The following is a 143,782-nucleotide window of genomic DNA, read 5'->3' as shown; positions in this document are numbered from 1 at the left end:
CTGACTTAATTCGCAGCCACCCAGACTCCACCCTCCCTGTTCTCCATCTCAGTGAAAGATCCTTCCCCTACCCTGACTCTTACAAACCCCTTCTCTTCCTAAGGTTCAAAGACCCCCCACGCCCCAATACAACACTCCAGTTTCAGATACACCATCATTCTGTATCACGGGTCCTGGTGACTAAGAGCTCACAGTCTATAATGCTGTGACCATAGTTTTAAAATTAACTTTTCAATAATGGCAAACAAATACCCAGGTGCTTGCTTGCCATCTGTATATCGTCTTCAATAATATGTCTTGGGCTGCCGTGGTGGCGCAGTGGTTGGGGGTCTGCCTGCCGATGCAGGGGACGCGGGTTCGTGCCCCGGTCCGGGAGGATCCCACATGCCGCGTAGCGGCTGGGCCTGTGAGCCATGGCCGCTGAGCCTCCGCGTCCGGAGCCTGTGCTCCGCAATGGGAGAGACCACAGCAGTGAGAGGCCCGGGTACCGCAAAAAAAAAAAAAAATAAATAAAAAATAAAAATAATAATATGTCTTTGCTCATTTTCAAAAAAAAATAAATGAAAATTTAAAAATTAAAAAAATAAAATTAACTTTTCAAATCCAACAAGTAATAAAAGTCCTTCAAATCCGCTCTCTCCTGGCTCTTAGCTCTTTCTACTTGAACATATCCCTGCAGAAAAGCCAAACCTCAACAGCTACACCTTTATTTTTTGACCATCTTTGTTTGGTTGAAGAAGTAAAAATCAACGCATCATGTTCTTTTGAGAGAGGCCAGATGGCCCCTGGCACCTGCCCCTCAACTCAGACCTTCCCAAACAGCTCAGCCCTGCAGGCAAGGTTTAATCACTCTTAATCCTATAGTCCTTTCCTGGCCGAGGCATACAATGTTTTGCTATTCAATGTGCTGTTGGCCCCTTTCAAAAGGCATACATTGAGATAATGCTCTAAATGCAAGTTCCTCCCAGGGAAGGATGGGTGGGCAGTGCATAGACATTTAGAAGGAGCGCGCATATCCCAGGGAAACTGGTTATTCAAGAAATGTTTACAATATCGCGGTGCATATAAAGACAACAGCACACCCAGTCATAATTTATCTAAAGAACTCTTCTTATTCTAGGCCCATAGCTGGCATCATTGCTGTTGCCATAAACAAAGCAACATGTCCCATCCTGAAGCCTTGACCTTCTGCAACACAATGCCTTAGATCATCAGTCTCCTGCGGAGCAGGAAACGAGGTGAGCCTGACTTTTGATGCACTAGGCTCCAATTAGCTTTGGATGAAAGGAGGAAACAAAGGACTCCAGGTTCCTGGCTTTTGGTTCCTTCGCTTTCTTTTTCCCCTCCAAGGATCCTAGGGTCTTGACAATCATTGAAGGAGATGCCGATTTGAGAGGGAAGTAGGTGAATTCCACCTGGGACATCTAAGTGAGTGTCTCCACTAAGTGGGAGATGGGCCTGGAACTCGGGATGGAGATCTGGGCTGCAAACAAAAGTTTGCAAAACGCCAGCACAGGTTTGCAAACGCGGCTACAGGTGAAGCCGCGGAGCATGGGCCCAGGAAGAGCGCGCAAAGTGGGAAGAGGCCGTAGAGCAGGATGGTCCACCTGACAAATGGCACGCGGGTGATGCTGGGGGAATGAACCCTCGAGGGATGAGGGTTGGTGGCGTGTGTGAGACAGAAGGTGAAATGCGTCGGCCCAGAGGCTAGGCTGGGTGGGAAGAGAAGCAAAGCCATGAGCAGAGTGAGTGGCTCGGAGAACAGGAAGTCAAAGGACTTACTAGCTGTGGAGCCTCGATCCTCTCACTTGACATCCTTCCAGAAAACGTGCCCATTTCCTGTGCAGCAATGCCAACGCTCTAGCCGCTGCTGTTTCAGATCCGTATATCCACCAAGCTGCGTGGTTCTTTTCTATCATGTCCTGCACAAAACCTAGGAGTTGCAAGATAACACGTTTCTGGCGGCAGAAGCAAACAGTGAGCCCCTTCCCACACTCCCATAAGCTTGACATTCTTCTTCCAGCTGCATGCCAGACCAACACTAAGCAACTGTACGACTCCCTCAGGACAGGCAGGAATGGGAAAATAGAGCAGGACTGAAATCTATTAAGATTCATATCCACAGAAGTTTGATGAAGCCAACAAAGGACATTAGGATAAAACTAACTATAGCACAACCCCCAGTCTTTAAATGGTGTAGAGGTTGAATCAAAGTGCTTGAGTTAATGAGAATTTCCTTTTTGGGCAAGAGAGAATTTCCTTTTTGGGCAAACTTTTTGGTCAACAAAGCTATTAGCTGTTTAGATATTGGGAGAGAAACCCAGTAATATATTACGCTTTGGAGAAAAGTAATAAAACCCACTTGTGATCTGAATCTTGAAAACCTCAACACCTCAATTTATTTAATCAGGGATTCTATTCTTGAAATGTTGGGAACACCGCAAAAGGGGAAAAAAAGTAAAGCCATACTTCTGCTCTTGAAATCTAAACATCTATCCTAATATTTGTCTGTGTTTGTTTCATCCTTGTGCTGCAGATCTCCAAAACTGGGATGAGGGTTTTTCCTGTTTGTGTTTCTTTAAGTTTGAAACACTCGTAAATCAACTACACTTCAAAAAAAATGTAAAAAAGTAAAAAAAAAAACACTTAAGAAGCCTTTTTATTATTTTTAAAGATTTTTTTTTTGATGTGGACCATTTTTAAAGTCTTGATTGAATTTGTTACAATATTCCTTCTGTTTTTTATGTTTTGGGATTTTTGGCCATGAGGCATGGGGGATCCTAGCTCCCTGACCAGGGATTGAACCCACAACCCCTGCATTGGAAGGAGAAGTCCTAACCACTGGACTGCCAGGGAAGCCCCCAAAGAAAGCCTTTTTAAAGAGAACAATAATCATAGAATGTTACCGAATTGTAGAAGATAAGACACATTAACTTCAAGAGGTACCCAGCCGACAGTTGGTCAGTTGTCAACTATTGTGTAGTTAATAACACCAATGCCCAAAACTGAGTGATGCAGACTCTCTGGAATTTACACCACCTCTCTGTCTTGTTGTAACAAGAAATCTCTCTGGTTCTAAGACCTTCCGGGATATGTGAGCACTGGTAGAGGGAGTGCTATGGTCTGTTTGTGCCCCCCTCTCCAATTAATTTGTTGAAATCTTAATGTCTGATGTGATGGTTTTAGTAGGTGGGGCCTTTGGGAAGTGCTTCAATCACGAGGATGGAGCCCTCATGGATGGGCTTAGTGCACTTATACAAGAGGCTCCAGAGAGCTCACTGGCCCCTCTCCCATGTGAGGACCACCAGACGCCTGCAGCCCAGAGGGCGCCTCACCTGGCCCAGCTGCACTGACTTCCAGCCTCCAGGACGGTGAGGAATAATGGTCTGTTTTTTATAAGCCACCCGGTTTATGGTATTTTGTTACAGCAGCAAATGGACGAAGATAGGGAGGGAGCCTTACTTGGTCCAAACAGAGAGAAGAGTTGAAAGCCTGGAGAGGAAGGCTTACATTGTGTGGGGATGTTGGGAGGAGGGGGCAGGGGAAGGTGCATGTATTGCCATCTGCCCACTATTGGCACACACTCGGCAAATGTTTCCATGAACGGAATGAACTAATTCTGGTTCCCATTTTGCTGTTAACCTGTTGTGTGACTTCAGGCAAGTGATTGTGCTTGACCCTCAGTTTCTTCATCTGTCAAGTTGGGCCGACCTCTGAGGTGACCCCCATGATCGCATCTATGAACTCTGAAGCTCTGAACGTGAAAAGTTGAAGAGTAAGAGTTGTCTCTGTTCTGGGACTTCCCTGGTGGTCCAGTGGTTAAGACTCCACGCTTCCACTGCAGGGGGAGCGGGTTCCATCCCTGGTCGGGAACTAAGTTCCCACATGGCTTGCGGTGTGGCCAAAAAAAAAAAAAAAAAAAGATTTGTCTCTGTTTTGCTTCTTCTCAAATACTGGCAGATATCAAATTTGCAGGTCAGAAAACACTGCCAGTATTCTCAGTGGCTTTCTTCTAATCAACAAGCTTTTTAGCTTTTTAAAACTATGTGTTCTTCCCCCAAAGGCTGATTTCATTATAAGATTTTTAAACGTTGGTCCGAAATGTCTTTGTGTTTGGGAATTGAACCTTCTTTTAAGAAGAAAATCTTATTCACTTTCTTTTAAAATAAGATGGGATTTCTAGGCTGTACCACAAAATCTCATTTTAATGCCTAAAGTGAGTAGTAACCTATATTCCTGCTATTAATTCTAAGTTCTGACAACAACTGCAGATACATCTACTATTGCTAGTTTATTACTGTAATTAATTGAATACTTACTATGTCTCAAGTACTATGCTTTGCATTTTATATATATTCCCTTTAAGCTTTATAACAACTCAGTAGGGAAGATATTATTCCTTTACCACACATATAAAAAGAGGCTCTGAAAGGTTAAGGGACTTTATCCAGCTAAGAAATAATAGAACCAAGTTTTAACCAGGTCTGGCTTATTTAAAAGTCCTTGGTCTTTCCACTATGACAAGTAACTGTTCAAACAGACTTATGGAACACAAGTCAACAGTAAACTAATATCTGTATTTATGAATATCAGAAACATTGATTCATTTTTTAAAAAAAGAAAAAAAAAACTTGTAATATGTATTTTTTCCAAAAATGTCTTCAAAATATGCCTCAAATTACCACACTTAAGGCTCTTCATTGTTTGGTACAAACTGAATCAAATCAACTATATATACTCTTTTGACATTTTCTAATTCAAATAAGAAAACAGCCTTGATAATACTAAAATGAATGTTAAAAAAGCCCTCTGAAGGAAACAATGCTCCCCATGTTAAAATAACCCTTAAAAGATTTAAAAAATAATGGCCACCATCAGGCATACAAAGGAAGTCCCTGCATTTTTCACGTTTTATGTCATGTATTCTTGCTGATTTCCACTTCAGCAGGGACTAACTTGTTTTGTGGTAGCTGTCGGGTCTTCTGCAGATTCTGCTACAGGTGTCGTCTTGTACTAAAGAATAAGTAACTTCTAGTATTACCGCACTGGCTGCAGGCAAGATGTCAAGAAACATGCAGTAGAAGTTGGCTTGAAGCCCTTTGCACATATAATTACTCTCTGAAGTTCCAATCTACACAATAGCAATTTATAGTAGCAACATCATTCCAGCACATTGAGAGAAAAGTTAAATTTAGCTTATTGGTAAGAATAGTCTACTGCAGCTTAAAAGAGTCATACAGGTTTTAAATAACTCTGAAACATGAGAGGACCGCCCACATTCTTCCCAGTCTGCTTGGAACACAGGCAACTTGACACTCAGCCTACAATTAGAAGGTGTACAGTGTGCAGTCCAAGGAGCTGAAAGACCTTCCCACGATGACCAAAAGAAATATGCAGATTACAGTCAATCATTCAGGAGTTAATTATTCAGATTCATCCGGTATCAGCCAGAGTAGACCTAGCTAATCTACCTTGTATCACTCATTTTCATTTCATTTCATTTCAGTGACTGAAAATGATAACCTGCACTTATCAGCAAGTTGTGCATCTTTCAGGAGGACTTATCAAAATTCAGCTGAGAGAAAAAAGCACACTCTCCTATCAGCTGATATTTTGGGCTCTAAAACCCAGCTCTGCTAAAGAACTGGGGTAACTGAGGGGAGAGGATACACCAGAATCACCCTAGGAACTGTTTCAACCAACTCACTGGTTTTGTTCAATCCGTGAACTTGGATTATATGTTATCATTTTGAGGTGGGCTCTATGATTCATCTGAAGTTCTTATTAAACCTTGCTTAAAGTTAAACCGTCACAACGTTCGCAAATCCTAGATGGGGGGATGGGGAAGACGAGGAAGCACTTCCACTGCAGATGCAAACACTGAGCATTTCATGTAAAACTTCTCTTCCATGTGAAATCATTCAACTCCACATGCTCAGTGAATTCAGCTGATATACAAACATTTATGCAGAAGCCAAAACCCCTAACCCTACAGTCCTGTTTAGGGATGGTCTTGCTTATGAGCGGCTCACAGATGATTGGCAGTTTGGCCGGGTCTAAAAATAAAAGAATGGGAAGAAGGGTTGAGCATACGCAGCGATGGAGAAAATAATGAGAATGATTTGCAAGTGAGGATTATGAAAATCAGTATCCTCACCTTAAGACACACATTGTGAATGATCCAAGTTTTAGTGATGGGCAAGTTAGATTGTGACTCCAAATTATTTCACAAGGTAGAAGTGTCCTTAAAGCTTTAATCGCCTTAGTTTATTTCACTGTCAACAATTGTTTTACAATGCCTCATTTAATATCTGTGAGTGAAAATAACCTAAAAGAAGTATAGTTCCGTAGTTACGAGTTCAAGCTTAGTGAATCACATGTTTAAGCTAAAACAAAACTGAAACCTCACGTTTTGGAAACCAATCACTGAGTTCCTTCAACAGTTCTTTTTTTTATATATATATAATTTTATTTATATTTATTTAGCTTTTAAAATATTATTTATTTATTTCTATTTACTATTTACTATTTCTATTTACTATTATTTGGCTGCGTGGGGTCTCAGTTGTGGCATGTGGTGCGCGGGCTCAGTAACTGTAGCGCGTGGGCTTAGTTGCCCCATGGCATGTTGGATCTTATTTGCCTGACCAGGGATTGAAACTGCGCCTCCTGCATTGGAAGGTGGATTCTTAACCACTGGATCACCAGGGAAGTTCCCTTTCAACACTTCTTAAAAACTTACTATGTGTCAGGAATTAAATCTGTGGGGAAAATAGGGCAACTTTGAACTGGGGATTGATCTGATGATATGTTTTAGAAAGATAAAGGGAGAGAAAAGGGAGAAACCAGAGGCACCGAAACCAATTAGGAAGGGATGAGGGCCTGAGTCCTGTGGTGGGATTAGAAACAAATGAGTGGAAGAGAGAAATATTTTAAACATCTTAAAAATGATCGGGTCTTCCCTGGTGGCGCAGTGGTTGAGAGTCCGCCTGTCGATGCAGGCGACGCGGGTTCGTGCCCTGGTCCGGGCAGATCCCACATGCCGCGGAGCGGCTGGGCCCGTGAGCCATGGCCGCGGAGCCTGCGCGTTCGGAGCCTGTGCTCCGCAACGGGAGAGGCCGCAACAGTGAGGGGCCCGCGTACCGCGGAAAAAAAAAAAAAAAAAAGAATCCGAAGTATGTGTACTTTCTTCCCAATGGTGCCTACCATAATTTATGCAGTGATTAGTTTTGAAAGAAGTAATATGTGAGTTACATTTTTCCACATTACCTTCTGTTAATGAATACTGGTCAGAGAGAACAAGAGCTGTATCTTTGAAATCTTACTTTCTTCTACAAAGAACTTGTCTACATCTTATCAATTTACAGTCAATAGGTTCAAACTTGGCCCATGTGGGCAGCTTGTCAGGAGATTGGGGGCCACACCTGAGTTAATCGTAGCCTGCCGTTCTCTTTAAAACAGCTCACAGAGGCCAGTGTATTCAGCTCAGTGTGGACCTCAGAATTCTAAGAACGGGAGTATCCACGTCTATGCTTTTCTGTAGACAGGCCACAGCTCCAGGACCACCAGGCCTGTACTCAGCCATCAGCCTCTATTTTATTTTATTTTATTTTATTTTTTATGGTCTTTAAAGAAAAAAAAATGTTTTAAGTTAATTAACCCATGGCTTGAAGGATCTTAGTTCTCCGACCAGGGATTGAACCCGGGCCGGCAGTGAAAATGTGCCAAGTCCTAAACACTGGACCACCGGGGAATTCCCCAGTTTCTATTTTAATCTCACTTCCTCTTCAAAATGATTGTCATCCAGCAATGCCAAATATATCTGCCACAGATCACGAAAGTCCTTTATAATTCTTATGATGTTCAGTTCATCTTTATGTTACCCGAGAATCAACAATAAAATTGCATCTTGACTTTTAAGTCCATGGTAAGTAAGTGGGAAACAAGAAGACTAGGGAGTGGTATGTTTGATGTTCTATGTTTAGATAGTTAATAAATTTGAGATTCGAATTTAAAGAACATCTCTGTACCAGTGACATATGTGTCACAAAATCTGGCTGATTTAATTTATATAAAGACTAAATTAAAAAATGTCTTTTTAAAACCCATGCTTAAATACTGTGTCCCCAAAACTATTAGTCCTGTGCTGAGGAGCTCAGCAGCTGCTTGAAGGCTGTGCTGGCACCTCAGGTCCCGCTCTAGCACTTGGTATGTAGGGTGGAAGGGAGGGATTCAGTGCATTGTAATGGTCACCATGAATTGGTTACATCAGTAAGATGTTACTAAAAGTCTGGGAAACTAGATTGATCTGTATCATCTCGGGACACGTTATAGGTATTTTGATTTTGGGGGGAAATCTTTGCTACGAGCTGCCTTTTCTTTTCATGTACCTCTTTCTCTTAAAAAAGCTGACAAGAATCAAAACCAAACAACAAACTAATCACACCATTAAAAATCCAACAAGAGATTGATGTGCTTCAGATGACAAAGCATTTGTACAGTTGACTACTATGCAATTATAAAAAATAAAGAAAAGCACATTATGATTCACAAACGTTTAAAATATAAAACATGATGTATAGTGAAATTCTGTTTTTGAAAAAAACCAGATACATGAACTTTAAAATATGTATCCTCATTTATATAAAGACAAATACCAAAATCTAAAAAGTGGTTATCTCTGAGCAATGGGGTTGCAGGGGAGTTTTGATTTTTGCTTATCTGTATTTTAATTTTTTCCATTTGAACGTATACTAAGAAAACGTTATAGGGAAAAGAATCCCAAATTTTAATTGCTTTCTAGTTAATTAAATATTACTGCATTCTATTAAATTTCTTCAACATCTCTGATTTTCTTGCTACATTTTTGAAAATAACTGCAAGTTTACATAAGAGGATAAACGTGAATCAAAATCACGAATGAGGAGAAAGGTGTCTAAACAGGAGTGGCCAAGGCCAAAATTCTGGAAGAAGACACAGTTTGGCCAGGCCTGGCCCTGTAGGGAGAGGGGAGATCAATGACAACGACCACTAGCATGCATCAAGTCCTATTATACCCAAGTGTCAATGCCATTGCTTTATAGGAAACATCTCCAATTCTCATGTTCTTGAAATGTTGGAATTCTCTCTATGTATCACACGATAACACAGACTCAGAAGGAACTTAGTTAGAGCTCTATGACTGTGTGATAAAGTGGGTGCACTAGAGCTGACAAGATCTTGCTGAGGCCAAAGCACGGGAGCAAATTTGGTCCCAGGAAAGATGGAGAGGTGCTGATAAGCCCTGTGCTGCTGCCCTGTTTCTCCTAATCAACGTTCGGTCCTGTACCACTCAGCCAACGGCTGGTCCTTCCACACGTGGAGCCGCAGTTAACATCACTCACACGGCAGATGGGAGAGTGAGGCCTTCTGTACAGAGAAAAGGTGCAACAGGCTTATCCCGAGGACACGCAGATGTGGGAGGATGTTTGCAGCCAGCTCAAGGAATTGTGCAAAGTCTAAGTTATTCAACCCTTACAGTGAGAGATAGTAGCGTGTCCTCTTGGTAACCGCCATCTGTCAGATAGAGGTGCGGGTAGTCAGTAAAGCCCCGCCGAATTGCCAGCCATTGTGCTCGGAGGCTGGGCAGTCAGTTAGGTTCATTATAAGCAAGTCACTCTTGGTTCACCAGCCTAATATTGTGAACTGGTAAAATAATATTCTTTGTCTTTGGAATTTATCACTATTTAAATATCTATTTCTCTGCATATCACTATCTAAATATGTGTGTGTATCTTGCTTAAAAATCATCTCCCTCTCTATAATACAAACGCCATGAAGCCAGAGAGTTTTGTCTGTGTTATTTGTTGCTGTAGTCCCCATACCTAAAATAATTCCTAATTCAGAGTAGGCTGTCAGTAATATTTACCGAAGGCCTGAATCAACTATGTCACAAACATCAACATGGCTCATACGCAGCGGCTGAGAAGGTTCCCACTGTAGAGACGGCTGTGTTTGAAGGTGGCAGTGGGATGGCTGCATGGAAAGGAACTCGGGCATCTCTGAGGTGTCAGCATGAGGTCCAGCTCCGGGAGTCAGCTATGTCTCGGTTGGTCAGGGAAACTATGAGATCTGCTCAATTCTATAAAAGAAATAATTAGAAATTAGAAAGAAGACTCAAAATGGAGCTTGGATAAAGGATCTCTTTGGTAACAGAGAACTGAAAGATGGGTAAGAATTGACCACAACAAAACAAAACAAAAAATTGTAGGATATGGTATGTGCCACTAGCGGTCAGACTGTCCCAGTGATGATTTCAACCACAGACTTTAATTTAAATAATAATAATATCCATTTGGATAGATGAGCACTTGTTGGACTGATTAGGGTAACTGGAAGCCAGTTAGGATTATGCTGATAGATCCAATCGGAAAAGGAACGAGAATGTGGCTTGAGAGAGCGAGTCCTGGTGACTAAGGGAGAATGTATGGAGACCACTACCCATAGGGAAAGACAAAGAAAAGGCGAGAAGCACATCTTCCGTGAATCCACAGCACAGGGGGTGCAAAATGTTGACAATGTGTCCTGGGGCAAAACCACCAGGACACATTTATATATCTATAAATTTATATATTTATAGATATAAGTATATCCACAGAGTAGCAGCTCCCTGAAGAGGCACTCGGGGTTCTTCTACTCTGGAGTTAATCTGCTTATCCTTTGCCGCCTCTTACAATATACCCCTTCTGGGTGCTGTGCTATGTACAGTAAGGGTGACAAAATAAAACAGCACATGGTTCCTGGGATGAAGGGGCTTGCCATCTTGTGTTTTCAGCGAAGGTGAGGGGTAAAAGACAAACTGCGGTGGGTGCAAAGTGAAAGAGGATGCAAGAAGTAGGCTCAGTTAAGCTAGAGCACCATTTTTTTTTTCTTTCTCTTTTCTCCCCCTCTCTCCCTTTGGAGGTAACCTTGGTCTGCTCTAAGAATTGAGAGAAGAGAACCAGAAGAAAAAAAATTCCTTTTCTGTTAAATTAAAAAAAAAAAAAAGCAGCTAGCACATAATGACGCAAGGGAAAGAACAAAATGAAATAACTCCACGTTAGTCAAATCTTGGTAAAAATGAGAATGAGACAGGTTAGCAATAGTTAGAGGCTTCCGAATACTAGGCAGTGGGTAAAGAATTCCTAACTTGCTGTGTGGCCTTGGACCGATGTCTTAAGCTCCCTGACCTTCCATTTCTTCATCATAAAAATGAGAGCATTATGTTAGAACAGCAGATCTCAAATGTTTGTCCATTTAAGAGTCAGGGACTTGTGAATAAACCAAATTCTCTAGCCTCAACCCCAGGATTTTGACTCAATATTGCCTGCACGAGGCCCAGGAATCTGTATGTAAGTGACATCCCCCACCCAACACACACACTGCCCCCAGACGTGTGATACAACCCTCACTCTGGGGACACTGCCTGAAAGATCCTACGTTCTGTGCGAGGCATCACCCTTACAAGAGGGAAATAGCAGAAACATTAAACACGCAAACTGCCATTTCTTTTCTTCCTGTTTCCATTTATATATTCCCATTGTAATACATCACAAATAGTTTAAGGCGGGAATTATTTCATAAACAGTATAATTTAATCTGTATGCAATTCCTTCTTCAGTGAAATCAAAATTATACTTTTTTTTCCGAAAATGAGGCTTAAACACAACACTGCATTCAAACTAAGAAAAATAATCAACTTGTATTCACAAATCAAAATGAAAAGTTTCCCCAAAATATCGTGATTTAGGAATTATGCTGCGGAGAGTCTGAGAAATCAAATGCAGACTGTTTCCATTCTCCTACTGAAAACATATTTTAAAAGTAGTGATTGTTTAATATGCAGGCCTACTTGTTAGCAAGGCATCCCTGCAGCTCCTGGTGGTGTGGGACTGGATATTAGTACCCTACACAGCAGTGGGAGGAGGACAGGAAGGACAGCACCTGCCCCTCGCTGGCAAGTCAGGCAGCACTGCAACTTGGCGACACCTCAGTGTAGACGCCCGTTCCCATTCATGTGGACAGGAAAAAGTGGTACTTAGGTTTGCGCTGTGCCTTTTGGACAGCTCCTCTGCCACCCGGCACTTTCAGGATATAGTATCTGATTAATGAAAATACCTTAATTTTCCCTAGTGGCAAAGGTACATGACTTGATTGCACAACCATTCGGTACTGACACTCCTCATCCTGTGAGATGATTTGAATCCAACTGAAATTACAGCACTCATTGCTTCAGCCATGAATTTTTTTTGAAATTCAACTACTTCATGATTCACTTTAACAAAGTTTTCCTGCCATCATTCTGCCTTAGCATTTAATCTGTTTCAAATTTAAGTTTACAAGAAGTACAAGAGCTTTGATGGCTCCATATTTATTCAGTGAAGATCAAAGGCCTTCTTTGCTTTTTTTCGTCTTTTACATCTGCAAGGGATAACAGAACATTTCAGATGACAGGTTTTCTTTCCACCAAAGAATTTAGCATGAGAATGCCTTCATTTTCAAGCATTTATTTTTCTCTAAGCCTCAACGTTCTCCAAATTATAAGCATGCTGCCATCACACATGGAATTTCATTCAGTGTTATGTTTCAAGAACACCAGGGATCTAACACACCATTCTTAATTGCCACCAGATACAGCTTTGTCCCTCTTCTTCCCACAAAGCTCTTTTCCTAGTAAGACTGGCTTTAGGGCTTATAAAATGGTATAAGTCAAAGGTTGTTATCTTCCTAAACAGATCTTAGAGAAGATGGCTCTTTGTTGTGTTGTTTCCGTCTGGCAAAGGATCATTGACATACTTAAAAGATGGAACACATATGGAGAAAAATATAAAACAGGCAAAAGATTACTGTCCCAGTATATAAAGAACTAAAAATCAGTAAGAAAAGGACAAAAGAATCCAATAGAAAAGGAGGCCAGATATCCAAACAGGCAATTGCAGAGCAGGGAACTCAAAAGATCAATGAATGTAAAAGGATACTCCAACTCACCAGTAATCAGAAAAATACCAAGTAAAGCAAAAAAATACTATTTCACACAGATCATAATGGCAAAAGTTATAAAGTTTATAACTGAATAATTTTCAGAATGCTTTTTAAGTATTTTTAAAGTTTATAACTTTAAAGTTCATAACTGATGGGAATGTAAGTCACTATGGAGAGTAATATGGAGGTTCCTTAAAAAACTAAAAATGGAGCTACCATATTATCCAGCAATCCCACTCCTGGGCATATGTCTGAAAAAGACAAAAACTCTAATTGGAAAAGATACATGCACCCCAGTGTTCATAGCAGCAGTACTTACAATAGCCAAGGCATGGAAGCAACCTAACTTTCCATCAACAGATGAAATGGATAAAGAAGATGTGGTACATATACACAATGGAATACTACTCAGCCATAAAAAAGAACGAAATAATGCCATTTGCAGCAACATGGATGGACCTAGAGATTATCATACTAGTGAAGTTAAGTCAGATAGAGAAAGACAAACATGATATGATATTACTTACATGTGGAATCTTAAAAAACGATACAAATGAACTTATTTATAAAATAGAAACAGACTCACAGACAGAGAAAACAAACTCATGGTTACTAAAGGGGAAAAGGGGGGAGGGATAAATTAGGAGTTTGGGATTAACAGATACATAGTACTATATATAATATAAAATAAACAACAACAACCTACTGTATAGCACAAGGAACTATATTCAATATCTTGTAATAACCTATAATGGAAAAGAATCTGAAAAAGAATATATAAATGTATACACACACATATATCTGAATCACTTTGCTGTACACCCGAAACTATCACAACATTGTATATCAACTATACTTCAGAAAAAAGAATATTGTTATAAAGTTTAACAATATTGTGTGTAGGCCAGGATGTAGACAAGCAGGAACTGGGATAAACTGCCAATAGTACTATAAGTTGGTATAAACATCTTGGAGAAAAACCGGCAATAAATGTGAAAATATACATAGACTGTGAGTCAGCAACTCTATATCCAGGAATATATCCTAGAGAAACTGCACTTACCCACAAGGAGAAACAGGTAGCACTGGTTATAAGTACTGCTTGTAATAAACACGGAGGACAAGACAAACACCCATCAGGTTGGTAAGGGAGAAATAAATTGTGATACCATTAAACGATGGAATGGATTCAGCAGTTAAGATAGTTAAGATCTATATGCTTCAACATGGATGTGGAAAATGACTGAAAAAGTGAATTAGTGAACATTATGTACTATTTATAATACTATTTATATAGATTTAAAACTCTACAATTAATATTATATATTATTAAATATATGCATATAGTAAAAGCTTAAAAATCATGCAATAAATAAACTCTAAATTCCTGATTCCAGTTGCCTGTGGGGAAGGGAGAGAGGGAGTAGAAGGGACCCACAAGGCCTTCAACTGATTAAGTGCTGTTCAGATGTTCATTAGAAGATGAAGCAAATAAAACCAAATGCTAATGGCACAGGGAGATCAGCTCGGTGCTTTGTGACCACCTGGAGGGGTGGGATACGGAGGGTGAGAGGGAGACGCAAGAGGGAGGAGATATGGAGACATATGTATATGTATAACTGACTTACTTTGTTATACAGCAGAAACTAACACACCATTGTGAAGCAATTATACTCCAATAAAGATGTTAAAAAAACAAACAAACGAGAAAAACCATATGCTAATGTATTTCACTTTCAAGTGGAGAGGACACTGGGTTTTGTTATATCATTCTTTCTACTTCCCTGTATTTAAAAATATTTTAAAACTGATGTATTAACAAGTAACAGTGTGGGATACCTGGAAAAAAATCTCTGGATGCCCACAATGATCCTTTTAAACGGCGAGGGTGCTACAGTGGGGCCAGCCACTCTGTGGCACTAGTTCCTCCAAATGCCGTGATGATACTTATAAAGCATTCTGAAAATTATTCAGTACAAGGGTTCTTGTCAAAGACAGTCATGAGAACTGAGCTTTGTCTCACAGAACACTGACTGAAGTCGGGGATTATAGAAATAAAGATATAAAAATTGGGCTTCCCTGGTAGCACAGTGGTTAAGAATCCGCCTGCCAATGCAGGGGACACGGGTTCGAGCCCTGGTCCGGGAAGATTCCCACATGCTGCGGAGCAACTAAGCCCGCGAGCCACAGCTACTGAGCCTGTGCGCCACAACTACTGAGCCTGCGCGCCACAACTACTGAAGCCCGCGCGCCTGGAGCCCGTGCTCCGCAACGAGAAGCCACTCCAATGAGAAGCTCACGCACCTCAACGAAGAGTAGCCCCGCTCACTGCAAATAGAGAAAGCCCGCGCATTGCAACGAAGACCCAACACAGCCAAAAATAAATAAACAAATAAATTTATTTTAAAAAAAGATATAAAAATTGTCACCTACATTTTGTATCTGACATCAGAAATGAGTCCTACCATCTTAGCTGACTTCCTGATGGATCCTAAGTTCCTGAAAATTCAAAGACAACAACCTCTCCTAAAGCTATTCAACATGTCAAATTACTTTGCTTTAAGCAACTTGTACTATTAAGCAATTACCTTAAACTTGAGTAAAATATGTACAAATAAAATAGTACATTCCTTTAGGGCTGGCACGAACTGCAACACACACGTGGGCAGATAACTTCTATGAGTAAACTGACCATAGGTAAAAGTGAATTAATGAATAAATAAAACCATATGCAATCCATGTAGTCTATCTTTGATTTTACAATCTTGGTAGACGGGAACAGGGGATTTATTTCTCTAAGAAAAAAAGTAGTGCAAGTATTACAGCAAAAGGTGACTGACTGACCCTAGGCTTCAGCATCAGAGCTGGGCAGGGGTGCGGGCTTATGGTCCCTACGGCCCTTATCATGGGGATACAGGTCCTGCCTTAAAGAAAGCGCAGCTGCGCCATTGTGCATGCAGTGTTGTCACAGCACCTAACTTTCCAATGTAAGCTGAAATCCAGATTTTATGGTAAACATAACATAATTTCAAATTGTTGGTTGAATAAGACTGGGGACAGCCCAAAACGTGAGCTATCGTGCACTGAAAGAAATATTATGCACTTGTAGAAAGAATAAGGAAGCTTTTAAAATACTCACAGAGATGGGATTAACATACATACGCTACAACATATAAAACAGATAATCAACAAGGACCTGCCGTGTAGCACAGGGAACTCAATATTCTGTGATAACCTATATGGGAAAGAATCTGAAAAACAGATGTACGTCTATGTCTAACTAAATCACCTTGCTGTACACCTGCAACTAACACAGCGTTGTAAATCAACTATACTCCAATATAAAAAAAATACAGAGCGAGTGCCACAACATATCAAGTGAAAAAGGTGAGGTGCAAAAGAGAATCTGTAGCATAGTATAGTATCTGAAGTGATGGAAAGGGGGGGAAATGTTTTTCCTGCTTATATTTTCAAAAAGGAAAAAATAGAATAAACCATGAGATCATAAAGGGAAAAGAAAATCCCTGAAACAAATGAATACTGCGTAGGGAGGGATGGGGTGAGGCTCGCTGGGGACTGGCCATACCCGCCACTTACACGGTCTGCTGTGCAGTCAGCCTCCCAACCAAGGGAGAGTCCTGCCAATCAACAGCCTCCCTGAGTGAGGAAACCTAGGCCTGCCACCTGGTAGTTATCAGCTTAGTCCTTAGTCATAAATACAGTCCATCAAACATTTACGAAAAACCAACCACATGGAACAGAAAACAAGATGAACGATGTGATAGGATCCAGAAGAAAGTGGAGATAATTCTTTAACAAACAGACCTATGGGAAAGTTATAATTAGGCATCTTGATAGAGAGAATGTCCCAGGCATTAAACAAGCACAAACCGATATGGAGGAAAGAGATCAGGAACAGTGAGCCCACCCAACAGGCGAACACTGTCACCCTTCGTACCTCTGGTTCCGCAGCTGTGGACTGAAACAAATGTGAGCCAAAAATATTCAGAAAAATCCTCCTCACTGCCAGTGGGAATGTAAACGGGTGCAGCCACTGTGGAGAAGTGTGGAGGGAGGGTCCTCGGAAAACTAAAAACAGAGGTGCCCTATGAGCCAGCAATCCCACTTCGGGGTATGTATCCGAAGAAAACAACAACACTGACTTGAAAAGAGACAAGCACCCCAGTTTTCACTGCAGCTCTATTTACAATAGCCAAGACATGGAAGCAACCTAAGTGTCCATCGACAGATGAATGGATAAAGAAGACGTGGCACATATATACAGTGGAATATTACTCAGCCATAAAAAGGAGTGAAATAATGCCATTTGCAGTATCATGGATGGACTTGGAGTGTATTATGTTAAGTGAAATAGACAGAGAAAGACAAATACTGTGTGATATCACTTATTTGTGGAAACTAAAAAATACAGCAAACTAGTGTATAAAACAAAGAAGCAGGCTCACAGAGATACAGAGAACAAACTACTGGTTACCAGTGGGGAGAGGGAAGGGGGGAGGGGCAATAAAGGGGTAGGGGGTAAAAAAGGGTTATTATGGGATTATATGAAATCATGTGTGAGACTTTTGAGAACTGTAAAGTACTATAGAATTTAAAGACTCCTTCATTCAATAAAAGCAGTAAATTAAAAAAAATAAAAATCATTTCTTTGAAAACAAATATTCAGAAAAAAAAAATTCCAGGAAGTCCCAAAAAACAAAGCTGGAATTTGCCTCACACTGGCAACTGTTTACATAGCATTTTTACATTGTATTAGGCATTATAAACAGTCTAGAGATGATTTAAAGTACACAGGATATGCACAGGTTATGTGCAAATACCATGGCATTTTATAAAAGGGACTTGAGCATCCTTGGATTTTGGTACCTGTGGAGGGTCCTGGAACCAAACCCCTGTGGATACCGAGGGACGACTGTATATATAGAACATTTAGATAAGAAACAAAACTGGCTAATGAACATGATAAATTTTAATCTCACAGTAATCAAGGAAATGGAAGTTAAAACTAGGTATTTTTCATCCATCGGATCGGCAAAAAGAGCAACGCTGTTTTAATTAACTGTACTAGTTTGGGCTGCAGTAACAAATTACATAGACTAGGGGGCTTAAACCACAAACATTTATTTCTCACAGCTGTGGAAGCTCTAAGCCCGCGATCAGGCTGGGCTCCCCGCGAAGGCCCTCCCCTCTTCCTGGCTTAAGGATGGCCTCTTCCTGCGTTCTCACAGCTGGAGAGCAGAGAGGAAGCAAGCTCTCTTCTCTCCTCCCAAAGGCACAAATCCCATTCACGAAGGCTCCACCCTCATGACCTAATTATCTCCCAAAGGCCCCACCTCCTAACACCCTCACCCAGATCACACTGCGGGGGGTGGGGGTGGGGGTAGGGGGTGGGGAGAGGGTTAGGATTTCAGCATATGAATTGGAGTGGGAGGAGGGTACACCAACATTCAGTCGCAGTCAGTAATCTCATGCTGTATCCACAAACCACTCACTAGCTCTCCTGGTTTCTGTGCACTAGGAATTCAGTAGTGGTTTGGCTGGGCAGGTTCAACTTGCGTGACTCCTCACGAGGCTGCAGTCATCGAAGGCTTGCTCGGGCTGGAGGGAGGAGAGGCTTCTATTGCCGTCGGTTCCTCTCCAGACCTGCTCGAGGCCTCCTGGCGCGGCCACGGGCCTCCTCCGGAACAAGCGGTCCAGGAAAGCAAGGCTTCTCATGACATACCACACACACGGTCACTTACATTCTACTGGGCACAGACCAGCTCTAATTTAGTGTGGAAGGGACAACACGAAGACGTGGAAGTCAGGAGGTGAGGATCATTGGAGGCTGGCTACCACAACTGCCATGTTCAGTATGGGGGAGAATGGGAGGGAACGGGTGCCCTGACAGACCACTGCGGGGTGTGTAACTGGTGTACCTCATTTAGACGGCAGTTTGACAGTGGGTGGGTGGTAAGATTTAAAATGCAACATATCTTTGCAGGTATTCTATGTGAAGGACGTATGTGCAAGGAAGTTCAGTGCAGTATTTGCAATAACAAGAAAAAGGGGGAGGGGCTTCCCTGGTGGCGCAGTGGTTGAGAGTCTGCCTGCCGATGCAGGGGACAAGGGTTCGTGCCCCGGTCCGGGAAGATCCCACATGCCGCAGAGCGGCTGGGCCCGTGAGCCATGGCCGCTGAGCCTGCGCGTCCGGAGCCTGTGCTCTGCAATGGCAGAGGCCACAACAGTGAGAGGCCCGCGTACCGCAAAAAAAAAGAAAAAGAAAAAGGGGGAAAACCTACATATCTGTAAATTAGGGAATGCATAAATTAAGGAATACTATGGAGCAGTTAAAAAGAATGTGGCAGATCTATGACTGACCATGGAAAGATTTCTAAGGCACATTGTTAAGGATACAAGAAGAAAATACTCTTCCATTTACGTAAAAAGAAAACCAAATGTCAATACATGAATACTGATTTTGTATGTGTGCATAGATATCTCTGAATGTCAAAATCTACAGAAAAGCTCTGGAAAGACACATGTAAAAATTTTGGTGGTTACTTCTGAAAATGGTACCAGAGGAGTGGGGCGTGAAGGCAGCACTTTTAATTCATAATACTGTCTTGTTTGAATTTTTAACAAAAATAAATGATCTAAACATTTAAAACTGGAAAATAACAGACTTTGAGTGACAACCCAAAGTGCCCTCTTACAGTAAAGAATTTGGGCTTTTGTGGCTAGACTTTATTTGAGCTCTTCGGAGACCCTTTATGGCTCACTTACGGATTTCTAGCTGCTGCTACAATTTTGTTGATCTCAGATCAAGTCTTTAGAAAATTAAGGAAATAGAGCAATGTCTCAACTTCTGAGTCTGCTTTCACTTGTCGGGGTGTAATGAATGGGAAACGGCTGTTAGTCCGGTATTAAAGTATCTGACTCAGCCTCTTAGTTTCATCAGCTATAAAATGGGGACAAGATATACTACCTACTGTACAGTGCCACTACGATCCAATGAGACACCAAAGCCACTGGTACCTAGTAGACACTCAAACGGTGGCCACTATCAGTGTAAGTCCATTCTAAATCTCTGATCAGAAATAAAGCACTGGTTTGGTCAATATAAAGGATGTACCTGAATACATCCTAAGGGTAATAAAACCAATAAAACCACAATCATGTGTGGTTTACCCTTATTCTTCCCATGAGTACTTTAGGAAGGAGTACCACCTTGATAGCTGCTTATAAGAGTGTATTTGCTTACTTCACTCTGTATGACAGACCATATATACACTCCCAAATGTAAAATAGATAGCTAGTGGGAAGCAGCCGCATAGCACAGGGAGATCAGCTCGGTGCTTTGTGACCACCTAGAGGGGTGGGACAGGGAGGGTGGGACAGGGAGGGTGGGAGGGAGGGAGACGCAAAAGGGAAGAGATATGGGGATATATGTATATGTATAACTGATTCACTCTGTTATACAGCAGAAACTAAAACACCATTGTAATGCAATTATACTCCAATAAAGATGTTAAAAAAAAGGGTATTTGCTTTACCATATGATACCACTTATATGTAGAATCTAAAATATGACACAAATGAACCTATCTATGAAACAAATACAGACTCACAGACATAGAGAACAGACTGGTGGTTGCCAAGGGGAAGGGGGGGGGTGGGAGAGGGATGGATTGGGAGTTTGGGTTTAGCAGATGCAAACTATTCTATATAGTATGGATAAACAACAAGGTCGTACTGTACAGCACAGGGAACTATATTCAATAACCTGTGACAAACCATAGTGGAAAAGAATATGAAAAAGAAGGTGTGTGTGTGTGCATATATATATATACACACACACACATATATATAAATATATAAAACTGAGTCACTGTTGTTCAGCAGTAATTAACACATCGCAACTCAACTATGCTTCAATAAATTTTAAAAAGTGTATTTGCTTGAACTATAAAATCAAAACACAATTTATTGTGTTGTAGAGAAAAAAATACCAAAGCATATATATCTATAGTTATCTATTATCAAATTATAATACATTTACTCTCCAGGAAAGCTTAACTATAGTTAGAAAAATAACTGGCTCTAACATCAGTTTTAGTATCTCCTCAACTTGAACATTCCTACCAAAGTATCTGTATTCATGAAACATGTAATACAACAGCAGCCCACACACAGGACTAGAATTCTATAGGATTACAACCCTGTGTTACAACCCTGCAACTCAGTAGAAGGGAACACTGAGTGTACAAGTCAATCTTGCCTGTGTTACTAATCCACTGCATTGTTTAGACAGGCCCTTCTCCGGGCTTGAGCTTCCTCAGGGAAAAGTGAGGAGTCTGGATTAAATGATCTCTAACAACCCCCCCCCACCCCCAAATTCATGACACCGTGTTCTCTAGCCCTCCCTTAATCCGAGGCACTTCTTTTCCTTCTAAAGTGATCAAAACATCAGATGTAACTTCTTGTTCATCTTGAGAATGTGATTTCCAGCAAAGGACCTACTTTAAAAAAACAACACTGCAACAGAAAGCAGACGGTCTGTAAAGCTGCTCAGGACGCCGAGGTATAAAGCCTGTTAGACGGTGAGCAATGACAGCAGGGGCTCACCGACCAGCCGGTGGTTCTGCAGCCTGGTGCAGGTGTCCCCTGAGCGCTGTGCACTCACCCCGGGGTCACCACAGACTGAGGGCTCTTACAATAAGATCCAAGGGTCACTTGGAGGGTTGTTTCTGATCCAGTAAGTCTGAGGTGGGGACTGAGAATTTAAATTTCTAGCAGTCTCTAGGTGATACTGATGCCACTGGTTCACAGATAAAGAACACTTTTGAAACCACTGCCCTAAGCATTTGCATTTTAGATTTGTATCTTGTAAAGGTTTTAAGAGAGGCTTATTATTAATTTTTTTTTTTTTTTTCCTGGTACGCGGGCCTCTCACTGTTGCGGCCTCTCCCATTGCAGAGCACAGGCTCCGGACGCGCAGGCTCAGCGGCCATGGCTCACGGGCATAGCCGCTCCGCGGCATGTGGGATCTTCCCGGACCGGGACACGAACCCGTGTCCCCTGCATCGGCAGGCGGACTCTCAACCACTGCGCCACCAGGGAAGCCCTATTATTAATTTTTACAAAATATAAATGGTCTAGTTTTGGTATCATATATTTGGATTCTGAAATTTGTTTTGATCGAGATAAATGAAAAATCCTGCAAATTAATTACAATTTTTCAGCTGGAAAGAAAATAAAAAGATCTCCGATGACTGCTTTATAAAGGGCAGCTAATGTGACTGCCAGTTTATTCACGGGGTTTGTACTATCACAGCCCGTCTCTGCCTCAGTTACTTTTGCCTTACTGGTTTACTCACTATGCCGTACACATTACTGAGAATTGCTTTGTCTCATACCTTCTGTACTATTGCCAAACTTGTCTGTATCATAAAATATCTATTAACGTGTGTCAGGTACCCTGAGGTTGAAACTCTCAAGGAACACACTTAAGAAAAGTGTGCAACTGCTTTTCTCTTCAGTAGTTCAACTGTAAAAATACAGGACATTTGAACTTTCTGCTTAAAGCCACAGTAAAAATTAGAATGTTTCCTTTTCATAGATAAAGTACATTCAGTTTATTTCTATTGCCATCTTTAACAAGATTGCTTGTCAAGCTCCAGTTTTTCTCATGAAGAGTATTGTTCCACTTATCATCCAAATACTTACTGTGACAAAACCAGACACTTCGAGACAGGTAGGAGACAAGGCTGTCCAATTTCACATATTTGGCCACTCTACGATGCTATGATTAACTTAACAGTTTCAGAATTCCAGAAAATTTTCTAATATTCGAGACGTATTAATAAATTTAGACGCACAAGCTACCTTTAAGTGTAACTTTTTAGCAAGAAGGTGATCCTCAGCAGAGTTGGACTACAATTAAAAAGAAAACATAAGACCTTTGTTTCAGAATTCCAGTACATATTTCACAACGCATGTAAACATGCTAGTGAGTTGCACAGGGTGAGAACGTCTGAGAACGTACTTTTCTGGCCGGGAGAGCTGAGAACTCGCTCTGCAGAACGTGACAAAAAGCATTTAGGGAGTGGGGCCGTGGTCGTCTTCGTCACCACATCCCTTGCGGTGCACACAAACACTTCATAAATGTTCACTAAGTTTAACTGGAGAGGTTACATGGAACACACACACACACACACTCTTGATACAGTGTATACACACTGAATAATCCCAGTTACATAGTTTCAAAGTCAAGAATAAACATTTTATTCAATGAGGTAGATAAAAATACTCAAAAGTAAACTCAAAAGTAAAGCATTTTCCGAAGTGTCCACATATTATGGATCTATAATGTATCTCTGAATTTATGCAGTGTTAACTGTTTTCATAATTCTTGTCTATTCAAGTGGTTTTCAATGTTTAGCATACTTATGATTTTTATTTGCCAAAGTAATCACTAAAAAGATATAACGCAAAATAATTCATTTTATTTCTTAAATGCGTACGTATTTACAGTCATAAAAATTTTCATGCTCTGTAACTTATGAAATACTACACTTTCACGTTTATTAAAAATTAAAAAATCTTAGGAAATCTATTTCAATTACTTACGGAGAAATTAATGCCAGAATGATCAGAAACTGTCAAGTTACTATTATTAGCTTAAGATGTCATCATAATCACGAATAGCATTTAATCACGAATACCTTCATTTTACTTTTAAAACCATACTTACGACTTTTAGGTTAAAATCTCATAGTGGGGCAGTAAGACTTCACTCCAAATCAGAGTCACATATGGAAGGAAGCTTTTAATTCAAGGTTTCATTAGGGTCCACAGTAAAAAGATACATTTTCATGAGGGTTAACACGATGGATAGCCAACAAGGAAATATGCTAGCAGGGGGTAGAACACTGCCATCTAAGCATGCACGGAACCAACAGACTACTTTAGAACATGCTATGTCCTTGATTATTGCCAGCTTTTCTATAATGTTCAGGTTCTCAAAGGTCACTGAATTTTATAATTATCTCCAAACAATTTTCTTCAGGGTCATTTAAGCTTTGTCTAAACAGCTGGGTGTGTTGCCAAGCAACAACACCATCTCCTCTGCTTAATTCTGCTTCCAAAATAACTTCAGTGGCACCAGAAAAATCATGATAGGAGCGAAGAATTTTATCTGTTGGAGAAAAAAAAAAAATTAACACTTTGCTTTTGGTAAGAACATAAAGAGGTAGTTTCGGAATGCATTTGACATACCTGCCTTATAGGTAAAAATCAACCCTTAAAAAATAAATACAAATTATTCTTTATGGAGGAAATGTGTCCTCTGAAGAAAGAAATGATGTTTTCTCCTTCCATCTGTGTTTCACAATGAAAAACATCAGCCCTACTATTAATAATGAGGTTAAACTACAGGTTTTAACTTAAATTTTTTTTTTTTGTTTTACTGCAACAGTATGAATAACTCTAGGCTAAGGAAAACTCTTAACTACATCTCAGATAAGCACAATCACCCTTCAGAGTGCTGAACACACACTTCACCATTACTTCTCCCGTCAAATGCTTACCGCCCGCCAGCTCTACTTGTGCTGCATCAGATCTCAATTTCCACTGTACTGTTCCTGTCTCAAAGGTCTGGCTACTTGTCCTAATGGAAATGTTATCTACGTTGAGGCCAACTGACCCACATTCAAACTTCCAGGAAATGTAAGCATAAGACGATCCTTCCTTTCGGGTTAAATACACCTATAAAGTAGGTGGGAGAAAAGGAACTGTCAGAGATAATCAAACAGTGTAGAAAAACACATATAGTCAAAGTCTTATTGCCACAGGAACTATGCACAAATGGTGATTTAAAACATAACTTTCCCCACTGAAAAGATTTTTACTGCTAACAATTTTTCATTTTATTAGCAATCTTTGCGATAGTGTCTTTTGCTATGGATGTAAGGTATTATTTGAATACAGGTGCCTCAATAAGTAGAGCCCTAAGGCTGCATGCTAACCAAAATTTTGGTAAATCATATTCTCTTTTAAATTACCAACTCCAGCTATTTATTTTTTATTTATTAATTTTTTACATTTATTTATTTGTTTATTTTTGGCTGCGTTGGGTCTTTGTTGCTGCACATGGGTTTTCTGTGGCTGCGTCCAGTGGGGGCTACTCTGTTGCGGTGTGCAGGCTTCTCATTGTGGTGGCTTCTCGTTGCGGAACACGGGCTTCAGTAGTTGCAGCACGTGGGCTCAGTAGCTGTGGCTCGCAGGCTCTAAAGCACAGGCTCAGTAGTTGTGGCTCACGGGCCTAGTTGCTCCGCGGCATGTGGGATCTTCCTGGACCAGGGCTCGAACCCGTGTCCCCTGCATTGGCAGGTGGATTCTTAACCACTTTACCACCAGGGAAGTCCCCAGTCCAGCTATTTAAAATGAACTTTATGATGAATCCTGCTGAAAATGAAGTCTTTTTAAATGCAATTATTCCTTAATGTATCTTCTTTTCTAAGCCTGGGTTTTCAGATAAGCTTTCCTAGAATGAGATGGGCCATATCCTCTAAATCAAGCAAATACCTCAGTCAGTGCTAAGCAACGGGAAAGGTTTACAAGGCTAAAAGTCCATGCTCCCCGCAAGCCTCTCTAAACAGGATGCTGCCCAGGCCTTCACCGTCAGTGCTGTGACCACCATCAATGTCCTCCCTAAGACGTCCAGACCGACCGCTGCCTCCAATCCAGCTCCCTTCACAGTTTCATCCACACTCTTCAAATGTGCTGACGTGAAAACTGAACGTCCACAGCCCTGGCCCACTCACCCAGGCTTGAACCCCTGAGAACCTGACTCTTTAGTCATTTATCCCTAATGTCCAAACTCCCACAATAATCCATGCATTTCTTTGAAATAAGTCTTGAAAAAAAAAAACAACGAAAAACCCTTTCCTTTGGTCTTACTGCACTTAACACTTCGGTCATGACGTTACACTCATCTTTCTGCAACTGCCTAATTAATGTTTTTAACATCCCACTGCCTCCTATGGTTTGCTGGTCTAGAACGTACAGCAAGTACCTGCCTCTTGCATGACATCCAAACTCGCAGTTTTCATGGTCCTCCACAAGTGCATCCCGCCTTGAACTGCCAATACTCCGTGACCCAAATATAACTGTTTTATTTCAGGTGTGCTTGTATTATCTAACTTAACCAAATCATAAATGCTCTGGGGGCACAGGCTCTGGGTTTATGGGGTTTAATAAACAGTATTTAAGTACTAGAAACTTGCGCGCGCACACACATACGTTCTTTCAGAAACAGCTAATCTACTTCTCAGGGGCAAGTAGCTGGCAGTACCGCATGAAACACACCTGCCATGGAAATGTCCAATTCCTTCCTATTCTAGCCCTCAGCCATCAAGTAAAACGTCAGTTGCTGCTAGCATGCTGTTGATACGCTATTCTGCTCGGCAACCCCTACCTAGTTTTCCTCCAGGTTAAATATGCTGGCTAATTTGAGTTTTTAGAATCAGTGAGCTGGAGACAATGAAACCGTTACACAATCACTCTCCAGGGAAGATGACTTAAAACTCCTTAGACCAGAAACACATAAAGTGCCTGCTGCTGTCCTGCACAACCATCCCAGCTGTCTGCACGGTCGCCTGCCCCACTCGGGTCCCGGGTACCTCACTCTAGCACCTCGGATGCGTGTGTACCTCCTGCTCGCTCCCCCGAGAGCTGTGTGCATGGAGAGTCTGGGCTCAGGGCTGCAGCAAAGCTGCCAGGGAGCTGTTAGTCTCACCAACACTAAACTCCTGGGCACCTAGGGATTATCCATAATGTAATTACTCCTCCAGAGGAGAGGCTGGTAAAGGGGGCTACCTGGGAAAGAAGAGCCAGACAGAGGGGTCACTGGAAGAAAGGTGGTGGGAAGAAACTGAAAGACAGGGGGCAAATATATTTATGTCTCAAAACCTGTCTTCTGTGTCTTGTGTGTTTTCAGAGCTCAGTGGCTTCAAATGCCCCCCTAAAAGTGTGGGCATATAAAATACGATAGGCTGAAGTCAAGCTAACTTCAAAGTTCTAGTTTACCCCCAAGAACTGCCTTAATTATATCATGTGAGTCTGGGCCAAAATTTTTTTCTTCTTCTTCTTTCTTAAAGCTTCTAATTTTGAGATATGACAGAAAAGTCTTACAGGTACACATGGAAAAGCAATACCTGATCACAGTAGAAAGTGAAGACGATCTAATTAGAACTGTTTTTAACTGTCACAGAAGGCTTATAATGGCTGTTGAACATGTCTGAAAATTGCTTTTTCTAAGACTTACATTTTTCAGTCCTGAAGGCATCAGTTTTTACAACTCTAAAACGTTAAAGGATAGGGTGAAATTCATCATTGAATTCTTAGATGCTTAAACAAACCTTTAAGCATACGGTGAGAAAATAAAAGTTCTCTTAGGCTAAAGAAACAGCGTATGGAGATAAAGTAGACCCTATTTATATTGAAAATTCATGTCATCTTTTGGACGCAACATATTCTGTCTGTAGCACTTTAACCAACTTATTTAACTCAGCATTTTTAGAGACTGTAGGATGTTACTATGGTAACCGAGTACACTATGTATCCTCAGTTCCATAGTATACTATGTATATACTCAGTTTGGCACTTTGAAATGTACCAAAACATCAGGATTTACATAAACCTCCAACTGTGGTCCTGTCTAGGTGTGAAACCAACAGAACCGGTAATTATAATTTATTTAGGAGAAAAAAATACTTTATAACCTCTCCAACAGGCAACTGTTTGCTCTAAAGGGGAAAAAAGGCATTTTTGTAACTGTTGATCGTTCCGAACTTCTTGATTTACCTTCAACAAATGTTTTGCCTGTTGGCTTTTTAAATTTGTACGTGATCCACCCTGGCCCCTCTCTGGCATCTGTAGACAACGAAAGCACATCACACACAACCTGTGGGGAGGAGTGAGACCAGTGCATCTGTGGCTTCAGATCTAAGTTATACTGCTTGCCATGCACCCTGCTGAAGCGGGTCCTGCGGGTTGTGGCTGCGACCACTACTCTCAAGACTGTGAACAATCTGCACATCAGCTTCTTTCCGTATTTCACATTCTTGGGAAGATCTGCACTTAAAGATTTTCTCATCACATGAGAAACATGCCAGGCTGGTTAGCCGGCTGTTATGGTTTCCTGGAGGCTCAGTTTGCACTGCACTGTTTGAAGCTGCTCTTTAGTACACACTTAAAATTCTCATTCTGCCGCGGCTGCTGAGATGAACTCTGAGTTCACGGTGCAGTCAGTCATTCCTACAGATATCCAGCAGAGCAGCTGTATTTCAAGAAACCCTAATCGAATGCTAGTAAGCTGCTCTGGCTCATGAATCTTATTTTTGGTTATTCCAATTTTTCAACTGAGGTCCAACGTGAACACTGTCAGTTCCCACTGTATTTACATCTTTCCAGACTATGCTTCCTACTTATTCCATCTGTAGCCTCTGGATGGCCAGTGTGATGATGGCCCTCCTTTGCCTGAACTCCTGCAAGGTTTCCTATTGCATAAGTGCAAGGTCATCAAAGTCCCTGGGGCCTGACAACCGTTCACCCCTCCGGCCTTATTCCCCGCTGCTCTCCCCGCGTTCCCGACTGCTTCCTCTTCTCTGAAGGTGCGGGTGTTTCCCGCTTCTGTGCGTGTGCACACTGTTTCTCATGCCCCTCTCGGAGAAACTCCCCTCTGCCGCCCCCTCGGATATCATTTCTTCTGCAAGGCGCCGGCGTGAGGTGCAGCGGCTCTTCCTCGTGTGTCACACACGGGCCCATGTCCTTCCAGCGCCCACCTTGCTGACCGAAACAGCTGGTCCACGTGTCTTCCTCCTACACAGGCCTAGCTCACCTTGGGTGCACCTCGTAACTCACCACTAGGCCCTAAGTGCCGAGCACAGAGTATGACAAGGTGCACGGCTGCCGAATGGCTGAGGGGGTCAATTCCTGACATCACGCCGTGCGCCCGAAAGGGCTAACGTGACTCTAGTGGCATCGAGAATGACAAAACTGCTCAAAACTGCAAAGTACTGAGGAACATCCACGGGGCACAGTCTGAATGAACAGAGCTCCTGCGGTGCTCGACGTGGCCCTCGGGTGCCGCAGAATTTATGCCGTACACACTCAAGCGCTCGTTCTCACATCCACCCGTCTTTATTATTAAACATTTGCTACGTATCAGGCACTATGCTAGACATGTGAATACTGAGAGCACAGAAGTGAGTAGGAAAAGACAAGGTCTCTGCCCGGGCAATGTTTACAGTCCGGTAGGAGAGAGACAATCTGTTCTCACACACGTGCATAGAATAAACTTCAGGAAGGGGAGGGGCATGATGCCACGAGTCAATACGGGGTAAAAGGAACCAGCCGGCCGGGACTGGACGGAATGAGGCTTACACAGGTCCTAAGGGTAAGAATAAGTTAGTCTCACAGAAAGGAAAGAAACGAGGTTCCGCGGGGAGGGGGGCAAGGCAGGGCAGCGCATGCAGAGAGCCAGGGGGCAGCCTGGTGGTGCAAGGCAAGGGCCAGATTCAGGAGACCGGAACTGCTTCTCACCCTGAGAGCACTCAGTAACGAACGGGGTTCTGACAATGTTCTCCATGCTGTAGCCAGAAAAACATCTTTGAAGGGACCAGGGCAATGCAGGGAGACTAGTCAGGAAGCCACTAACATCACTTTTATCAGGGTGTTACTACTTGCCTCCTAAAAAGCAGACTCTTGATTGAGCTTTTTATGTTCCCTTCAAATCCAGACACCACTGAACAGTGTCTTTGCTAAGGAGTAAAATTCAGAGTCTCTGTGCTCCCGGGAGGATGCCACTGTGAGAGTATAAGGTTCTGTTCTAATCACCCACAGACGGGCTGCACGGGACCTGCCGTGACTCCAGCGTGGCGATTACTGAGTGGAATGCGCCTCTAGTTTTAGCCGAGTTAGAGAATCCCTAGCAGGGGGCGCCCTCGAACAGAACGACGAGAGATTGATTTACGCGAAAAATTCATGTTTTAAATGGCGACATAAGACTTTGGAGTGATTAGTCTCTACAAGCGCAGTTACAATTCCAGCATTCTTCTTAATTTACTAATTAATTATTTTAACCGGGAATGGATTCATTTAGCTTTTTGAAAAATGGCGCCCCTCGTAAAAGCATACGAAGGCACAAACTTTGCTTCAGTAGGCTCTTGTCTCATACTTAATGGCCCTCACACCTCACTTGCCTTACGTAAAGCCTTCTCACACAACACCCCGGCTCCGGCCACGACCGTCTACTCAGAGGTCTGGAACCGAGCCCTGCCCTGCACGCTCCGGCCCTGCCTCGCGAGCACCTACTCCGCTCTCCGCGCGCAGCCCCAGCGGCGCCCGCGCTGTGGCGCTCTGCCAGCCTCCCGCAGTCCCCATGGCAACGCGCTGGCGTCCTTGTTACAGCGCCCTGCGTCGTGGCTGCTCACGCTTCCTGGACTGTGAGGGCCGACACCGGTGCCACCTTCACCTGCGCGTCCTCGCGGTGAGAGCTGTGCCGGTTACAGCAGGCGCTCGGTGCGCGTGTGCCGATGAGCAAACGCGGGAGCAGGACGCGAGCATGCCACACACCAGCCCTGCTCCTCGGCACAGTGCTGTCTTCTCCACCAGGCCGGTGGTCAGGGCGCGAGGCATGCCTTGTCTCCAGTTCAGCACACGCTAGTCCTTGGGTAAACGCCATGTCTGTCCTCTCCTGCTTTCTGTTCAGAGCAATTCTTCAGGTAAGGATGGTTTTCCAGAAGAAGCTCATCCTCTCTCATCAGCGAGAAGAGTCAATTACAGATACACATATCTTGAAGTTTTAAATTTTATCTTGTATTACATTTTATGCCCTTCCTTAACTAAGGGAGAGAATTCCTCCACCTACAATCTCAATGAGCCTACAAACCATTCTTGGCTTAATACAAAAAGATGGTCAAAATAAGCACCAAGGTAAGTTTAGAACAAAAACCTATGGGGGGGTGGTGGTGGTGGTGGAAGAAAGCAGGGACCTTATCTTTGGATGTCCTCTGTACTCTGATTAATGGCTGGTACAGCGATAAGCATGTAGTAGATGCTCATGAACACCAGCAGCTGTTCATCTGTGACTCACCTGCTAAATCTACTCACTATGCCTTACAAGTGAACAGCTTCTCACTCTTCAGGGGGCAAGTTAAAGCTGCCTATAAGCTCATTCACTCCAGTGAAACCCATCAATAATACGGTCAGACCTACTGAGGTCATGTGAGTTGCTCTGAGCTTGTTTTTGATGTGTGCCTAAGGGGGAGGGCAGTCTAAAAGCAAAGCCTCTTATTCCAGACAACAAGTGACAACAATGTACAAGTTGGTATAATGAACTACTACAGTCACACCATCCATTTCTCCCTTTATCTTTAGGAAACAGAGAAGAAATAACCAATATCGCCGCTCAATCATCGACATTCTTATGAAACAGAAGCATGTTAGATGGTTAGCTCTTGGGACTTTGGACTAAATGGGTTACAGTCCCTAAGAGCCTGCCCGTAGCAGGCAATCAGTACACATCTATGAAGGAAGTGGATAACAGTATACTCTACATATTCATGCAAAAACTAGTCACATGAGTTGGTCATACACTTGATTATTTTTCCCCATGAAAGAATTAAATTCAGCCTCTTTGATGAAAATGGATACTTTCTTGATATAAACACAGAGATTTCGAATGGACATTTCATTAAACAGAGAGCAGGATCTTCTTTTACAACTTTAAGCATTACTAAAAGTAATTTTGATATCCGTTTTCACATTATGCACAGCTGAAAAATGAAGCCAATCTATATTTGTTTAAACAACGACTGAAGTTTTAAACAGCTTCATGCATTACGTTACCATGTTCCAGTCTGTTTCAACTTTTCTGAATATGGATTCCATTCTCCACACACCATTCTCCCATCCAGAAATGGTTTGGTTATTACTTGAAATGCGGACATAATGATTTTTTACTATATTATAGCAAAGGTGGAGCTGTTTAGAAATCTTCTCGTTTTCAGAGGGGATGAACAGGGTTTCTTTACTCTTAAAAAGAAAGCAGAATTAGCTTTTCAACATAATAGAAAACAGATACATAGAGAGGTACTGCTATGGATAGTGGTTAAGAGATTCCTTCAACTTGAAAATGAAAAACTGGTGCCATTGGAAAATCTGGAAAATATTTTACAGATTAAATATGAACAGGATGATGCTGACGTAGCACCAAACATTACTAGACAGAAAACAAGAAATATAAACTGTAGCTGACTTACACTTTTCCGATTTTGTGTCAACATGACTTCATTTCCACCACCACGTCTTAATTGGATGCTGCAATCCTCTCCTACAGCTGATTTCCCAGCTTTCAACTCTTCACCTCTCCACACAGTCATCAACGTGATTGTTAAAAATGTAAATTGGGACACATCACTTTCTTTTTTTTTTTGGCTGCACCACGTGGCATGGGGGACCTTAGTTCCCCGACCAGGAATCGAACCCACAGCCCCTGCAGTGGAAGTGCGGAGTCTCAACCACTGGACCCCCCCAGGGAAGTCCCTCACCTTCCTGCTTAACTGGCTCCACTGACCTCTCACTGCACAGGAACGCCACACCTCTACCAGGGCTACCAGGGCCCACATGGCTTGTCCTGTGCTCCTTCTCCAACCAGATCCCACGGCACCCTTCTCTGCGGTCTCTTCACCCGCACCGTGTTACTTCTTCTTTAGTTCCTCACAAAGGCCCAGCTGCTTCCTGCCATGGGGCCGTGACACATGCTGTTCCCTCCGTCTGGAATGCTGTTCCTTCTACTCTCCAGCTACGTGATTCTTTCTCACCCTTCAGGCCTCAGCCTAAAGCTGTTTCACCAGGGTCCTTTCTTGATGCCCGAAGAGAGGACAGTGCCTGGGAGGTATAGCTGGAAACAATCTTCCGCACATGTGAAATTGCTACAAAAACTCCTGTTTCACCTTAAAATTCCAGGCAAATTTTGCATTCTATTACAAAATAAATGTTTATTTTAATGTTAAACAGGTGCCTGAAATCACCGGTTGAATCTCAGGTTTGAGGCAGAGGATGTATTTGTCCCACACCTGTCTGTGGCACCGACACAACATCCCCTCCCGCTCAGATGTGAGCATAGCAGCGTGTGGTGTGCGGGGCTGGGCTGCCCTGTGCACTGCAGACTGCTCGGCAGCATCCCTGGCCCCTCACCCACCAGATGCCAGTGGTACTGCCCCTCACAGCTGGAACCCCCAAAATGTCCCTGGACATTACAGATGTCTCCTGGAAGGCAGTCATCCACTGTTGAGAACCACTGCTCTAGTCTGTATCAACCTCTTGCTTCTAACTAATCAATTTACTAATCAATCAAGATAGTAGGTGATGCTTTCCTGTTAAACACTGGGAACTAGGTAGTACACAATGTAAAAACTTCAAATGTACAAGGATCAATAAGTAGAATATAAAACATCTTAGAGATGGAAAGAGAAAAATATTTATAAATGTATAAACAAGATAATTCCCTAGCAGAACCTGGATATGGTTAAAAAAAAAAAAAGGGCAGTTTATTATTTTTAGGAGGTGATTTTCTAACTATGAATTAGTACACTACACTTTAAAACGAGCACGTAACAATACTTCTCAATTCTTCTCTTCTCTATCAAAGATATTTCAGAGTGCTGACATAACCCAGGTGGGATTAAAATATTAAAGTAGCATTGTCTACCATTTTACCAAGGATAACTAATTACCAAAGGGAAAAGAAAAATATACGTTACTGAATATATCATATTTCATAATTTCTTTAAAATATAAGATTAAGACAAAACTTCTCTTTATGAAAATATCACCAATGTTTCCTTCTTTTTCCAACCGATTTCAAGATACAGTTCCCTAATTTTTTAGGACTGACTTTTAAAACAAACATCTATTTGTAAAGAGGAAAATGATTTTTTAAATCCACGGCCCTAATATGGTCTCCAATAATTGAGAAATTTAAAAAATGTTCATCAGGGAAAACAATCCGGGCATAGGACCCAATTCATATTTTTAAAGTTTAATCAATGTATATGCCATGCAAGAGGAAGCGCACTCATCCACAAAAAGAAAAAGAAGCGAAGACCTAAATACCCCCATTTTAAACTGAACACAGCTGTGAATTACATTAGCTCTTTTCAATTGGCTTCATTTAGATTTAGACTTGTAACTTGCACTGCATCAGCAGTGATCTGAATTATTTGTTGAAATTAGATCTTGTAATTCTATAGCTGAACCAACACTTCTAACTGCCAGCTAAAGATGATGGGATAAATTTAAGAGTAAACAAAGTTTACTAGAGATAATTCTCCCCTTTGGGACATATTCCTTTATTAGAGAAATGAGGTGTAACTGGCAAATTTAGAAAAAGTAGATATAAAACTTTGTGTGGAGCTGTTTGATACTTCTACCGTGATGGATTATTTTCCTTTCAAGCATTTTTCATTGCTTATCTTCTTAGACGTTTATATTAAATACCTTCTAGTGAGTCAACTTTAAGCTCCCTAAGAGCAAAGGACAGTCTATTGTACTTAATGTCCATTACAGAGCACACTGCTTTAATGCTAGTCCCTAACTCTAGAAATTACATTTCCATTGTTCATTATTTAATTTTGGGAGACTAGTCAAGTGATAATATCTTCAAATAAGTTTGACTATATAATAGTACTCAGAGCAACAACACTTTCTAGCCCAAACCAGATGCAGGCAAGTATGTAATAAGAAATACACACTTTCATCTGCTGAATTACCCAGGTTCTATTATTTTTCCCACTTTATAAAGTTTTCCTAGCACTGAACGGGACTTCACAAAAGAGGATATCCAAAAGTTTAAAGAATGGGACTTCCCTGGTGGCCCAGTGGTTAAGAATCCACCTTCCAACGCAGGGGACGTGGATTTGGTCCCTGGTCGGGGAACTAAGATCCCACATGCCGCGGGGCAACTAAGCCCGAGCGCCGCGCTACTGAGCCTGCGCACTTCAACGAGAGCCTGCGCGCCCCGAACTACAGGAGCCCACGCGCCGCAACTAGAGAGAAAACCCACGCGCCACAACTAGAGAAGCCCACGCGCTGCAACGAAGAGCCCGTGCACCGCAACAGTAAGATCCCACATGCGGCAACCGAAGACCTGACACAGCCAGAAATAAAAATAAATAAATAAACGAAAGTTTAAAGAACAGACATTCAACTTCATCATTCAGCACCAAAGTGCAAATTTAAAATCGGAAAAAAAAAATAGATATATGTGTACGTATAACTGAATCACTTTGCTGTATACCTGAAACACAACACTGTAAGTCAATTATATTTCAATAAAAAAAAATAAATTAAAAAAAACCCTATGTTTTCCAGGAAAAAAAAGTAATTTCTTACTAAAAAAATATTAATATACAATATATTATAAATAATAATATACAATATACAATAAATATATACAATGATATACAATATTGCATTAATTTTAACTGTACAGCAAAGTGGTTCAGTTATTTCTATATATATATTTTTCAGGTTATTTTCCATTACAGGTATTACAAGATACTGGATATAGTTTTCTGTGCTATACAGTGAACCCTTGTTGTTTATCTCTTTTATACATGGTAGTGTGCATCTCTTAATCCCATACTCCTAATTTATAACCCATTCCTCTCCCCTTTGGGCAACCATAAGTCTGTTTTCTATGTCTGTGGAGTCTGCTTCTGTTTTGTAAATAGATTCATTTGTATTATGTTTTAGATTCCACATACAAGTGATATCATGTAATATTTGTCTTTGTCGACTTACTTCACTTAGTATGATAATCTCTAGGTCCATCCATGTTGCTGCAAATGGCATTACTTCATTCTTTCTTATGGCTGAATAGTATTCCATTGTATATATGTACCACATCTTCTTTATACATTCATCTGTTGATGGACATTTAGGTTGTTTCCATGTCTTGGCTATTGTAAATAGCACAGCAGCACAACTTTAAGCCAAAATCGAGAAACAACCCGAATACCCAATAGTGATGTGGATAAATTATACTATGTTCACACAGTGGAATATTATACCACAATGAGAAAATAAATGTACTATAAACAAGCAGCAACAAGTGTGAATCTCACTAAATAATGTTGAGACAGAAATCGTCCACAAAAGAGTACATCCTGTATGATTCCATTTACATAAAGCACAATAACAGGCAAAACTAGTCCATGATATTAGAAACCAGGAAAAAGGTCACTCTTAGGGGTGAAGGGCAGTGGCTGGAAGGGAACTCAGGTCGTTCAGACACCTGCTTGTCTGACTTCTTATTCTGGTTAGTGGTCACATGAGGAACCACAATTCGTGAAAATCTGTTAAGCTGTACACTTACAATTAATGCGTTTTTATGTACTTTAGTCATAACTGCCCTAGAAATTTACGTAAGGTAACAACAGAAAAATCCCATTTTAATTGCTTTGCTAACTCTTGTATGTAATTATACTACATCAATCTATTATTGGTTCTCTTCAAATGTTTACATTTTTTAATAATTACCCTGCAAAGTTCATTGAAAGGTCGTGGCCAACCGTGTTTTTCTGTACGTAAAGGGCACAGGACAGGAAGTGGTAAAGTGAGAAGGTTATCAGGCTGTAATGAAGTAAATACCTCTGGATCCGTTTCACCTCGGGCTACTCTCCATGCCAAGGACCCAGATATCCTTCCTCCAAGTTCTCCAGGCTTAGGGCTTTTGGGAGATATAAATTCAACAAGCTCCACAATGATCCTCTGGAGAAGTTCTTTTCTTCTGTTTTCTGACAAAGATATCTGCCTCTGTAATGCACGTTTAAAAAACCATCATTAACGATTAGGGGAATGCAGAGGTCCATCTCTAAGTATGAATATAATTAAGACATTTGTATTTTAACAGGGTCTTGGAAAGAAGTAACCAACTTTGTTTTCATACATGTAATTTTGGAAAATAGAAAGGACACTGTGGAAACAAAATACTTTTACAAATTTTATGTTAAGAAATCACTGAACACCCATATCCAACTTCCCATGCCCTTTACTGGCTTACGTTTAAACAACTGTCCTGCTGAGAAAGGCGAGGACAGCAGGGAACAACACACACACACACACACACACACACACACACACACACACACACACACCAGCTGTCTGAATGCAACACAAAACTACAAAGGTATACACACACACACACACAACAGCTGTCTGAATGCAACACAAAACTACAAAGGTATCCCGACCTGAAGAAGCTAAGATCCCAAGGGAAGAAACAAACTGAGGTGAACTGAACTGCACCTCTTCTCCCTTCCAGGCATTTGCCAATCATCAAATGGCCCAAGGAGCCAAGCTCAAAACAGGTGAACGTGCTGAAACACTGAATCTCAACCACTGTAAGGTGATCTGCCCTATTCTAATTGCAAAATAATATGCATATATATATATATATATATTAAAAAAATTTTTCAGTACTACCAAAGGGGTATAAAATCAAAGCTGAAACTTCCCTCTTGGACCCCCCAGTCCTCTTCCCAGAAATACTCATTGTTAACAACTTCCCGTGCCTTGTTCCAGAAATTTCCCTACGTGGACAAGTGTATGGGTAATTATATTCAAGACACAATTACTTTGAAAAATAAGGCAACATATTTTTTATGTCAACTAGTATATATATGGAAATTTTGTTTCACTGAACTTTGAGATGTGACAATTTAAGCCAAAAAAAACCCCACCTCACAATACTTAAAACAAGTTCTCAAAAATTTTAATTTAAATATTTAAATATTTTTCATTGTAAAATAATGCTACTACTTGAAGAACTTCACTGGGTTAAAAATTGGCTATTCTTGATTATATAATATTTCAAATGTCCTCTGAAAAATGCCAAATGCCCATCACATACCTGCTTATTAAGTGTATTAATAGTTTCTCGAAGTAACTCTTCTTTAATTTCAGTTCTTCTGGAGATCACCTCTTCATGTTTACAAGAATATCGCCAAGTGACGTCAACCACCTCGAATTACAGGACAGAAATATTTAATAAGATTACAACCATCAACATTAATTGGCTAAATACCTAGAATGCATGTAATTCTTAAATAGAATTTTTTAAATGTTGTCCTTTGTTTAACATTTTAAAACCTGTGGGAAAAAAAAATCGAAGAGAATATGCTTTTTATTCATTTTCTAACCAGTATACACTTCCAAGAAAGACTGTGATTAGGAGATAAAAGTTTCAGAACATTTAGCTGTTTATAACTTACCTACAAAGCCGATTTCACAAAATTCAACAAATAAACACACTCCATTTTTATTGTACTGAATATATAAATTATATATAAATATATTATAGAACTGATTTTTGACAAAGGTACAAGGCCAATTCAGTGGAAAGGGATAACTTTTTCAACAAACGGTGCTAGAACAATTCATTATCCATATGCAAAATAATGAATTTCAATTCACACCTTGGACTATCTACAAAAATTAGCCCAAAATGGATCACAGACACAAGTGTAAAACTAAAAGTATAAAACTTCTAAAAGAAAACGTAGGAGAAAATCCTTGTGGCTCGGGCTAGGCAAACATCTCTTAGACATAACATCAAAAAGCAAGATCCACAAAAGAACAAATTGATAAACTGGACTTCATCAATTTCTTCTCTTCAAAAGTCACTGAGAGAATAAAAAGACAAGCCAGATAGGGAGAAAATCCTTGCAAAGCACATACCTGAAAAAGGACTTGTATTCAGAATGTATGAAGAACTCTCAAAACTCAAGAATAAGAAAATGAACAACCCAATTAAAAAAAGAAAGGGCAAAGAAGAGAAATGGATGACAAACAATCCCATAAAAAAGATGCTCAGTGTTGGTCCTCAGGAAAATGCAAATGAAACCACAATGCGACACCACCGCACGTCTCCTAAAAAGGGCTAAAATGAAAAAGTCAGACCATACTGTTAGCAAGAATATGGAGAAACTGGGAATTCGCACATATTGCTGATGAGAATGCAAAACAGCATCATCACTTTGGAAAACAGTTGAGCCAGTTTTTTAAAAAGTTAAACAATCACCTACCATACGATTCGGTCATTCCACTAGCAGGCATTTACCAAAGAGAAAAGAAAGCATATGCCCATATAAAGACTTGTGCAGCTGTATTTGAAATAGTAAAAAACTGCAAAGTACCCAAATGTCCATCAACAGGCAAATGGATAAACAAACCATGGTACATTCATACGATGGAATACTGCTCAGCAATAAAAAGAATAAATTATTGATACTTGCAAATACATGGAGGAACCTCAAAATAATTATGATGAGTAAGATAAACCCCCCCCCTTCAAAAAGAGTATATATGATTCCGTTTACATACAACTCTGGAAATGCACATTAGTGTACAGTCTCAGAGAGTAGATCTGTGGTTGCCTGGAGAGGGGCAAGAAGGAGCGAGAACGAACACAAGGAAACTCCCGGGATAATGGATGTGTTCACCACCTTGACTGCAAAGGTCATCTCTCAGGCATATACAAATGACAACACTTATTAAATTGTACACTTTAAACAAGTGCTGCTTATTTTATGTCAATTATACCTTCAAAGGCTGTCAAAAAAGAAAAAAAAAATTTATTCTTAGAACACATTTTTTCTCTTCCGTCCTACCTCATCTTTAGAAAATGCGATGATGTAGGACAGCTTCTTGCCCCAGCCGATCTCATAGAGGAGGGGCTTGTCACAGACGTCTTCACACGCGTCACAGTGCAGCCACCGCTGCTGAGAAGGGGAGTACACTTCTGTCCAGACGTGGTCTACGCAAGTGACAGACAAGACGCGACAGAAAGAGAAAAACAAAAGCTAAGTTTATAAAACCAAGACTTCCAATAACTATATACAAACGCCTAAGATGAGAACCACGTGATAATATGCAAGATTCTAAATTTTAATTAACAAGTGAGCATTTTGTGGCACACAAGACTCTAGAACACCTGCTTTAATTTCTCTCTCTCTCTCTTTTTTTTAAATAGGGGCAATTCTTGATGACTTTTTTTTTTTACTTTTTATTTTTATTTTCTGGCCGTGCCCTGCGGCATTTGAGATCCTAGCGCCCCAACCAGGGACCGAACCTGTGCCCCCTGCAGTGGAAGCATGGAGTCTTAACCACTGGACCGCCAAGAAGTCCCTCTCTCTCTCTTTGAAATCCTTGCAATTGTTTTGGAAAATCTCCTTTAATACAGTCAGTTTTAGGCTTAATTAAAAATAATGTGAGCTATAACTCTGAAAAGGGCAAACACATTGAACAACAGCACGTAAACCATAGGACTAATGCACACAGTTTGCTTATGTGAAGGAGTTAATTCCACTTTGGAACTGTAGGCCAGCAGAGGTCTAACAGAGGATGTCTGGTTACTGATGGTCTCTATCTGACTGTTAAGAGAACAATAACTATTAAGTGAAGGTTTCATTTTATCCTAAGAAAATAACAGAAACACAAGTAAAAAGATCTAAGAAGAAAAACTTTTTAACATGTGACACAAGTTATAACTAAATAAGGACAATATAAATCTCACATGGCTATTATTATATTTTATTGTATATTAAGATTACTAAATCTTTTACACTAATCTCTACAAAAATGAAGATTTCTACAGAACATTATTACACACGTTCTTATCCATAGAGAAACAGCACTACTAAAATGTCATGATAAATTGTTAATAAAAAATGTTTATAGTGTAAAGTACCAGACAAAATGCTAGGGGTACTAAAAACAATCCTGTGATCCCCATTAAAAAAAAAAAAAAAAAAAAAAAACCCCACGAGGCTGGGATTACCGCTATTTACAGAAGGCAAATGGAAACACAGACTGACAAGGCGGGACTGTACACCCCATCCTGAAGTCAGCAAGACCACCCTGGCCTCTGCCCACACGGCGTCCGCACCTGTGTAATCCCAGACGTAGCGGGCTTCGAAGCCCAGGGCTCTGCAGCACAGTGTGAAACAATTGGCCCACTCCCCGCACCGTCCACATCTTGTTTCCAGAAGTTTCTCGGGATTATTATACCTGGTTTAAAATAACAACAACAAAAAGCTTCGATTCATTATAGAAATCAAGCATTCTGAAGAATTTACATTACCTCCGTGCTAAACAGTAATATTTCTTAACTTCATATTCTTAAATAACAGTTAAAGAGCCTAGATTATGTGAGGCATTGTGCTAGAATCCTGGGTGGAAAATGATTCAACAGTGGTACAGCCTTCAAGGAGCTTACAGTCCTGAGAGAGGGAAGGAGAGAACACAAATCATTTAAGTACACAGCAGACTGTGATACCTACCCTACAACAGGTCAGAATTAGTGTCATGGGGGAGGGGTCGGGGAGGAGGGCTTGATCCTGAACTGGGCCTTGAAGGACAGGCAGGATCTGGACAGGCAGATTCTCTAGGAAATCTGCATTAAGCATTAGTGTTACTCTAACAAGTGGTATAATGAGCTCATTGTACTTCAAAGGTAAACAACTTTAACAAATAACTCAAGAAAGATTTTAAAGCTTAGCTGAACTCAGTTTTACTTAAAATACTATTCTTCTTTCTAACAACCATTTGGATTGAAATTTTATTCTGCTGAATTACTTAAAGGTGTTTGCTGATTTGCAAGTTGTGTTTTGAAATGTGTTGGCAACATTCTTTAAAAAAGTTACTCCAGTTATAAAATTATCATAAAGCTGAAGCACATCAAAATTTGCATATTGTGTTGAGAAGGATTTTGAGCTAATAAAGCTACTCAGGAAAAGTGAGCAGCGATGTCAGCTGTGAATGGACCGTATCTGCAATGACAAGCTATCTGTCTTCAATCAAGTAGATGCTCTTGCTTGAGCTAAGTTAAATGAATTTATGGTTTAGGTAAGGTAGTTACTGGAAGAAGTTGCGTATTAACCTGAAGAAGTAATGGCAGCAGGATTAGAGCATCCTCCGCCTCCATCTTCTAAACACACTCGTGCCAACTTGAAAGGCTGCTTGGTCTCTGATTAATAGTGTTCATCCTCCCAGCCCTACCCAGAGAACAGCTAACAGTAAGACGAGCACACGGTTAGGAGGGAAAAGGACGATGCTCGGTACAGACACCTTTGTTAGCTTCTGTCTCCCCGCACTATCAGTCTACACCCAACTGCTTAGACCTTATGAAGACAGGATTTAATCACAGACATCTTTTATCTTCACATCTTTGCAAAGTACCTGGGCACACATATGCTGAATGAAAAAATAACCTGCGCTTATTTTAGATAATTATTGGACAGTGGATTCTGTTTATCTTAGACTCTGTATATCACAGGACTGATTCCTCATTAGGATGGAACTGAGTCCCTAAGCCCCCAAAATCAGGTATTTCAAAAACCTGATATCTTTTCTTGCCTGATGATACAACCAAACTTTACAAGTATTGTCAATTAAGAACATCTGATAAGAGACTTATAAAGTAAAGGATGGAAAAAGTGAACAGAAAAGTTCCAGTTCTCTTAGTTTAAATTTAGAGATATGAGGGTAGGTTAGGGTGGTAGCAGAGGCCCCTAATTAAACTTCTGTCATTCAAGATAAAATATGATGAGGGGACTTCCCTGGCGGTCCAGTGGTTAGGACTCGGCGCTTCCACTGCAGGGGGCGCGGGTTCGATCCCTGGTCGGGGAACTAAGATCCCGTGTACCACACAGAACAGCCAAAAAAAAAAAAAAAAATTTGGTCCTATACTGTACTTTCACCTTCCATATTTCCATCTGATGATTTTGAGTACAGCATTGTATTTACTATCACAATGATCCCTATTATTCTAGTGTTTCAGCATCATTTTATGTGTTATCAGTATTATTATTAAAGTTATCAGAAAGTTAAAACTTATGTATTAAAAGAATAAAAATACAAGATTTACAGCATTAAGTTGCTAGGACTACACTCAATTTATATTCAAGAGTCAACAAACATTTCCTATATAAAGCCAGACAGTAGATGTTTTAGACTGTGCAGACCATATGGTCTCTGTTGCCAGTATTCAACTCTTGACATTGTAATGTGAAAACAGTTACAGACCATAAGCTATTGAAGCAGCATGGATGTGTCCCAATAAAACTTTATTTGCAAAAATAGGATGTGGGCTGGATTGAGCCAGTCAGCCATAGCTTGCTGACCCCTGTCCTAGAGGAATATACTTCTAATAACTAAAACGAAGATTACAAGTTGATTTAATAAAATTCTCTTCTAACCATCCCAATAAGAGATTATTCTGACTTCAGTGTCCAGGGGATGCTCACCTTGGAAATCGATTGCTGAACTGGCAGGCGTCACAGTAATGATCTTCCACTCTGTTTGCACCCCACTTCCGCTCATCATCACTGGGGAACAATGATTCGCCTCTAGACTTAGTCTGGCCACCACATTTGCTGCACAAAATGTCATCCACCCAGTGAAAAAATTCTTCCTTAAACCAGTGTAAAAGCTCCAGCAAAAGAAAGTCCTCTTCACTTACATTAGTACCTGAGAAGTTATAACAGAACCAAGTAAGATTTAGAGCATAAAAAACTAAAAACATCCATGTGCATTTTATCCTCAAATATGAAGCTGAAATATATGAAAACAGAAGATGACCTAAAAGGTCTTCACAAATAGGATGCGGACAGAATTGTCAGTGTATTGTGAAGCAGGCTGAAATACAAGGACGTAATCCACTGCACACTCAAAGCAGTGGGACTTTACTGCATCCTCTGACCGACACCATGCTGAATACAACCACCTCTCAGGGAACTACTGACAGTTTGGAGTTGATCCTGAAGCACCTGGAAGGTAACAAAGTCTGATTTTGGAAAACATTTTTAAATGACTGCATTATATTTGTTATCAGGTATATTCACAAGTAAATATGAAGCAATCACAGTTATTACAGGCAGAAATCACAGAATTCTGGACACCTTAAAAATCATCCTATTAGCTTTTCTATTAGTGCTTCAACTGTACAATATAATTCACCATCATTCAATATAATCCACAAAACACATAAAAGCACAACCATGTGTACTATCTATCTATCTATCTATCTAAAACAACCCTAGCAAGTGAGCATGACATATATTATTATATCCACTTTATCAAATAAAAAGATCTCTCTCTCGACCATATTCAAGACAGTGGTATCTCTGGGAAAAAGGAGAGGGGAAAACAATCTCGGGACATATATGGGGATTCTCATTCCTATCTTTAATATTTTATTATTAAAAATAAAAAAACATATATGAAGGAGATATATGGCATAATGTTAAGATCTAATAAAGTCTGATGCTGGGCACAGGTGTTTGATCTGTTATACGCTATTCTTGTATTTATGTTTGATACGTTTCAAAATAAAAAAACTATAGAAGAAAAAAAAACTACAGAGAATATTAAAAGGCCAAAATACATTATGTTCTTGAATGGGAAAACTCAAAGTTGTTAACTCTCCGCAAATTAACCTGTACTTTAATGCAATCAACTGAAATTACAAAATAATTTTTCATAAACTTTGATAAGCTAACTGCAAAATTCATGTGAAAGAGGAAAGGCACAAAATGATCAACACAACTTTGACTAAGAATGAGATAAATTTGTCTACAGTACATCAAAACACATTACAAAATTCTAATAATTAAAATATTGTGATACTGATAAAGAATAGACAGAGATGAATGAAACAAAGCAAAGAGTCCTGAAAGATAGATTTCTAAGTGATACACAGTATTTAATAAAGTTAGCCTTTAAAGTAGTTCTAAGAGGATGGATTGTTCAACAAATGGTATTGGGACGAGTAGCTATCCAAATATCAGATCCCTACTACATTCATTCTAATACATATATATAAACACTATACACAGAGAGGGAATATTATAAAAGGAACAGTAGAAGTTTACGTTTATGACTTTGGTGTAGAAAACAAAACACAACTGTAAAAACAAAAACGGAAAAAATAATTTTCTCATTAAAATTTGTAACTTTTGAATTTCAAGATACACTGAATGAAATTAAAGAATACTGAGAGAAAAATGTAATGAGTCTAACAAAGAAAAGTATACAGAATATATTAAGAATGTCTATAAATCAGTAAGAATATTAACAGAACCCATTAGAAAAATTAGTAAAGTCCATAAAAGAAGTTCAATAATTTCATTAAGTTGAAACAAACACTCCCAGACACTTCTGGTATAAATTGGAAGGCGATTTGTTTGGCAGGGATCCACTGTAGTATAAAAGTATCACACAACCCTTGATACTTTTATATCTAACCCAGCGAAACATTCCTTCATGTAGGCAGGCATGCTTTACAAGGATCTTCACTGCAGCAGCCTTCAGAACAGGGAAATCTTGGTGTCCATCAGTGGGGAACTGTATAAATAACAGTGCATGCACACTACAGAGCACTAGGGGGAGGGAAAATGACTTCCAAGACATGTCAGTAAATGAAAATCACCACGGAGCTGAATATATGAGAGATGATACACTTTATTAAACCCATGCAACTTTATTTATTTTTACAGATAACTATTTATGGGTGGAAATACACAGGAAAAGATATGAAAAGGAACACGTCACGTGGTAATAGCTGTTACCTGCAGAAGAGGAGGTAGAGGACTGACTGGCAGGGAGAGTTCAGCTTTTCCTGTACAACATGAAAGTTTCTCAACAAGGAGACATTCGTGAATGCTGGACTAAAAATGAACTTTAAGAAAAACAGCACTCTCATCTGTTTTCTCCAACAAGTCCCTACAGCAGAGTGATCTTTTTAAGAATGCAAGGTAGCCTGAGTCGACTGAAACCCTCCCATGGGTTTCCATCTCATTCAGAATACAAGCCAAAGTCGCCACTCTCGTTCTTTCAGCTGGCCCCTGTGGTAGGCCGAAAAGTAGCTCCCCCAAAAGATATCCACACTCTAACCCCTGGAGCCCGTGAATCCTACCAAAGAAGGCAAAAAAAAAAAAAAAAAAAAAAAAGGCCTCTGCAGATATGATGCAGTAAGGATTCTGAGCCAGGGAGATTATCCTACGTACTAAACGGGGGCCCTAAATGCAATCACACGTGTCCTTTCAAGAGGGAAGCAGTGGGACACTTTACAGAGGGGAAGGTGACGCAGCGGCAGAGGAGCCGGGTGTGAAGATGCTGGTCTTCTGGACTGCAGTGGTGCAGCCACAAGCCAGACTGCAGGCAGCCCCAGAAGCGGACAGGGGCAGGGAGAGCTTCTCCTCTCCAGCCCTGCCCACACCTTGACTTCGGCCCAGGGATACTGATTACGGACTTCTGGCTTCCGGAGCTGTGAGACAGCACTCTCCTGCTGTTTCGAGGAGCCACGTTTGTGGTAATTTGCTACAGCAGCACAGGAAACTAATGTTTGCCTTTGCCTCTCTCAGCTTTCTGTCTTGCTCCTTCTGCTACGCCAGGTGCCCTCCTTCCATCCCCTAAACATGCCAAGCTCACTCCCACCCACGGAGCCTTTGCAGTTGCCAATGCCTCTACCAGAAAAGAAGTGTTCCTTCTTTCCTACTTACATTAAAACGCCATTATCCTGCCCTTATATTTTCAAGTGTGAAAGGATATACAGTTGACCCTTGATCAATGCAGGGGTTATGGGTGCTGATCTCCCCCATGCAGTGGAAAATCCATGTATAACTTTACAGTCAACCCTCTGTGGTCCCACATCCACGGATTCAACCAACCTTGGACCATGTAGTACTGTAGCATGTCTTTAGAGAAAAAAACCTGCGTGTAAGCGGGCCCGCACAGTTCAAACTGTGTTGTTCAAGGGTCAACTGCATACACAATCTTAGAAGTTGCATTCTGATGTGATGAAATCATGGATGGCTTATCTTCCCCCTATTTCCTGAATTTTCTACATAAAACAGGTATTACTTTTATAATTAGAGGGAAAAAATGCCAGGGCAAACGTCAGCAGGGACATTGCTAACTATGTCTCCTCTGCAGGGCTCAGCACACACACAACATGACAGTAAGTACCTGCGAAATAGGCATGTATGTCAGGCATCACGTACAGGACCACAGTACTTTGAAATGGACAGAGCCTCCGTGACCACATGCTGATAAGCATCCTTGTTTTATAAATAGAAAAAAACCAAAAAACCCTGTTAATTCAAGAAGAGGAAGAACTGTTTCAAGGTCTCACAACAAACCTGTAGCTTAAGTAAGTTTGGGGAAAGGGCACTTCTCTGACTCTAGGCCCCTCCGGTCTTCCTGTCTCACCTATGGGGGGTGGGTCACAGGCCCGAGCATAAGGCCCCCTAAGACCCTGAGATTTAACCCTAAGATTACAGAATGCTCCTCTCCCACACCTCACCACCACACCAACAGGACTCCGGTACAACAATAGGGGATGATTACAACTAAACCATCTGCAGGATGCAGACTCGAGCTAAGGAGGGGTCCTTAGGGAAGCCCACAGACAACAGAGGGACCCCAAGAACACCAGAGGAACCCAAAGCCCCTGACGCTTACAGCAAACATTAAACACAATGTCGTTAACGGTGTCCAATTCCTAGTAAAATGGACATTTACACCTTTCAAAAAAGGCCTGTTCACCTCAGTTCCTATTACCCAATACATCGTATCCAACATTTAACAAAAAAATTACGAGGCATGCTAAAAGGCAAGGAAAAACCTGAAGGAAAGAAAAAAGTCTGAAGAGGTAAAGCAAAGCATTAGAACCACTCATATACGGCACAAATTTTGGAATTAGGGAAGTTAAAATTACTATGATTAATATGTTTGGGGCGCTAATGAGAAAGGTAGACAACATGTGAGAACAATGTAAGCAGAAGGATGGAAACTCTACAAAAATGCTAGAAACCAAAAATGCTCTAACAGAGATAAAGAATGCCTTTCACGGGCTCATCAGTAGACTGGACACAGCCAAGGAAACAATCACTGAGCCTGAAGACAGGTCAACAGAAACATCCCAAACTGAAAATCAAAGAGGAAAAAAGAGAATAAATACAAACAAAGGAACAAAACACCTAGAACATCTAATTATGGTGGGAGAATTTAAAAAATGGACCAGAACATCTAACGATGGTGGGAAACGGTTGATAAATAAAGGTAGAATAGGATACCCTATTTTGGAATATCAGAAGGATAAGAAAGAGAGAAAGGAGCAGAAGAGATACCTGAAGCAATAATGGCCAAGAATGTTCCAAAATTAATGAGGCACCGAACCACAGATCTGGGACGCTCAGAAAACACCAACCAGGATAAGTACCAAGAAACTACACATATGCACATCATATGCAAACTGAAGAAAACTAAAAACAAAGAGAAAATCCTGAGTGAAGCTGGGGATGGAGGGGGAGGTGAGGGGCACAGGTGGGAGAAACCTGAAGAAGAATAAAGATAGAAATTACGGTGGACTTCTCCTCATAAACAAGCAGGCAGCAGAGTGAATAGAAATTTAAAGTGTCATTGACAGAAAAATCCCCACCAACCTAGAATTCTACATCCCAGGGATATTATCCTTCAACAGTGAAGGAGAAATAAAGACTTTCCAAGGCAGAGAAAAACTGAGGGGCTTCACCTCTAGTATACCTGCCCTGAAAGAAACAGTAAAAGAGGTTCTTCGGGAAGAAGAAAAGTGATGGTCATAAACTCCGGCCTGCATACAGGAAGAGCATCAGGGGAAGAATGCATGAAGGTAACATAAAATCTGTTATTTTCCTCATTCTTACTTAGTCTAAAAAGTAACAGCTTAAATAATAACAATAGCAATGTACTGAGTGATTACAGTGTCTGGGTAAGTGAAATGAATGACAGCAGAGTCTCAAGGGATGGGAAGGAAGAATTGAGACATTCTGTTGAAACGTATCTGCACTACACACGAAGCAGCATAATGCTTTTGAAGGAGGGGGAGGGATAAATTGGGAGTCTGGGATTGACATACACACACCACTATATATAAAATGGATAAACAAGGACCTACTGTATAGCACAGGGAACTCTACTCAATACTCTACAATAAGCTGCACGTGAAAAGAATCTGAAAAAGGATAGATACATGTATCTGTATAACTAAATCAATTTGCTGTACACCTGAAACTAACACAACATTATCAATCAAGTATACCAATATAAGATAATTTTTTTTTTAAATTGGAAAAAAAATGTTTACTGTAAACTAGGGCAACCACCAAAAAAATACTACAGAACCCCCTAGAAAGGACAGTATTAAGAAATGACTTAACAGATAAAAACCAATTACATAAAACTCAAAGTAAAAATGCTGAAGTTGGAAACATTTAACAACTAAAATCCTAAGACCATTAACGAAAATAACAAATAATTATTGCTTGATGAATGTGGCAGGCACTGTTCTGAGCCATTTACACGTACTATCTCAGTTATCTCTTAAAATTATCATTCCTATTTTCAAATGAGGAAACTGAGGTAAGGAGATTAAACTACTTGCTCAGTAAGAGTCAGAGCTGAATTTATACCCAGGTAGCTGGCTTCTATATCCACACTCTTTATCAGTAACTGTCTATTAAAGGGAGTCAGTGGTCTAATCACATGAATTAATTTTGAGTAAGGTTTTTCTCCGATTCACATTAAAATCTTCTAATAATGCCATCATATATTCCATGGACTAAAGATCTACTATATCTGAAAAAAAAATCATATATCAATGATTAAACAGCAAATACACATTCCAGTGTGCATGAGGTGTATGCAATAAAAAATTATACTACTGTACTTCTTAAAAATCCAAATAGAACTGGGTTACGTATTTACAATGTCAACAGCAAAAGGCACCATTTCAGCATTCCCATTTATTTAGCAATGATGCATATTTAGCAATGAATGGTTATGTAAAGCCACTACCTTTATCCAATTTTCTAGCTCTAGATAACTTTTCTTGTGATCTCCTTTTTAGTTCTTGGACTGGAATACAAGCCAGCACTTTCTCCTGGACAGCAAGGTTCTCATAGACCAGTACATGCTGAATGTTGGACTGAAGAGCTTTTAGAATGACTGAATCACCAGTAGTAACCTAACAGAAAGAAAATAATGAAATTAGCTTTTCTCCATATGCTATAAAAATAACAACACCGGTTCTATGTTAAACATAATAAAAACACACGGGTTCTATGATTTCACAGATAAAGAATGCATGGATTCACTGAAATATAATAGTTATACCCAAAACCTTTACAAAATTAGTATTAGGAGACAGCCATATCTGTATCACAGTCTAAGACATGTCTATATTTTCATCTGAAAGTATGTTACTGAGGATATAAATATTTAGGCAGGGATATGCTGAACTCTTGACCACACACCTGGAACAAGACAGCACTCTAAGCAATCCATCTGACAGCTGTTTCCACTTCAAATCCCTGTAAACGACAATTTTTTTAGAACTTTATAGCGCATTAGCTACCGAGGACTACTCTCAAGAAGGGATCAGGAATTTGGAGGAATTCCTGAGAGGAAAGGCAGATGCCAATGGACTAAAGGAAGAAACAATGGCGATAGGCCCTCTAGAGAGAGTGGTTACAAAAACTAAGAAGAAGTTCTCAAAATAATCCCAAGGAGAGAGGAGCCTGAGGACCCGCAGAGCAGGAAGGGGCCTTGGAGTGAGCGTGAGGAAGGCTGCTGGGTTCCACGGGAGGAACAGCTAGACATTCTGGTCACCACTGTCAACAAAAAAGTGTGTCTCTGGGCAGTGAGGGCGGACGCTTAGACTTCTAAAAGGAAAGACGAGCGCCCCGGCTCAGAAGAGGCGCTGCTCAGGCAAAGCCCACCTGCTCAGGCAAAGCCCACCTCCCCACAGTGGCTGAAACCACATGCGGTATTCACAGATAGGCTAGCAGGGACTCTCAGACCCCTGTGACTCTACAACAATCCGTATTGCTGAGAAGATGCACTAGAATCAACAGCAGGAGGAGGAACCTGTGGCAATGGCAGCAAATACAGAGAAAGACTAAAAAAAGTCTATCTTTAGAAGTACAAGAGTACACTGGAGTCAGAGAAAGAAAACTATGGATCTAGGAAATTAAAAATGTAAACACTGAAATGAAGCACAGATGGTGTGTCAAACAGCAGAACAAACACAGCTAAGTGATCAATCAATTAGAAGATTGAGACATTTTCTGAGGATGCAGCACAAAAGAACAAATAGACACTGACACTGAGGATAAACCCCCAAACTTCCCAAATCCAGCTAACAGGAAGTCTAGAAAGTAGCGTAGAAAAAAATGGAAGAAAAAACTTCTCAAAGAAATAATGGAAAATCTCTGAGAGTTGAAGAAAGAGCCAGTGTGAATGGGAAAACAAAAACTATACCAGGTATGTAATAGTGACATTTCATGACAGTAAAAAAGATTAAAAACAAAATACTAAAAGCCTTCAATGATATCAGACATCTCACTGGAAACAACGGAGTAAAATCTCTGAAATACTGAGAGAAAATGAGAACATACGACGCATACCCAGGCAAACTAATTACACAGAAGGGCAAAATAAACACATTTTCTGACATGTAACAATGCAGAAAATATATCACTCCCAAATCCTATTTTAAAAAATTATTAGAAAAGTTATTGTTCCCCCCAATTATAATATAGCCAAAGTAAATAAACAGAACACCAAGGAGTAGAACCTGGGATAAAAGAGCAGGAGCAAGTTAAATAAAAACCAAACAAACTAGTTAAACTTAAGTTCCGATTGTTATAAATAAATAATGATAATTGAAAAGCAAAATCTAAGAAAGGTGGCAGGGAAGGGAGAAGAGTAAATCCTTTCTGAGGTTCCTGTCTTGTAAGATGTTGCTAGAAAAATATAAAGTAAATACCTGCATTAGAAATTTAAAGAGAATAATGAGAAGACTAAAAGGAGGATACTTAGCTTCCTAATTTTTAGAGGGAAAATAATGGAAGAAAACTTGATTAATCTAAACAAAAATAGAAAAAAAAAAAAAAAACCAGAAGGACACAGACAACACAAAATAAGATGTCAGAAGTAAGTTCAAATATATTAGAATTACAGTAAATAGGAATGGATTAACCTGTTTATTAAAAGGCAGAGATAGATTAATTTAAAAAATAAAAACCATTACCAAATACTTACTGTAATGTCAGGCACTGTATCAAGCACTGGGCATGGGTGCACAAAACAGACATCATCACTTTACAGTCTGAAGGGGAAGGCATTAAACAAGAAACGAGAGAATCTTCACATGAAGTCGACAAATGTTTGTGTGTAAATGTGTGTGTGCATATGTGTTAGATGATGGAAAAATAATGGAGACCAAACCAGACAAGGACATTATCCTCACAGAGTAGGGAGTCTGTGGATACAGAAACAAATATTGCTACAATGATGCTAATTTACGCAAATATTTAAGGAGCCTTTATTACCTGTTAGGTACGGGGGATATAATGGTTAGACAGTTTATTCATATGTACGGTAAGAGTTATAAAGCAAACACAGAGGACAGTGTAACTGTACAACTAGAATTCCCTGGAGAAATGATATTTGCAGTAAAATATGAAGGATGAGAAGCAGCTGGTAACCAGGGAAGGGAGAAGACCATTCCTGTCACAGGGAGCAACGTGTAGGTAGATGGGGAGTCTGCACAGGGGGATACACTTAACATGCTGTGAAGGATCAGAGAGAAAGTCAGTGTGTCTGGAGCACAGAGCACCCAGGGGAAATGATGGTGCAAGACAGCTGAGCAAGAAGTTGGGCTGGGGAAGCATCTAGATCTTCCCTGTCTCTTTCCACTGTAATGGGAAGCTATTAAAGAAACCTAAGCAAGGGAGTAAAATGATCAGATTTGTGTTCTCTGAGTTTGACACCAGCTGTAGGGGGGAGAAGGCAGGCCTCAGAAGACTCACTGGGGGACCACTGCCGAACTCTGAGGGAGCGGAGGCTTAAACCAGTGTGGGGACAGAGGTGGGAGAATAGTGAATGGGTACGAAAAACATGTAGGAAGTAGAATAAACAAATCCTAGTGACTGAACCGTGGGGTCAGGGGGCAGTTAGGAAAGTAGAAAAATATTTGGGAATGATTCACATATGAGCAACTGGGTCAATGGTTGAACCACTTATAATAGGAGAAACACCAGGAAATGGTCAACTGAGCTAAAAACTACGAACGGTCAAATAAAAATGAACTGAAAAAAGTCCATTAAGTTTAGCAGCATGGAGATCACTGATGATCTTAGTAATAAGTTTTGTAACAGTGTTAATAAGGAAAACAAGTTTTAAGAGACTCAGTGGTATAAGTGGTGTCCCGAAGTGGGCCAGGTGCCCCAAAGGAGCTGTACAAAGTGGTCCACTGGGATAGGGACAGAAAATATTACAACTTCTATTTATATTATTTTTTTGTCCAAAAAGTAAAGCAATTTATTATAATATTTAATATTTGGATCAATGGTGGCTTCCTCCCAGGCTACAGAAGCCATCCTGAGGGAAGAAAGTCCCACAAAGTGGAGGGGTTCACAGTGGCACGCTCATTCCTACTTCTGCTCCCATGATGCTACAAACTTCTGCAGTTCAAATGTGCCTGGTTCAGTGGATTTACAGATTATACTATGCGGTTTTAACTAATTTAACCCTCAACCTGGCTTAAAAAAGATTTCCAAGACCTGTAGGCACTGAGGCTAATACTTACAATGTAAGCACATGTGGAGTGTTACAAGAAGAAAATAGCAGGGCTAACCCATCTATTATTTTAGTATGAGCCCCTTCAACAGCCATATTTTAATGCCAAAAAAAAAAAAAAAATCACAATCTACTGAGATCTGACAAACAAAATGATCAAGAGTATTTAAAATAAGACATGTCTATGTTCTTGAAATGATATAGTGTTAATACGTTTTTTAAATTAAAAATGTTACTTATTTTCTAGCTCCTCTTTACATTGTTTTATAATGTATCGAGTACACTGACATACTAGTATATGTATATAATTTATAAACAAATAAATACACATTGAGAGGACATGCTCAGAAATGTTTTACTGACGGGGCACATGTTAGAATGAGGAGACCTGCAAGACAAGTACATGAGGAGTACAGATGCAGGGATGCGTACTGGGGATTCTCCCTGAAAGTTGCTGTGAAGAGGAAGTGAGAAATACAGGAATGCACGATCCAGGGATACTTGTGTGACGGCTTGTTTCTAAGAGCTACATGAGAGGTTCATAAACGTTAATCTGCTTGGGAAGAATGCAGGTTTCCAAGCTCCCCCCTCTCTTTCTGGCTCAGCCTGTCTGGGGTTTGTCCGGGAATCTGCGTGTCCAGGTTATTCTGATGCCAATGGTCCAAGCTTAGATGAAAACTGGCCTAAAGCAAGGTTTCAATGCCACTGAGAAGAATCTCCAAGAAAAGGGGCAGGTCAAGACTGCACAGCCCACCTGCGATCCCACGGTGAACAGAGGAGAGGAACACAGGTACAGAGGACGGGCTGGCCTTTAGTAGGTGCAGACACATTTACTCTACTAACAGATGACAGAAGAGATGGGGCAGACCTGAAGGTGGGAAACCCAGGGCATCCACAGTAGGAAGGAGTGTGCTTTTTACCAGAATTGACACAGAAACAAACAAACAAGCAAACAGGGATGTCTCCATTTTTACCTGAAAGAATTCCTATAAAGAGGAGACCCTTACGGTTGTTATTTATTTATTTATTTATTTATTTTTACACACAGATTTTCATTTACTGAGAGGGTAAGAACTCATCCAAAGAATTTTTATTTTCATTTTTCACTCTGGAAATTACCACCTTCACTGTGGTTTTTTTTTTTTTTTTTTTTTTTGCGGTACACGGGCCTCTCCCATTGCAGATCACAGGCTCCGGACGCGCAGGCTCAGCAGCCATGGCTCACGGGCCCAGCCGCTCCGCGGCATGTGGAATCCTCCTGGACCGGGGCGCGAACCTGTGTCCCCTGCGTCGGCAGGCGGACTCCCAACCATTGCGCCACCAGGGAAGCCCCCACTGTGGTTTTTAATGGCACTCAAACAATCTTGAAGAATAAAGTTTATTTTCTTTGCCTTATTTCTTTAAATACTCATTAGCACAGTGCCAAAAAAACTAATTCATAAAAATAGAAGTTTGCTGATTGCATGGCCATTATAGCAGCTGGGTAACCATGTAGATGAGGCAACAGTTCATTGCTTAAGAGTTAAAAGTTATTTGGAATACAAATGGGAGTTTAAAACGTGAAATCTGTTTTAGAGCAAAAAAGATTTTTTTCTTCACTAATCATAACTGGATTCCAATTATTTGGTTTCTAATGTGAGATATTTAAGACTCTTTATAAGAAAATAAGTACAATGTGTATTTTTGTCAAATCACACAAAACAGAAGCAGTGATAGAAGCAGTGGAATTTGGATCAGCAAATTTACTTCTTTAGTAAAGGACAAGGCTTCTCAAGCCCACCAGCCCTCTTTCTACCTTTTTACAACCCTTTGCTTCAATGGCTTTTAAATTTAGAACCTGTTTTCTTAACATAAAAGTTATGTTTAATAAATTTTTAACGACAGTTTTAATCAACTTGTGACTTCAATAAACATTTCTTACAAAAACCGCTTTATTCTATTTGTAACAGTAATAAATGTTGCAGAAAGTTTTCAGGAAATACTGAATGGTATAAATAATGTGAAATCACTATAATTTCACCACTCAGAGAAAATTATAGCTAAGATATCAGTGTACAGCTTTCCAGACCTTTTAAAAATGAACATATTTATGTATGTGTGTTTTTAATAAGAAAAATGGAAATACACACAAACACACAACATATGTTGTTTAATTTTGGAATTCTTAGTTTACCTTTTTTTCACCACATAATAATTGTCTTCATGTCAAAATATACCACATCATCATTTCTAAAGGATATTAAGAATGCCAATGTAAATATGGGTCATAATTGCCTGTTGAAAGTATGTAAATATATGTTACTTTTAAGAATGGTTCACGAACAAGAAATTGAACATTTAAATCTTGTGTCCAAGGGAGATGAGGAGGAGATTTCTCCTCTTACAAAGTTTGCATATAGATCCAGACTAAGAAGTTGTCTTATGAGATTTAAATAGTTTAAAAATCGACTAACTCAGAGGTGCACAGCCAGGGGAAGAAGACACCAGGGCGGCCAGGAGGCTGAACCCGAGTGCTCTTCATGCTGGGCTCCTACCGTTTTAAGTCTGCATTTGAAGGTTCTGCAATTCTGACTTAACTCTTTAACATCTTCAAGATGGAACAAATTTGACTTTGATGTGGAGACTAGAGAAGGGCTTTGCATACAATAAGCAGAATTGGTGTCAATTTAAAATTATAAACAGAACAGAGAGGAGACAAGATGGTGGAGCAGAGGGACCTGAGCTCATCTCCTCTCAGGAAAACAGCAAAATAACAACTAACTACTGAACAACCATGGATGAAAAAGACTGGAACCTACCAAAAAAGATATTCTACACCCAAAGACAAAGAAGAAGTCACAGTGAGACGGTAGGAGGGGCGCTTTCGCTGTGTAATCGAATCCCAAACCCACCAGGTGGGCAACCCACAAACTGGAAAATAATTATTTCACAGAGGTTCTCCCACAGGAGTGAGACTTCTGAGCCCCATGTCAGGCTCCCCAGCCTGGGGGTCTCGCATCAGGAGGAGGAGCCCCCAGAGCCTTTGGCTTTGAAGGCCAGCAGGGCTTGAGCGCAGGAGCTCCACAGGACTGGGGGAAACAGAGAATCTGCTCTTGGAGGGCGCACACAAGGCTTCACATGTGCTGGGACCCAGGGCAAAGCAGTGACATCATATCAGCCTGGGCCAGACCTACCTGTGGGTCTAGGAGGGTCTCCTGGGGAGGCGGGGGTCGGCTGTGGCTCATGTAGGCTCCAGTGCTGGGACACCTAAGTCAAAGCAACCAACAGGGTGGGAACACAGCCCCACCCATGAGCAGACAGGCTGCCTAAAGACGTCCTGAGCACACAGACACCTCTAAACACACCCCTTGACATGGCCCTGCCCATCAGAGGGACAAGACCCAGCTCCACCCACCAGTGGCCAGGCACCAGTCCCTCCCACCAGGAAGCCTGCACAAGCCCCTGGACCAACCTGGACCACCAGGGGGCAGACACCACAACCAAGAATTACAGTCCTGCAGCCTGAGAAACAGAGACCACAAACACAGCAAGTTAGACAAAATGAAACGGCAGAGAAATATGTTTCAGATGAATGAACAAGATAAAACACCAGAAGAACAACTAAGTGAGGTGGAAATACGCAATCTGCCTGAAAAAGAATTCAGAGTAATGGTAAAGATGACCCAAGATCTTGGAAAAAGAATGGAGGCACAGACTGAGACGATACAAGAAATATTTAACAAAGAGCTAGAAGATTTAAAGAACAGAGATGAATAATACAATAACTGAAGTGAAAAATACACTAAAAGGAATCAATAGCAGAATAAATGAGGCAAAAGAACGAACAAGTTAGATGGAAGACAAATTGGTGGAAATCACTGCTGTGGAACAGAATAAAGAAAAGAGAATGAAAAGAAATGAAGACAGTCTTGGAGACCTCTGGGACAACATTAAACACAGCAACATTCGCATTATAGTGGTCCCAGAAGAAGAGAGAGAGAAAGACCCTGAGAAAATATTTGAAGAGATTATAGTGGAAAACTTCCCTAACGTGAGAAAGGAAACACTCACTCAAGTCCAGGAAGTGCAGAGAGTCCCATACAGGATAAACTCAAGGAGGAACACACCGAAACACATATTAATCAAACTTACAAAAATTAAAGACAAAGAAAAAATATTATAAGCAACAAGGAAAAAGCAACAAATAACATACAAGGGAATCCCCATAAAGTTATCAGCTGATTTTTTTCAGCAGAAACTCTGCAGGCCAGAAGGGAGTGGCATGATATATTTAAAGTGAGGAAAGGGAAAAACCTACAACCAAGAATGCTCTACCCATCAAGCCTCTCATTTAGATTCGATGAAGAAAGCAAAAGCTTTACTGACAAGCAAAAGCTAAGAGAATTCAGCACCACCAAAAGAGCTTCACAAAAAATCTTTAAAAAACTACTCTAGGCAGAAAAGACAAGACCACAACTAGAATCAAGAAAATTACATATGGAAAAGCTCACCATTAAAGGCAAACATAGAGTAAAGGTAGGAAATCATCCACACACAAATATGATATCAAACCCAGCAATTGTGAGAAGAGGAGAGTACACATGCAGGATATTGGAAGTGCATTGGAAATTAAAAGACCAGCGACTTAAAACAATCGTGTTTGTATACAGATTGCTATATCAAAACCTCATGGTAACAGCAAACTAAAAACCTACAACAGATACACACACAAAAAAGAAAAAGCAATCCAAACAACACTAATGACAGGCATCAAATCACAAGAGAGGAAGGGAAGGAAAAAAACCTACAAAAACAAATCCAAAACAATTAACAAGATGGCAATAAGGACATACATACTGATAATTACCTTAAATGTAAATGCATTAAATGCTCCAACCAAAAAACAGACTGGCTGAATGGATACAAAAACAAAACCCATATATATGCTGTCTACAAGAGACCCAACTTCAGATCTAAGGACACATACAGACAAAGTGAGGGGATGGAAAAAGATATTCCATGCAAATGGAAATCAAAAGAAAGCTGGAGTAGCAATACTCATATAAGACAAAATAGACTTTAAAATAAAGAGTGTTACAAGAGATAAGGAAGGACACTACATAATGATCAAGTAAATATATATGCACCCAACACAGGAGCACCTCAATACATAAGGCAAATCCTAACAGCCATAAAAGGAGAAATCAACAGTAACACAATAATAGTGGGGGTTTTAACACCCCTCTTACAGCAATGGACAGACCATCCAGACAGAAAATAAGGAAACACAGGCCTTAAATGTCACCTTAGACCAAGGGACTTAATTGATACTTATAGAGCATTCCATTCAAAAGCAGCAGAATACACATTCTTCTCAAATGCACATGGAACATTCTCCAGGACAGATCACATGCTGGGTCACAAAGCACACCTCGGCAAATTTAAGAAAACTGAAATCGTATCAAGCATCTTTTCCGACCACAACACTATGAGATTAGAAATCAACTACGAGAAAAAAACTAAAAAAACACATACACATGGAAGCTAAACAATATGTTACTAAACAACCAATGGATCAATGAAGAAATCAAAGAAGAAATCGAAAAATAACTAGAGACAAACGAAAATGAAACACAACGATTCAAAACCTATGGGACCTGGCAAAAGCAGTTCTAAGAGGGAAGTTTACAGTAATACAATCTTACCTCAGGAAACAAGAAAAATCTCAAAGAAACAACCTAACCTTACACCTAAAGCAACTAGAGAAAGAAGAACAAACAAAACCCAAAGTTAGTAGAAGAAAAGAAATCATAAAGTTCAGAGAAGAAATTAATGAAATAGAGATGAAGAAAACAACATAAAATGTCAATGAAAGTAACAGCTGGTTCTTTGAAAAGATAAACAGAATCGATAAACCTTTAGCCAGACTCGTGAAAGAAAAAAAGGGAAAGGGCTCAATCAACAAAATTAGAAATGAAAAAGAAGTTACAACTGACACCACAGAAATACAAAGGATCATAAGAGACTACTACAAGCAACTCTATGCCAATAAAATGAACAACCTAGAAGAAATGAACAAATTCTTAGACAGGAACAATCTTCTAAGAGTGAACCAGGAAGAAATAGAAAATATGAACAGACCAATCACAAGCACTGAAATTGAAACTGTGATTAAAAATCTTCCAACAAACAAAAGTCCAGTACCAGATGGCTTCACAGGCGAACTCTATCAAACATTTAGAGAAGAGTTAACACCTGTCCTTCTGAAACTATTCCAAAACATTGCAGAGGAAGGAAGACTCCCAAACTCATTCTATGAGGCCACCATCACCCTGATACCCAAACCAGACAAAGACACCACCAGAAAAATTAAATTACAGGCCAGCATCTCTAATGAACATAGGTGCAAAAATTCTTAACAAAATGCTAGCAAACCAAATCCAACAACACATTAAAAGAAGCATACACCATGATCAAGTGTGATTTATCCCAGGAGTGCAAGGATTCTTCAATATCTGCAAACCAATCAGTGTGATACACCATATCAACAAATTGAAGAATAAAATCCATATGATCATCTCAATAGATGCAGAAAAAGCTTTTGACAAAATTCAACACCTATTTATGATAAAAACTCTCCACAAAGTGGGCACAGAGGGAAACTACCTCAACATAATAAAGGCCATATATGACAAACCTACAGCTAACATCATACTCAACGGTGAAAGGCTGAAAGCATTTACTCTAAGATCAGGAACGAGACAAGGATGTCCACTCTTGCCACTGTTATTTAACATAGTTTTGGAAGTCCTAGCCACAGCAATCAGAGAAAAAAAAGAAATAAAAGGAATCCAAATTGGAAAAGAAGAAGTAAAACTGTCACTGTTTGAAGATGACAAGATTGTATACATAGAAAATCCTAAAGATGCCACCAGAAAACTACTAGAGCTCATCAATTAATTCAGTAAAGTTGCACGATACAAAGTTAATACACAGAAATCTGTTGTTTCTATACACTAACAGTGAAAGATCAGAAAGAGCAATTAAACAAACAATCCCATATACCATCACATCAAAAAAAAAAAAATACCTAGGAATAAACTTACCTAAGGAGGCAAAAGACCTGTACTCAGAAAACTATAAGATACTGATGAAAGAAGTTGAAGATGACACAAACAGATGGAAAGATATACTATGTTCTTGGATTGGAAAAGTCAATATTGTCAAAGTGACTATACTAACCAAGGCAATCTATAGATTCAATGTAATCCCTATCATACTATCAATGGCATTTTTCATAGAACTAGAACAAAAAAAAATCTGAAAATTTGTATGGAGACACAAAGACCCCGAATAGCCAAAACAATCCTGAGAAAGAAAAACAGAGCTGGAGGAATCAGGCTCCCTAACTTCAGACTATACTACAAAGCTCCAGTCATCAAAACAGTATAGTACAGGCACAAAAACAGAAATATAGATCAACGGAACAGGATAGAAAGCCCAGAAATAAACCCATGCAACTATGGTCAATTAATCTATGACAATGGAGGCAAGAATATACAATGGAGAAAAGACAGCCTCTTCAACAAGCTGTGCTGGGAAAACTGGACAGCTACATGTAAAAGAATGAAATTACAACATTCTTTAACATCATACACAAAAGTAATGTTAAAATGGATTGAAGGCCTAAATGTAAGACCAGATACTATAAAACTCGTGAGGAAAACATAGGCAGAACGTTGTCTGATATAAATTGCAGAAATATCTTTTTGGATCTGTCTCCTAGAGTAACGAAAATAAAAAGAAAATAAACAAATGGGACCTAATTAAACTTAAAAGCTTTTGCACAGCAAAGGAAACCATAAACAAAATTAAAAGACAACCCACAGAATGGGAGAAAATATTTGCAAATGAAGCAGCTGACAAAGGATTAGTCTCCACAATACACAAATAGCTCATGCAGCTCAATGTCAAAAAGAAAAAACCCACCACAATCAAAAAATGTGCAGAAGCCCTAAATAGACAGTTCTCTAAAGAAGACATACAGATGGCCAAAAAGCACATGGAAAGATCCTCAACATCACTAATTATTAGAGGAATGCAAATCAAAACTACAACGAGGTATCATCTCACACCGGTCAGAATGGCCATCATCAAAAAGTCTACAAACAATAAATGCTGGAGAGGGTGTGGAGAAAAGATAACCCTCCTACACTGTTGGTGGGAATGTAAATTGGTACAATTACTATGGAGAACAGTATGGAGTGTTCCTTAAAAAACTAAAAATAGAACTAACATATGACCCAGCAATCCCACATCCTAGGCATATATCCAGAGAGAACCATAACTCGAAAAGATACATGCACCCCAATGTTCATTGCAGCACTGTTTACAATTCCCAGGACATGGAAACAACCAATATATCTATCAACAGATGAATGAATAAAGATGTGATGTGTATACACACACACACACACACACACACTGGAATACCACTCAGACACAATAAAGAATGAAATAATGCCATTTGCAGCAACATGGATGGACCTAGAGAGGATCAAGTAAGTCAGACAGAGAAAGACAAATATCATATGATATCACTTCTATGTGGAATCTAAAAAGATGATACAAATGAACTTATTTACAAAACAGAAACAGACTCACAGACTTCAAAAACAAACATGGTTACCAAAGGGGAAAGGTCTAGGAGAGGGATAAATTAGGAGTTTGGGATTAACATATGCACACTACTATATATAAAATAGGTAATCAACAAGGACCTATTATATAGTACAGGGAACTCTACTCAATGTTCTATAATAACCTATATGGGAAAAGAACCTAAAAAAGAATTGATACATGTATACGTATAACCGAACCACTTCACTACACACCCGAAGCTAACACAACACTGTAAATCAACTATACTCCAATATAAAATAAAAGTTAAATTTAAAACAATAAAAAAAAAATCTTCATTTAAAAAAATCAACTAATTTTGTTATTTATCATTATCTAATATTATTTTTATAATTTCACTAATATAATCTCAAATGATAATTCTTTTAAACAGATACATATATAGTCATATACACAATGGGCAATAATTTCTAGAGTCATAAAAGTGTTGATGCAAAGTCCTCAACAACTTCATACACATTCTAAAAGCAGTCACATATCAAATAAAAGCATACGTTAGACTGTGCAATAACTGCCAAAGACTTATTTTAAGCAAATCATACTTCAAGAGTCATATGCTTTCAACCTAGAAAAAGTTGCAAAATTGGAAACAATGCTTCTAACACTCTGAGGCTCAGTCTCTGAAAAACTGTCTTTGCTGTTTTGAACCTGCTTTTGGAAGGCAAAGGGCATAAAAATATATAAAGGGTTATCAGGAAGTTATTTCATATAAGAACACTAAATGCTCAGCATGTATAACCAGCAAATTTAAGAAATCAGTTTGGTCATTAGGAAAATACAAATTAAAGCCACAATGAGATACTACTTAACATCGACTAAAATGGCTATAATAAAAAAGACATTAACAATTATCAATGAGAATACTGAGAAATCGGAACCTTCACACTCTGCTGGTTAGAATGTAAAAAGGTGCAACAGCTCTGGAAAACAGCTTGCAATTTCTTAAAGCAATAAACATAAACTTGTCATACAACCCAGTGGTTCCACTTCTAGGAATCTACCCAAGAGAAATGAAAACATCTGCCCACACAAAGCCTGGTACGTGGACATTCATAGCAGCATTGTCCATAACAAGCAAACATGGCAAACCCAAATGTCCGCCATGTAATGCTATTCAGCAATAAAAAGGAAAAAAAATACTAATACATCCTGCAATATGGATAAACCTCAAAAACATACAAAGTAAAAGAAGCCAGAAGCAAAAGACTATGTAGTGTATCATTCATTTACATAAAATATCCAGAAAAAGCAGCAAAATAAATTTCTAACTACATCACCGTTTATTGAGCACGGGTATATTCCAGTACTTTATATCTTAAGGGAAAAACTTACTGGCAACTTCAACATCAATGACTATCACCTTGTCTTATATTTCCAAATTTTACTTGATACAGTTTCAACCAAAGAAATATATTAGGTGTGACACTCAACAGTGCTCAGGATTTGTCTAGTTTATATGCAGTTACATGCATTGTTAATCTCTCTCCTGCTGCTTTACTTGGTCCATTTTAATTCTCAATATCCCCATTCAAAATGAGAAAGGGAGGAGAACATAATTGTCAAACTCTGTAATACAGCAATTAATGGTGATAAAAGCTTAAATAACAAAATACTTTTTAAAAATGTGTACTTCAGTGATCCATGGAACCAGGAGCTGGCTATAAAAAACAAGATTCATTCTAATTTCTCCCAACTCCCTTAAGAAAAAGATACTTTGTCCCAGGGACTCAAGAAGTTAAGAGTTAATATACAGTAGGCTTCTAAGAGCATATGTGTTTGCAAAAGTTTGTTTTCTTCTAAACTCTAAATTCGTTTTGACAATAGGATGACAATTTGTTTTTAGTGTAGTATCCAGGCCCTTTCTGGTAAGTGATTAAAGACCTCAAACTATAACCGAGGGGCTTCCCTGGTGGTGTAGTGGTTAAGAATCCGCCTGCCAATGCAGGGGACACGGGTTCATTGTGGTGGCTTCTCTTGTTGCGGAGCACGGGCTCTAGGCGCACGGGCTTCAGTAGCTGTGACATGCGGGCTTCTGTAGTTGTGGATCGCAGGCTCAGTAGTTGTGGCTCGTGGGCTCCAGAGCGCAGGCTCAGTAGTTGTGGCGCGCGGGCTTAGGTGCTCCATGGCATGTGGGATCTTCCCAGACCAGGGCTCGAATCCGTGTCCCCTGCATTGGCAGGCGATTCTTAACCACTGCGCCACCAGGGAAGCCCCTGTATCAGCCTTAACTGCAAAACTGATGAAGACCTGTTACCCAGAGGTGTAATGACATGCTTTAATCCTGTACATGAGTCCTGTATAAGGTACGTTAACACATACCCATAGAAGTATGTAACTCATAAGTAAATAGACACTTATTGGGTTATGCATTCAACATTTTATCACTGGTAAGATGTACAATCAAAAAGGAGTGGAAACCAGTGTCCTAAGGACTGGACTGGCTAGGGTTACTATTCTGTCCCAATAGAGTTAAGTAGTCCCACTTTTCTGTTACTCTGTGGTAACTTTGTTCTGAATGAAGCAGCTGAGATACTTTACAGAAAGAATTACTGTTACCAAGAGCAAACCTTTAAGTCCTTTACAGTTTATTAAGCTTTCACATATGCTCTTATCTGATGCCCACGGCCACTTAATATCATTACTAGTTGATCCAATAGTATCCAGTAACAGTTTCTTGGAAGCATTCATAAACAATAGCTGTGTTTATTAGTATAAACAAACATTAGCTCTGAAGCTAATGAGAGGAGAAATATTTTAAAGACTTAAACATTAAACTAAGTCAACTGAGGCACAAAAGAATATGTTTTAGAAGAGTTAACCCTCCACAAAAATCTGGGAAACCACTCATCAGGAATTATTATTCAGGGGCTTCCCTGGTAGCACAGTGGTTAAGAATCCGCCTGCCAATGCAGGGGACACGGGTTCGAGCCCTGGTCCGGGAAGAGCTCACATGCCGCAGAGCAACTAAGCCCGTGCGCCACAACTACTGAGCCTGCGCTCTAGAGCCCGTGAGCCACAACTACTGAAGCCCACGTGCCACAACTACTGAAGCCCGTGCACCTACAGCCCGTGCTCCACAACGAGAAGCCTCTGCATTGCAAGGAAGAGTAGCCCCCGTTCTCCACAACTAGAGAAAGCCCATATGCAGCAATGAAGACCCAACGCAGCCAATAAATAAATGAATGAATGAATAAATAAATAAATAAATAAGAATTATTATTCAAAAGGACAGACACTCTCTCTTCCCCTGCCAGCCCCTAGCACCTTCAATTCTTTATTTTTTAAAGACAAGCTTAGGGTATTCCCAGCCTACACTAAGGAATGACTGCCCATCATCTGACTACCAGGGAGGTTAGGTTAAAGGCTCTCCAATTATTCAGCTGGAGAAAATTAAGGGTAGATTTAACAACTGACTCTAGATGTAGAGTTCCAGTGTATGGAGGAGAGCAACCAGGTGTTTCACCAAAATTAAAAGAGGACATGAGTTTAAGCTGCCTACTGATAAAATTACTATAGAAAAGCCATGAAAATTTTTCTGACAGTGAAAATTTAGAAGTAAAATGCTTAAGGACCTTTATTAAAAGGGATTTTTTTGTAAACAGGATAATTTCCTATTAAATAAGGTCATTTAAGTATACCGAGAATGCCTGTTAGACATCAGTAATTTGACTTCAGTTCTTCAGACGTATATATGTATATGCTAGCACCACTATCAGTAAATTAATGATTATTTACCTTAAGCCTAAAGAAGCCCATTTTTTATTGAATTGAGGTGCTGATAATGGTACGTTGTTGGAATTAATAATTCCATGGTAGACAGCAGCAGGTATTACATCAGAAGTGTCAAAGCAATAGAGGAAATCTAACTTGATGGCCACACATCTGTCTAGCAAGTCCTTTACTTTTTCTAGGTTAAAGACATACGCTAACCTGTGCAACTGGTTTAAGTGCCACGGCAACAGGTACATTTACAAACGATAAATTAAATAAAACCCTGGCTGCCTCAGAAACAGTAAGTCACAAGTTAACATTTAAAAGTCCAAATAAAAGACAGCCATTTCCCCACTTTTGTTACAGATCTGACAATTGTTTAAAAGAGCTCAGGAAATCTGAATGTATTAGAACTATAAGAACCAAGAATGACTGAGACATAAATTCTGGAATAAGTCCTATTTTAAAGCTTTTGCTATATCAACACTTTGAAAGGAGCAGTCAAGGAAGGTTTAATTCTAACATTACCATTGGAGCGGACGGTGGATTTGATGACTGCCCTTCACTGTTCCCTGGATGCTGGGTTAACCCATTAGGACTGGAAGGCTGTGCTGTAGGAAGCTGGGTGCTGGCTGCAAGTTGCTGAGATAATTCTGCTTTGTGGCTCTTATCTGATCCATCCAATCTGCTACTTCTCTCTATGGCAATCAGGTCACGAATTTTTTGCAGCTGCTCCACTGAAGCTTTTTTAGGAAAGATAAGATGGGTTTCTCCCTGGAATTTACAAAATTAGGGAAAATTTGAACCTTTGCTTTATACTGACAGTCATTCGTACACAGTATATATAAAATGGAGCCAATACTACAGAACACATCATATTTTAACAATCTTTCTCTTTTCTTACCATTTTGGCACTTTTTAAAAAAATACAGGCAAAGGTATACTAGAAAATTAAGAAAATATGTCTCCTTGTTAGCATAAAATGTTTAGCCTGTTTTATTCATTCAAAAGACCTTCAGAAAAATACTTTGCCTTTTAGAAACACTGTAATGAGTCAGAAAGCCTCCTAAGAGATGCAAAAATGAACATTCCTATCTCCTCTGCAATAGTATATGATACAACTATTCTCCATGAAATTCCCTATGAAATAATGATACTATAGATACAGCCATTCAAAATGATCACTGGTCACATAAAACCAGTAAGAAGTTATATAACAACCTTTGAATCTTCTAAACTCAAGTCTTTAAGAATAGCTACATGACTAGAAGTCTGTGTATGGAGTTCACTAATTCTTCCAAGATAACAAAAATTACATCCTGAGGGTCAATTCAAAACTATGGAAAAACTATTGCTATTTAGTAATACAAAGGTGGTCCAAACAAAAACAGACCATCAAACAATAAAAATCTGATTCTTTAAGAAGTGATTCATTTAATGAATCCACATAATATAATCAGAGCGCTCTGAGGTACAGTAAACATTACAACAAAGCTCACAATGTAAAATAGTAAATTACAAAACAAAAAAGTGAAATGAAAATATATTCCATCAAGGTTTAAGGGTTGAGAAGCAACAATGCTAAAACAGTAATTCCACCAACTGCAAATGAGATAACACAGTTGTTACAATATGCAGTGGGCCAACCTGTAGATTGTGAGCATTTAAATTCAACTCCACAACTGAGAATGACCTTATTTCCCTGGTGATGGCAGATCTACAGGAATCAACGGACCAAGACATTACTCCATCACGACATGAAAATCAATTCCACGTGAATCCTTTTGAAAAAGCTGGAAGAGGCCAGCAATCTCCATGTATTACCCAAAACAGCTGTAAAAAAGACTACTACCATTTACTGCATTTATGTGTTTCTAGGTACTGTGCTAAAAAGCACTTTACCCACATTATCTGAAGAATTCTTAACAACCACCTTGAAAGGTAGGTATTGGGTTTATCCCCGCTTTTCATATGGAAATATGAAGGCTCAGAGAAGTTAAATAACCTACCTGCCTGACGCTACCAATCGTCAGAGCAAGGATTCAAACTGCATGATCTTAATCGCTATGCTATAACTGATTCCACCTGAGACTGAACAGAGATCAAAACCCACAAGCCTGTACAAATAGCTTGAAGGGTTGAGCAAAAAGCATTTCTACAGTTGTGATGATTACATACACGATGATTGGCACAAATTGGAACGCAGTGAATTTTCCAACAGGAGAAAGGAACCACTTCCTATCTACGATGAGCTCTGGGAAGAGAAACCAGACTCCTGGGTTAAAACCAAGCATGGAGGCCTCTGATCTCACACTCTGAATGGAGTGGCACTGAGGAAGGTACACGACACCGTGGCCGGAGGCAGGAGAGCCTGACAGCCACGTGGGTCTGTCTGGTCCACACCCCAGAGAGGGCCCCGGTGAGACAGAGGCTGCTCCCTTCCCTTCCATCTTTTCAGGACCAGTCCTAAAAGAATGTATGATTATGACTGAAGTGTCTGTACGAAAAAGTTTAATCGACAGCACTGTATTTTCATAAAAGGACAAAACTACAGGCTTAATGCACTAGACCCAATAACACTTTAAGAAACCAACGAGGATTCTAGTATTTAACAAAATCTATGTTTCTCAACGCATTCTTGGTGAGACAGTTCTCACTGCCAGATGTGAGTCAACCCCGTCCCTGCTCGCTAAATGCTGGTGACATCTTCCAGTCACCAAGACAACCAAAACTATGGTCCTTGATGCCCCATCCTCCCCGAGGGTGGGGGCAGCTCCCAGCAAGAACTACTCCACTAAGCCAGCCTGACGGGTCACACGACCATTTGAATCCCAATCTTTCTCAACCTCCTCCTCAGAATTTTCATAAACAAGAATGCAGCCTCAGGGACAAGTGGGCACAAAGGTGTCCAGGATTTTAATGTGTAACTGAAAATTTCAGGATAGGTCTTGGATTCCTACTTCATCTCAAAGCCCACCAAGTTTCTTTCTGGTGGTAGAGTTCAGTCTCAACTCCGTTGGCTAACACTGATAAAACATTTACTTCCTACCATGTGAAGTCCAAAGCCAGCCAGAAACTCTAAGTATAAATTAGTCTTAAAGCATGATCATCGTTTCTGAAATTGTGACTCTACTTGCATCAAATACTACTGCAAGTCTCAATCTGGCTTGTTACCTGGCACTGGCGTGACCAACTTACAAGTTTGCCTGGGACTGAGGGGTTTTCTGCGGGGCTGGACTTTCACTGCTAAAACCAGGACAGTCCCTGGCAAACTAGAGCGGTTGGTCATCCCTCCTGGCACTCAAGTATTTGCTGAATGAAAGATAAATATGATTCCACCGAATCTGTGACACTTCAACAATGAGAAACAATGAGAAACTGAAACACTTCAACAGTCTCCAGTTGTCATTTACTTAATTTTCCTGTCATTTGACTCTCAAAAATCTGCATTTCCTTGAACAAATTCATCAATGTTCTCAACTTTCCCCATCTATAGTTTTAAATTCTTTAGGTTCAGATGTCTGTGCGCAACTACAAGCAGATGACACCATGATTTATACCTCCACCCTGGCCTCTCCTTTTGAATCATCAAAGACTCATATATCCAACTCTCTCCTTGACACCTCTACTTGAATATTTAACAGTATATCAGTTATAATTATCCAAAAGACGGGTCGTTTTTTCTCCCCTGATACCTGCTACTCTCCAAGATTTTTCAACCTCGATGAATAGTACTCCCATCCACTCAGTTGCTCAAACCAAAACCCAGACGTCACCCTGATTCCTTCCTTTCCCTTACATTCCACATCTAGTTCATCAGCAAGTCCCACAGACTGCTTCAAAAAGAAATCCTGGATCCCACTACTCCCCCATCTCCACTGCCGTCGGTCTTTACTTCCACAAATATTTACTGGGTGCCCACCTGCTCTGCTCCTTTCCCAGCAGCCAGCACACGGGGAGCAACACAGACACAAAGCCTGCCCTCATGGAATCTAGACAAACCACTACCATTTCTCATTGAGACTAACGTGACAAGCTTTACAACCGGCCTCCCTGCTTTACCCCTTGCCCCCATCCAGAACATCCAGGATATTCTCTTTCCAACAGCCAGAGCAATCTTCAAAAATACTCTTCCCTGCTTAAAACCTTTCAATGGCTTCCCATCCCACTGGTCATGAAGTCCAATCTTTACCGCAGTTCCCCAAACCCCAGGCCTGCCTCTGTGGCCACTTTCTGTGCCAAGGCTACTCCTGCTAGAGATCCTCCACACGTGTGGCTCTTTGTGCCTGAAAAACGCTCACCTGAGGGCGTCAGGTATTTGAATTGCTTCTCATCACTCAGGTCCCAGCTCAAACATGATCTCCTCAGGGGCCTCCCCTGAGCGCTCATCCTTACACAGCTGCCCATCACTACAGTTGCTTATGATGTTCTTTCCATGCCTTATTTTCTTCTTTGTGCTCATCTTTGCTTTCACACCTACTGTCTGTCTAACCTACAGGAATGCAAGCCCCATGTGAGATGGGAGCTCTTATCTAACTAGTTCACCACTATATTCCCAAGGCCTGAAACAGAATCGGGGAGGGAAGCAGAGAGGCGGGGAGGAAAGTACATCCCAGAGCAACTCAGCGTATCTCCTTAACAGCTGCTACGGTCTTGCCAGTTGACTGCTACTGACTGCTTGGCCTCTAGAACCTGGCTGGACTTCTCTCAGTATTCCATAAACTAGAAATGGTTAAGCATATATGCATAAAGAAAACTTATCATCTTGAAAGCTACTTTCATTGTGTCATAAAATTAAACTATGCCACAAGATTCCACAACATGGAAACACCAAGCTTTTCTTTTGACCTAAAAACAAAAAAAACCCCACTGAGATTCTTTTCTCCTGTCACAGAAGGGAACCCTTATGCGTGGCAACTAAACTCAACTTTTCTGTTTTTACTCTTCTCATTTCTTACTGGAGACAGGTGGTTGGACCCCCATCAGCAATTCATGTTTGCTCACATAGCAGGTTTTTGCTAAAAGTCTAAAGAGAACCACAATTTAGTCCTTGGGTTGCATGCCTGACCTCCCTATTCTAAAGGACTGAGATTGTAAGAATTCTCCCTGTGGGAGAGTTGTTATATTTTACTGTGAATTTAAAGCATATGGACTGTGACTTTTCAATGTAGAGTAAGTGAAGAAATGACTAGTTCCACAGTTTTCCAAAATGAATCAATCAATAAAAATATTCTTATTAGAAATTATCTATCAACATTATAATGAATGCTCTGTACATGAACTGTGGAGAAGAAACCGTGAACATACTTACCTCTTCAAAGCCCATTTCAAATAAACATTCAACAGCTCCTCTGACAGGCAAGAGTCTAGTAGAAAAAGTTGTGTTTCCAATCCGGATAGATCTATATTTTTCATCATTAGGGTTTCTGATTAAAAAAAAAAAAAGTCTGATTTTATATATAACAATTTACATTTTTCACCATGTTTTTGCATTCTTTTTCACATTTTATACTGGCTATACGCCTACGAGGTAGTAGAGATCCCAGCTTTAAAGAAAGAGGATGCACAGTCTAGAAAGACAGACTGATTTTGTGATTCTTACCTTGTACACACTTACTGCAACGTTACTGTTTAACTTCACAGCTGATAATATCAATGCTGACGTAAGGGAAACCCATGCGACATTCTATTTCTGTGCTGTTAAAACTAGAGACCTTTATGAGTGTTTAAGTTGCTAAGAAAAAATTCCATGCAAGTTCCAGACAGGGGCAGAAAGTTTTGCCTGTTTTCTTCTGATGGATCTCAGTCATCGAGAATAGCGCCTGATGGACATGTAGATGGTGGTTAATAAATATTTGTGAAACGAATGAATAAAAGAAGCTAAGAAGCTATAGACAAATGAATCACAGCTCCTCAAAGACTTTACTTCTGACAAACACGAACCTAGGTATACCTTTACGGTCGCTTGATTTTTATTTCTTCCCTAGACCAATGGTTGTTTTTACTATAATTTCTGTTTCAGCTGAAGATATATTTTTGTCACAGCAACTATGGTAATAAAATACAGTGAACATATGAATTTCTTTTACCATGATTAAGATTTTGAATAGTACACATGAGATGAGACCAGCACATGAAAAATCTTTGATTTGAGATTTGTAATAACGTTGATAAATCAGAAAGGCTGTAAAAAAAAAATCAGAAAGAAAATAAAAGGTTAAAGACAATCCAGGTATTATACTCAAAAGGCCTTCTGAACTTAATTCAGGATGATAAGTAGGTTTCATATCTGATACTGACGCCCTTAAAATGGTAGTGGCTTCCATCAGTATGGCATTAAGAAAGACTGAGGCTGTCTCAGGGGTCCACAGAAGCAGTGCTGAGGCTATCAGCCTGGGGTCTGGGATGATGGGGTGGCCAAGTGCTGGCAAATGACCGAACACCTTTGCCCTAAACTTACACATGTTCTCTAGATATGGTGATATAAAAACCAAAACAGAGATTGTTAACTGTAGAAGTTTCAACAAATTTCACATTTGTTTTCCATCAAGCAGTTCCTGTTGCCAAACTGCCATAAATACTACACAAAACTTTTTTAAACCTCTTTTAATTTCAAAAATTACACCAGTTTATTACAGAATATTCAGAGACAAAAGCTCCAAAGTAGTGTTACTTAAAATGTCCAGATTGGTGCTGATCTGTAAACACTTTGCTTTTCATCCATGAGGAGTACAGAAATTGAAGGTATTCAGTAATTATTACAGCAATTTGACACTGCCATGAAATTTTCATTGCATTTTACAAAAGTTATAGGTCCACAAAGGATTGGAAATTAAAAATACTGTTCTTTACTGCAGGTCATTTGAAAATCACAGATAACTGAGAAACACAAAGAGATACAGATGCCTTACTCTTTTATTCTGTGTATCAGATCAGGGTTTCTAAACCTTGGCGATACTGACCTTTGGCCTTTGCTGTGAGGGCTGCCCTGGGCACAGTAAAATGTTTACATCCCTGGCTTCTATACCACACTACATCATAAGCATGCCGCTCTTTCTTACCACTTAAACATTAAACAGTGAACAACCCTACCTTTACCAAAGCTAGTTACAGGTAAATGAGGCATCTTTTCACGACACTCAACGCATTCCACAGGGTGATAAACAATCAGTACCACCAGGATGGTGTATCCCACTGGTGCAGAACTGCTTGAGCTATCTTAGTCTATTTTTTCCCAAGAGTTTCCAGATTTCTACATAATCAAAATCTTTCACTGGGCTTAATTTTCTAATTTTTCTTCCCTTTTTCACACTAAAAAATTCTTATAAAACTTACATGAGCTGTTCTGATATAGCTTATTATTTTGAGACATGTTTCAAAGGGTCGAAGCAGCTTCTCTGCTACAGGCTTTGTATAGCTTAGATTTTCCTCTCTAGTTTCTAACGAACAATGTTCTATCTTTGTACAACATCTGTGGACCTCACATATCATTTATGTGTTTTTCTCACTCAACGTATATTGCAAATAAAAATTTGAAAAATGGCAATAACATCCAGGTACCCAAATCCCAGCTTCCTCTTTTTAAAGGTGCTGAGCAAAACTTCCCTGGTGGCGCAGTGGTTAAGAATCCACCTGCCAAAGCAGGGGACATGGGTTCGAGCCCTGGTCCGGGAGGATCCCACATGCCGCGGAGCAACTGGGCCCGTGAGCCACAACTACTAAGCCTGCGCGTCTGGAGCCTGTGCTCCGCAACAAGAGGCCGCGACAGTGAGAGGCCTGCGCACCGCGATGAAGAGTGGCCCCCGCTTGCCACAACTAGAGAAAGCCCTCGCACAGAAACGAAGACCCAACACAGACAAAAATAAATAAATTTATTAAAAAAATTTTTTGAAAAATGGCAATAACATCCAGGTACCCAAATCCTAGCTTCCTCTTTTTAAATGTGCTGAGCAGGACTTCCCTGGGGGCGCAGTGGTTAAGAATCCCCCTGCCAATGCAGGGGACACGGGTTCGAGCCCTGGTCCGGGAAGATCCCACACGCTGCAGAGCAACTAAGCCCGTGCGCCACAACTACTGAGCCTGCGCTCCAGAGCCCACGAGCCACAACTACTGAGTCCATGTGCCACAACTACTGAAGCCCGCGTGCCTAGAGCCCGTGCTCCGCAACAAGAGAAGCCGCTGCAATGAGAAGCCCGCACACCACAATGAAAAGTAGCCCCCGCCCGCCGCAGCTTTGAGCAAGCCCGCGCGCAGCAACAAAGACCCAACGTAGCCATAAATGAATGAATGAATGAATGAATGAATGTGTTGAGCAGACCAACTATAGTCTTGAGCACAGACTGATGTGAAAGTCAGCCCCTGAAGCCCTCAAAGGCTTACAGAAGTTGGCCCCAGGGCCATCAGACCTCGGATCCATCAGCTCCCATTTCCTGCCCTTGGAGAAGTGCCATACAAACATTCCTGAACCTCTCGCTTCACAGCATCAGCCTGGAGTGGCCACTCTCCTCGAGCCCATTACTACGCTCAGTATCCTGCGGCATCTGAAGTACCCCTACGGACCTTTAGTTTTGATCTTCTTCTTCCACTAATTTAATTTTCTGTGCAGACTTTTCTCAATAATTTTGCTATAACTCTTCGATTTTTTTTCCCTATCTCTGGTGACAATTAACTATTTCTACGACTTTATTATTTATCTTGCTTGTTAGCAATTATCTTGCACCTTAGCTTGAGATTTCTTTTTCTGGTTGTTGGATGATGATGTTGAATGAATGAGGTTTGAAAGGGCAGCAAAACTTCCTAAACCTCACGCAACCATCACTTTGAACACACTTTGGTGCCTTCCTAGCTGTCTTATCCACAGATAGACAAACTGTTTCATTTACAGAAAATTAGCCTGTGTATTTACAACTGAATAGTAGGAAAAACACCCGCTTTGCACCTCGAAAGTCATAATCTACCATATTTCTAAGATTTTACAACATGTTAATAATAAGCCTCCCACTGAGTCACAGCATTCCTTTTCTCAGAAAAGGAAAGCTTAAATGTTTCTCTTTCAGAAATGCTAGGAATTAAATATATCTGAGCATTCTCTAGCTCTCTTCCTCTTTAGAACGCATAATCCCAGGAAGAGTTCTCACAAATGGAAATTTAGTACGTGAGTGCATCCTATAATCTTGCATTTTTATTACTGATGACAAAAGTTGGTTTGTAGGCCATCTGAAAAACTATTTCTAGTCCTTCTGAAAATCTGCTAGTGCGACTTACATGTAAAATTTTCAGAAACATCTCTCTGCCTTTAGAACATCTGGGAAGCATCCCTGGCTCTAACTCCACCATTCTCTGCAGCTGACAAGGGAAACATGTGCACGTAAACTAGCTTAACATGAAAAACTGAATGAGACTAACAAACAACACATGTGCCATATTCTCTATTTCTTTCTATCTTTTGCAACAATCTTATAATGTAGGTATTGTTTGTTCCTTTTAAAAATGAGGAAACTGAAGCCCAGTTTACATACATTCTTAGGAAATGGTTGACTGGGACTTAAACCCACTGGTTCGATTACAAACACTCTCCACCATACAAGCTGCCAACAAACTCAGCCATCCTCGCTCAGTTTCTCCAGGTGTCAGTAATAACCCAGATGAGAAATCTCAAGTTATTTCAGGTACAGTATTTTGTCTCCTCCCGTTACCAGCTCTACCCCTGGCACTCACTCATCAAGGACTGCCAGTCCCTGACTACAATTCTTCTGTTACATCCACAGTTATGCTTATGCTCTGCAGTAGCTTCAGAAGTGAAATCCATGCCTTGTGTCTTCTCACATCATTATTCCACGTGAATTTCTCGTTATGCTTCTTTTTTGAGTCTAGAAACTACAATTACTTTCTGTTGCCTATCATGTCAAATACATGTTCTCTTACCAAACCTTTGTTCTCAGAACTGTTCCACACTAGGTCATCCAGCTATCTCCTCACATAAACACGTAAGTGCTTAAACATTGTCTTGGAATTAATTGTTCTCTAGATTTTATGCTGTGGCTATTTTCCACACCTGTGTCTTTCTCCCAGACGTATTTATTTTCTTTGAAGGAAGAAACCACTTTCCATTCTTGGCCCTTCCCAATCACACCCAATACAGTTCATAACCAGTAACTGTGTGCAGTTTGCAAAGGAAACTAGTGGGAAATCAAATATTGTTTTTTCTTACATCTTTATTGGAGTATAATTGCTTTACAATGGTGTGACAGTTTCTGCTTTATGACAAAGTGAATCAGTTATACATATATATATGTTCCCATATCTCTTCCCTCTTGCGTCTCCCTCCCACCCTCCCTATCCCACCCCTCTAGGTGGTCACAAAGCACCAAGCTGATCTCCCTGTGCTATGCGGCTGCTTCCCACTAGCTATCTACCTTACGTTTGGTACTGTACATATGTCCATGCCACTCTCTCGCTTTCTCACAGCTTACCCTTCCCCCTCCCCATATCCTCAAGTCCATTCTCTAGGAGGTCTTTGTCTTTATTCCTGTCTTACCCCTAGATTCTTCATGACATTTTTTTCCCCTTAAATTCCATATATATGTGTTAGCATATGGTATTTGTCTTTCTCATTCTGACTTACTTCACTCTGTATGACAGACTCTAGGTCTATCCACCTCATTACAAATAGCTCAATTTCGTCTCTTTTTATGGCTGAGTAATATTCCATTGTATATATGTGCCACATCTTCTTTATCCATTCATCCGATGATGGACACTTAGGTTGTTTCCATCTCTGGGCTATTGTAAGTAGAGCTGCAATGAACATTTTGGTACATGACTCTTTTTGAATTATGGTTTTCTCAGGGTATATTCCCAGTAGTGGGATTGCTGGGTCATATGGTAGTTCTATTTGTAATTTTTTAAGGAACCTCCATACTGTTCTCCATAGTGGCTGTACCAATTCACATTCCCACCAGCAGTCTAAGAGTGTTCCCTTTTCTCCACACCCTCTCCAGCATTTATTGTTTCTAGATTTTTTGATGATGGCCACTGTGACTGGTGTCAGATGATATCTCATTGTAGTTTTGATTTGCATTTCTCTAATGATTAGTGATGTTGAGCATTCTTTCATGTGTTTGTTGGCAGTCTGTATATCTTCTTTGGAGAAATGTCTATTTAGGTCTTCTGCCCATTTCTGGATTGGGTTGTTTGTTTTTTTGTTATTGAGCTGCATGAGCTACTTATAAATTTTGGAGATTAATTCTTTGTCAGTTGCTTCATTTGCAAATATTTTCTCCCATTCTGAGGGTTGTCTTTTGGTCTTGTTTATGGTTTCCTTTGCTGTGCAAAGCTTTGACGTTTCATTAGGTCCCATTTATTTTTGTTTTTATTTCCATTTCTCTAGGAGGTGGGTCAAAAAAGATCTTGCTGTGATTTATGTCAGAGTGTTCTACCTATGTTTTCCTCTAAGAGTTTGATAGTTCCTGGCCTTACATTTAGGTCTTTAATCCATTTTGAGCTTATTTTTGTGTATGGTGTTAGGGAGTGATCTAATCTCATACCTGTCCAGTTTTCCCAGCACCACTTATTGAAGAGGCTGTCCTTTCTCCACTGTACATTCCTGCCTCCTTTATCAAAGATAAGCTGACCATACGTGCCTGGGTTTATCTCTGGGCTTTGTATCCTTTTCCATTGATCAATCTTTCTGTTTTTGTGCCAGTACCATACTGTCTTGATTACTGTAGCTTTGTAGTATAGTCTGAAGTCAGGGAGCCTGATTCCTCCAGCTCCATTTTTCGTTCTCAAGATTGCTTTGGCTATTCGGGGTCTTTTGTGTTTCCATACAGATGGTGAAATTTTTTGTCCTAGCTCTGTGAAAAATGCCAGTGGTAGTCTGATAGGGATTGCATTGAATCTGTAGATTGCTTTGGGTAGTAGAGTCATTTTGACAATGTTGATTCTTTCAATCCAAGAACATGGCATATCTCTCCATCTATTTGTATCATCTTTCATTTCTTTCATCAGGGTCTTATAATTTTCTGCATACAGGTCTTTTGTCTCCTTAAGTAGGTTTATTCCTAGATATTTTATTCTTTTTGTTGCAATGGTAAATGGGAGTGTTTTCTTGATTTCACTTTCAGATTTTTCATCATTAGCGTATAGGAATGCCAGAGATTTCTGTGCATTAATTTTGTATCCTGCTACTTTACCAAATTCATTGATTAGCTCTAGTAGTTTTCTGGTAGCATCTTTAGGATTCTCTATGTATAGTATCATGTCATCTGCAAACAGTGACAGCTTTACTTCTTCTTTTCCGATTTGGATTCCTTTTCTTCTCTGATTGCTGTGGCAAAAACTTCCAAAACTATTTTGAATAAGAGTGGTGAGAGTGGGCAACCTTGTCTTCTTCCTGATCTTAGTGGAAATGCTTTCAGTTCTGTACCATTGAGGATGACGTTGGCTGTGGGTTTGTCATATATGGCCTTTATTATGTTGAGGAAAGTTCCCTCTATGCCTACTTTCTGCAGGGTTTTTATCATAAATGGGTGTTGAATTTTGTGGAAACCTTTCTCTGCATCTATTGAGATGATCATGTGGTTTTCTCCTTCAATTTGTTAATATGGTGAATCACGTTGATTGATTTGCGTATATTGAAGAATCCTTGCATTCCTGGAATAAACCCCACTTGATCATGGTGTATGATCCTTTTAATGTGCTGTTGGATTCTGTTTGCTAGTATTTTGTTGAGGATTTTTGCATCTATGTTCATCATTGATATTAGCCTGTAGCTTTCTTTCTTTGTGACATCCTTGTCTGGTTTTGGTATCAGGGTGATGGTGGCCTCATAGAATGAGTTTGGGAGTGTTCCTCCCTCTGCTATATTTTGGAAGAGTTTGAGAAGGATAGGTGTTAGCTCTTCTCTAAATGTTTGATAGAATTTGCCTGTGAAGCCATCTGGTCCTGGGCTTTTGTTTGTTGGAAGATTTTTAATCACAGTTTCAATTTCAGTGCTTCTGACTGGTCTGTTCATATTTTCTATTTCTTCCTGATTCAGTCTTGGCAGGTTGTGCCTTTCTAAGAATTTGTCCATTTCTTCCAGGTTGTCCATTTTATTGGCATAAAGTTGCTTGTAGTAATCTCTCATGATCTTTTGCATTTCTGCAGTGTCAGTTGTTACTTTTCCTTTTTCATTTCTAATTCTATTGATTTGAGTCTTCTCCCTTTTTTTCTTGATGAGTCTGGCTAATGGTTTATCAATTTTGTTTATCTTCTCAAAGAACCAGCTTTTAGTTTTACTGATCTTTGCTATCGTTTCCTTCATTTCTTTTTCTATTATTTCTGATCTGATTTTTATGATTTCTTTCCTTCTGCTAACTTTGGGGTTTTTTTGTTCTTCTTTCTCTAATTGCTTTAGGTGCAAGGTTAGGTTGTTTATTCGAGATGTTTCCTGTTTCTTGAGGTAGGCTTGTATTGCTATAAACTTCCCTCTTAGAACTGCTTTTGCTGCATCCCATAGGTTTTGGGTCGTCGTGTCTCCATTGTCATTTGTTTCTAGGTATTTTTTTATTTCCTCTTTGATTTCTTCAGTGATCACTTCGTTATTAAGTAGTGTATTGTTTAGCCTCCATGTGTTTGTATTTTTTACAGACCTTTTCCTGTAATTGATATCTAGTCTCATAGCATTGTGGTCAGAACACATACTTGATACAATTTCAATTTTCTTAAATTTACCAAGGCTTGATTTGTGACCCAAGATATGATCTATCCTGGAGAATGTTCCATGAGCACTTGAGAAAAATGTGTATTCTGTTGTTTTTGGATGGAATGTCCTATAAATATCAATTAAGTAAATCTTGTTTAGTGTATCATTTAAAGCTTGTGTTTCCTTATTTATTTTCATTTTGGATGATCTGTCCATTAGTGAAAGTGGGGTGTTAAAGTCCCCTACTATGAATGTGTTACTATCGATTTCCCCTTTTATGGCTGTTAGTATTTGCCTTATGTATTGAGGTGCTCCTATGTTGGGTGCATAAATATTTACAATTCTTATATCTTCTTCTTGGATCGATCCCTTGATGATTATGTATTGTCCTTCTTTGTCTCTTCTAATAGTCTTTATTTTAAAGTCTATTTTGTCTGATATGAGAATTGCTACTCCAGCTTTCTTTTGGTTTCCATTTGCATGGAATATCTTTTTCCATCCCCTTACTTTCAGTCTGTATGTGTCTCTAGATCTGAAGTGGGTCTCTTGTAGACAGCAAATATATGGGTCTTGTTTTTGTATCCATTCAGCCAATCTGTATCTTTTGGTGGGAGCATTTAGTCCGTTTACATTTAAGGTAATTATCAATATGTATGTTCCTATTCCCATTTTAATTGTTTTGGGTTCGTTATTGTAGGTCTTTTCCTTCTCTTGTGTTTCTTGCCTAGAGAAGTTCCTTTAGCACTTGTTGTAAAGCTGGTTTGGTGGTGCTGAACTCTCTCAGCCTTTGCTTGTCTGTAAAGGTTTTAATTTCTCCATTAAATCTGAATGAGATCCTTGCTGGGTAGAGTAATCTTGGTTGCAGGTTTTTCTCCTTCATCACTTTAAATATGTCCTGCCAGTCCCTTCTGGCTTGCAGAGTTTCTGCTGAAAGCTCAGCTATTAACCTTATGGGGATTCCCTTGTGTGTTATTTGTTGTTTTTCCCTTGCTGCTTTTAATATGTTTTCTTTGTATTTAATTTTTGACAGTTTGATTAATATGTGTCTTGGCGTATTTCTCCTTGGATTTATCCTGTATGGGACTCTCTGTGCTTCCTGGACTTGATTAACTATTTCCTTTCCCATATTAGGGAAGTTTTCAACTATAATCTCTTCAAATATTTTCTCAGTCCCTTTCTTTTTCTCTTCTTCTTCTGGGACCCCTATAATTCAAATGTTAGTTCATTTAATGTTGTCCCAGAGGTCTCTGAGACTGTCCTCAGTTCTTTTCATTCTTTTTTCTTTATTCTGCTCTGCAGTAGTTATTTCCACTATTTTATCTTCCAGGTCACTTTCCGATCTTTTGCCTCAGTTATTCTGCTATTGATCCCATCTAGAGTATTTTTCATTTCATTTATTGTGTTGTTCATCATTGCTTGTTTCATCTTTAGTTCTTCTAGGTCCTTGTTAAATGTTTCTTGCATTTTGTCTATTCTATCTCCAAGATTTTGGATCATCTTTACTATCATTATTCTGAATTCTTTTTCAGGTAGACTGCCTATTTCCTCTTCATTTGTTAGGTCTGGTGGGTTTTTATCTTGCTCCTTCATCTGCTGTGTGTTTTTCTGTCTTCTCATTTTGCTTATCTTACTGTGTTTGGGGTCTGCTTTTTGCAGGCTGCAGGTTCGTAGTTTCTGTTGTTTTTGGTGTCTGTCCCCAGAGGCTAAGGTTGGTTCAGTGGGTTGTGTAGGCTTCCTGGTGGAGGGCACTAGTGCCTGTGTTCTGGTGGATGAGGCTGGATCTTGTCTTTCCGGTGGGCAGGTCCACGTCTGGTGGTGTGTTTTGGGGTGTCTGTAGACTTATTATGATTTTGGGCAGCCTCTCTGCTAATGGGTGGGGTTGTGTTCCTATCTTGCTAGTTGTTTGGCATAGGGTGTCCAGCACTGTAGCTTGCTGGTCGTTGAGTGAAGCTGGGTGCTGGTGTTGAGATGGAGATCTCTGGGAGATTTTCGCCGTTTGATATTATGTGGAGTTGGCAGGTCTCTTGTGGACCAGTGTCCTAAAGTTGGCTCTCCTACCTCAGAGGCACAGCACTGACTCCTGGCTGCAGCACCAAGAGCCTTTCATCCACACGGCTCAGAACAAAAGGGAAAAAATTAGAAAGAAAGAAAGAAGAAAAGAAAGAAAGAAAGGAAGGAAGGTCGGAAGGAAGGAAGATGAAAGAAAGGAGGGAGGGAGGGAGGGAGGGAAGGAAGGACGGAAGGAAGGAAGGAAGGAAGGAAGGAAGATGAAAGAAAGAAAGAAAGAAAAGAAGGAGGGAAGGAAGGAAGGAAGAGAGAAGGGAGGGAGGGGGAGAGGGAGGAAGGGGGAGGGAGGGAGGGAGAGAGGAAGGAAGGAAGGGATGGAGGAGGAAGGAAGGAAGGAAGGAGGGCAGGAAGGAAGGAAAGAAAGAAAGAAGATAAAATAAAATAAAAGATAAAATAAAATGAAGTTAATAAAATAAAAAGTAATTATTAAGAAAAAAAAATTTTTTTAAGAAAAACAAAACCAGACAGATAGAACCCTAGGACAAATGGTGGAAGCAAAGCTATACAGACAAAATCTCGCACAGAAGCATACACATACACACTCACAAAAAGAGGAAAAAGGGGAAAAATCATAAACCTTGCTCTTAAAGTCCACCTCCTTAATTTGGGATGATTCGTTGTGTATACATCTATTCCACAGATGCAGGGTACATCAAGTTGATTGTGGAGCTTTAATCCGCTGCTTCTGAGACTGCTGGGAGGAATTTCCCTTTCTCTTCTTTGTTCGCACAGCTCCCGGGGTTCAGCTTTGGATTTGGACCCGCCTCTGCATGTAGGTCGCCTGAGGGCGTCTGTTCTTCGCTCAGCAGACAGGACGGGGTTAAAGGAGCCGCTGATTCGGGGGCTCTGGCTCACTCAGGCCGGAGGCGGGGGGAGGGGCATGGCGTGAGGGGCGGGCCTGCGGCGGCAGAGGCCAGCGTGACGTTGCACCAGCCTGAGGCGCGCCGTGCGTTCTCCTGAGGAAGTTGTCCCTGGATCCCGGGACCCTGGCAGTGGCGGGCTGCACAGGCTCCCCGGAAGGGCGTGTGGATAGTGACCTGTGCTTGCACACAGGCTTCTTGGTGGCAGCAGCAGCAGCCTTACCCTCTCATGCCCGTCTCTGGGGTCCGCGGTTTTAGCCACGGCTCACGCCCATCTCTGGAGCTCCTTTAAGCGGCGCTCTTAATCCCCTCTCCTCGCGCACCAGGAAACAAAGAGGGAAAAAAAAATCTCTTGCCTCTTCGGCAGGTCCAGACTTTTCCCCAGACTCCTTCCCGGCTAGCTGTGGCGCACTAGCCCCCTGCAGGCTGTGTTCACACCGCCATCCCGAGTCCTCTCCCGGCGCTCCGACCGAAGACTGAGCCTTGGCTCCCAGCCCTGCCTGCCCCGGTGGGTGAGCAGACAAGCCTCTCGGGCTGGTGAGTGCTGGTCGGCACCAATCCTCTGTGCGGGAATCTCTCCGCTTCGTCCTCCGCACCCCTGTTGCTGTGCTCTCCTCCACAGCTCCGAAGCATTCCCCCTCCGCCACCCGCAGTCTCCACCCACGAAGGGGCTTCCTAGTGTGTGGAAACCTTTCCTCCTTCACAGCTCCCTCCCACTGGTGCAGGTCCCGTCCCTATTCTTTTGTCTCTGTTTTTTCTTTTGCCCTACCCAAGTTCGTGGGGACTTTCTTGCCTTTTGGGAGGTCTGAGGTCTTCTGCCAGCGTTCAGTAGGTGTTCTGTAGGTGTTGTTCCACGTGTATATGTATTTCTGGTGTATCTGTGGGGAGGAAGGTGATCTCCGCCTCTTACTCTTCCGCCATCTTCCCCTCGTCCCCCCGAATTTAGTCAAATATTGTTTTTTAAAGAATGAATGAAGCAAGTTTCCTAAGGAACCCACATGGAATGCCAGTAAAACTACTGCAGATTTTTGAAAGGCAGATACTGAGGAAAGCTGATTTTTATTTATAAGTCAGTGAACTGAAAAAACGGTTCAAACCCATGGTACACTGTGCATGCAAATTAGTATATACTTCATTGTATAATTTCATTAGCTTTACGAGCCTTAGTTGGGGAATAGGATAAACATCATCTGAAGCAGAAATTTCAAACTTAACCCAAAGTATTATTTTCACCAGTGTATAGTGACAAATATCACTGTTAACACCAACAATTAAAAAACTGCAAATGAAATTCTCAGTTCAGCACTCACCCTATAAAATACTATGTCAGATCCTGAGTTAGGAGCAAAGGATATCAAGACAACACCCCTTATCGCTCATGCTAAAGGTGTTCCTAAAACAGCAAAAGAAACGATGGTTTCCTCTATTCTCAAATAAGTTAGATTAGCCTGTCTGTAATGCAGTGTAGCTAAGGGATCAAGAAGAGGCCTGGGGCTTTTCTGTTAAGAGGCAAGCAAATCACTGGACTTGGAAGCAGAAGAAAAGGTGAGGTTTTTTCCCCCCCTCTGAAGACCAAACGAGTTTGAACTGTAAGAATGAGGGCAGGGGGCTTCCCTGGTGGCGCAGTGGTTGAGAGTCTGCCTGCCAATGCAGGGGACACGGGTTCGTGCCCCGGTCTGGGAGGATCCCACATGCCACAGAGTGGCTGGGCCCGTGAGCCATGGCCGCTGAGCCTGCGCGTCCGGAGCCTGTGCTCCGCAGCGGGAGAGGCCACAACAGTAAGAGGCCCGCGAACCGCAAAAAAAAAAAAAAAAAAAAAAAAAAAGAATGAGGGCAGGAACTAATACTATTACTTAAGACAAACTAAAAAGGGTAGTTTTTCATACCATCTCCACTTATATGAGTTCCAGACTCCTAATTCCCTTTCTGGATAAAAAACCTTTTTAAGATAAGAAACATAAGCCATCGTAGAGACTATAACATACACTGACAGCATGCCACGTTTCTTCTATGAGTTTGGTAAACACTCATAATGACGATAATGATGGAAAAGACTTCCTTCCTCAAAACACCTTGATCTCAGCATTTGTGGTTTCCCTGGATTGAAAGCAGAAGTGAATCCTCATTACAAGGGCAACTCCCTTTTCTGAAGAATGGGGTTTAAATAGTTTGGTGGCTTTCCAGATGGGAGGTGCTAGCTGACGGCCTCTGGAGAACTCTGCCTCGGAGTTCACTGTGCAGAATCCTCTGGCATCCTTGCGCTCTGAAGAGCTGTCAGATCTCCCAGGGCTGAGAAGGTGAGCTGAGAGGGTGTCACAGAGGAGGAAGGTGGCCCCCATATAGGTCTTAACTGTGCAGCTGTGCACAGTGCACATGCTGCATCCCTCTCTGCATCTGTCACACAACAAGGGCTCAATATGTTCTTCTTTCAATTCACTTTTCAAATCATTAATGTTGCCTATATGAGCCATATTAAAACTGCCATGGGTTAAGACACTGCACTTGTAACTAAGGTCTCCAAAACTGGGTCACGTGAAATCTATAACCTTGACACTGCGAAGGATCTCCTTTTAGACTTCAGGCCAATACATCCACCCCTTAGAAAAGCAAGCGCACCAGGGGCTGGGGGGCGGGGGGCAGAGCCTATATGATCACGGCGCCCTGATAACCGAGCTAACAGCACTAAGGCGGAGGCACGTGGGGCTCCTTTTCCCTCCCCCACACATCCCGTCCCTCAGGACACCACATCGTTTGATCTAAGAGTGGAGGGACGTAATGCTTCAAAATGACTAATAAAACTTACTTCCCAATTCCCCAAATCTGTAAGGTTCCTTAGAGGTCTAGAAGTGTGCTCAGAGGAAAAGGAAACAAACTACTCTTAGCCAAGGTTATCCTCACAAACACCACGGTAGTGTTAGGCTCTAGTATTAGGATATTCACAAAACGCTGGGAAGAAAACATCTTGTCCGTGGCAAACTTCTGAGAAGCCCAATGGCAACTGAAGGCTGCTGGTGGGTAAAACGCACGCAGTGGGGATGAAACGCTGTCGCCGCTCCTGTCCTGACACGTAAGACTGTTCAAGCGCCGGACCGAGGCCAGAGCCCGGGGCGCGCCTTCCCCTCCTCCGCCCCGCGCGTCCCGGGACCCGGCTCGCCCTGGGCTCCGCGACAGCAGGTGTCCGGTCACAGGTGCAGAGACTCCCTCCGCTCCGGCGGGGCTGGGCCGGGCGGGTCTCCAGGCCCCTGGCTGGCGGCCCCAGCTCCCGCCCCGCCGCCCCCCTGAGCGGGAGCCAGGCCCGGGGCCCTCCCGGCCTCCGCGCCCCCGGGTCCGGCCGGGCGCCCCCAAACCCGGCCGCGCGTGCGCCGCGCCCCGCCCGCTGGCACGCGTCCCTCCCGCGGCCCCGCACCTGAGGATGTTGTCCGCGTAGGTGAGCAGCAGCTTGGAGGCCTCCAGGAAGGTCTCCGGGGTGTTCTGACAGAGCTCGGCCACCGCCGGGGACGCGGACCCACAGGAACTGCCCAGCGCCGCCGCCGCCATACTCGAGCGCGCGGCCGTGACCCCCCCTCCCCCCGCCCGCACCGCGTGCGCTCTGAGCAGGCGCCTCAGCTCGCCGCGCTCTGCGGCCGGCCGGGGGGAGGGGGCTGGTCTCCAGGGGCGGGGGCCCGGCCGAGAGGGAGGGGGCTGGTCTCCAGGGGCGGGGCTCGGCCGAGAGGGAGGGGGCTGGTCTCCAGGGGCGGGGGCCCGGCCGAGAGGGAGGGGGCTGGTCTCCAGGGGCGGGGCCCGGCCGAGTGGGAAGGGGCTGGGACTAGTCTCCGGAGCGGGGGGCTCGTGTTGGGGGGGCAGGGCTCGTGTGTGGGGGGTGGTCTCCAGGGGACGGGGGGTTTTCCAGGGGGGTGGGGTCTGATATCCTGGGCTGGGGACTCGGCGGGAGGTGAGGGGGACGGCTGGTCTCCAGGGGGCGGGGACTAGTATCCGGGACCGGTGGGGTTCGTCTGGGAGGAGCTGGGGGCTGTTTGGGGCCGTTGGGGGCTTGGGCCGACAGGGGCCTGGTTGTCAGGGCCTGGGGGCTTCGACCAGGCTGGGGTGTGGGTCTTGGTCGTCTGGACCGAGGGGCTTTGCCCATGTGTGTCTGGTGGTCTGGACCGCGGGGTGGGGTGGAGGGGCGGGGGTTTCGCGCAGGGGTAGGGGGTGCTGGCTGGTGCATCGCAGGAACCCAGGTTCCTCGGCGCCTCGGGGCCGGCCTCAATAGATCCAGCCAGACGGTGGAGAAACCCCCTATATTCCAACCACCCCTTTGCCCCCAGATGAAACTACTCTACAGCTTCCTCCTCGCAGATGGTCAGGCCTTCCTAAGTCAATGTGGATGAATGACCCCAGAGGGAAGCAGAAAACCACGTTCAAAACCAAACACATAAACTCTGCTGGGTTTCTCCTATATGGATTTTTTTTGGAATTAGATAAATGATTGAAAATCTCTTGCATAAGTCCCAGCTCAGAGAATATGATGCCTCTGTAAAGAAGTTTTTTTCAAAACTGCAGTTTGCAACATAGTGGGTTGTGGACTCCACTGACCAAAGTAAAACACATATCCAATAACGACAAAGTAGAATGGAATGGAGGAGAAAGGAAAGACAGCAAAATTATGCATCCCATGCAGTAAGTGTACGTATTAATTTGTGACCTTGTTTCGCAGGTAGATCCTGTGATCAGCGTCCTTTATTCCTCTTAAAAGAAGAATCCTAACATCTTTAATCCATCATCTACTTCTCCATGACCTTGAAAGTGTACTTTACCAATGCCTTCTTTCTTTTCCAAACCTCAACAAATGTTTTTCTTGACACTATATATTTTTAAAAGTTGTTTGTCTAAGTAGCTTCTTTGAATAATCTTGATGCTTTATCTTCAGTTCGCTTTTTAAATTTGAAATTTTCTTCCAATGTCTCTGAGCAAGACCCTGAGCAATAACCACCCACTTCAGTTACCATTCACTTGCCAGATATATGTGAGAAGTTTTTAATAAATATGTAGGTTTTTGGACCAGCTTCCAAGAATAGTGTTTAACTGATAGTGTGTTGCTAGCTGCCGTAACTGAAATTTTCAGTGACGTAACATGAGAAATTTCTTTCTTGTTCATACAAGAGGTATCATTTGTCAGTGAGCAGCTTTCCTCCAGATAATGATGCAGGGCCCCAGGCTCCTTTCCTCCCATAGAAGTCAACAAACATTTTCTATAAAGGACCAAATATTAAATGTTTAAGGGTTTGTGGCCATAGGGGCTCTGGTTCAACTATTTAACTCTGCCTTTGCAGTTGTTCCATAGGCAATACAGTTTGCCCTTGAACAACGTGGGCACCAACCCTCCAAGCATTCAAATTCTGTGTATAACTTCCTCTGTATCTGAGGTTCCACTGTATCTGTGGTTCTGAATCTGAGGTTGCAACTCACAGTGGGCCATGTAGCACTGTAGCATTTACTGTTGAAAAAAAATCCTCATATAAGTGGACCCATGCAGTTCAAACCCGTGTTGTTCAAGGGTCAACTGTACTTAAAATGAATGTGTATGGGTATGTCCAATGAAACTATTTACAAAAACAAGCAGCCTTCTGGATTTAGCGTGTGGTTTGCTAACTACTGCTATATGGCCACAGAGACTTTTGCATTTAGTTAGTGATTGGGCAGAAAGACCGCATACCTGCTTCTTAACCACATGGGCCCAGAAATGACAAACAGCGTTTTCTCTACTGTATCATTAGTGAAAATGAAGCCCCACCTAGATGAAAAGGGAGGGAGACTGGGAAATGTAGTCCTTAGCTGGACAGGCACCACCCACAACTCTGGGAATTGTGGGATGGGAGGTGGGAGGCCTGGGATGTAACTAGCTGTCTCTATCACAAACAGTATTCCCCTTGAGTTTCTTCTTTCCATCAGCACACTCATTTATTCTTATAATAATTGTATAAGGTTATCATATACTGTCTAGTATTTATGACTTTTTTTAAGGCTACAGAACACTTTTTTTTTTCAAATAAACCCTTAGGAGGAAACCTAGTATATACAAAACACCAAAGTGGAGGCGCTCTAGAACTGAAGCAGGAATGCTTGTGTGGTGGGGGAGGAATAGAATGTTATCAACTTAGCTTTCCCCTTGAGTAGATAATGGCTTTAAGGTACTTTTATGAGGGACATGCAACCACAGTGTGAAAACCAATGCCATAAAGTTAATGCTGTTAAAATAACGTACAGTCCATAAAATCATAGAAATCCTCATTTCAATGGTAATTCACTAAATTATTGTTTATTTTAATTCACCTGAAATTTAAATCCTTCCCAATTACTTTTTTTTTTTTTAATTTATTTCTTTTGGCTGAGTTGGATCTTCATTGCTGCGCGTGGGCTTTCGTTTTTAGTTGCAGCAAGAGGGGGCTACTCTTCGTTGCGGTGCACGGGCTTCTCATTGCAGTGGCTTCTCTTGTTCCAGAGCACGGGCTCTAGGTGCGCGGGCTTCAGTAGCTGTGGCGCACGGGCTCAGGAGTCGTGGCTCGCGGGCTCTAGAGCGCAGGCTTAGTAGTTGTGGCACACGGACTTAGTTGCTCCGTGGCATGTGCGATCTTCCCTGACCAGGGCTCAAACCCGTGTGCCCTGCATCGGCAGGTGGATTCTTAAGCACTGCACCACCAGGGAAGCCCCCCAATTACTCTTTACTTTGAGTAACTACTCTCTCTCTTGGATACCACCATCTATGAAGCTATTAAGGGAATTTATTATAACAAGGGACTTGGCTCATTCTTTTCCCTGTCTGCTTCTTCCACTTAAGTCAAGTTGAAAATATTTTGATTCTTCAGTTTCCTTTAGAAAAGTTAAAGGTTTTAAGCTAGTCAATCTCTTTTTTTTTTGCAGTACGCAGGCCTCTCACTGCTGTGGCCTCTCGCCCATGGCATGTGGGATCTTCCCAGACCGGGGCACGAACCCGTGTCCCCTGCATCGGCAGGCAGACTCCCAACCACTGCACCACCAGGGAAGCCCGCTAGTCAATCTCTTTATACCCACCATTGCTCCAAACACATAAAAGGATGTTCTAGTATTAAATCAGCTTTGAACTTCCTGTTCATTCACTTGATTTTTTTTTTTTTTTTTTTGCTTCAAGATAATGAATTTCTTTTTAGGATTCCAGCTTTGTTAAGAACATCATCTTTAGAGTTGACATATGGTGGCACTATTCTTAAAATGAAATAAAGATATAACTCACTGAAATTTCCCCAGGATAGGTTTTGTCATAAAAAAGAAAATGTTGGGACTTCCCTGGTGGCTCAGTGGTAAAGAATCTGCCTGCCAACGCAGGGCACACGGGTTCAAGCCCTGGGCCGGGAAGATCCCACATGCCGCGGAGCAACTAAGCCCGTGTGCCACGACAACTGAGCCTGCGCTCTAGAGCCCGCAAGCCACAACTGCTGAGCCCGTGAGCCACAACTACTGAAGCCAGCATGCCTAGAGCCCGTGCTCCGGAACAAGAGAAGCCACCACAATGAGAAGCCTGCACACCTCAAAGAAGAGTAGCCCCTGCTCGCCGCAACTAGAGAAAGCCTGCGCGCAGCAACAAAGACCCAACTCAGCCAAAAATAAATAAATATATTAAAAAAAAAAAAAAAAGAAAATGTTGACCTCAGTAAAGGTTATTGGCAAGGAGAAGGGTTGAAGCCTCTCAGGAATTGATGTGGTAGCTCACTACTGTGTGACTGTATTAAGTAATTAAGCAACTATTATTTATTGAGCACATGCTGTATGCAAAGCAGTCTGAGATGGATGACATAAGAAACTTTTAATCTAGTAGGAAGGACAAAATGAATAATAATACCTTACATACAGATAGCCCTTCAGTTGATGAAACAGAGTTACTGTGAAAAAATCATTTGGTAAGAAATGCACAAAGTGGTATAGGCATAAGGGTATGTGTTTATTAATTCATTCTGTAATTCATTCATTCACCAAATAGTTATGAAGCCAATGGCCGTGCGCCACACACTGTGAAGCAGGGGAGGAGATGAGCACAGGCCCCGCCTTCATAAGAGTCATCGAGTTCGAGCACTGGTGAGACCAGCAGTATCAGCATCACCAGGGAACTATCAGGATATTCTCAAGCCCCACCATTAAAGATGAGGCCCAGGGCTTCCCTGGTGGCGCAGTGGTTGAGAGTCCGCCTGCCGATGCAGGGGCCGCGGGTTCGTGCCCCGGTCCGGGAAGATCCCACATGCTGCGGAGCGGCTGGGCCCGTGAGCCATGGCCGCTGAGCATGCGCGTCTGGAGCCTGTGCTCCGCAACGGGAGAGGCCACAGCAGTGAGAGGCCCGTGTAAAAAAAAAAAAAGATAAGGCCCAGCAATGTGTGTGGTAAGCCCTTCAGGTGATTTCGGTGCACGGTAAATTTGGAGAACTATTAGTTTAGAAGAAGGAAAATTCCACTGTGGTTGCAGTTTCATGGAAGAAGAATTTGAAAAGACCCCTTAAATTGGGAGGTTAACGAGATGAGGAAGGGCAGGACTTCCCAGCTGTGGGAGGAAATGCCCCCAACACACACTTAATTAAGGACAGCATCCTAGCACTCTCTCCTCCGTGCCACTGCCTTAGTTTAGGGCTTCACCAGTCTTTTTTTTTTTTTTTTTTTTTAATATTTATTGGAGCATAGTTGCTTTACAATGTTGTGTTAGTTTCTGCTGTACAGCAAAGTGAATCAGCCATATGTATACATATATCCTCTTTTTTGGATTTCCTTCCCGTTTAGGTCACCACAGAGCATTGAGTCCCCTGTGCTATACAGTAGGTTCTTATTATTATCTATTTTATACATAGTAGTGTACATATGTCAATCCCAAGCCCCCAATTCATCCCCTCCGTAGAGCCTCACCAGTCTTAACTCTCTTCCCCATGTCCACTCCCACATTCCCCAATCCCCCTGCACATGCTGCAACGATGAGCTTTCTAAACCACCCATCTGATCATGTTATTCTTCTGCTGAAACGTTTTCTATGGCTACCCCTTGCCCACATGTAACTGAGCAGGACCCTATGAGGCCTTCCCAGAATAGACCTCCACCCACATCCCACACCTGCCTTTTGTTTGTAGAAAAACTTTAGTTGAAGAATAATCAGAGAAGTGAGAAAATGCAGAAAGAAAGGAAGACAATCAAGTAAGACCAAATAACAATACTTTAGCCATTAAACAGTCAAGGACCTTTAGTTCTTCCTCCAGGACTATAGAGAATATTCTGAGCCACATCCTTTGAGCTGTTTTACAGGTACTGAAAACCCCACAAGGTGGAGGAAGTTACCTGTCTGCTGCCCACAGGCATGTAGACCTCAGACCGGTTGGAACCAGAAGGCTGACGAGGTCGACTCCCCATTACCTCACCACCAACCAATCAGAATGTCCACGAGCTGACCACGCCCTGCTCCTTGAACACTGTAAGACTTCTCTCGACCCCCTCCAGGGCGGGGCGCACAGTCTTGAGGGCACGAGCCCACTGTGGCCCCCTTTGCCTGGCAAAGCAATTAAGCCATTTCTTTCTACTTCACCCAAAACTCTGTCTCCGAGATTTAATCTGGCACCAGCGTAGAGGCCAGATTTCAGCAACACACACTCTACCGCCAAATGATGTCACGAGTCAGGCAAGAAACTTGAATGTACTAAGTGGCTTTGTTCAAGACAAAAGAACTAGCAGAGAGTCCAGTGAAGGGAATGAGAGAGTTTACCATTTCCTTCCTAGAGGAATTTAGATTCAATAAAAGAATGTTGCAGTCCATGTTAGACCAGGGCTGCCTGCATATCATTTCTGACCTACAGGATCAAATCCAAAGTCTTCTGCACAACATCCAAGACTTTTTCAGATCAGCCCCTGCTTCGCTCTCATGCTTTCACTGTTGCTTTGTCCCACACCTCACATCCAGCATTGGCCACATTGAACTACTACTAGCAGTTTGTGGAAGATATCAGGTATCCAGGCCTTTGTTCTACTCTGTCAGGATGCCCTTTCTCACCAAATCTACTAGACAAACATGTACTCATTTTCAAGATGCAGTTCAAAGGTCAACTTTTTTGAAGGCTTTCCTGACTTTGGAAGGTAGTATTGACCCAGTTGTCTCCTTTGTATGATTATAATTCTGTCATATTCTTCTATTCCAGCACCTGTTTCAGTGGTTTGCACATATTTGTCTCCATGGCTGTTTCCTTAGACTATGAACTTCCTGAAAGCAAGAACCATACCCTATTCATTTTCATATGCCAGCTTCTAGCACAGCTTAGGAAGAAAATGAATGTTGAACAAAAGAAAGTACAAGCAAAGATACAGAGATGAAAAAAGACAAGCTGACGTCAACCTAGAGATGATAAGATCACTTTTGCTGGGTGTTGGGCTGCACCCTACAGGCCTGCAAGCCCTGGGCTTACCCAGCTTCAAGACAAAAGAAAGAGCCCAGAGTCAGTGACAGAGACACCAGTGGTTTAGTGGATGGGGGGATCTTACGTGTCTGAAGCAAGGTCGTGGAGTGACACCCCACCGTCTGCAGCAGACGGTGGGCAGGACATGGCAGCAGTCTTTGCTCCAGGGGGAGGGGGAGGTTACCAGTTACAGGAGAATTGATGTCAGGTTGGCTCATCGGTTACCAACAGTGAGGCACGCCCCTCACTGCTTCTTTGATGAACTCTCACATTACAGAGGTTCTGATCTAAAGATTAGTCACCAGCTGGGGCTGGGGGCAAGTCTGTAGGAAGGTCAGTCACGTGAGTAGGGTGTAGGTGAAGCAGGCACTCGTCAGGCAGAGGATGTAGAGTGCAAGAGAACAGCCATCTTGGGTGGAAATCTATTTTAATAGAGAATGGGAAATATATCTGGAAAGATAGTTTTAAATCACATTACAAAAAATTTAAGCAAACATATGTCGGAACAAGAGGCTATGGCAAGTGGAGCCTTTTTGAAGATTTTGGTACTTCAGCTAAAACACCATGGTATTTTAACAAGGAATATGGTACTAAATCATACAGTATAGCTATTAGAATATCATAAAATCTCTCACTCCTTTCCAGACCAAAGGAAAGATCAGAGGTAGAAATAAAAATGAAAAGACTTTTGGTGGATTTACTTTCCTACAATTTTTTTTTACCATGTTTTGGCCACACTGCACAGCTTGCAGGATCTTAGTTCCCCAACCAGCGGAAGCGGGGTGTCCTAACCACTGGTCCGCCAGAGAATTCCCTCTACAATATTTTAATTGACTTGTCACTTCTTATCCAAGATAATTTTGTGATGTTACAAAAGAAAAAAGAACAGCATGTTAAAACTGTGTTTCATATGAGTTTGGCTTCAAAAAATATTTTAGGACTTTTCGCACTATGATTTTAAAATATTATATAGCCATGAAGAGAGGAGAGAGCAAGTTTGGGTACCTCTCACTCCTTAACTTTTAGTTGTATTTTATAACCACGTTTGTTTTAATTTCTCTTAAAGTAACTCTATCGTCACTGAAAGGAGGTCATCCTAAGAAGTGACTGAATAGGCCTTGGATCAAGGATGACTCAAGGTCATACTAGGGAACTACTTTAGAAAAAGTCTATTTCCAGACACATTTAAATCCAGTACTAACTAGGAAAAGCTAAGCTTCTCCCAAATTCTTCCCTAGAGCTGGGAAAGAAGACAAAGCACTCTACTTGGAAGCCATCAAGAGGCACACTGTCCAGAAAGAAACAAATACGCTGAGAGGTTCAGATGCAGGTTATATGGTCAATCCTTTATCTACAGAAGAAAGAAGGACACAAAAGGCACCTGGGTCAGCACGTGAGCAACAGATGGTCATCTAAACAAATACTACCTTGCTGATTTCTTGCTTTTTTATATTTTCATGTTATTTTTCCCTTGATAGATTCACAGTGAGCTCTGAGCAAATAAAAGTTATTGAATTTTTCGAACACTTAGAAATAAATGTCTACATTCTTCTCTATTCTGTTCTTGTCTCCATTCTTAGACACTGGCTGTGATATTTTGAGCACCGCCCAAGAGCTGAAAATAAGTTTCAAAAAGTAAAAGTAACTTTATTATTACAAAAGCATTGTTTGTATACTATAGAGAAGATGATAAATAAAGCTAAGCAAAAATAAGGGGGAAAGGGAATCCCCTGACGGTCCAGTGTTTAGGATTCCACGCTTCCACTGCATGGGGCCTGGGTTCCATCCCTCGTCGGGGAACTAAGATCCTGCACACCACAAGGAGTGGGCAAAAAAATTTAAAAATTAAAAAATAAAATAAGGGAAAAACACCGCAATCATTATACTTGCTTGCAGACCAGACCAGACCCCGCCCCCAAGAAAACCCTTTAAAAAAAAAAGGAAAAATACAAGTTACTACTTGGATCTTCTACGAAATTATCAACATCTTTCCACATTAATAAATATTCACTTATAAAATTATTTTAAATGTTTGCACATTACTTAGATGTATCACAAAATAGACAACTGCGGTGAGTCCTACTTTGCTATTATAAACAACTCTGGGCGATACAGAGATCACTGTAACGATACGGTAACTTCTTTAATTCTTCCCTAGCATTCCAGGCGAATATGACGGAGTCCCTCTTCCCGCAACAGGCGAATATCTGGGATTATTAGCAAAAGAAAAAAAAAGAGATCCCTTTTTGATACGCAAAAATGCTATCTCCCCTCGTTACGTGCTCGTTCCCAAGTTATGCTGGAGTCGGTGAGGTGGCGCCCGGACCCTCCCCTCACCGTCTGACCTCCGCCAAGGTGACGCGAGGGAAGGGCGCCCGGCCCAGAGGGCGCGCACGCCGGACGTGCGCGTGCGCGCCTATGCGGACGTGTGTGTGCTCGGACGTGTGTGTGCGCGGACGTGCGCGGACGTGTGTGTGCGCGGACGTACGCGGACGTGCTGTGCGCGTGCGCACGCCCGCATCGCGCGTGGGACTGCGGCTGCGCTGGCCGCCGGAGGCTGGGTGCAGGTAGTGGGTGCTCGCTCCTCTTCTCCTTCCGCCCTCCAGCTCCGAGTCGGATCGGCGCTGCGTGGGGAGAGGGGTGTGGAGGACCCGGGTCAGGTGTCTTTTCCTCTCGCCACGCTTTCCTCGGGTTTCTGGGTTGGTGCGGGGAGTTGGCCACACCCCCTTCCCTTTCCCCCCACCCCACCCTTGACCTTCGCGGTCCCCGAAACCCTGATCAAAAAAGTTCTCTCACCGCCACCCCAAATGATAGGCCCTGAAGTGTGTTTTGTGCCTTTTGTAATAAGGCCTCGGTAATCCTGAAAAAGGATGCTTTTCGCAGCCTATATCCGGCCAGGAGTGCGTGTATATTTTTCATTGTGAAGTTCTGTTGTGAATCGAATGAGTCGTCTTTTCAGCTCTTTATCTTGGAATGTCCGAGGGTACTGCGAGTCTAAAAAGGGTTGAGTCCAGACAGGTGGTTTGATAAGTAAAAGTGATGTAACATTATTTTCCCTGCGCTCCTTAACAGCTCATACCAAGCACCCGAGAAAAACCACCTTGGATGTTGTTTCTTAGGCCTTTAAGGTATTTCAAAAACAGTCAGTACCTGCTGGGCGTGTCGTGGTCTGCTACGGAACGTCTCTGACCCTCCGAGTCTCAACCATGCTGTCAAACGGCTTGCAAAGTTTCCTAAAAGTTACAAGCCCTCATTTAATACACACAGGGTTGTGCCAGCGATTGATAAGTGAAAGGAGGTTTTTCGGAACTGTGCCAACACCCAGATTGCGTAGGCGGGTTGTCGTTACAGGCATTGGCTTAGTGACTCCTCTGGGTGTTGGCACTCAGCTGGTGTGGGATCGTCTTATCCAGGGAGAGAGTGGAATCGTTTCACTGGTCGGTGAAGAGTATAAGAGTGTCCCTTGCAGTGTTGCAGCTTATGTGCCAAGAGGTTGTGACGAAGGTCAATTCAACGCACAAAACTTTGTGCCCAAATCAGATATCAAGTCCATGTCTTCTCCCACCGTTATGGCCATTGGGGCTGCTGAGTTAGCCTTGAAAGATTCCGGCTGGCATCCTCAGTCAGAAGCTGACCAAGTGGCTACTGGTGTTGCAATTGGCATGGGAATGGTTCCCCTTGAAGAGATTTCTGAAACCGCGTTGATGTTTCAGACGAAAGGTTACAGTAAAGTCAGCCCATTCTTTGTCCCTAAGATTCTGATCAGTATGGCCTCAGGCCAGGTCAGCATTCGCTATAAACTCAAGGGCCCCAATCATGCAGTGTCCACGGCCTGTACCACGGGAGCTCATGCTGTGGGAGACTCTCTGAGGTTCATAGCCCACGGCGATGCTGATGTGATGGTGACTGGAGGTGCCGACGCTTGCATCAGCCCTTTGTCGCTGGCTGCGTTTTCCAGAGCCCGGGCTTTGAGCACAAACTCTGATCCGAAGTCGGCATGTCGGCCATTCCATCCCAAGAGAGATGGTTTTGTGATGGGAGAAGGTGCAGCTGTGCTGGTGCTAGAAGAACACGAGCATGCTGTTCAAAGAGGGGCTCGGATCTATGCAGAGATTTTGGGCTACGGACTCTCAGGTGATGCCAGTCACATAACCGCCCCTGATCCTGGAGGAGAAGGTGCCTTAAGGTAAAGAGTGGTTGTTTGTTCACATTTCTTCAGGTAAGACTCTTTATTGGAGTCTCAGCTTAGGGGAACTGTAGTATCTGGCCTTGGTGTACTGTATCTCTGTTGTGTTCCCATTTTAGACTAACTAGTGTTTTTGAATTCTTTGCTTTACCACGTTTGAAATATTTGAAAACATGTGAATATCCTTACAAAATCTGGATTTTTAGCGAAGGCCAGTAACGTTGTGAAGAAGGCTGTGTGTGACTTTGCCACATTTTCATCCCTTCAGTTGTGCTTAACAGCCGTCAGGGTCAGCAGGCTCCCTTCTGCAGCCCTCCATCACACCTGGACAGTACAGTTAGCGCTTTGTCCTACGTGTACCTGGTCTCTGCTCCATTTCAGCAGGGTTCTGCTGCGACTTCTCATCACCCAGGGATCTTATTAAAATGCAGATTCTGACTCCGTAGGTCTAGGGTGGTGCTCGAGATGCTGCGTTTCTAACCAGCTCCTAGGTGGTGCTGATGCTGCTGGTCTGAGGACTGCACTTGGAAAAGCAAGGTGCTTTTATTGTGAAAGAGGTAGTGAGTTAAGTTAAAAAACCCACAGAACAAAAGACCCCTCTGACACTAACATTATGTGTCAGTATGTTTGTTCATAGGTTAGCCTGCTTAGATCATATTACGTTTTAACCAGTTAAATTAGCCGGGGGTTGGCAAGCCTTTTCTGTAAAGGAACAAATAATATTTTTGGCTTTGTGGGCCAAAAATATTATCCCAGCTACGAGGGTCTCTGTCACAGCTACTCAGACTCTGCTTTGTAACTGAGAGTAGCCATGGACAGTACGAAAATGAATGGGTGTGTTCCGATGAAACTACAGTTGACCCTTGAACAACACGGGTTTGAACTACACGGTTCCACTTACATGCGGGTCTTTTTCGCTAAGTACATACTACAGCGCTACAGGATCCGCGGTCGGTTGAATCTGCGGATGTGGAATTGGGGGAATGGATGGCCAACGGTAAAGTTATAGGGGCATTTTCCGCTGTGTGACGGGTCAGCACCCCTAACCCCCAGTTTGTTCAGGGGCCAGCTGTGTTTACAAAAGCAGCATCTGGCCAGGGTCATAGTTCACCGACCCCTGAATTATATTTCTGAGTTTTAGTGAGTAGTTGCTAGTGCTGGAAATGTCAAGCCTAGTAGTCAGCTAGATGAGGAGATAGTTATGTTTAGGTGAAACCTTCCAGCACGCTTCAGATTATACTCTGAGCTGCCTCTTAAGGAAATGTATGCAGCCCAGAGATCAACAACTGAAAAAAAGGGTGTTAACATCCATGAGATTTTCAGAGGTTTTCCCAGAGAAGTGTTTTATTTTTGGATTTGTTTCTCTTGGGGTTTGGCTTTGTATTTCTTCATTTATTTAGAATTCTCATATCCTGAATAGACAATTTTTGAAAGGGTGTTTGAGCCTTAAAGTAATAGGACAGACATTTTTTAGATTATTGGGACATATTCCAAGTTTTACATTTAACTGTGAAAGAAAACATTAAAGCATAGTTATAAATTTTTTTCTCCACGTTTTAACTCTACAACACACCCCACTGGTAAGAAATTCCTAGAAGAGAAATTATTCTAGGCCTGAGTCTATGTGGCTTTTTCCTCAAGGAAGAAAGGACGATTCAAATAAAATGGAAATACGTTTTATTAGAGATTGTAAAATCCATAGGTTTGTATGTTTATGTCATGGTGATGAATCAGTCCAGGGTACTGGGGGTGCCTTGTTATTCCCATGCAGACCGCATTCCAACTCACACGGTAATCCAAGATGCTGTTCTGTCATTAGAGCATAAAGGGTTCTTTTCATCCAGTGTACTTGGATATTTCTTTTTCGTAAGCCATACAGACAATGAATACCTTGCTAAAATTAGATGTCGTTCCGATAAGTTCAGTTGCTTTTCTCATTTTATTAGATGCATGGCTGCTGCTCTAAAAGATGCAGGTGTACAGCCTGAAGAGATATCCTACATCAACGCACATGCTACTTCCACACCGTTGGGAGACGCTGCTGAAAACAAAGCCATCAAACGTCTTTTCAAAGAGCACGCCCACGCCCTTGCGGTTTCCTCCACCAAGGCAGCCACGGGACACCTGCTGGGGGCTGCCGGGGCCGCTGAGGCAGCTTTTACCTCCCTGGCTTGTTATCATCGAAAACTGCCACCTACTTTAAACCTGGACTGTACAGAACCAGAATTTGATCTCAATTATGTTCCACTCAAGGCACAGGAATGGAAAACTGAGAAAAGATGTATTGGACTCACCAATTCCTTTGGTTTTGGTGGTACAAATGCAACACTTTGTATTGCTGGCATGTAGGACAAATCATCTGTCATTAAATATTGATTTTTTTACCTGTTATAAACTGCATTAAGTTGAGAAATAATATGTTTATGTAAATGCATGTTTTTATATATCAGTATCCAGATATGCGTTATCTTTGTCAGGGTTTCTCAGCCTTGGCACTGCTGACGTTTTGTGCAAGGTAATTCTTCGTTGGGGAGAGGGGAGCTGTCGTATACATCGTGGAATGCTTTACAGCATCCTAGTCTCTACCTGCTAGATTCTGGGAGCACCTCCTTCCCCAGTGGTGACAATTAAAAATGCCTCTAGACATTTCCCCCTGTTTCTTGGGGAGGGGGCACAAAAGTGAGAAGGGAACAGCCTTCCGCATGTGTTAATGGGCTGCTTGTATTACCTTTGCTGCAGCACTTTATCCCCTATATACGTAAGTCTCCAGTCATGTTCATTCAGTGGTAATCAGTCTTAATTCTCGTGGGCGTATGGTTTGTTCCGTTGAAATTTATTGGGTGCCAGCTGTGGACCTGGTTTTGTACTGGCCACCAGCAATAAAGTGATATGTCAGGACAGGCTTCCTAAGGGTGAAAAGGTCTCAGTCAGGTTACAGGGGAAGGAAGGAAGAGTATTCCAGCCAGGAGGCATAGTGTGGAACGGCTAGGAAATTTAGAGAAAACCTCAGGACCAAATGTAAATATTTCAATACTTACAGCCTGAGATGGGAGTAGGAGATAAAGCCAGAAGACCTGGTGGAAATCAGGTCACAAAGAACCTTATAAGTTCTGTTAAGGCAGTGAGAGTAATGGAAGCCATCTAAGGTTTGGTGTGTTAACGATGGTTTTGTAACGTGTCAAGTTGGCTAGGCTGAGCCGCCTTTCCCAGAATTCGCTCTACCGTATGTTTTTTGGTTAGGGCTGGCCACGAGAGAGTCTTGTAGGAGATATGCAGGGCGACATGAAGCAGCAACCATTTTGTAGCTCACGTGTGTTGTGGCTTTGCTGGCTGACTTCTTGAGGTGAGGCAGTGGCTGAGCCCGTAACTGCTCCACCCGCCCCTGGATCCTCCCTCAATTTCCCTGACTCCTGGGCCACATGCATTTAGCTTCACGAATGGCCCAGCTTCCACCCCATGACGCCAAGGTCAGAGGAAGCAAGAACTGACAGGGTGAGGTTCATTCTTGTGGCTGTGCGTGCCAGCTGGTTGTTGGAACTTTACATCCATCTTCCCTTCCCAGTCGCCTGCCCGGCGGACTTGAGTCTCCAGCAGCGGAAGAGAATAGGTGGACCTAGCAGCCCTACAGAGACTGTTTAGCCGGTTCTTGTAACTGTGTAGGTCAGATCCCTGTAATAAGTATCTACATCTGTATCTCTCTTAGCGGTTCTCTCTCTGATTGAACCCTGACCGATACATGTGAAGAATGGGAGTTGTTGGGAGTAACATAATCACATTTCCTTTTAGAAACATGACTCCGGCTGCAGAGCAAAGAACAGATTGGAGGGAAGCAGGATTCCTATAAGGGAATCCAATCAGAAGGGGAGAGCAAAATCCAGGTAAGAAAAGATGGTGGCCTGGATGGAGCAGGATATTTTGACCCAAGGTTATTTTAAAGTTGAAAATCACGTTCATTTTTTTTAGTCAGTTTTACTAAGGCATAATTTACATGCAGTAAATTGCACCCATTTCAAGTGTATGGTTAAATGAGTTTTAATAAAGGTGTGACACACACTCGAGGAACTACTACCTCAATCAGAATATAGAGCATTTCCATCTCTGCAGAAATTTCCTTGTGCCCCTTTGCAGTCAATCTCCCCAGCTGCAGAAGAACTTTCTGTCACTATAGCTAAGATTTGCCTTTTCTAGAGTTTTATATAAGTGGAGTCATACAGAATACCCCTTGGTTCCTGGCTTCTTTCTCTCAATTTTTTTGAGATTTATCCATATTATTGAGTGTATCAGTAACTCTTTCCTCTTTTATTACTGATTTTTAAAAATTCTTTAATAGATACAGATACTTTTGGCTTTTAATCTTTCCCTAATCCCTACTCAGCTTATTTTATAGCATTTTACTTAATCTCACTCTTATTTTTTAGATGGATAGGTATTGCCTTTTGCACGGAAGACAAGGATTTAAAATTTCTTCTAAAACTGATAGCTTCTGAAGTGAAGAATCCTTCCTTTGAAAATCACAAATCTACAAGGGTACAGTTGTATAAAGGATATACGGTTGACCCTTGAACAACATGGGTTTGAACTGATCCCTGGATTACTTGTGCAAGGATTTTTTTCCATAGTCCATACTACAGTACTACACAGTCCACAGGTTGGTGGAATCCACAGATGCAGAGCGAGCGATACAGAGGGCCAACTGTAAAGTTATACAGAGACTTCTGACTGCACACTAGGGAAGGGGGGTCAGCAACCCCATACCCACGTTGTTCTAGGCGCAACTGTGTATATATGTGTATGTGATGTATATAGATAGACGTGTGTACGTCTATATATACACACATTACTGAGAATATTGAACTGGTAGAAATTTGACAGTTTTTTCCTGTGGTCTAGTGCCAAGAGGATATGACTATTTTTGGACCCAAAGACCCTCCTCTCCCCCTGGGTCTCTATGTTTAAGGAAAAAAGTAGACAACTTAGGGTAATAAAAGTAATAACAGTTAGCTTTAGTTTTAATTCAGGTCCCCTGAGAAGCAGACACCAGGAGAGGATTTCCTGTGCAAGTCTTCGGGGGGAAAGGCCTGTGAAGGATGAGGGGAGAGGGAACAAGAGAAGGCAGGGAGCCCCTCCGACCGTGATGAGAGTCTGACACCCGTCAGGAGGGGGGCGCAGGGATGAAAGGGGGTGGACTAGAAAGGTTTCAGATGGAAGTCCCATTCTAAGAGAGTTTTGGCCAGGCCGACGGGCCAAATCGACCGAGAATCTCATGTTGAAGGAGTTCCAGGACCCTCAGGGGTGGGCCTGCATCAGTGCCCCCACTGTGGTCGGCGGCAGTGCTACCAGGGCACGGCCGGAGACCTGAGCTGTGCGTTTTTCGTGGCCAGTGTGCTGCACCCCTTGTACCACAGTGATCTACTTCTGCAAGCAAGTTCAGGGGGCAGGTCCTCTGTGAGTTCTGTGGGCCTCTCTTTCTGAGGGAGAATTTAGAAGAGGGAAGTTAGTGGGACAAGCAGTAGCCCCTGATCCTGCATTGGTTTCAGGTGCATACTGGTTGGTACCCATCCTCTCCCTAAGCCACTGTTCTTTCCAAATTCCCCTCACCTTCAGTGATTATCTTGGCAGGCTTTGGCGGCTTCCCTGGTGGTGTGGCTCAAAACCTTTAGTCCTGAAAGGCTGAGCCCTTGGCAATCATACCACGCTCTTTTCGGACAGCAGTTGGAGCTGTGTCCTAGGCACTGGGATCAGGAAGCCAGCGGATACCAGGAGGCACCCAAGCAGACCACCGGGATTCCATACGCCTGCTACCTTCCCTGGCTGGTCAGGGTCAGATTCCACAGCCAGCATGCTGACTTTCTGGTCCCTGGGCACAGGGAGGCCAAAGTGTCCTGGCTGTAATGAGACACTTGCTGTGGCCCCTGGCAAGAGTGTGCATACCCTCTGGAGATCAGAACTTTTAACGCTGCAGAGCTCAGAGTGGCAAGGCTGGAAAGCATGAAATTCCTCGCTGTGATTGGATCACTGGGAGTGATGGTAAGTGGGGCCACCCCTGTTCCCCAGCCCGCTTTGTTTCTGGACCTGTGTGTTGTTCTTACTGGGGACTTAGCCCCGTACAGAAGTCTTTGGCTTAAGCACATACTGCATCCCCAGGATGGCATTGCACCCATTCAGGAGGTTGCCTCTCAGCTGGTCATTCAGGGGTGCCTTTGGAAGGCAGTTCATCCTTCTAGGAGGCCGGCTGCTTCTGCATGGTATGATGTGTCATACAACCCGGGGACCCCGTGTCATTGGCCTATGCCCACGGCCCATCTTTGCTGTGAAGTAGGTCCCCCGCTCGGTGTCAGGGGAGGTCATCAGGAGGATGTATATCACGGCAATAACCACATTTCCTTGCCAATTGCATTATAATGAGCTCTCATCAGATCTTTAACCTTGGCCATTTTAAAGTCTTCTGTCATTTACAGACTTTTGTCATGCTCTGATGCTTTTGCAAAAGTGTTCCTGTAAGAGTGCTTCATCTTCAAGATTTGTGGAAGAATATAGCTTTCTGATAACTAAGATCACGCTACTAAACTGAGTAAGAATTTGCAGAACTCTAATGGAAAAACTGATGAGGATGACTATCATTTTTATGATTTTTTAAATTGGAAACATTGTTGATCCTTTTATGTTTTGTTTTCCCGGGTTTAAGAAAAACAATTTTCTTTTCTCTTAAGCTGTCAGCAATTTGCTAACATATACCATTGTGAACAAAGAGGAAACATTCACCTTTTCCTCCCTACCTGACCCCTGCAGAATTCAGAAAGTCTTAGAATGAGCATTCTTAGTTTCATGGCAATATAGTTATTTGCGTAAGTTCAACAAGAATCTGTTCATCTTGTAACAGGAATGAATTGCAGCAGCCAGGGGTTTGAACTCAGCATTTGGCTGGCGACCACTCATGAGCCTTGGCCGTTAACCCTTTGCCATGACAGTTGGGCTGATCTAAAGGGATTAACCCTGTGGTTTGAACAGCGGGGAGTCGGGAGGTGGATGTTCATGAATAAACCCTCGCTGGGGCAGGATGTGTGGAGAGACGTTTCGGTTCACCTGCAAGAGGCTGAGGCCGTCCTCACTGGCTTCCACCTCCCGGCTCATGAGGCGCTGACACCCCCTGGCCATCAGGAGGCTGATGCCCTAGCTTGGGTACCAGCCCTGGTAACTGACCCTTCAGTAGATTCATCAGTAGATGGGGTGCATAGGAAGGGCAGCCACCGTAGCACCAGGGTGGGATGGCATATTGCCACGACCCTGGATTGCCCTTGAAATACAGTGAGTTGGTTCATGCAGCAACAGTGTGTCCTGTGTGTTCTAAACGGTGCCCAGGGCAACTACCAGAGGAGTCTGGGACCACCTCCTGGAGTTCCCTGCCAGCGAGGGGTTGGCAAATTGATTGTATTGGCCCCTTCCCTCAGAGAGGGTTCTAAATATGCCTTGGTTCCTGTGGACACTGCATCTGGCCTAACCCAAGCTTTCCCCTGCAGCTGCACGAGCCAGGGGCTGCCACCCTTAGGTGATTAGAGAAGCTGAGTGCCCTGTAGTGATACCCTTGTCAAATAGTGATCGGAGATCCCATTTCAAGGGCCATGCTCTGCAAGACTAGGCAGAGGAACATGACGTTGAATAGAGGGTTCATCTCCCCTGTAACCTGCAAGCAGCAGATTAAATCACTAACAGGTCAAACCACCTTGGCTGGGTGGACTAAGCCACTGTCCCAGACTTTATACATTTGAGTTATCAACCAGTAGGGACTGTGGCCCCATGTGCCAGTCCGGGGCCCCCTGCCGAGACCCGCAACACCATAAAGTATGGAAGGGTCAGGGGGTAGCAGTGCCCTGACACCACGGATCAACGTGGTGTGCTGCTGAGAACACCCGGCCCCTTCAAGCCCGGGACGGGCATCGTGTGCTGGAATTTGCAGTGGGACGTCCCACCAGGAGAGGAGAGTTGCTCCCTGCCCCTGCGGGAGGGCGTCTCCACCAGGACCCCGTTGTCCTGCTGCCAGCTGTGCCCGGATTGGAGCGTGCACCATTGAGAGAGGGAAGCAGGGGGGGGGTCTGGGTCCTGCTTTGACATAGCCCACCTGCGGTCCATCCCTCACTCCTGACACTGCTGCCTTCCCGGTCAACATGTATGGCCAGCACAACTGGGTCAAGGTCCTAAAGCTGCCCACCTCCCTCTCCTGGAGGCCAGGCAGGCCCGTTCTCTTTTCCACTGGTACCAACATGTGGCCGCCATCTTCATTCCTCCATTGGCCTGGAGGTTATTCTAGCTCACACACAAGCCCTCACCACATTCACCCAGCAAGCCTTAAATGATAGCTGGCAAAGCCCGCCCCTACCGGACCCTGAACTGTCTCTAGTGAGAAAAGCCGTCCTCCAGAATAAAATGGCCTCGGTCGGACATTACCACTGCCTCACAAGGAGGCCGCTGTGTGTTATCCAGACAGAGTGCTGTGTGTTCACACCTGATGGTCTGTTAATGTGTCTTCTTTATTAAAGCACATGGGGACTCAAGCGAGCACCCTGAGTGATCCACTGTCCCCAGCCTGGGACATTTAGTGAATCAGTGGTTTGGATCATGGGGCTCTTGGTGGGAAAAGTTGCTACTTATTTTGGGAGTCATTATGTTGATCTGTGTTTTCTCTTGCCTGTGCCTGTGTTGCTACAGTGTAGCCAGACAGCTGCCAAACAGGCCATCTCGATGCTAGTGAAACTGCTCGCGGACCTCTCAGAGCCATTGTGGAGGGGCTGGGGGGGCGCGAGAGACTGTAGGAGTCAAGGAACCAGGAGGGCTGGAGTGTGCGGGGGAGGTCGTTGAGAGGATGCGACCTCTTGCGACCGCTGGTTGACCCTGGAGCTGGCCCCGGGCAATAGGAGGCTTCACAACCCCTCCCCTGTCCTTGAAACGTACCTTCCGCCCACCATTCCCACAGTGGGAGTTGTTTGCAAGGACGCAGCCTTGAGAGAGCGGTGTGGTGTTGAGACCATCTGGACTGAACACATGACTGAACCCAGTGAAGTTCTCTGTATAAACTTTAAGATTTGGTGGGTGGAGAGGTCTCCTCCTCTTCTGGCGCCCAAGACAAGCCTCCTGTGTAAGTTCCCTTGCTTATTACACCTGCCACCTACCTGCCTCTTTCTTTGGTCCCTCCTTGTCTTCCGTTTGTGGGGGCCAGGTTCAGATTTCTCCCGGGAAGCTCCTGAATTTTTGAGCCAACACTCAGAAGTTGTGTTGAAGGGAATCCACGCCTGTGGACCTGCAGACAGTGGTGCCGGCTGAGGCTCGATGGCAGAAAGGGCAAACCCACACCTGAAATTGGAATCTATGCCTGCGAGGGTGAACCGCAGGTCCTCCTTTTGGAGCGTGGTTGGACGTGCAGAGGCAGCAGTACCTGGATTGTATTAAGTAAGCAGAGGCAGCGGTAGCTAGATCCATCTTGGTAAGTAGGGGTCCGCAGTGTTGGGCCCACATGTGGCCTTCATCTCTGCCGCTGTGGCTTCTTTCACAAGCCTTCTGTGTAAGTTCTGGGTGGCCAGTGACAAAGGCTGATAGTGTCAACGGACAGATTCGTTTTGTCTACGTGGTCGTTCAGTGCCTCTACCCTGTGAGTGTTTTCTGGTGGGTGTGAATGTGTGATAGGAAAATCTGTACTCTCCATGGAGTGTCTGGGTGTCCGTCTGCGTGCCTCTGCTCCAGACCGTCTCATCTCTGGTCTTCCAGAGATGTTTTCTTTCCAGACCCCTGCCTGAAGGCCAGACCTTTGGCCACTGTCCAGAAATACTGATGTATTCTCACTTCTTGGGCAGTTTCTCCTGTACAAAGTGGATGTCCAGATGCCTTGCTTGCAGCTCCGCCCATCGGGAAGATTTCCCCTCACCAGTGTCTTTCAAGTGAACTTGTTGAAAGATAAACTGAGGCACAGTAAACATTTTAAGAGTTGATTTGAACGTTTTTTGATTCGAATGGGCCAAACCGTGAGTGTTTAGGTGACGTCACCAGCAGGAGCTCAGGGACCGACGTGTAGAGGAAAGGAAGCAGAGCGAAGCGAGGTCATATTGATTGGCTACAGCTTAAAGCCTAGTTGGCTGTTGGTGATTTGTTGTCCTTAGTTTCAGTTTAATAACCTTGAGGCATTTCGGGCTTAGGTGTTGGTTCGGTGACTTAGGCTGCCAGGACATGGGGGCCACCTCAGTCTAACAGCCTCCTGTTTGATTAATTTAACACCCTGAATATGACTTTCATGCAGCTGCCACCTGTTTTCAACTTGAACTACTGCAAGGGGTATTTAGGAGACAGAATCAGAGGATTTGGTAACTGATTCCCCTTGTCTTCCTTCCCAGATTCTTTGCTTCTCTCATAATCCTCTGTATTTTCTATCCCCTGTTAGAATATAAATTCCACCAGAGTAGGGATTTTTTCTTTTTGGCCATGTGCCATGGCTTGTGGGATCTTAGTTCCCCAACCAGGTGTTGAACCCAGGCCCCAGCTGTGAAAGCACTGAGTCCTAACCACTGGACCACCAGAAAGTCCCCAGAGTAGAGATTTCTGCTGCTTATTTCTCTGCTACAGTTCCTGGCACCTAGAACAGTACCTGCACAAAGTGTGTCCCCAATAAACGTTTGTTGGATGAACAGATGAGCGGATCTCAGAAAATTGCTCCACCGACCACAAGGCTAGTGGGAGGCAACTTGATTCCTGCCCTCCCCACTTTCCCCCATCTCCTTCTTCCAAAACTCCACCAGATTGTATCCCCAAAATAGCCCCCGCACAGCGCTGCCCTCCACCTCCACTGCTGCTGTCCATCTCCCCGAGTTCCCGCAAGAGCCAACTCTTTGCTCTTCCTCTGCCCACTTTCCATGGCCTCCCGAGCACCATTCATTTTGTCAGGGAACCGCTGACTGAAACCACCCGCCTGGGCTGGGCATGATGTGACCACTTGTATGAGTTGTGTCACAACAGGAGGTCCCGATAAGGAACGTGGTGCTGCCACTGAAAACTAACTGGGAGAATTCAGGAGGGACTGAAAGCAGGAGGGAGGAGGTGCCAGCCCATAATATGTCTGGCCAACCTCCCAGAAACCCTCACGTTGGAATCCATCTTGGCTGAGAGACGCGTGCACCACCCGGGAGGACGCTGAGTGATACCAAATATGGGCCAAGCAAGATGACTGGCCACAGGCGCCCCGGAAACTAACCCATCACCGTAAAACCCGAGACTGTGAGCCACGTGGCAGCACAGTTCTCCTGGGTTCCGTTACCCTGCTGCTCTCCGCCCAGGTGCCGCTTCCCGATAAAGTCTCTTGCTTTGTCAGCACGTGTGTCTCCTCGCACAATGCATTTCCGAGGGTGAGACAAGAGCCCGCTCTCGAGCCCTGGAAGGGGTCCCCCTTCCTGCAACAGTTTTAGTCATAGCTGTCAAGTTGATCTTTTTATGATGTAAATGAGATCGTGCCCCTTCTCTGCTGGAAAGCTTCCAATGGCTGCCCGTTTCACAGTAGATGAAAGGCAAACTCCTTACCAGGGCATGTGATGTGGCCCTGACCCCCCTGCAATCCCACCTCATACTGCTTGCATTCAAGCCATACTGTGCTCTTTTTCTTCCTCACACATACCAAGCTCCCTTCTGCCTCTGTCTTTGCTCTTCTCTTGTCCTTTTTCATTTATGTGCAAATTGGCTTGCTCCTGTTATTCAGGTCTCAGCACAACTGCCTCTTCTGGGGGGAGCCTCCAATCTAAAGGAGCCCCCTCTCTCCTTCCTAATCTCTCTCCATCCCAGAGCCCTGTTTTGTTTCTTTACATCTATCACGATCAGAAATGGTGTCCTTTTTAAAATTATTTATTTATTTTGGCTGCGCTGGGTCTTCACTGTGGCTCTCAGGTTCTTCGTTGTGGGGCGTGGGCTTCTCTAGTTGCGGTATGGGGGGTCTTAGCTCCCTGACCAGGGATCGAACCCTGGGCCCCCTGCATTGGGAATGCAGAGTCTTAACCACTGGACCACCAGGGAAGACCCAATGATGTCATTTTAAAAATATTTTTTTCCGGGCTTTTTATTCCTCTGTTAGAATGTACACTTTATGAGAAGAGAAATCTTATTGATCTTGGGAACAAAAATCATATTCCCAGAATCCAGCAAAGCGTGTGGCACGCACACGTGTGCACACACACACCGACACAAAGAGAAGAATATTAGTCCTAACAGTGACTGACAATATCTCTGTTTCAGGAAGACGGTGAGGAAGACCAGTTCGTTCATGGTCATAGAAAACCGAGAGGGTTGTCATTACCGTCTCGAGGAAGTTCTGGGGATGGCTGTCACGGCTGTGATGAGTGAGGGCTGCAGTGCTTTTCTCTGCCCAGTTACTAGAGGCTCAGCTTTGGTCTTTGAAACCAAGGAGGAAGGGTCATGGTTATCTTGGTAGTTTCTTTAGAATTGCTTAAAAGCAGTGTACCTTGAATTAGAAAATCCTACTTATGTTGTTTTGAACAAAAATGCCTTTGGCTCAGGGTTCAGCCATTTTTTTTTTTCTGTAAAGGGCTGGAGAGTTAATATTTTTGGCTTCACGGGCCACATGGTCTCAGTTGCTGCTTCTCAGTCGTGCAGCTAGTAGTGCAAGGCAGCCACGAGCAATACTTAGACAAGTGACAAGCCTGCAGGATTCCACCTGGAGGGGGCGCTGGAGGTGGGAGACAGATTTGGCCAATGGGCTGTAGTTTCGCGACTCCTGCTTTAAGTCTTCAAGGAAGCTCATTCTCTGAAGTGTTTAGCCAGCTAGCCTTTCTGTGCCCGTGGGGTGTCTAGAAATTTTGCAGCGTAAAATTAGAAAGCTGGACTTCCGTCCTGGAATAATAACAGTAATTAGCATAGCAATAGCTAATGCTTATGTAGTATGTCAGGCAATATTTCAACTACCTTTCTTAACGTTTTTGCATTTAATCCTCACCAAACTTGGGTCCACTAGCCCGTGCACAGTAAAGCCAACCTACTGACACCTAGTTGTGGTGAAAGAAAGTGCAGCATTTATTGCAGGGCACCAAGCAAGGGGTCCAGGGCAGCTAGTGCTCAAAACACCTGAACTCCCCGATGGGTTTCAGCAAAGTATTTTTAAAGACCACGTGAGGGGGGTGCAGGTTGCAGGGTATGTGATCAGCTCGTGCACAATTCTCTGATTGGCTGATGGTGAGGTCACAGGGCAGGATCACAGGGGTTAATATTATCAGTCCTTAGGCTCCAGTAGGCCTGGGGACTGGGGGCTCAAGGTCATCAAGTAGGTAGCATCTTCCATTTGGTGGGGGATTTTGACATCTGTGAAACAACTCAGGAAGTGTGCATACTGTTATCCAGGTACTTCAGAGAGGGGCTAAAGCAGAGGGTACGGGGGAGGGGTCTGTCCCAGGAAGGCCCCAGGGGGTCCTGCTCGGTTACAACTGTGTAATTTATGTAACATCATTGTCCCCATTTTATGGATAAGGAATTTGAAATTTAGTGAAGTTAAAAAGCTGGTCCAAAGTCACACAGTCAAAAAATGGCACAGCGGGGACTCAAGAGTGTCTTCTGACCCTAAAGAGCAGACTTTTACCCTCATGAATATACCACCTGCCCAAAGAGCAAGGATTGAGGCTCTACCAAGGGAAATCTTATAGGCAGGGCCAGAGCCAGCTCTTTTGGACCTTGTTCTGAATTGGGAGGAGGAATAATGCAGTTTCCTGAACATCTCCTTTTGTTTCTTTGGAAAGATGAGACCTGTTTTGTTTTTGCAGGTACTGACACATTAAATTAGAATATATAAAGACGGATAACCAAACCCCAACTTGAAAATCAAAATGATCCATATTAATGATCCTTAATATTAGTGTATCTTTATAATTAAAAAAATTCATCATAGTATCTTGAGGGAAGGACCTATTAATTTATAGGTTAAAAACACTGATGGTATATTTTTCATATACCATCAGATGGTATGTGATATATGCTCATTCAAAAAAAATTAAAGCAGAGCAGAAGAGTATGTGTCAGCCCATTGCCACACCCCCTCACCACTGGCTAATAACATTTTATAACCTCAAAGTAACTGACACATGTATTGCCATTTTGATCTGGCCTAACGTTAGCAGACAGCACATGAGGATTTCCTTTATCCTTCTGTTACCAAGCAAGGGCTCTTATGCCCTGGTGCAGAAAGCCAAACTCTGACAGCGGGTGTTTGCAGTAAAGTAGTGGTTTATTTGCAGGCAACACGCAGGGAGGCCGGGTAGCTAATGCTCAAAAGACCCCTAACTCCCTGATGGCTTTCAGGCAAGGGTTTTTAAAGACAGTGTGAGGGGAGAGGGTCCTAGGTTGCATGATCAGCTCATGAACCTTCTGATCGGTTGGTGGTGAGGTAACAGGTGAAATTTCTGGAATCTCAACCTTCTGGTTCCAACCAGTCTGGGGTCTGTGTGCTTGTGGTCAGCCTGTAGTCACCATCCTCCCCTTGGGTGGCTGAAGGGGGTCATAGTTCTGCAGAACAGCTCACAGATATGTACCAGATTGTTACCTATGTCCCTTCAGGAGGAACTAGGAGTCCTGTGACTCTACTGTTGTGATTATTAACTGCTTGAGTCTGCTCTTTGGAACTCAGGGAAGGCCCAGGAGACGGAAGCCTTTTTCCTACAAATGAGAAATGGGGGGTATGGGAAGGCTTCTGTGTCTGGGAGGGCCCTGCAGGGGCCTCAGTTTCAATCCTCTCTTTTCTTTGATCTCCCTCAGTCTTGAGGGGACCAGGGTGGGACAAGAAAGGGAATAAAGTTTTGCAAAGAGAGGTTAATCATAAACTCAGCAGGGGCACTCGGCTTTAGGAGGACTTGGTTTCACTTTCACTGCTTAATTCCACCCTAGCCAAGCTCTGTTAAAGATGGGCTGGTGGTGAATAAGCCACCTGAGATTTCCTTGCTTTCCAGAGTGATGTTGGGGGAAGAGTGGGAGCTTTAGACTCAGTAACCTAGGTTTAAATCACTATCACTGGGCCTCCTTTTTCTCATCTGTAAATGGAGTTGTTACTGGACCAAACCTGGGTCCACTTGCCCACCTTGCAGCAAAGCCAATTTACTGACACCAGGTTGTGGTGAAGGAAAGTACAACATTTATTGCAGGGCACCCAACAAGGAGAACGGGTGACTCCTGTGCTCAGAAGAGCCAAGCTCCCCGATGGTCTTCAGGGAAGAGTTTTCAATGGCAACATTTAGGGGGGAGGCTGCAGGGTGCATGGCTTTCTTCTGATTGGTTGGAGGTGAGGTAATAGGGTGGCGTTTCAGGAATCTCAGTCATCAGCCTCTGATTCCAAGCAGCCTGGGGTCTAGTGCTCATGCTCAGCCTGTAGTTACCATCCTCCACCTGGGTAGCAGGAGGGTCTTAGTTTCTGCAGAACAACTGAACAACCTGTGCATCAGGTTGTTAGGTATATTCCTTGAGGAGGAACTAGGACTGTTTTATCACTGTACTCTTGTCATTACTTTTCTTGTTCAACTGCTTTTCCTTTGTATCTGCATTCCTTCTCTTCCCTAATTAGTAAGGGCATGTGCCTTCTCTTCGGAACTCAGGGAAGCCCTAGGAGAATAAAGCCTTTTTCCACAAACAAGAAATGGGGATACAGAGGGGCTTTTGTCCTCGGGTGGACCCCACAGTGTACTGCTCGGTTTCAGAGTCAATAATGTTATCCATGCATCAATGGTTTTGAGCCTCAAATGAGGTTATCAGTACTGTACAGAGAATACTAAGTGTATCCTCTGTACAGAGAGCGGCTATTTTGTTAAGAGCTGAGTGTGGGCTTTTCTGTATGTATGGATTCTCTAGGACCTTCGTTGCTAAGTCCAGAAAATTCAATTGGTTTGGATTTTATTATTATTTTCATATTTCTATATCTATGTAGATTTATTATTATTATAGCATCATCCATGTGACCTATTATTACATAGGACAAAAGCTTTGTCAAGGTAAAAAGCACCATATCTAGACTTTAGGATTTTCCCCCAAAATAAGCAGTGTGAAGCATAGAAACGTTAACAAAGAAGCTTATGACATTCCTTCTGAAGAGATAAAAGATGAGAAAGCTGCTGCTCTTGGCTGGCTCAGGCCCACCCCTTCCTAGCAGCAGCGGGGGATCAGATGACCTCTCAAGGTTCCTTGTCGCTGGTGGTTTTGTTTTTTGATGTCTGTTTAAAGATTACGCTAATACTGCTGATGTAAAATCCTTTGTACACAGTGATGGTTAAAAATACTGGCTCCTGACCTGAATCTATGCCTGCCTGGTTAAAATCATATACTTGAGATTAACAGGATTCAAATGCTCATGTCTTATATAAGCCATTGGGTCTTTTTTTTCTCCTCAAAAAGATTTCTTGTTATTGTATTTTGGACTAAAGCAAGATGGGGAAGGTTGATTAAAAAATGCATTTAAATACAGAAGGATTTAGATTATTTTAATAACTAAGCTTAGTTTTTATATTGTGGGTGAGAAAGAGGAATGAATAATAATGTAGAATGCAAAGACCCGGGAGGTGACTCCCCCAGAAAGCTATCACTGGAGCAGCATATTAACTAGGAAAGAGTCTTTGTAGCAGAGAACACAGAGAGTTCCCAGGTCTGTAAAGCACCATGTATCTAATAAGTAACTTGTGTAGTGCTGTGGGAGAATGGGCTCTGGAGCCAGGCTTTGGGGGTTTGGATACTGGTTCTGAGCTTTTATGGGCTCTGTGATCATAGCAATGCATTTAACATACTTGTGCCTCATGGTTCTCATCTGTAAAATGGGGATAATATTAGTTACCTACTTCGTAGGGTTGCTGGGAAGATTAAATGAGTTAATAAGTGTAAAGTGGTTAGCATGGTGCCTGGAATACAATGTGTTCAATAATAGCAATTAATTCAAAATCTTAAGTATTATTGTGTTTTATTTTGTTTCCTTTTTGTTTTCACTTCTTTACTGTTTTTTTTTTATTATTATTATTTTTGCGGTACGTGGGCCTCTCACTGTTGCGGCCTCTCCACCTGCGGAGCACAGGCTCCGGACGTGTAGGCTCAGCGGCCATGGCTCACGGGCCCAGCCGCTCCGCGGCATGTGAGATCCTCCCAGACCGGGGCACGAACCCGTGTCCCCTGCATCGGCAGGTGGACTCTCAACCACTGTGCCACCAGGGAAGCCCTCTTTACGTTTTATGATGGAAAAATTTTTAATTTTTAATAATAGAGAGAGGTATAATAGCCCCCATGTATTTGTTAGCAGTTATCCATTTATGGGCAATCTTGTTTTACCTAAATGCCCATTCACTTCCCCTACTTTTACTTGATTATTTTGAAACAGATCTCATCCATACTCTAGTTCATTTTAAAATCTTCCAGTATGTATCTCTAAAATAAAGGTAGCAAATTATGGCCCAAACTCTGTTTTATGAATAAAGTTTTATTGGAACACAGTGAAGGGGTCCACAATATGCCACTGATGGATAAAAATTATTTTGAACTGAAGTCATCTGAGGATAGGCTTTTTTTTCTGAACTCTTTTATCTGCCTAAGAGCAGATCCTCCTAGAAGAACTCAGTTGTGATGAAACTCCCCAGGAATGCTCAACCAGGCAAGATTAACTCTTATCACAGATATGAGAAGTTGGAACCACATCTAACCAGACATTGTCACAAAACTATACCTGTCATCTATTCTCCTGAGGGCCCATTTATCTTTCCTAAAAGGCATTTGGTTTTCCATAAGTGTCCTTTCTTCCCCTCCACTTCCCCTATTAAGATAATTTGTAGGTCCCAAATTATAAAGATAAGACACCTTTTTGAGTCATGTTTTTCTGTGAACTCTTGTGTATGTGCATGAATAAAAATGTCTTTTCTCTTCCTAATCTGTTTTTTTTATTTCTAAATTTTAATTTTATTGGAGTAGAGTTGATTTACAATGTTGTGTTAGTTTCAGGTGTACAGCAAAGTGAATCAGTTATACATATACATATATTCATTCTTTTTCAGTTTCTTTTCTCGTATAGGTTATCACAGAATACTGAGTAGAGTTCCCTGTGCTATACAGTGGGTCATTGTTGGTTATCTATCTTATATACAGTAGTGTGTGTATGTTCATCCCAAGGTCCTGATTTATCCCTCCCCCTTTCCCCTTTGATAACCATAAGTTTGTTTTCAATATCTGTAAGTCTGTTTCTGTTTTGGAAATAATTTCATTTGTTTCATTTTTTAAAACATTAAATTCCACATATGGGTGCTATCATATGATATTTGTCTTTCTCAGTCTGACTTACTTCACTTAGTATGATCATCTCTCAGTCCATCCATGTTGCTGCAAATGGCATTATTTCATTCTTTTTTATGGCTGAGTAGTATTCCATTGTATATATGTACCACATCTTCTTGATCCATTCATCTGTCAATGGACATTTAGGTTGTTTCCATGTCTTGGCTGTTGTGAATAGTGCTGCTATGAACATTGGGGTGCATGTATTCCTAATCTGTTTTTTAATCAGTTTAATTCACAGACCCCAATATCTGAACCTAAGAGGGTAGAGGAAAAGTTTTCTTTCTCAACACCAGTGATGCCCATTCATGTACTTATTGTGTGTGACCGCTTTTGTGCTACGATGGTGGAGTTGAGTAGTTGTGACAGACTTATGGTCCACAAGCTTAAAATATTTACTATCTGGTCCTTTACAGAAAATGTTCACCAACTCCTGCTCTCAAAGACAAGCAGACTCTCTTTCTTTTTAAAAAAACATAACCAGAATTCATTTTCACACCTAATAATTTTCACACCTAATTTCACACCTAATGCATTAACAATAATGCATTAATATTATCAAATATCCAATTGGTATTCAGATTTCCCCAGATACCTCATAAATTTTAAAAAATATGGATATATTAAAAACAAGGATCCAAATGAGGTCAACACATTGTCATTTTTAATCTAAAGGAGGCAGTCGTCTTTTCTCTTTTTTCCCCTTGCAATTTAGCTGTTAAAGAAACAGATCATTTGTCCTATAGCGTTTCCCACATCTATATTTTGCTGGTTGAAGTCTATGGTATCATTTAACGTGTTCCTCTGTCCTCTGTATTGCCTAGCAATTGGTGGTTAGAACTGGAGATTTAACCCAAGTTTACAAGAACATGCACTGTTCAAGGGTATTATGTGCCTTCATGACACAGTACACAATGACTATCATTTTGTGATGTTAGCAGATAGGCTGAATCTTTTTTTTTAACATCTTTATTGGAGTATAATTGCTTTACAATGTTGTGTTAGTTTCTGCTGTATAACAAAGTGAATCAGGTATACATATACATATATCCCCATATCTCCTCCCTCTTGCATCTCCCTCCCTCCCACCCTCCCTATCCCACCCCTCTAGGTGGTCACAAAGCACCGATCTCCCTGTGCTATGCGGCTCCTTCCCACTAGCTATCTGTTTTACGTTTGGTAGTGTATATATGTCCATGCCACTCTCTCACTTCATCCCAGCTTACCCTTCCCCCTCTCCATGTCCTCAAGTCCATTCTCTACGTCTGCGTCTTTATTCCTGTCCTGCCTGTAGGTTCTTCATTACCTTTTTTTTTTTTTTTTAGATTCCATATATATGTGTTAGCATACGGTATTTGTTTTTCTCTTTCTGACTTACTTCACTCTGTATGACAGTCTCCAGGTCCATCCACCTCACTACAAATAACTCAATTTCGTTTCTTTTTACGGCGAGTAATATTCCATTGTATATATGAGATAAGCTGAATTTTAAATATTGCTAATTCTGAATAAAAATCAGCACTGGAGGAGATGCCTCTTTGAATACGGGAAGGTCCACCCACGACAATACTGTGAAATTATTCAAATGTATCCTTATTGACTGGGCAGCACGACAGCTATAAAAAGGGGGAGATGAGCAGACCTTCCCTGGGGGCACATCTCTGACTTCTACCCATTCCGATAACCTTAAGTAGAGGTAAGTCCTCTACATATGAATGAGTTCCATTCTGTGAGCACATTAAGTCCAATTTGTTCATAAGTCCAACAAAGTTAGCCTAGGTACCCAACTAACACAATCGGCTATACGGTACTGTACTGTAACAGGTTTACAATACTTTTCACACAAATAATACATAAAAAACAAGCACAAAAAATAAAACATTTTAAATCTTACAGTGAAGTACCTTGAAAAGTACAGTAGTGCAGTACAACAGCTGGCATCCAGGGGCTGGCATCGAGGGAACAGCAGGAAGAGTTACTGACTGGAGGAGGGAGGGGAGGTGGGAGATGGTAGAGCTGAAGGATCGTCAGCAATAGGGCAATAGGGGACGGAGGGCCAGCTGCAGTGTCACTCACGCCTGACGCTGATGGCGCAGGATCTGGTTCCTTGCTGGATTCAATTCTATCCACCCTCTTGAAAAAACGATCCAGTGATGTCTGGGTAGTAGCTCTTTTTTTCTCGTCATAGATGACACGGTAGCACTGGGTTGCATTCTGAGCAGCTGCTGCAACCTCCGTGTACCGTTCTACGTTCAGGTCCTGTACCTCAAAAACTAACAGCGCCGCCTCAAGTAAAGAAAATCCCCTGCCATTTCCTGCGTCGTGAATCCCTTCGGTTCTTCAGTTACTTCTTCTTCCTCTTGTCTCTCTTCATCCTTTCGCTGGATGAAGATGCAATTCCATCAGGTCTTCATTAGTAAGCCCCTCATGTTGCACGACAAGGAGTTAATGTTATAAGAATGAGCGGCGTCTACCATCTTTTTGCTCGCTCCACTCTCTCAATTATTTTCACTTTTGTTTCCATTGTTATTGCTTGGCACTTCCTAGCAGTACCAGCTACATCACCGCTGCTTTTACGCTTGCTTCCGGACATCCTGGGCTTGAAATAAAGATACTGTACTACTGTACTCTATACAGTGCTAAACAATAAAATACACAAAAGCACAACCACTTGTAGAGGATGCATGCACGTGACAATGTACGCCAGACACGTGAACTAACTTACGTGATTGGACATGCGAACCCACGTTCGCATCTTTGAAAGTTCGCAACTTGAAGGTTTGTATGTAGGGGACTTACTGCATCTGGAACCTACCCCCTTCCTGTCATCTCACAGGCTCCTGCTACCCTGGTTGACGTCACCACCCTCTCCCGTCTACATCAATGTAGTAGCCTTTTAGTCTCCCTGACTCTGTACTTGCTTCCCTACCACCTGTTCTCAACCCAACAGCCAGAATAATCCCTTTAAAACCAAATCCATGGCACAACTGCTTTGCTCAAAACCTTTCAGAATAGGTATTGAAGTCCTTGCAATGGTTCACAAGCTTCTAAAGGATCTACACCACTTCTGCTAACTCTGCTCCAGCCTTGCTTATCTCTTTGCAGTTCTTTAAGTGTACCTGTCACATCCCTTCATAGGACCTCTGCGCTGGCTGTTCTTTTTACCGTTAGTGCTCTTCTCCCAGATGCGCGACCAATTCTCTCACCTTCTTCGAGCCTTTGCTCAGATGTCACCTTCTCGAGAATCCCCAGCCTAATCACTCTTTTTAAATATTGCATTCTGAGTACTGAGCCGCGTTCCCTGTGCTATACCATAGGTCCTTGTTGCTTCTCCATTTTAAATATAGCGGTGTATACATGTCGATCCCAATCTCCCAGTATATCCCCCGTCCCCCCGCTCCCCCCCGGAAACCCTAGTTCGTTCTCCAAGTCTGTGAGTCTGCTTCTGTGTTGTAGATCAGTTCATCTGTATCACTGCTTTAGATTCCACACGTAAGCGATGTCATGTGATCTTTGTCTGTCTGACGTGCCTCGCTCAGTATTCATCGACTATACTCCAGTAGAACATAAAAATTAAAAAAAAAAAAGGATTCTGCCTCCTACTTCCACACTACTGATCCACACTGCTACTAACCCTGCTCAACTTCTTAATTTTCCAAGGTATTAGTCACCACCTAACATACCTTATAATTTACTTAGTTGTCTGGTACTTGCATATTGTTTCCTGCCAGAAGGGAAGTTTCCTGATGGTAGGGTGCTTTGGTTTTTTTTCCTTATAGATTTTATTTATTTATTTATTTATATTTATTTATTTTTGGCTGTATTGGGTCTTTGTTGCTGTGTGCGGGCTTTCTCTAGTTGCCACGAGCAGGGGCTTCTCTTCATTGCGGTGCAGGGGCTTCTCATTGCGGTGGTTTCTCTTGTTGCGGAGCACGGGCTCTAGGCGCGTGGGCTTCAGTAGTTGTGGCACACAGGCTCAGTAGTTGTGGCTCGTGGGATCTAGAGCACAGACTCAGTAGTTGTGGCACGCAGGCTCAGTAGCTGTGGCTCGTGGGCTCTAGAGCACAGGCTCAGTAGTTGTGGCATACAGGCTTAGTAGTTGTGGCGCATGGGCTTAGTTGCTCTGCAGCATGTGGCATCTTCCTGGACCAGGGCTCAAACCCATTTCCCCTGCATTGGCAGGTGGATTCTTAACCACTGCGCCACCAGGGAAGCCCTAGGGTGCTTTGTTTTGTTCACTGAAGCATCCCGTTTGCCTGCATCAGTGTCTGGCTCAGAGAAAGTGCCTAAAACATATTGATACTTGCTGAATGAATGACTGAATCTCTGTCACTTATCCCTGTAAACAGAACACAAATGTATCCCATGAGCCAAAAGGCCTCTGGCTCACGTGACTACCCCCTCACCCAATCTTTTGTTTTTATTCCTCTTGGCAATTAGTCTGTGTGCCAGACACTGTGTTAAATGTTTTCCCGTATTATCTCATTTAATCCTTCAAACGACCTTTAAGAAAATAGGTGTTATTATTATATCCATTTTCAGATAATGAAACTCAGGCCTGAGAAAACTTAACTCCTGGCCAAGCTCACATAATAAGATGCAGATCAAGAACTGGAACTCAGATCCATCAGATACCTAAATCACTGCTTGAAACCACTAAGTCGACTACTTCCTCAGTGGGTGGAATTGCTCTAAGTTTAGTCTTTTATGGCAATTTCTCCGTTCATTCATTCAACAGATATTTATTGAGCACTGACTATGTGCCAGGTCCTTGGGACATACCAGTGAACCAAACAAGAATCCTCGCCCTCTGACCTTTCATTATGTCTACCTCTTTTCAGAGCTGTGATTCAAGGCTAATGTTGAAGGGGGATCAGGCAGGGCTCTAGGGGCTATGGTCTTTGGTCATAGAGAACATCCCTCACATAAAATCAGTCTTCTTATGTGGTGCATATATACAATGGAGTACTACTCAGCCATCAAAAAGAACGAAATAATGCCATTTGCAGCAACATGGATGGACCTGGAGATTATCATACTAAGCAAAGTAAGTCAGAAAGAGAAAGACAAATATCATATGATATCACTTATATGTGGAATCTGAAATATGATACAAATCAACATATCTACAAAACAAATACAGACTCACAGATACAGATAGGGAACAGACTTGTGGTTGCCAAAGGGGAAGCGGTGGGGGAGGGAAGGATTGGGAGTTTGGGGTTAGTAGATGCAAACTGTTATATAGAGAATGGATAAACAACAAGGTCCTACTGTAGAGCACAGGGAACTATATTCAACATCCTGTGACAAACCATAATGGAAAAGAATATGAAAAAGAATATATGTATGTATAACTGAATCACTTTGCTGTACAGAAGAAATTAACACATTGTAAATCAACTATACCTCAATAAAATTTTAAAAGCTCACTCTCCTTCACCCCAACTTGTTATGATACTCTATCTGAAGTACCTGGATTAATGATAATTTTGGTGAGCTATAAAAGGCCTGCTCTAAAGTCCTTTTTTTTTTCTGTTTAGATTTGTCCCCACTTTATAAATGAGAAAACGAAGGCTTAGATGGTCTTGAGACATTCTCAAAGTCAGTGAGTAAATGGCAGAGCTGGGATTTCTGGCTTCAGATTTTATGCTCAGGATACCCTAGTAAACACCAGAGAGGCACGTGGTGATCTGAGTGGGACCTGGTGGGAGTCAGGGGTGGTGGTGTTCTGTCCGGTAAATAAGAGGAAAATTGAACAAGAAAATTAAGGGATCCTGGAAGCCCAGACTTACCCGTGTGTTTTCCTGCAGCAAGGAACAGGGCATCTTTGTAGAACAGGGGGTACAAGGGCAGGTCATTACTTTCGCGGGGCGGTAGAGCAATGAGAAGAACTAGGGCGGGGTGAAGTTGGGAGCCCTACTGGGCGGACTCTTTGCTTGGAAGCACCAGGATACCTTTCTCTGATATCCAGAGAGCACAGCCTCAGAGACATGGGAGAGAGGGGTAGAGAAAGTCACGTGATCTAAGCCACACCTCTCCACCTCACCTTGCAGGACGGTCAGCCCAACTCAGGATGCGGCAGGTAACATCTCTACTGGTTGAGACCAGAAATGTCTAAAGAGCAGGGATTCTGTTTGTTTCCATTCTGTTCTTCGTGTCTACACTGGAGATGTAATAGAAAGAGACTAGGCTTTGGGTTCAGAAAAGGTTTTTTTTTTTACTTTGTGGCTCTATCACTTACCACCCAAGTTATTTAAGTTTCCTATCTGTAAGAAAGAGTTAAAGAGCTAATAGTATTTATAAACATTCATTCATTTATTAAACACATGTGTGTTGGCATCTATCATATATAAAGAACTGGACATGATCGATGTCAGGATAAGCTCATTTATATAAAGTTCCTGACACATACTTGTTGCTCAATGAGTAGTGGCTGTTATTATTGTTATTATTATTACTGGTGTGCAGGCGTAAACCAGCAATAAGTCTTCTGGAATGGTAGTAGTACAGATAGCACATCAGTTAGCCGTCCAGCTAACTAACTAGAGGCTCTAGTGCCCTTGTGCAGCTTTATCTGCTGGGGGGTGATTGTTTTCGTCCCTAACTGGAAGCTCCATGTCTTTCTGCCATGGCTAGGTGACTTCTGACAACCCTAGTCAGCCGTGTCCCAAAAGGAAATCATGCTGCTTGCCTTGAATATCTTTCTGCTTCACAATGCTTGATCGGGATTTGCTAATAATTTCGACCTGGTAAAGAGTCAGTCGGTAGAAAACGAGAAATTTTAATGAGGATTCTCATTAGCTATTCCTCGCAAATAATGGAGCATTAATCTAACTCAAGATTCTTGGCAAAGCAATCCTCATTTCAATTCTCACAAGTAATTATTATTTACTGTTTATACCGCTTTGTATTTCCGTACATTTTTTCCGTTATCTTTTCCATTATTCTTCAGGGAAAAAATATCCCAGAAAACAAAACCCTCTGAGGCATCTTAACATGTTAATCTCCATTTCACAGATGGGGGAATATGGGACATTTCTTTAGCAAACACCAATGTATCCTGTTATGCTTACAAAAATAATACAAAGTTTTCTCTTAATGATTAGCCACAACCAGTGCCTACCATTAAACAAGAAGTACACATACACACACACACACACGCAGAGGTAGAAAAGATGCTCGTGTATTAATGCTTGTAACATTCAGTGAGTAAAAATGACTCTGCATGATTTCTCTCAGAAAATTCATGTGTTGAATAAACCTGTATTAAAGATGATGATTCCATCACCTCTTTGCTGGTTTCCTGCCTTCAGAATTCCTGTTCTCCTCCTTCCTTCTTCATCCACTCCTTTTTTTTTAAATCAAAAAAGGCAACTTTAATAATGGTGAATCTTGGGACTTCCCTGGTGGCTCAGTGGTTAAGAACCCACCTGCCAATGCAGGGGACACGGGTTCAAGCCCTGGTCTGGGAAGATCCCACATGTGGCGGAGCAACTAAGCCTGTGCGCCACAGCTACTGAGCCTGCACTCTGGAGCCCACCAGCCACAACTACTGAAGCCCACGTGCCACAACTACTGAAGCCTGTGCGCCCAGAGCTCGTGCTTCGCAACAAGAGAAGCCACTGCAATAAGCCCACACGCCGCAATGAAGAGTAGCCCCTGCACGCAGCAACGAAGACCCAATGCAGCCATAAATAAATAAATAAATAAATAAATAATGGTGAGTCTTTTCATGAAGGTGGTAGATGCAAACTATTACATTTAGAAATGGATAAACAACAAGCTCCTACTGTAGAGCACAGGGAACTATGTCCAGTCTCCTCGGATAAACCATAATGGAAAAGAATATAAAAAAAAGAATGTGTATATGTGGATAAATGAGTCACTTTGCTGTACAGCAGAGGCTGGCACAACATTGTAAATCAACTTCATCTACTCTTAACTCAGTTTATCAAGAATTCAGTCAATTTCAGTTGCATACAACTACAAGCATTTAATTTTGGCTCATGTGCTCTGGGGTGTCCGGGCTGGTTTGCTCTGTGCTGAAGGGGCAGTGTCTTCCCAGGGTATGTTTTTCTCATGGCAATGGCCCAAGTGCAATAGCGTAAGCTTAATGCATAAGCACATTTTAAATCTTTGCTGGTGGCACGTCTCATCAGCCAAAGCAAGGCACGTGGCTGTCCCACAGGTGAGGGGCAGGGAAGCTTACTTCTCCCACTGAGAGGCCAGAGCAAGGGTTTGGGTGTATTATTGGTGGGAGTCGAGAGACAGTAAAGCCCTGTGGACACAGGTAGTGTCTTCCTCTCCCCCTTTGGCCCTGTCTTCTCTGACTTGCCCTTTAGAGAGTAATGGCGACTGCAAGACAGGGTCACAGTAAGATAAAGTCTCAGCAAGAACAGTTCCTCAGGGATGTGCCAGGTAGAACTATAACACCTAAGGAGACTAGCCGGGGGTTTCCTAGGGATGTTAGACTTACGGCCAAGACACTTGAATAATTCTCTGTCCTTGTATTTTAGCCCTTTGCCACGTGACGTTGAAGACCTTCTCGTCAAGAGGTTGAGTCCATTTCCCTGTCCCTTGAATCTGGGCTGGCTGGTGACTTGCTTTGGCCAATCCCAGTCATCAAGGGCTTTGCACGCTTCTGTTCTCTCCTTGCCACCAGCATGGGAACAAGCCCAGGCTAGCTGGCTGAAAGATAAGACCATGTGGAGGAGCGTCTCTGCTGGAGCCACTGCTGAGAGCCCAGTGCACAGCTGACCAGCCCGCTGCCTACAGACTGGAGTGTGCTCACAGCAGCAAACTGCCTGGCTGACCCATACATGTGTGGGCAATAATACATGGATGCTGTTTTGTTTTTTTTTAATTGAAGTATAGTTGATTTACAATGTTGTGTTACTTTCTGCTGTACAGCAAAGTGATTCAGTTATATATATATATATATATATATATATATATATATATATATATTCTTTGTTTAGTATTCTTTTCCATTATGGTTTATCATAGGATACTGAATATAGTTCCCTGTTCTCCACGGTAGGACCTTGCTGTTATGGCTGCTGTTTTGAGGCATCAAGTTTTGGGTGGCTTGTTAGGCAGAAGTACTTAAACACCCTGAAACTTGCCATCTTGGGCTGCCTGGTACCATAGCATCACTTTCCCAGATCCTATGTATTCTTGGGGCAAGCAAGAGGTGATAAAACATTCCCTGATACCTTCTCTCACTGCCCAAACCTGCATCCCTCCCGTTCAGGAGATTTTTGTGACTGACTTTTGCACAGTAAGTATGTATCATGGGTAGGTATTTCTTTAGGAAGATTATACTATACAGATTGGTTTTGGAGAATGTTATTACTGATATGATAAAAAAGGAAAGCTGTGTTTTCTGTTCCAGCTGTCAGATGCATTCTGATTTCTGTTACAATGATAATTAATTTTAGCTGTGTAGAAAACCCATTTTCTTTGAGGAATCAGTGAACTGTAGAGAAATTTGTCAGTAACTGTTGTCTGGAATTTTAGTCTCCATGTAGGAGTGCAATAATTTTACAATGACTGCTAATATACAGAAAAACCAACCCAAGATAAAGAAAGCTATTTGGCACTATTGTGTATTTCTAGAAATATAAGATTGAAATCAAATGAAAAGGTAAGAGGCCTGATATCAAAGCTCTACTTTTTTCTCCCCTATTATATTTTATTGGCACTAAAATACAATATAAAAAGAGAAATGTGAAGATACATGTGGTGACTTACAGTTCCAACTTTTACAATTATCTTTGGAATTTGAGGAAAATATCACTTTATGAAAGTGTCAAAGAAACACTCCATTTTTGCAGTTAATTGATAATTCCACTATCTATTTTCTGTGGTTTAGTGTTCTGTTATCGGTATTTTTCTGCTCATAACTGAACTCTACTAGACTAACCTTCACTTTTGTGGGCGTGTGTCACTAGTTAATTTTTTTGGTCTTTGGGCTCTAATGCTGGTTTTAATCAGTCTATCCTAGCAATGGGGAATGTATCACAAGTGAAATCTATACAAAATAAGAGATACAACAGGATGTTTCACACTGTTTTTATTTACACTGATAAACCTAGTAATCTACTTGGGAAAATTTTCTCAGATGTGGTGGTGGATTTGCACTGTTCCATTCACACTTCACCTCCTCTCCCTACTGGAGGACAGAGATGTTATTCCTCTTTGTGATATCAGGGTCTAGCATATATAAGCACTGAATAGCTGCATAAGTCATTTCGGGTTGCCAGGGGGTCATCCCAGCAAGCCTCTCGGTAGGGCCAGTGGGAACATAAAGGATCCAGGCCTTCTTTGCCTATTGACACTTACTCATAAGTTTCACCAACAGAAGGCCTTTGCCTTAAAGTATTTCATGTGATGTCTTGGGATTCTTCCTGAGCCCTGGAGCTTCATCACTAAAGGACTCGATTTGCATGATAGTCTCTTTTTAAATGACTCATTAAGAGGAGAAAATAAATATTTCTACCAAGGAACTTCCCTGGTGGTGCAGTGGTTAAGAATCCTCCTGCCAATGCAGGGGACACGGGTTCAAGCCCTGGTCCGGGAAGATCCCACATGCCGTAGAGCAACCAAGCCCATGTGCCACAACTACTGAGCCTACACTCTAGAGCCTGCGAGCCGCAACTACTGAAGCCTGCGCACCTAGAGCCCGTGCTCTGCAACAAGAGAAGCCACCGTGATGAGAAGCACGCGAAGAGTAGCCCACACTCGCTGCAACTAGAGAAAGCCCGCGTGCAGAAACGAAGACCCCAATGCAGCCAAAAAAATAAATAAAAAGTGAATTTAAAAAAAGATTTCTACCAAGAATGTGAGTGCAGCAATTTTTGCATTTTCTTCATTACTTTATCTCCAGCATGTAGAACAGTACCTGACACATAGCAGGATCTCAGTAAACATCTGTTCAATTAATGAAAAGAAATTTGAAGAGGATAGAGACTAAGAGATCTAGGGGAATTCTCACACCAGCTGAAGAAACACTGAACCACTACTTCTTCCTTAGATTCCCTGGCAGAAGACGGCTGCCTTGGGAGAAAGCCTTACATATCAATTATAAAGATACGTATCGTATATTAATGCACATATGTGGAATCTGAAAAAATTGGTATAGATGATCTTATTTGCAAAGCAGAAATAGAGACACAGACGTAGAGAACAAACGTATGGATACCAAGGGGGAAAGGGGGGGATGGGATGAATTGGGAGATTGGGATTGACATGTATACACTATTGATATTATGTATAAAATAGGTAACTAATGAGAACCTACTGTATAGCTCAGGGAACTCTACTCAGTGCTCTGTGGTGACCTAAATGGGAAGGAAATCCAAAAAAGAGGGGATATATGTATACGTATAGCTGATTCACTTTGCTGTACAGTAGAAACTAACACAACGTTGTAAAGCAGCTATACTCCAATAAAATTTTTCTAAAAAATTAAAAAAAAAGATAAATGTGCTTTACACGTCCTTTCCCTTTCCCTTTATCTGAATCCCTGCCCTCCGCATTTTCATAGGCTCAGGTCAAGTTCAACCCCAGCTCCAAGGTGAGGTCTTTTATGATTACTCCTCTCTCATGATCTCTCCCTTATCTGAACACGTGGGATCAGATTTGTCTGTGGGATCATACTAAATTTTTTTAAAAAATATTTATTTGGTTGCACCAGGTCTAAGTTGCGGCAGGTGGGCTCCTTTAGTTGCAGCTCGAGGGCTCCTTAGTTGCGGCTCTCCGGCTACTTAGTTGTGGCAGGCAAGCTCTTTTAGTTGCAGCTCTAGGACTCCTTAGTTGCGGCTCACCGGCTCCTTAGTTGCAGCACGCAGGCTCCTTAGTTGCGGCAGGTGGGCTCCTTAGTTGTGGCATGTGAACTCCTACTTGCGGCATGCATGTGGGATCTAGTTCCCTGGCCAGGGATCGAACCTGGGCCCCCGGCATTGGGAGCACGGAGTCTTAACCACTGCACCACCAGGGAAGTCTCCTGTCGGCAATTTTATAGATATGCAAGGAGCTCAGACAAGAGAGCCGGGCTGGAGATGCACGTTTGAGTCATTGGTATATGGGTAGTGATGAAAGTCATGAGAGCGGATGAGATCACTCATGGAGAAATGTGTAGAATAAGAAGAGACCAGGGGAAAACAGCACTTCTCAAACTTGAATGTGCACATAAATCACCTGGGAATCTTGTTAAAATGCAGATTCTGATTCAGAAGCCCTGGGGCAAGGCCCAAGATTCTGAATTTTCATCAAGCTCCAGATGGTGACGATGCTACTGCTTCACAGACCACACTTGGAAAGCCAAGGAGGTAGATGATTGGAACTTAAGGAACAACAATATTTAAATAATAGGCAGGGGGGGGAACAAAGCGGCAAAGGGATTGTGAAGAGTAGCCAGAAATGGAAGAAATCAGGAGAGTGACTGTGTCGTGGAGTGAATGGTGGAAAGATTTTCAAGACAGAGAGCATGTTCAACTCGGTCAAATGCTGCTGAGAAACAATAGCAAAGACAGAACAGACTCTTCTGGGTTTTCCAGGAAGAGGCATCTGATGATCTTAGGGCAGTTTTCGTGGAGAAAGGAGGATAGATTGCTTTGAAAGGATACAGAGAAAGCAAGCAATAGGAATAATTGGATGTATATAATTTCAATACAATAGAAATTTGAACAGGTTTATATGCTGAAGAGAGGAGAAAGTAGAGAAGAAAGGCTGAATGTGCAAGAAGTGGTATAGTAGATGGAGCGAGCCCAGAAGACGGGAGGTGACAGGAGTTAGACAAGAGGCAGAAAAGGATGGATAAAGGCTGAAGTCTGAAGTTTGAAGGAGGAAACAAGTGTAGGGAAATGGAATTCTTACATGAGGGCTCCATTTCTCTATGAAGGAAGGTTAGGGTTGTGCACGGAAAATTGCCAGAAGAAGGGGCTATGCTGAGGTAAGGGGCTTAAGGAAAATGGTGAAGGTGTGACATAGCTGTGGAGGACAGTGGGAAAGGGGATTGACCAGGGACGGAATTTCTCGGTAGAACTGAGTTTCTATCTGAGGTTTAAAGCTTTGAATTTGTAATGGTACCAATGCTCTGAGTTATGTAATTTTTCTCCAAGAGAGTTGCTCAACAACCTGGTTGCAAGTACAGGATAGATGATCCATGGTCATATTTTCACTGAGCAGGTGTCGTAATCCACATGAAGTGTTTCAGATTCTCGGCTCACATACTTGGGTGTATCCACACCCACATGGAATCTTGAATTTGCCATTGAAAATACCCAGGATGGGGACTTCCCTGGTGGTCCAGTGGTTAAGAATCTGCACTTCCACTGCAGGGGGCACGGGTTTGACCCCTGGGTGGGGAACTAAGATCCTGCATGCTGTACAGTGCAGCCAAAAACAAACAAACAAAACCAACCAACCAACAAAAAATCCACAAAAAACCAAAAAATTTACCCAGGATGGAATTTCTACATATTGTGCTGGTAAATGAAGCTTTGGATCTAGGGGAATCACTGATTCTCAGCTCAAAGAGATATTAGGGAGCTGCCAGCAAAAGTTAAAAACTAGGATATCTTATTCTCTAGAGCTTCACTATCCAATATGGTAGCCACCAGCCACATGTGTTTATTGAGCACATAGAATACTGCTAGTCTGAATTGAGATGAGCTGTAAGTATAAAACACACACAGGATTTCAAGACTTACTACTAAAAAAAGAAAGCAAAATGTCTCACTAACAATTTAAAAATATCGATTGCAAGTCGAAATAATAAGATTTGGCTATATAAAGTAAAAGAAATTGTTTAAATTATGTTCACCTTTTACTTTCGGAAACATAGCTACTAGAGGATTTAAAATTATATGCGTGGCTTACATGAAGTTTCTGTTGGATAATGCTGCTCTAGATTCTTCTCTTCTCTGGATCAATTATTCTTTACTCTTAGTTACTCTCTATTTCTGCTTCTCATGTTAATCACTGTGTCCAGTGGTATAGCTAAGTCAAGCCTTTTCTGAGTTCACATGACGGCTGACTTTGCCACCCACTTTTTGCTGACTACTATTTGGAGGAGCAATTAAGTCACATGACTGAATTAACCAGAGAATTTTCGTCAGAAGTCATTTCGATTGGCAACCTGCCCATATGCAGAAGCTAAAAGCCTCATCCAAACGATTTAACTAGTTCTTCCTATGTGCCAGCTGACTCTCTCTTATTGGAGATGGACTTTTACTAACATTCATACAGTAAACCCAGGGAAGGATTCTGATTGGCCGTATGTGCACATCCCTGAACCAATCACTGGGTTCAGGAGGCTGTTGCCCTTGACCGATCCTGTTTGGGTCACATGCCCAAGCCTGTGACTGGTGGGGAGAGTTTCTTACTAGAAGAAAGGAGAGAGGAAAGTGTGTATGTGGAGCAGACAAAATAGTAGTTCCTACAGGCGACTATCATTAGCAAGACATCTTCAAACTCAAGCCTCTTACGTGAAGGGCAGGTTGAGCAGTGCTTCTGCTTGATAGAGCTTAAGCAGGCTGGAGTTTTCCCACACAAGTGTGTGCAACTAAAAGCAAAAATCATTCTGAATCAGACACTAAGTGACCTGTACATACAACACTTATGCTTTCTCTGAATCATTTGCTTGCCTTACAGTCTTATAGTATTTTCATGGTTTTATTTGGCAAAAGCATAGAAAAGACTTAGCTGTAAATGCTGAGTAATTTTTTTTTTTAAGATTTATTATTTATTTATTTAGTTTTGGCTGTGTTGGGTCTTCGTTGTGGCACTCGGGATCTTTGTTGAAGCATGTGGGATCTTTTACTGTGGTGTGCGGGCTTCTCTCTAGTTGTGTTGTGTGGGTTTCCTCTTCTCTAGTTGTGGTGTGCAGGCTCCAGGGCACGTAGGCTCTGTAGTTGTGGCGCGCGGGTTCCAGAGCGTGTGGACTCTGTAGTTTGCAGCACGTGGGCTCTAGTTGAGGCGCACGAGCTCAGTAGTTGTGGCAAGTGGGCTTAGTTGCCCTGCGGCATGTAGGATCTTAGTTCCCTGACCAGGGATCGAACCCGTGTCCCCTGAATTGGAAGGTGGCTTCTTTACCACTGGACCACCAGGGAAGTCCTAACTGCTGAGTAATTATGTGCTGCTCTAAGTGACTGGGCCATTACCCACAGTGAGTTAGTGTGCAACCTGCACAGAAAAACAGCCCTTGGGTTTGTCCTGTAATTAGTCCGTATTTGCGATAACTACATTCCAGAAAAGTGTTCCTTGGCCCACTTTCAACATATTTTAAGAAAACTAAAATCTGTATTATTTAAAATCATGGTATCGTGTTGCATGAAAAAAACTAATTCTTGGTAGTTGGTAAGTTGGTAAGTAAGTCTTTGGGAATTCTCTTTGGAAGGAATATAACCTGGAGATATGAGAAATTTATTTGCTGCTGTTCATCAGCAGATTGTGATTTTGTTTCTATGGTATGCTTTTCTTTACCTGTCGAGTTTGGGATTTGAAGACATGATCTGTCAACAATCATTGACAAAGTGTGAGGATATCTATAGCTTCAACCTGTAATTAAATCAATTTTCATAGCCACTCATTATACCATTCCTGTGAGGAAGGCAGTGATAGAGAAATGGAGAATCAGAGATATTAAGAAGTTTTTCTAAGGTCATACAGATAGTAAGTGGCAGAGCTGGGGCTTAAACCTATCAGATAGGATGCTTTCAGCTGCATATGGCAGGGTATCTGGCTAATATAGGCTTAAACACAAAAGACCATTAACAATCTCACATGAACAGAAGACTGGAAGCAAGTGGTTCCAGGTTAGTTCAAGGAGCTAGGCTTGTGTCTCTTTGATTCTCTTGACCTTCCCCTCAAGGCCACAAGATGATTGCAACAGCTCCAGCCATCACATCTTCCCATTACAGAATCAACCCAAAGCAGGAAGGGAGAGATAGGATAGCTCTCTCTCCTTCTCCCTCTCCTCCTCCCTCTTCCTTTTTCCCTTCGTCGTTTCCTGCCCACCTCTTCCACTCTGTTTCTCTATTTCCCCCTCCCTCTTTCTTCCTTGACCTTGTCTACTTCTCTCTCCCTCCCTCCCTCTCCATCTCTTATCTCTTCTTTCTCTCACTTTCACATTCTTTCCTTCTCCCCCTCTTTAATTAGGGGGTACATCTTTCCAAGAATTAATTCTCCAAAGATTTCTCCAGGTATCAGTGTGGCTAGAAGTTGGTTACATTTTTATTCCTAATTGCAAGGAGGTCAGGAAAAGTGAGTATCTGGCATTTTTAGTCTCCGTCACTGGAGGCAGGTTTTGCTGTAACATAGGACAGTATTGCAAAGTGAATGTGGAGTTGATAGCCAACGGTGTCTGCTATATCTCTGTACTGAAAGTCCAGTGCTCTTATCTCATCAGATTAATTTTTATAGCTCAGAATTAGAAACAGAATTAGAATTTATTCATTTTTAAAAAATCCATTTATTGAGAGTCTGCTCTTTACCAGACAGTGTAGTAGGTGTTCTGGGGCTTCAATGATGAATAGGTGCTGTTCTTGCCTTAAGGGATAAACAGTCAGTGAAGGAAGGCAGGACCTAGATGAAAATGCTTTAAATGTAAATCAACACATAAGTGCAATTGTACTGGAAAAATAAACTACAGGAGTTTAAAGAAACAAATATTACCTCTAGCAGGTAGTTGGTATTGAAGAACTAAAATGAATGTATCACCATTTCAGTCCTCTACTAGGAAGTCTGGCTGCAGTATGTCACTTGGCAATGATGCAAAGCTCTTGCAGTGTATGTTAACATAGAGATAGCTGAATCCCCATTTTTGGTAGAAAGTGGAGGACGGTGATTTGACAATGTCATAGCTGAATCTGTGTGCACAGTCATACTAAGCCAAGACCGAGGTGTGTACGTTAGACTCTTTTGACAGCAAACCATTCTCTTTTGACAACAAACTACTTTAAGTAGCCTTGGAGAACAGTCACCTTGGGACACTGGCCAACTTTGGATTGCTGTGCTAAGCAATATCACTGTTTAATATCACTGTGTTTGTTCTTTTTCTCGAATACATATTCCATTTGGTACTCTGTGGGCAAGATGCTTGTAATTGGGTCTTAAAGTTGGCTATTGACTGTCTATAGTTTTTGGAGCGAAGTTTCAAGCCAATAGAAGCATGGGCGTAGAACACCTATACTTATATGAGAGTCTCATAGATGAGATGAATCTTCTCCATGAAATCTAGCTTTGACATTTAGATTATTTTATTTATTTATTTTGGCTGTGCCACGTGGCTTGTGGGATCTTAGTTCCCTGACTAGGAACTGAACCCGTGCCCTCTGCAGTGGAAGCAGAGTGTTAACCTCTGGACCGCCAGGAAAGTCCTCCCTAGATCATTTTAGAGGCAGAAATTCTTTGTATCATATCCTACTTAGGGACTGTTCTTCAAAATATGAAGCGTTTTCCTCTTTAAAAGTAGACTCTTTGTCATGTACTTAAAAACAAACCCTGAGTGGCCCTTGATATAGTCTGTTGTATATAGTAGGAGTTCCATAAATGATAGCTTTATTAAATGATGATTACTTCTTAGAGGCTTTGAGCAAATTATTAAAAATAGTCTCAAATTTGAAAATTTTCCGTATAGGACATTAAGAGTCTCAGAACTAATAAAAATTGCATTTGTAGACGCAAGAGGGAGGGGATATGAGGATATATGTATACATATAGCTGATTCACTTTGTTATAAAGCAGAAACTAACAACATTGTAAAGCAATTATACTCCAATAAAGATGTTAAAAAATTGCATTTGTAATAAAGTACACTGAGTAGTGAAACAGGTTTGGTTTTAAAAAATTTCAAAAATATTTATTATGAAATAAATAAGACACACAAAAAGTATAAAGCATAACATAACAAACACCTTTGTACTTCCCACCCAAGTTTAATAAAAAAATGAAACGTTTTTAAATGAGTAGTTACTCTTTTCTTGTGCAGAAAAACTGGGACTTCCAGTATAAATCTTGACAATGAGTCATGAATTAAATTAAGAGCAAAGGTCTATTTTCTCCTATGTTTAATTTTTAATAAAATCAAGGTATAGTTGATGTACAGTATTATGTAAGTTTTCGGCATACAACATAGTAAGTCACAATTTTTAAAGGTTATACTACATTTATAGTTACTATAAATTATTGGCTACATTCCCTGTGTTGTACAATATATCCTTGTAGCTTATTTTATACATACTAGTTTGTACCTCTTACTGTTCTAGCCCTGTGTTGCCCCTCCCCCCCCCCACTGGTAACCACTAGTTTGTTCTCTATACCTGTGAGTCGGCTTTTTTTGTTATATTCACTAGTTTGCTGTATTTTTTAGATTCCACATGTAAGTGATATCATACAGTATTTGTCTTTCTCAGTCTGATTTATTTCACTTAACATAATACCCTCCAGGTCCATCCATGTTGTTCCAAATGGCAAACATTCATTCTTTCTATGGCTGAGTAGTATTCCATTGTATATATGTACCACATCTTCTTTATCCATTCCTCTTTCTCCTATATTTAATTTTAAAGATGAGTAATTTACTTATCTTTTGAGCATGTTACTGCTTCTGTAAAAATAATACTTGTACACTTTTTTTTTTTTTTTTTTGCGGTACGCGGGTCTCTCACTGTTGTGGCCTCTCCCGTTGTAGGGCACAGGCTCCGGACGCGCAGGCTCAGCAGCCATGGCTCACGGGCCCAGCCGCTCCGCGGCACGTGGGATCCTCCCAGACCAGGGCACGAACCCGTGTCCCCTGCATCGGCGGGCGGACTCTCAACCACTGCGCCACCAGGGAAGCCCCAATACTTGTACACTATTAAAGTCAAATGATACAGAGAAAAACAAGCACCTAGAACTTGACAATTGCAAGAAAACCTCAGATGACATTGTTTCAGATATTTCTCATGTGTGTAACATGTGGAAATACGTACACATTTTACATGAATGGGTTCATATCAGTCATTCTATTCTCTAAGTTGTTTTTATCCTTCCTGCTCTATAATATGTAATGGGCATCTTCCCATTTAAAGAAGAAAAGGGTCTACTTCAATTTTTATAGATGATAAGTTTTCATTTTCTTGTATCATGATGTGCTTCAAAAGGCCCCTATTCGCGGGTATTTAGGTTTCTAGTTTTTCCATATAGTAATCAGTATGTTGCTGAACATTCTTGTACATCATTTTGTTTTTATCTGTTTAAAACATTTCCTTTTACAAATTCTTAGAAGTGGGTATGGTGGATTGTGCCACAGGCTGCACTTCCCCCCCTCGTATTTGTGCCCTTTGCCGTGTAACCTTTCAGCTCTCTCCCACTGTGGGCAGGGTGTAATATCTCCCCTGGGCTCAGATGGCTGGCTTTGGCCAATGAGGTGTTAGAAATGGGATGCAAGGAGAGTCTTGAGAAATGATTTTGCAATTGAACTTGGGCCATCGCCGTAGGACATTCCTAGCTGGCCTGCTGGTTCCAGAAGGACAGTGAAAGCAGAACAGGCCCAGTTAGTCTGACTCAATAAAGTTCTGAGTAAATCAGAGCCGCCCACCCAACCCACAGAAACTTGAGTGAACCCAGCAAGATAGCAGAACCACACAGCAAGCCCACAGATATGTGAACACTAAATGCCGGGTTTTGTATGCCCGTGAGGATTTGTGGTTGTTTGGTACTCAGCATGAATGTGGCAACAGACAACTGATACAGTGGCATTTATTTTTTATTAGTACATATATTAATTGGTAGTTTTTTAAGCCTTAACATATTTTCCTGGAATTTTTTTCAAGGTAATAAATGCAGTTCAGCTGAAGTGATGATGTCCATCCATTATAATTAGATACAAGTAAAAGAACAAAACAAAGACACAAGCAAAAACCTCCTTGGTAGTTTCTAGACTGCATTCCTATCTTGGCCTTTTGCATTTATCTAATTTCATATATATGAAACTATTTTCAATAGTAAAAAGAATAATGACTAATTGGTTGTTCAATTACAGAAAGAAAATGGGAACGTTAACTTACTAAGAACAAGGAAAAATGGCCATATTGGTGAATCGACTTTACTTTTAAAGTTGGCTTAAAAGATTGCTAATTTACTTATATTTTTAAGAGTCTTGTCAGCCCTTACGATGCTGTGTGATTAGTTTCTGACCACAGTGAGCATTATCCTAAGTAAATTTAGGGCCATGAATCTGGCCTTCTTTCTCTAGCCCTGTGCAATATTTATGCTGAACTAATAGAAAGTTTTCGTCCTGTCTCGCTTTAGACTTTGAAATGCGAGCATTAGTTCCTGTAAGTTAAGCAGGATTGAATTTCATTGCCTATTACCTTTAAAATCCACAGATAATCTCCAAACCTCATTTGAATGTTTAGCATCCATGGATTCTGTAACAAGCCTTCCACTCAGAAATGTAATGAAGGAGCGAGATGGACATTTTATTTTATTTTTTCATTTTTGGTTGCACTGTGTGACACCTGGGATCTTAGTTCCTCCACCAGGGATCAAGCCCGTGCCCCCTGCAGTGGAAGCACAGAGTCCTAACCACTGGACCACCAGGGAAGTCCCAAGATGGACATTTTAGGGTTCCACCTCCTTGTTCCTTCTCACAAGCATCTCTTTTTGACTGTCTTTTTTTTTGGCTGCGTTGGGTCTTCGTTGCTGTACGCGGGCTTTCTCTAGTTGCGGCGAGCAGGGACTACTCTTTGTTGTGGTGCACGGGCTTCTCACTGCAGTGGCTTCTCTTGCTGCAGAGCACGGGCTCTAGGCACGCGGACTTCAGTAGGTGTGGTGCGTGGGGTCAGTAGTTGTGGCTCGTGGGCTCTAGAGTTCAGGCTCAGTAGTTGTGGCGCACGGACTTAGTTGCTCCACGGCATGTGGGATCTTCCTGGACCAGGGCTCGAACCCGTGTCCCCTGCATTGGCAGGTGGATTCTTAACCACTGCGCCACCAGGGAAGCCCCTTTTTGACTGTCTTGATTCTTTCAGAGTGTGGGTCATGCCTCTTGATTTCTTTACCTTCCCATCCAGTATGAGTCCCATGATGCATCCCTTCCACCACAACCCTCACATCACCAGGGCCCCCATCTGTTTATGTTCCCACTGCACCTACCATGCCAACCCCACTCAGAGCAACCCAGCCCTGAGCACCTCAAGGAAGCACATCCACCATTCCCCGTGGGCCCTGGCTCCACTGCTATGCCCAGCATTGTTGGCATACGACCAGTTTTGGGGAGAGAATGGCCATAATCAGAGTGGGTATTCCTCCACTTTCTTTGTTCCTAATCGCCATGGCTCTAGACTTTTTTCTTCTCATCTACCTTCTATACTCTTCCCTTAGTTGTTTTTCTCAAATATGATCACATTGTTCCCCTGATTAAAAACACCCAGTGGATCTCTTCTGCCTATAACTTCTGGCATGGCATCCAAGGACTTTCACAATCTGTTGGCCCCCTATTTTCCAGGTTCATTTTCTGCCTCTAGCTCTGGGGAACAGAGGAGATGAAGAGGGAGGGGAAGGTGACTGGGAGCTAAAAGGGCCTGAGGGGCAGCCAGGGTAGAACTGGCTGTCAGTCAAGACCAGGTGAGTGTGACAATTTGCGAGATTCCAGGCAGGCACCACGTTCTAAGAGGCTCCACGCTGGAGGAGTAAGATTTGAAAGTGGAGGGAGGGGTCTTAGGCTGGATTTCTCCTAAAGTGGAACTTGAGATATCAGTTTGTGCAGAGTCAGTTTATTAAAAAATATGATCCCAGGGAGCAAGGGTGCAGGATGCAGGAATGAAGCCGGAAAGGAGGGAAGGCAGTACAAGGATGCATTGTTGAGCTGGACCAGTGCTGGAGGCATCTGGTGTTGGATCCAGTGAGACTTCATGAGGAACCTTAGGAAGTGCATCCAGGAATTGTTTTCTTGGGCAGGGGGTGGAGAATGCAAGGGGGGAGCATTTACTAATCAACATCTGTCCCCCATGGTCAAGGGTGGTCTCACTGACGTTAGCTTCCTTGTAATCTGGATCGAGAATGCATGAATTCCGGGTGATTTGGAAGACATCTTGGGTTCGCCTCAAAGGAATCCCTGGGCACAGAGCAAGAGGTTCTCAGTGCAGCTAAAGGCAAGGTACAACCCAGTCTCCCAGGGACAAAGGAGGTCAAAGCCTGCATAGAACTAGTAACTGCAGCAATGGCTAAAGGAAGACGTGGGGTTAAGAGGTTTCTGCAATGTGCACTAAAAGCATCTGATTCAGGTGACATGCTGAGCCAGGGTCACTGAGGGAAACCCACCTGAGACAGTGAGAAATCAGGCTGGGCACAGCCAGGACTTCTGTTCAGAGCCTCGCCACGGCCCCTGTCACACTCATGTGTCTGTTTTGTAAATAAGTTCATTTGTATCAGTTTTTTAGATTCCACATGTAAGTGATATCATGTGATATTTGTCCTTCTCTGTCTGGGTTACTTTGCTTAGTATGATCATCTCTAGTATACATTCATCATTTGATGGACATCTGACTTGTTTCCTCCTTTTGCCTCTTGTGAATAGGGCTGTATGAACATTTGTATACAAGTTTCTATTTGAAGACCTGGGTTCAATCCTTCTGGGTATATACCTGAGTGAAATGTACATTTATTTTTATCCACTTTATTTCTATTTCATGTAAGACACAAACATTTTTTGAGGTGGTATTTGATATATTAGCTCAGTTGGATATTAGATAACATTAAGAAGTTTAGAATGATGACATGAGAAAGCAAAAATTTCAAATGAAAATATGTGAGCCACAGGCTGCACCTGGTTGCTACAATTAAACTGAGAATTTGACTCCAAGGACATGGCAGGTGTCAAATGCTTTTCTAAGTAAGAAATGAAACCAGAAGTAAAACATTCACATAAGCCATGAAACTTAAAAGACTGGTTTGACTACATAGAAATGAAGAACTTTCATGTAATAAAAGGGAAACAAAGTTAAAAGATAACTAGGAATTTGAAGGGAACTATTTCCAATATTGGTAACAAAAGGTCAATATCTGTAATATGTAAACAGTATTGACAAATCATTAAAACAAATGACAGGCACTTCCCTGGTGGTCCAGTGGTAAAGAATCTGCCTTCCAATGCAGGGGACGTGTGTTCAATCCCTGGTCAGGGAACTAAGATCCCACATGCTGTGGGACAACTAAGCCCATGTGCCACAACTACTGAGCTCTTGCGCCTCAACTAGAGAGCCCATGTGCTGCAAATTACAGAGCCCACATGCCCTGGAGCCTGTGCACCACAACTAGAGAGAGAAAACCTGCACGCCACAACTAGAGAGAGGCGCGCGTGCCGCAACGAAGATCCTGCACGCTGCAGTGAAATATCCTGCAAGCCTCAATGAAGATCCCACGTGCTGCAGCTAAGGCCCGACACAGCCAAAAATAAATAAAATAAAATAAATTAAAAAAAACAAATGACACAATATACTAGGCGTTTTGAAAAAGTAAAGATTTGGGATGGGGAGAAGAGTCTGGTAGATTGGAAAAACATTTTAAAGACATAACATTCATTATTGACGGCGATATGGAGAAAAGGTAAAACAGTGTTATTGGGAAACCTTTCTTGCAGGACATGCTGATAGCATGGTACTGGTGACAGATACGTAGATTGATTTAGATCAGTGACACAGATTAAGGAGCTCAGAAATAGACCCTCACAGGTTTTTGACAAAGGATCAAAGGCAATTCAATAGAGAAAGGATAATCTTTTCAACAAACGGTGCTGGAGCAATTGGAAAGCCAGAAGCAAAAAATGAACCTATTGTACAAACCTATCACTTATATGTGGAATCTAAAAAAGTCAAACTAGTAAAAAACAGAGTGTAAAATGGTGGTTGTCAGGAGATGAGGGCTGGGGGGATGAGACTGATGGTGTTTAAGGGTATGAACTTGTAAAGAGTAGTAAATAAGCCATAAAGGTCTAATATAAAACATAATGAAAGTAGACAATAATATTGTACTATAACTATATAATACTGATAAACATCGCTACAACAGTCATGTTACAATATTTAAATGTATCAAAGTAATACACTGTACACCTTAAATTTATACAATATTACATGTCAAATTTATTCAATTAAAATCTTTTTCTTTTAAAATTAAAAAAAAGAATGAACCTGGACACAGACTTTACACCTGTCACAAAAATTAACACCTTGGAGTGAAACTTTGAAACACTCGAGATGAAAAGAAAATCCTGAAGGATAGAAACCAAATTACCTACAGAGGAAAGAAAATCAGAATGATATCAGACTTTTCATCAGCAATACTTGATGCATAAAACCAACGTGCAGTAGGTTCAGAATCAATGGGAGAGCTCTGTGGACAGAAAGAAGTGGACACCAATAGAACTTACATGCACCATTTGGCTATTAGGAGAGGTAACGCCTCCTGAAGCTTATACGTCTAGACTTTAACTAAGACAGAAAAGTAAGCATTCAACCTAAGCCTGGAGATGGGAGCACAGTAAACTTGTAAGAAATGGAAGTGGAAATAGTGAATTCAGTCTTTGCTAAGCTAATTAAATACTATGAATCTGGACACCTGTGATTTTCCTCAACTGTGTATTTATTCTCTTTATATCACCTATGCCGAGTAGTTATCAAAGCTATTCATTTAATCCCTGTGCCGCACTGTACTTTCTATAGAGCCTCTAGCAGCCAACAGCGTTTTCTTTGGGGAGAGCCTTCTGGTCAGTGTGATGGCTCAGCTCATGACAGCTCCTCCTACCATAAGACATGATTTCAGTGGAAAGGCTTTTGCTCAAAAACAATGTAGTTTAGCCTCATAGGTTCATCAAAAAGTAAAATGCCAGGAGGTGCAGTTCCATCATGTGGAGAACTTTTGATGCATTCTCTCAGCTACTTGCCAAATTCAGTCTTGTAATTAAAATCACGCTTATAGCACCAGATGGAATTTTATGCAAGCACACGCGGATGCGTTCCAGGATGGTGAGAGGAGCTTCAAAGCACAGCTGCCAGCTCTGTGGAACAGGGGACTGGAAGAACCAAATCCCCCAGTGGGTGCTTGTGAGTACTTGCCAGACAGCAGACCTCTCAGTTTGCCAATCAGGTAAATGGAACGTGAAGAATGATTTGCGTCAGGCACGGTGTTGGGTGAAAGCCCTGCTGTTTAAAGCCCTATCCTGGGTCTAGAATGGTTTAAAAGTTTTTTGCTTCCTTTCCAGTTTTGTTTTGATTTGATTTTTCTGATTTGTGGAGAAGTTCTCTCAAGCAGCTGTGGGCATGCAGAACTTTGTTAAATTGATAACCGTCATAAGGACAGAAAATCAACAGAAACACTGGAATTTTAATCACTCACTTGCTATGTTTTTAAGGGCAACAGGCTGGAATTCTCAAGAATCGGTTAAATGGGTTTTAAAGCAAAGAGTCATCATACACAGTTTTTTTGTTTTCTGGTTCCTTGAAGTCAAGTCAAATCCCAGAATGTTCCAGGTGATCGTGGAACATTTCATTGGCACTGTGAGAAAATGCCCTATATTTGTGTCCAGAAGTTATCTTGGGGCCCCCATACGTTGAAAAAGAGTAATTTTCTATGGCAGAAGAGGCATATAAATTTGAGAGAAGGGGACAAGTGAAGAAAAGAGTTTTGAGCGCAGTCGTCAGGGATGAAGGGGAAGTGAGAGTAGTAGGGGCTCTCAGTGCTTAGTGTATTATTCTGGGAAGTCGCCGGAGTTCAGAGGAGGCTTCCTCTCTTACCCAGGATGCTGCACCCCCTCCCCGCCTCTGCCCTCCCTCTCCCCCGGCAGTGTCCATCACACAAGCTCAGTTTTAGATACTGGGCTTTTTCCTGCTCAAGGTTTCATTTGGAGAAAGAGCTGCTTGCCTAAAGCGTGTGTGATCACCACTGCCCAGACTGAGAAAGACATAGGAACCGTCGTTCAGGGACCACATACTGACTTACTTGATTTTGCAAAACTGTTTTGTTTTCAAATATGAGTAATTTTATGGTTCCCTATTCTCTTTTCCCAGCTGTTTAGCAGTAAAATTCCCCTGAACTGCAGTCATGTTTAACAGCTCCTCTTGGGGGTATAGAGGAGGAAACATAAGGAATAGAATGGGTAAGCACAGTTATTAAACTACTAGAAACAATAAGATAATTCTCTGAGTCCAATTATAAATTAATATCTGAAAATCAGCAGATTTCTTATGTAAAAACATGAACAAGTTTTATATGAGCTGTATAGAAATTTATATAGGAAATATAATGGAAGAATATATTCCATTCATATTGGCATCATGAAACAGAAGATATCCCGAAATAAATCTAATGAAAAATGTAAAGGATTTTTTGGAAGAAAACTGTAAAACTCCATCGTGGAGCCATAAGGAAATCTTTTTTTTTCTTTTTCCTCTCTCTTTTAAAGTTTTTTTTAAATTAATTTTTATTGGAGTATAGTTGCTTTACAATGTTGTGTTAATTTCTACTGTACAGCAAAGTGAATCAGCCATACGTATACATACATCCCCTCTCTTTTGGATTTCCTTCCCATTTAGGTCACCACAGTGCATTGAGTACAGTTCCCTGTGCTATACAGTAGGTTCTCACTAGTTATCTATTTTATACATAGTATCAATAGTGTATATATGTCAATCCCAATCTCCCAATTCCTCCCACCTCCCCCCCTTTCCCCCTTGGTATCCATACATTTGTTCTCTACATCTGTGTCTCTATTTCTACTTTGCAACTAAGATCATCTCTACCATTTTTATAGATTCCACATATACGTGTTAATATATGATATTTGTTTTTCTCTTTCTGACTTACTTCACTCTGCATGACACTCTCTAGGTCCATCCACATCTCTACAAGTGACCCAATTTCATTCTTTTTTATGGCTGAGTACTATTCCATTGTATATATGTACCACATCTTCTTTATCCATTCCTCTGTTGATGGACATTTCATTTGCTTCCATGTCTTAGCTATTGTAAATAGTGCTGCTGTGAACATTGGGGTGCATGTGTCTTTTTGAATTATGTTTTTCTCTGAGCATAAAGAAGTCTTGAAGAGATAAATTACATACTTTGTCTTGAGATGAGACTTTCAATATTTATCATGCTATTGTCATTTAAATACAAATCATGGAGCTTTTTCTAAGACAGAAGATGAGTTACGATAGTCCTTTATTATCAGTTGCATAGAACCTTATGGAATGGCTATACCCTGCCTATGGTGAAGGTAGTCCAGTTTTTCTGTATTGGAAACAATGTTTCAAGAACTTGCTCATACTTAAAAAATGATTTGTAGGTGCTGTTTATATATTATGGACATTGACCTTTTGTTACCTATGCTGCAAATAACTCCCTCCAGTTTCCTAGTTATTTTTAAACTTTTCTTCTCTTTCATTGTACAGAACTTCTTCATTTTTATGTGCATAATCAAAACCTGTTTTTAGGTTTCATGGCTTGGGTAAATGTCTTACTTTTGGTTTCCATTTCTTACTCAGAAAAGCCTTTGACACCTGCCAGGTGCCTAGGAGTCAAATTCTCAATCTAATTGTAGCCACCATGTGGAACTGTGGCTGCCAATTTATGACTCCAGTGGCTTCTGCTGACCTTGGCTGTGACCCTCTGGATGCCGCTGTCTCTCAAGATCTCGGGGTGCTGTGTGTCCTGCCACCTCAGTTCTCTGACAGGTCCAAGAAAAGTCTCTGATTTTCAGTTTGTTCAGCTTTTTCTTTTTGTAAGAAGGGAGTGATGCCTTCCAAGCTTTTTACATGTTGGGGCTAACACCAGAGGACTTTTACTGTCAATTCCTTTTATTTAGGTGCTACATAGGTGTATGTAGATGTAATTTAGTAAGATGAGGACTCCTGGGTGAGGAGCTGGTCTTGGGGGCCACATGTCAGGAATCAGTCACTTCTGAAAGAGCTTTTAGACAACGAAGGGAAGGTGTGCAGTGGTTGGATGCATAGGCTTGAGTCAGGGAAAGCACCGGGGCTGGTCTGTTATTTAAGGTCTCTGGTAATTTCCTGTCTTCCTCAGCTGAAGTCCTTCCTACCTTCTGTAAGACTC

The 143,782-nt window shown here is 42.0% G+C and overlaps 2 protein-coding genes and 1 non-coding gene across 5 annotated transcripts; 1 reads left to right on the top strand and 2 right to left on the bottom strand.

The window, feature by feature from the left end:
- Window positions 1-23,270: 23,270 nt before the first annotated feature.
- On the bottom strand, window positions 23,271-86,311 carry NGLY1 (N-glycanase 1). Of its 3 annotated transcripts, XM_027086489.1 has the most exons (13): window positions 86,162-86,242; window positions 71,744-71,963; window positions 71,453-71,567; window positions 66,670-66,915; window positions 49,966-50,134; window positions 43,377-43,599; window positions 41,018-41,139; window positions 39,741-39,886; window positions 37,982-38,092; window positions 36,721-36,885; window positions 31,915-32,100; window positions 24,591-24,768; window positions 23,271-24,199 (listed from the first exon to the last, which is right to left on the bottom strand). In XM_027086489.1, the coding sequence occupies exons 3-13, from the start codon at window positions 71,465-71,467 to the stop codon at window positions 24,024-24,026; spliced, it is 1,737 nt and encodes a 578-aa protein (XP_026942290.1). In that variant the 5' UTR covers window positions 71,468-71,567; window positions 71,744-71,963; window positions 86,162-86,242; the 3' UTR covers window positions 23,271-24,023. The 3 variants fall into 3 exon arrangements, with proteins under 3 accessions (XP_026942290.1, XP_026942289.1, XP_026942291.1); XM_027086488.1 differs by lacking the exon at window positions 71,744-71,963 and having other exon boundaries at window positions 86,162-86,307; XM_027086490.1 differs by lacking the exons at window positions 24,591-24,768; window positions 71,744-71,963 and having other exon boundaries at window positions 86,162-86,311.
- Window positions 86,312-95,754: 9,443 nt separating this feature from the next.
- Window positions 95,755-99,767, top strand: OXSM (3-oxoacyl-ACP synthase, mitochondrial). Its single transcript, XM_027086487.1, has 2 exons — window positions 95,755-97,367; window positions 99,314-99,767. Exons 1-2 carry the CDS (start codon window positions 96,388-96,390, stop codon window positions 99,714-99,716), a joined length of 1,383 nt encoding a protein of 460 aa, XP_026942288.1. The 5' UTR covers window positions 95,755-96,387; the 3' UTR covers window positions 99,717-99,767.
- Window positions 99,768-127,613: 27,846 nt separating this feature from the next.
- TRNAW-CCA (transfer RNA tryptophan (anticodon CCA)) lies at window positions 127,614-127,686 on the bottom strand. The gene has a single exon. It is a non-coding gene; the product is annotated as a tRNA-Trp (tRNA).
- Window positions 127,687-143,782: the final 16,096 nt, after the last annotated feature.

Source organism: Aethalodelphis obliquidens, unplaced genomic scaffold (genome assembly GCF_003676395.1).
Source record: "Aethalodelphis obliquidens isolate GAN/ISIS:26980383/991018 unplaced genomic scaffold, ASM367639v1 scaffold56, whole genome shotgun sequence".
In the NCBI taxonomy this organism is placed as follows: domain Eukaryota; kingdom Metazoa; phylum Chordata; class Mammalia; order Artiodactyla; family Delphinidae; genus Aethalodelphis; species Aethalodelphis obliquidens.
The sequence above is the reverse complement of the archived record's forward strand: the minus strand, read 5'-3'. Positions and strand labels throughout refer to the sequence as shown.

Bases quoted from the DNA above. Each gene is read 5' to 3' on its own strand.
- NGLY1 (XM_027086488.1), bottom strand. From the start codon at position 86,292: ATGGCGGCGGCGGCGCTGGGCAGTTCCTGTGGGTCCGCGTCCCCGGCG. The intron at 50,135-66,669 runs GTAATGTTAGAA...TCTTTCTGTTAG, and splicing joins ATCCACCGTCCGCTCCAATG to GTTACTACTGGTGATTCAGT. The intron at 38,093-39,740 runs GTAGGACGGAAG...CTGTAATTCGAG, and splicing joins TCGCATTTTCTAAAGATGAG to GTGGTTGACGTCACTTGGCG.
- OXSM (XM_027086487.1), top strand. From the start codon at position 96,388: ATGCTGTCAAACGGCTTGCAAAGTTTCCTAAAAGTTACAAGCCCTCAT. The intron at 97,368-99,313 runs GTAAAGAGTGGT...TCATTTTATTAG, and splicing joins GGAGGAGAAGGTGCCTTAAG to ATGCATGGCTGCTGCTCTAA.